The sequence below is a fragment of the Ictidomys tridecemlineatus genome, chromosome 3, assembly GCF_052094955.1.
Source record: "Ictidomys tridecemlineatus isolate mIctTri1 chromosome 3, mIctTri1.hap1, whole genome shotgun sequence".
NCBI classification, from domain to species: Eukaryota; Metazoa; Chordata; class Mammalia; order Rodentia; family Sciuridae; genus Ictidomys; species Ictidomys tridecemlineatus.
Window position 1 is genome coordinate 16,015,804 of NC_135479.1, and position 144,179 is coordinate 16,159,982.

At 37.4% G+C, this 144,179-nt stretch overlaps 4 protein-coding genes, 1 long non-coding RNA gene and 1 pseudogene across 7 annotated transcripts in view; 1 reads left to right on the forward strand and 5 right to left on the reverse strand.

Annotated features, from left to right (window-relative positions):
* Positions 1-8,680: 8,680 nt before the first annotated feature.
* On the reverse strand, positions 8,681-24,350 carry Mettl2a (methyltransferase 2A, tRNA N3-cytidine). 3 transcript variants are annotated; one of them, XR_013436006.1, is made up of 10 exons: positions 24,190-24,350; positions 23,893-23,984; positions 21,493-21,848; positions 20,291-20,340; positions 17,280-17,340; positions 15,955-16,094; positions 13,656-13,762; positions 13,461-13,530; positions 10,786-10,851; positions 9,301-9,375 (listed from the first exon to the last, which is right to left on the reverse strand). XR_013436006.1 is itself a non-coding variant. In XM_005328173.5 (9 exons), the coding sequence occupies exons 1-9, from the start codon at positions 24,300-24,302 to the stop codon at positions 9,221-9,223; spliced, it is 1,140 nt and encodes a 379-aa protein (XP_005328230.1). In that variant the 5' UTR covers positions 24,303-24,350; the 3' UTR covers positions 8,681-9,220. The 3 variants fall into 3 exon arrangements, 2 of the variants coding, with proteins under 2 accessions (XP_005328230.1, XP_077898043.1); XM_005328173.5 differs by lacking the exon at positions 13,461-13,530 and having other exon boundaries at positions 8,681-9,375; XM_078041917.1 differs by lacking the exons at positions 13,461-13,530; positions 23,893-23,984 and having other exon boundaries at positions 8,681-9,375; positions 24,190-24,308.
* Positions 24,301-39,504, forward strand: LOC120884068 (uncharacterized). Its single transcript, XR_005726258.2, has 3 exons — positions 24,301-24,478; positions 26,264-26,377; positions 38,927-39,504. It is a non-coding gene; the product is annotated as an uncharacterized LOC120884068 (long non-coding RNA).
* On the reverse strand, positions 29,272-41,125 carry Efcab3 (EF-hand calcium binding domain 3). Its single transcript, XM_078041919.1, has 3 exons — positions 40,775-41,125; positions 33,438-33,560; positions 29,272-30,690 (listed from the first exon to the last, which is right to left on the reverse strand). The coding sequence occupies exons 1-3, from the start codon at positions 41,009-41,011 to the stop codon at positions 30,364-30,366; spliced, it is 687 nt and encodes a 228-aa protein (XP_077898045.1). The 5' UTR covers positions 41,012-41,125; the 3' UTR covers positions 29,272-30,363.
* Positions 41,126-41,219: 94 nt separating this feature from the next.
* Positions 41,220-100,436, reverse strand: LOC101968136 (uncharacterized). Its single transcript, XM_078041916.1, has 14 exons — positions 100,174-100,436; positions 91,046-91,099; positions 88,416-88,469; positions 87,883-87,987; positions 85,920-85,973; positions 85,260-85,364; positions 84,280-84,333; positions 83,912-84,016; positions 65,427-65,514; positions 59,138-59,199; positions 53,882-54,025; positions 51,981-52,052; positions 49,519-49,639; positions 41,220-41,494 (listed from the first exon to the last, which is right to left on the reverse strand). The coding sequence occupies exons 1-14, from the start codon at positions 100,280-100,282 to the stop codon at positions 41,236-41,238; spliced, it is 1,386 nt and encodes a 461-aa protein (XP_077898042.1). The 5' UTR covers positions 100,283-100,436; the 3' UTR covers positions 41,220-41,235.
* Positions 98,178-99,409, reverse strand: LOC101967860 (heterogeneous nuclear ribonucleoprotein H-like; annotated as a pseudogene).
* Positions 100,437-129,791: 29,355 nt separating the features above from the next.
* The window catches only part of LOC120884111 (uncharacterized), a 15,923-nt gene continuing 1,535 nt past the window's right edge, over positions 129,792-144,179 (reverse strand). Inside the window, exons 2-10 of the mRNA XM_078040987.1 lie at positions 143,228-143,281; positions 142,494-142,598; positions 141,752-141,805; positions 138,924-139,028; positions 138,068-138,121; positions 137,460-137,564; positions 135,279-135,332; positions 134,518-134,622; positions 129,792-130,643 (exon numbers count right to left, since the gene is read on the reverse strand). Coding sequence (XP_077897113.1) covers positions 130,615-130,643; positions 134,518-134,622; positions 135,279-135,332; positions 137,460-137,564; positions 138,068-138,121; positions 138,924-139,028; positions 141,752-141,805; positions 142,494-142,598; positions 143,228-143,281 — 665 coding nt within the window. The 3' untranslated portion in view covers positions 129,792-130,614. The remainder of the gene's footprint in view (positions 130,644-134,517; positions 134,623-135,278; positions 135,333-137,459; positions 137,565-138,067; positions 138,122-138,923; positions 139,029-141,751; positions 141,806-142,493; positions 142,599-143,227; positions 143,282-144,179) is intronic.

The following is a 144,179-nucleotide window of genomic DNA, read 5'->3' on the forward strand; positions in this document are numbered from 1 at the left end:
CTCCCTCTGACACCTTTAGTCCCCCCCAAACTAGGTCCCGCTCCCTAGTCCCACAAACCATGGCCCCTTTACATGACCCATTCTCTATGAATGACCTCATGCAACTCAAGCAAAGGTTGGATTCATTCAACACAGATACCACCACTTACATTAGAGAGTTTCAATGGGTCCTCCAGGCTTATAGCCTCACTCACCATGATATATATATGCTATTGACTAATACTCTCCTTCTTGAGGAACATACCAGAGTCTGGGAACTTGCCAGAGCCCATTCGGATGAAACTCACGGAGTTAATCCCAATCACCCGCCAGGGCCACTTGCTGCCCCAGATCAAACTCCCGACTGGGATTATAATACACAAGCTGGCATACAGAGTAGGGACTGATTCTTCGCATGTATTATTGCTGGGCTCAAAAACGCGGTAAGGCTGTCAATTTCCAAAAATTATAAGAGAGTATTCAAAAGCGAGAGGAGACCCCATCAGAATTTCTGGATCGGCTTACATAAGCCCTTCAGCAGTATACTAACCTAGATCCTGAAACCCCAGATGGCCGTCATGTCCTTATGACATATTTCCTCTCACAGAGCTACCCTGACATCGAGGCCAAACTAAAAAAGCTCGAACAAGGACCTGCCACCCCCCCCAGACTGAGATCTTGGTGGTAGCCTTTAAGGTTTTTCACAACTGGGATGAGGAAATTGAGCGTTGCAAGCACAGGGCTGAACACAATAAATTTCAAATGCTCGCCCAGGTGCTGCAGGTGTAGGATGCTTCCTCAGGTCGTCGCCCATCACGGAAACACCCCCCCCCCCCCCCCCCCCGCGCGCCTGCTTCAAGTGTGGCAAGGAGGGACATTGGGCCAAGGCATGCTCCGTACCACACACTCCGCGTAACCCATGCCCTAAATGTCAACAAGGTCCTTGGGGTTCTGACCGTCCTAGATTCCGTACAAAGCCTATAGCCAGGGAATCCTCTGACCTTCTGGGCATAGCAATCGAAGATTGACGGAGCCTTGGGTCCTTGTCTCTGGCCATAATGATTAATAAACAAGAACCCAGGGTGTGGATTCAGGTGGATGGGCGCAAGGTTGACTTTCTCCTTGACATCGGGGCTACCTTCTCAGTCCTGTCAGAATTCTGGGGGCAAACAGTGACGTCCACGTCTCCTATTGTTGGGGTAGGAGGAAAGACCATCTATCCAAAAAAGACTCCCCTATTACTCTGTTCCATAGACAACTTCCCATTCTCTCAGACGTTCCTAGTTATGCCCCAATGTCCAGTTCCTTTGCTCGGCAAAGATTTTCTCTCTAAATTTAATACAACAATGAACATCCAGGCTCCTGGCATCAGTCAGGGCCCCAGAATCGGCCTGTTCATCCTTTTTGACCCTTTTGGCAGAAGACTGGCAATTCTGCTCCACTTGTGAGACTGACATGAAAAAGGACCCCTTCCCTACGAACCTGGTTGACCCAATTGTATGGGATACCCACACCTCCTCCACCATTTCCTGCTCACCAGTTAATATTCATCTCAAAGATCCTAACACCTTCCCCAATCAGGCTCAATACCCCTGTCCACAAAAGCTCTTCTGGGCCTACAACCTATTATTCAGGACCTCCTTAGCAAGGGGTCGCTCCGTCCTGCTCATTCTCCTTACAATACTCCCATATTAGCGGTAGAAAAGTCCAATGGGTCCTATAGCTTAGTTCAGGACTTACGAGTCATCAACAACTCCGTTAGGCCCATACATCCTTTGGTTCCCAACCCATACACTCTGCTATCTCAGATCCCCCACACTGCCACCCACTTCTTGGTCATAGATTTAAAGGATGCTTTCTTCTCCATTCCCCTTGCCCCCGAATCACAAGATCTTTTTGCCTTTACCTTGACAGATCCCACCACCAGACATTCTCAACAACTAACCTGGACTGTCCTTTCTCAGGGATTTTGAGATAGTCCACATCTCTTTGGACAAACCTTGGCCTTTGACCTCCAATCTTTTCACCCCCAGTGCCCTGAATCCACCCTCTTGCAATATGTTGATGATCTTCTCTGTAGCCCATCCAAAGGACACTCAACAGATGATACAGTTCTACTTAATTTCTTGTCCTTAAAGAGATATCAGGCCTCTCCACAAAAGGCCCAAATAGCATGTAAAGAGGTCACATATCTAGGGTTCTCTATCTCTCAAGGGAAAAAGGCCATTACAGTAGATAGAAAACAGCTTTTTATGTGTAAACCTACACCAAAGACCAAAGATGACATACTCTCCTTCTTGAGTTTGGCTGGGTACTTCAGGACCTGGATTCCTAATTTCTTCCTCCTTGCCAGGTTGCTATATAATCTGGCCAAGGGCCCCCAAGATGAACCCCTTCCTCAACAGTAGGGAAGCCCTTTACAATCCTTAAAAAGGCCCTCCTCCCGGCACCCGCCTGCATCTCCCTGACCTCTCCAGACCCTTCACCCTCTATGTAAATGAAAAACAGGGACAAAGTCTGGGCGTTCTGGGTCAGAAATATGGCCCCACATTTGCACCAGTGGCCTAACTATCCAAACAGCTCGACCCCACTGTCAGGGGCTGGCCCCCATGTCTCAGAGCCCTAGCAGCAGCCCATGACCTTCAGAAAGAAACCCACAAGCTTATCTTTGGTCCCCACTATCCATTTCATCTCCTCACTATCTAAAGGATTTCCTCACTTTCAAGGGGCTACTGTCACTTCCTCCTTCTAGGGTTCTATCCCTCCTTGTCTCATTCCTTAAAAATCCTTCCATCTCTTTTCAGTCCTGCTCTTCATTAAACCCTGCCTCCCTCCTCCCATCTTCTCCCTCACAAGATCCCGTCCACAAATGCCTGGAGGTATTAGAGACGATTTTACCCTGCCCTACCACCATTTCTGAGGGACCTCTGCCCTCTTCGGACCTGGTCTGGTTCTCAGATGGTAGTTCCTTTATACACAAAGGGGTTAAAGTGGTGGGGTATGCTGTCGTTTCCCTCTCATCCATCATAGAGGCAAAACATCTCCCACCCAATACTACCAACCAACAAACTGAACTCATACCTGCCACAAGGGCATGCGAGCTATTGGAGGGAAAAACCCTCTCCCTATTGTTGAGAGCCACAGCCGAAGGGGCCCCAGCAAACTTCCAGCTGCCAACGATTGGCTCCTCTGTGGTGATGCTAATTGGGTTGTTTCCCCGCTCTTTCAGACCACGCAACTGCTCATTGGGGGACTTTTTTGGCTCCGCCCATGGGACCCAGCCAATCGGCCTCAAGAGCAGGAGTAGGGGAGGTTGAGAGGCTTGTGGGAAGCTGGTGGTGGCAGTTGGGCTCTGAAGGTTTTCCTGAAGAGCTGTGTGGTTTGGCATGTGTGTTCTAAAAATAAAGTTTGTTTCTTTTGGGAAAAAAAAGTCCCCTGATGAGCACAATAGCTAGACTGTGGAACCAACCTAGATGCCCTTCAATAGATGAGTGGATAAAAAAAATGTGGCAGCTATACACAATGGAGTATTATGCAGCACTAAGAAATGACAAAATCATAGAATTTGCAGGGAAATGGATGGCATTAGAGCAGATTATGCTAAGTGAAGCTAGCCAAGCCCTAAAAAACAAATGCCAAATGTCTTCTTTGATATAAAGAGAGCCACTAAGAACAGAACAGGAAGGAAGAGCATGAGGAAAAGACTAACAGTAAACAAAGACGAATTGGGGGAGAGAAAGGGAGAGAGAAGGGAAAGCATATGGAAATGGTAGGAGACCTTCAATGATACACAAAATTATAAGAGGTTATGAGGGGCAAGGGGGAGAGGAAAAAAAAGGAAGAGAATTGAACAACAGCAGAGGAAGTAGAGAGGGAAGATGGGAGGGGAGGGGGGATAGTAGGGGATAGGAAAGGTAGCAGAATACAATAGTCACTAATATGCCATTATGTAAAATTGTGAGTATGTAACAGATGTGATTCTGCAATTTGTATTTGGGGTAAAAACGGGAGTTCAAAACCCAATTGAGTCAAATGTATGAAAGATGATATATCATGAGCTCTGTAATGTTTTGAACAATCAATTAAAAAAAAAGTTTCAGTTATTAAAAAAAAACTCAAGGGGCTGGGTTGTGGCTCAGTGGCAGAGCACTTGCCTCGCACATGTGAGGCACTGGGCTCGATCCTCAGCAGCACATAAAAATAAACAAAAATATTATATCCATATATAACTAAAATTTTAAAAAATGAAACCAATTTTTAACAATGAAAACCAACAGCGGGAGGTAGTACAGTAAAGGAAAAAAATAATCAAAGAGGAAAAAAAAAACATGTTAAGTAACATAAATAAACAAATATGGCTGGAAGTACAAACCATATCTCAACAGTAAACCTAAATGTCAATGGCTTAAACTCACCAATCAAGAGACACAGGCTAGTAGAATGGATCAAAAAAAAAAAAAAAAAAAAAGATCCAACAATATGCTGCCTACAGGAGATGCATCTGATAGGAAAAGACATACATAGACTGAAGGTAAAAGGCTGGGAAAAATCTATCACTCATATGGACCTTGGAAGCAAGCAGGAGTGTCCATACTCACATTAAATAAAATAGACTTCAAGCCAAAGTTAATCAAAAAGGATAAAGAAGGACACTACATACTGCTCAAGGGAACCATACACCAACAAGACATAACAATCATAAATATATATGCCCAAACAATGGTGCAGCTATGTTCATCAAACAAACTCTTCTCAAGTTCAAGAGTCAAATAGACCACAATACAATAATTATGGGAGACTTCAACACACCTCTCTCACCACTGGACAGATCTTCCAAACAAAAGTTGAATAAAGAAACTATAGAACTCAATAATACAATTAATAACCTAGACTTAATTGACATATATAGAATATACTACCCAACATCAAGCGGTTACACTTTTTTCTCAGCAGCATATGGATTCTTCTACAAAATAGACCATATATTATATCACAGGGCAACTCTTAGAAATTATAAAGGAGATAATACTATGCATCTTGTCTGATCATAATGGAATAAAACTGGAAATCAACAATAAAAGAAGAAAGGAAAAATCCTATATCACTTGGAGAATGAACAATATGTTACTGAATGATCAATGGGTTACAGAAGACATCAAAGAGGAAATTAAAAAATTCTTAGAGATAAATGAAAACAGACACAACATATCAGAATCTATGGGACACAATGAAAGCATTTCTAAGAGGAAAATTCATTGCTTGGAGTTCATTCCTTAAAAAAAGAAAAAACCAACAAATAAATGATCTCACACTTCATCTCAAAACCCTAGAAAAAGAAGAGCAAAACAATAGCAAAAGTAGTAGAAGGCAAGAAATAATTAAAATCAGAGCTGAAATCAATGAAACTGAAACAAAAGAAACAACTGAAAAAATTGACAAAACTAAAAGTTGGTTCTTTAAAAAAATAAGATCGACAGACCCATAGCCATGCTAATGAAGAGAAGAAGAGAGCTCAAATTACTAGCATATGGGATGAAAAAGGCAATATCACAACAGACACTACAGAAATACAGAAGATAATTAGAAATTATTTTGAAACTTTATACTCCAATAAAATAGAAGATAGTGAAGACATCGATAAATTTCTTAAGTCTGCCCAGATTGTGTCAGGAGGATATCCACAACCTAAACAGACCAATATCAATTGAGGAAATAGAAGAAGCCATCAAAAGACTACCAACCAAGAAAAGCCCAGGACCGGATGGGTATACAGCAGAGTTTTACAAAACCTTTAAAGAAGAACTAATACCAATACTTTTCAAGCTATTTCAGGAAATAGAAAAAGAGGGAGAACTTCCAAATTCATTCTATGAGGCCAACATCACCCTGATTCCTAAACCAGACAAAGACAATTCAAAGAAAGAAAACTACAGACCAATATCTCTAATGAATCTAAATGCAAAAATCCTCAATAAAATTCTGGCAAATCGGATACAAAAACATATCAAAAAGATCGTGCACCATGATCAAGTAGGATTCATCCCTGGGATGCAAGGCTGGTTCAATATACGGAAATCAATAAATGTTATTCACCCCATCAACAGACTTAAAGATAAGAACCATATGATCATCTCGATAGATGCAGAAAAAGCATTCGACAAAGTACAGCATCCCTTTATGTTCAAAACTCTAGAAAAACTAGGGATAACAGGAACATACCTCAATATTGTAAAAGCTATCTATGCTAAGCCTCAGGCCAGCATCATTCTGAACAGAGAAAAATGGAAGGCATTCCCTCTAAAATCTGGAACAAGACAGGGATGCCCTCTATCACCACTTCTGTTCAACATAGTTCTCGAAACACTAGCTAGAGCAATTAGACGAAAGAAATTAAAGGCATAAAGATAGGAAAAGAAGAACTTAAATTATCACTATTTTCAGATGACATGATCCTATACCTAGCAGACCCAAAAGGTTCTACCAAGAAACTTCTAGAGCTAGTCAAATGAATTCAGCAAAGTGGCAGGATATAAAATCAACATGCATAAATCAAAGGCATTCCTGTATATCAGTGACAAATCCTTTGAAATGGTAATGAGAACAACCATCCCATTCACAATATCCTTAAAAAAAAAAACAAAAAAAACAAAAAACAACTTGGGAATCAACCTAAGAGGTGAAAACTATAGAAAACTACAGAACCGGAAAGAGAGAAATAGAAGACTTTAGAAGGTGGAAAGATATACCTTGTTCATGGATAGGCAGAACTAATATCATTAAAATGGCCATATTACCAAAAGTACTCTATAGGTTTAATGCAATGCCAATCAAAATCCCAACAGCATTCCTCACAGAAATAGAAAAAACAATCATGAAATTCATCTGGAAAAATAAAAGACCCAGAATAGCAAAAGCGATTTTAAACAGGAAGAGTGAAACTGGCGGTATAACGATACCAGATTTTAAACTATATTACAGAGCAATAGTAACAAAAACAGCATGGTACTGGTACCAAAACAGGCAGGTAGACTAATGGTACAGAATAGAGGACACAAAGACCAATCCACAAAATTACAACTACCTTATATTAGACAAAGGTGCTAAAAGCATGCAATGGAGAAAAGATAACATCTTCAACAAAAGGTGCTAGGAGAACTGGAAATCCATATGCAACAAAATGAAACTGAATCCCTTTCTCTCACCTTGCACAAAAGTTAACTCAAAATGGATCAAGGAGCTAGGAATCAAACCAGAAACTTTGCATCTAATAGAAGAAAAAGTTGGTCCTAATCTCCATCTCATGGGGTTGGGCTCCAAATTCCTTAATAGGACACCTATAGCACAAGAGTTAAAATCAAGAATCAACAAACGGGACTTACTCAAACTAAAAAGATTTTTCTCAGCAAGAGAAACAATAAGAGAGGTAAATAGGGAGCATACATCCTGGGAACAAATATTTACCCCTCACAATTCAGACAGAGCTCTAATCTCCAGAGTATACAAAGAACTCAAAAAATTAAACAACAACAAATAACCCAATCAACAAATGGGCCAAGGATCTGAACAGACACTTCTCAGAGGAGGATATACAATCAATCAACAAATACACGAAAAAATGCTCACCATCTCTAGCAATCAGAGAAATGCAAATTAAAACCACTCTAAGATACCATCTCACTCCAGTAAGAATGGCAGCCATTATGAAGTCAAACAATAACAAGTGCTGGTGAGGATGTGGGGAAAAGGGTTCAATTGTACATTGCTGGTGGGACTGCAAATTGGTTCAGCCAATTTGGAAAGCAGTATGGAGATTCCTTGGAAAGCTGGGAATGGAACCACCATTTGACCCAGCTATTCCCCTTCTTGGACTATACCCAAAAGACCTAAAAAGAGCATACAGGGACACAGCTACATCAATGTTCATAGCAGCACAATTCACAATAGCTAGACTGTGGAACCAACCCAGATGCCCTTCAACAGATGAATGGATTAAAAAAATGTGGCATTTATACACAATGGAGTATTACTCAGCATTAAAAAACAACAAAATCATAGAATTTGGAGGGAAATGAATGGCATTAGAGCAGATTATGCTAAGTGAGGCTAGCCAATCCCTAAAAAACAAATGCAGAATGTCTTCTTTGATATAAGGGGGGTAACTCAAAACAGAGCAGGGAGAAAGAGCATGAGAAGATGATTACCATTAAATAGGGACAAGAGTGAGTGGGAATGGGAGAGAAGGGGAATTGCACAGAAGATGGTAGAAGACCCTCATTGTTATGCAAAATTACATATAAGATGTTGTGAGGGGGGGAAGAAAAATGAGAGAGAAACATGTCACAGTAGATTGGGTAGAAAGAGGGGAGGGGAGGGGGGATAGGAAGAGCAGCACATACAATAGACACTAGTATGGCCCTATGTATAAACGTGGCTATATAATCAATGTGATCCTGCAATCTGTACACGTGGAAAATAAGATTAAGATTACATACCCCATTTGAATCAAATGTATGATATGTCAAGATCATTGTAATGTTTTGAGCAACTAATAAAAAAATTTAAAAAAATCTCAATTACTAGTTGCAACATGGCAATACAGAACTCAGTGAAAGAACTTGAGAAAAGTATGTTAATGGGCTTTATAAACATAACATGATTGTGAAAATTGATTAAAATAATTTTTCCCAGGGCTTGAATCCAATTATTGAGGGCTTGAATTTGAATTTATTTGTTGTGGTGCTGAGGACAGAACCCAGGACTTCCCATCCTGTAGGCAAGTGCTCTACCACTGAGCGACATTCCCAGACCTTTCTTTCCTTTTGGTACCAGGGATTGAAACCAGGGGAACTTAACCACCAAACCACACACCAGTCCTTTTTTTACAAGAGTTTTACTGAGTTGCTAAGGCTGGGTTTGAACTTGCCATCCTCCTGCCTCAGCCTTCCAAGTTGTTGGGATTGCAGGCATGCACCACCGCACCCAGCCCCAAGTCCTTTTTCTTAATTTTGAGATAAAGTCTTGCTAAGTTGCCAAGGGTCTCACAAATTGCTGAGGCTGGCTTTGAACTTGTGATCTTCTTATTTCAGTTTCCCAAGTTGCTGGGATTACAGGTGTGTGCCACTGTATCCAATCCTTGTTTAAATTCTTGAGTTGTCCAACATCAAGAAACCAGCACTTCAGATGTACTTTTTAGAAAACTCCCCAAACAACGAGCTTGTGCTGTATCAGGAACAGGTGCCTTTCAGCTGGTGGTGGACAGAAGAGGCTTGCGGTATTTGCACTGAATCCAAACTCGGTACATTATCAGCTGTTTCCCACGGTTCACTTGCAATCGACGATCCACCAGATTCTGTACCTTTTCTAGTCCGGCAGTAGTGAAAAGTGTGTCCAGTTCATCTGGTTTGGAAAGAGAAGATATTTATGTATTTTCCCCTGAAGAAAAGTATCTTGTTGACTACCTCCCATATTAAATGAGCTGTGAGAGTTGCTGTCATTATGCATTTTAGGTGGCTCCAACAGCATAGTTCTGTTACTCACCCAGTGATGGCTTAGTAACAGCAAGTGCATGTTCAGGCTGGGGAAGCCAAACTTCATGGGAAGGGCAATGTGAAACCCAGAGGAAGATCTTTTCAGAGTCAGATGATGGGGAGGGGTTTTTAAGCCAAAAGTTACAGGACAGGATTTTAGAAAATTCTTTGCTTTATATTTGGTGTCCAGGGCTTTATGAGCACCTTAAAATTAAATCTAAAAGCTGGGCGTATTGGTGCACTCCTGAAATCACAGTGGCTCAGGAGGCTGAGGAAGGAGGATCTCAAGTTCAAAGCCAGCCTCTGCAACTTAGCTAGACCCTAAGTAACTAGACCCTGTGCCTAAATAACATATTAAAAAAGGCTTGGGTATGTAGCTTGGTGATTAAGCACCCCTGGGTTCAATCCCCCATATCAAAAACAAACAAAACAAACAAACAAACAACAAAAAAAAAACAAAACAAAAAACAACCAAAACCCCAACAACCTGTATATGTGTACATCAAAGCAACTTTTTTTAGGGGAGAGATTTCATCACTTCATCCAAAAACTCAAAGTATGTGTGTGACCTTAGAAAGGGCTCATGAACAGAATATTCATAAAATACTGGTGAAGGAAGATGCCTGCATACAGAGCAGACAAGAGGAAAGCAGTTCCAGGTTATACTTGGAGCTCAGAGGAAATGACTCGCTGAAGTAGCTGCACCTCAATTACAGCCCAGTGTCAAAGGCAAAGCAGGCTGGCCTGAAAATGAGTCTTGTCTTTTCCACTACTGGGGACTGAACTTAGGCAAGCTCTCTTCTGCTGAGCTACATCTTCAGTTGTTTTTATTTTTTTTAATATTTATTTTTTAGTTGTACCAATGCCTTTATTCCACTTATTTATTTTTATGTGGTGCTGAGGATCAAACCCAGGGTCTTGCACGTGCGAGGTGAGCAATCTAGTGCTGAGCCACAACTCCAGCCCAGTTGTTTTTATTTTGTGGCAGGTTCTCACTAAGTTATGGAGGCTAATCTTGTCAAGCTTACAATCCTCCTGCCTCAGATGCTGTGCCCGGCTAGAAGTGAATCTTGCAAAACAAGTAAGTTTCCATTTTGGATAAAGTGACAGAAAGCAAAGTAATGGACTGAAGGCCAGCATAAGTGGGGTGGAGAACTGCTGGAGAAACACTGTCCAAAAGCTAAGAGGGTCCAAGTCAATCTTCTTCTCAAAGTATACTGAAGCACATATCTGGCATCTTGGAGACCTTTAGAGGAAATACAGATCATCTTTTTCATACCTTGTGTGAAGAAGTAAACTCTGGTTCCATCACCTCTCACATAGAAATTTTCAGAAAGACACTGACCTGTGGAGGGACATGGTAAAAATCAGACACACTTCAAAGCACTTTTTAAATACACTGCTAATCAAATGTGCATCAACACGCTGATTTCTCACCAGGGCATGAAAACTCACATGTAAAATTCCAGCAATTCAGGAAGCTAAGGCAGGGGGGCTGCAAGTTTATCAGGGAACATGTAATTCTTTTTTTTTTTAATCGATTAAAAAAACGACAGCAGAATGCATTTCAATTCTTATTATATATACCACAATTTTTCATATCTCTGTTTATATAAAGTATATTGACACCCAATTTGTGTCTTCATACATGTACTTTGGACAATGATATCCATCACATTCCTCCATCATTGCTAACCCCCTGCCCCCCTCCCTTTCCCTCCCACCTCTCTTCCCTATCTAGAATTCACCCATTCCTCCCATGCTCCCCCTCCCTACCCCACTATGAATCAGCCTCCTTATATCAGAGAAAACATTTGGTATTTGTTTTGGGGATTGGCTAACTTCACTTAGCATTATCTTCTCCAATGCCATCCATTTACCTGCAAATGCCATGATAATTTATTCTTTTTTACTGCTGAGTAAATTTCCATTGTGTATAAACACCACATTTTTTTTTATCCATTCATCCACTGAAGGGCACCTAGGTTGGCTCCACAGTTTAGCCATTGTGAATTGTGCTGCTATAAACATTGATGTGGCTGTGCCCCTGTAGTATGCTGTTTTTAAGTGATTTGGGTATAGTCCAAGGAGAGGGATAGCTGGGTCAAATGGTGGTTCCATTCCCAGATTTCGAGGAAATCTCCATACTGCTTTCCATATTGGCTGCAACAATTTACAGTCCCACCAACAATGTATGAGTGTATCTTTTCCTCCACATCCTCGCTAACACTTATTGTTTAGTTTTAATTTGCATTTCTCTAATTGCTAGAGATACTGAGCATTTTTTCTTATATTTGTTGATTGATTGTATACCTCTTCTGAGAAGTGTCTGTTCAGGTCCTTGGGCCATTTGTTGATTGGATTTTTTTTTTTTTTTTGATGCTTAGCTTTCTGAGTTCTTTGTATACCCTAGAGATTAGTGCTCTATCTGATGTGTGAGGGGTAAAAATTTGCTCCCAGGATATAAGCTCTCTGTTCACTTCACAGATTGTTTCTTTTGCTGAGAAGAAACGTTTTAGTTTGATTCCATTTCATTTATTGATTTTTGGTTTTAATTCTTGCGTTATAGGAGTCTTGTTAAGGAAGTGGGGGCCTAATCCCACATGATAAAGATTAGGGCCTACTTTTTCTTCTATTAGAAGCAGAGTCTCTGGTTTAATTCCTAGGTCCTTGATCCTTTTTAGTTAAGTTTTATGCATGGTGAGAGAGGTTTAATTTCATTTTGTTGTATATGGATTTTCAGTTTAGAGAACATGTAATTCTTAGCTCTGTATGCTAGACTTAGCTGATGAAAACTATATATATATATATTTTTTTTTTTGGGGGGGGGGTTTGTTGTTGTTTTTAATCATCCCCAAGCCCCAGATTAAGTTAACAGCACCATCTTTATATTTTGGTATGGGGGATTGAACCCAGCACTTAATTACTGAGCCACATCCCCATCCCTTTTTATTTTTTGACACAGGGTCTCATTAAATTGCTGAGGCAGGCTTCAAACTTGCTATCTTCCTGCCTCAGCCTCCTGAGCTGCTCGGATCACACAAGTGTGCCACCACAACTAGCTTTACTTTTTATTTGAGACAGAGTCTCCATAAGTTGCTTAGGGCCTTGCTTAGTTGCTGAGTTCAAGGCCAGCCTCAGCAGCTAAACATGGCCCTAAGCAACTTAATGAAACCTTTTTCAAAATAAAAAGTAAAAAAGGCTGGGCAGATGGCACAGGGGTAAAATACCTCTGGGTTCAATTCCCAGTACTGAAAATTAAAAAAAAAAATAATAAGCACATAACTTTCTTTGATCTAGCCAATGAGAGGGTTAGAAACAATTATCTCTTTATTAATATTTCCTCTAAGTTTTGTTTACTGGCCATTTAGATATGCTCTTCTGTGAACTGCCTGTTTTTTGGGTGGGTCACTGATCTTTTCCTTATCAATCTCATGACAGCCTTTTGAAGAGCATAGATATGAGTCTATTTATTATATGTTCTAGAAATACATCTACTCAATTTCTCATTTGTCTTCTAATTAAGAGAAAAAAATTCAATGCTAGGTATGGAACCCAGAGCCTGGTACACACTAGGGAAGTGCTCTACCACTGAGCGATATCCCCAGTCATTTTTATTTTGAGACAGGTTCTTGCTACATTGCCCAGGCTGGCCTTGAATTTGCTATCCTCCTGCCTCAGCCTCCTGGGTAGCTCAGATTACAAGCTTGTAGCTCTGAACCCAGCCTCTTCTAATTTTTCAATGGCATCTTTGATCATACTAAATTTAATGTTATTTATGTAATCAAATATCTAAGCATAGCTCTTTTAAAGTAGTTATTTTGGTTTAAAAGACCTAAAACCCAGATTTTACAAAACTCTTATTAAAAGTTTTTGTAAACATCATCCCTTTCCTTGTTATGTATCAAGTGGCTTACAAACTGGGCTCTAATTCTGAAGTCTCCTTCCACTGACCTCTAGGTCTAGTCTGCTGGTAGCTCAGTGGTGGAACGTGCCTCGCTTGTGTGAGGCACTGGGTTTGGTCCTCAGCAGCACATAAAAAATAAAATAAAGGTATTGTACCCATCTTCTATAATAACAAAACCCCCCAAAACAAAAATAAAACAAATAAACAAAAAAAACACCATTTAATAATAATGGCAAAAATACCTTTTTTAAACCGCAGCTGGGCCATGTCATAGCGACCATAATCTCGCAAAAGCATCATTCCTCCAGGCTTCAGAAGTCTGCTCAGCCTATTGATAGCTTTTTGCATCCTGAGGGGAAGAAGGGAAGAAAGATTATGCCTCCTTAGGAAAAGGGCTCCTTTTCCCTGCCGCATATCCCTAAAAGCCTGTGGACTTCCTAACTTGGACACATCAACCCTGAAATTATAGCTCCTCTGCCTCTGCTTTAGTTAAAGAAGTTCAAGGAAAGCCTGCTTTGCCATAGGGCTCTGTAGTAAGCAAAGTTCCATATTCTCCATCTGGCTTACTTTATCCTGGGCCTGGGATTGCCACCTCACTCTACTCATTTTTTGTAGTACTGGGGATTGAACCCAGGGACACTTTACCACTGAGCTATATCCCCAGCTGTTTTTAGCTTTTATTTTGAGGAAGGGTCTCTTTCACTAAATTGCTGAGGCTGGCTTTGAACTTGCTATCCTCCTGCCCCAGCCTCCAGAGATTATAAGTGTGAGCCACAGTGCCTGACTGTTGTGCTCTATACTCCTGTGGCTCTTTGGGAGCCCTGACCAAACAATGTGGGGACTGCTAGCAAGTCATATACTACCCCATTAGACTTGAGATCTTTCAATGCAAAAACTGTCCCCAGTGGCCTCCCTCCTTCCAATTGGGGACTGAACTCAGGGGACACTTTATCACTGAGCTACATCTCATTTTTTTTTTTTTTAGTTGTAGATGGACACAGTACCTTTATTTTATTTATTTTTATGTAGTGATGCTGAGGGCCATTGCCAAGTAGGAATAACGCATCAAAATTTCCTTGCCAGCGTACCCCATGTTAAATGGACTTGCCTTAGAAATTCGCTGTGACATTGCATGTGTGTTTGAGAAAGGTGACCCTGCTCAAGGACCAGGGTGGATCCAGGTTTAGGGTGTATCCTGCAGGTTTTAGGAAGTATCTCGCTCCTTGGGTTTAGGGCGTTCCCGATTTAAGAAAATCTGGGTTTAGGGCAGTTCCAGGTTTAAGATTATTCCTGCTGGGAATAGGGCATATCCTGTTGCCTGAGTTCCCGTGGAATTCAGAAAGTATTTTGGGACGTGAATTGGCGGCAGAACTTGGATTTTCCCAGAACGTGTGTACAGGGCCGGTGTGAGTTCGGGAATAAAGAATTGCTGTTTGAATCTACAAGGTGTGAGTGGCTCGAGATCTTGTGCCCAGACTGCGGCATAGTGACAGAGATCAAACCTATTGCCTCACACGTGCTAGGCAAGTGCTCTACCACTGAGCCACAACCACACCCAGCCCTGTCCCAGTTCTTGTTTAAATTATGAGTCAGGTGTGGTGGCACATGCCTGTAAATCCCAGCAACTCAGGAGGCTGAGGCAGGAGGATTCCAAGTTCAAGACCAGCCTCAGCAAAGTATCAAGGACCTAAGTAACTTAGCAAGACCCTATCTCAAAAGAACTGGAGATGTGGCTCAGTGGTTAAGTATCCCAGGTTCAATCTGCAGTACCTCCCCACAAAAACAAACAAACCAACAAAAAATATACATATGTATATATATTTGAAACAGTCTCACTAAGTTGCTGAGCTGAGGCTGGTCTTGAACATGTGATCCTGTTGCCTCAGCCTTCTGAGAAACTGGTATTATAAGTGCATGCCTCTGTGCCTGCTGAGACTGTTTTTGTTTGTTAAATGAAGTCCTTTCCTTAAAAACTTACAATTTCTGGTGGTGCATGCCTGTGATGCCAGCAACTCAGGAGTCTGAGGCAGGAGGACCACAAGTTCTAAAAGCCAGCCTCAGCAACTCAGTGAAGCCCTGGGTAACACAGTGAGACCCTGTTTCAAAATAAAAAATAAAAAGGGCTGGGGATGTGGCTTAGTATTTAAGCATTGATGTCAAACAAATCAATCACAGATGGTATGGCTTCTTCATGTCCATTAGAACATAAAAAAACCTTCTTAATTTTAGAACTTTTAATTAAGGTTTCTGACCAAAACTTTCTTTTTGCTAGGCTACTAGTTAAAGGACCTAAAACTTACTTGTCTGAGCCAGGCACAGTGTTGTGCACCTGTAATCTCAGCTATTTGGGAGGAAGAAGTAAGAGAATCTCAAGTAAAAGGTCAGTCTGAGTAACTTAGCAAGATCCTGTCTCAAAACAAAATAAAAAGGGCTGGGGGAGAGCTCAGTGGTAGAGTGCTTGCCTTGCATGCATGAGGCCCTGCGTTGAATTCCCAGTCCAAAACAAAACAAAAAAATCAACCAACCAACCAACAAACTTACTTGTCTGGAAGAACTGCTGAAAGAACAAATATGAGAATGATGACATCAACACTGTCCCCAGGCACTGGATAATTCTGATCTTCATCACAGAAATCATGAACAAAAGCAAAACAACGAGAAGAGTCATACTCTGAATTTGTCTGCACACAGGTAGAGAAAGAAATGGGTCAGAATAAGTGAGCATAACTTGAGATCAGCTTGTCGCTGCTATTACTTCCAGCAGAGGAACCTACTTCTAGTAAAAGAGATAGGGAAGATCCTGTGCAATTCAAACTGGTGCTTTTTAAAAATTATTTTTAATTTTTTTAGTTGTAATTGGGCACAATACCTTTGATTGATTGATTAATTAATTAATTATGCAGTGCTGAGGATTGAACCCAGGGCCTTGCACAAGCTACATGAGCACTCTACTGCTGAGCCATAACCCCAGTCCCCAAACTGATGCTTTTAAAAGGAGCATTTCTGACTACTTTTATTCTTTATTCTGATACACTGTCACACCAGTCAGGTATGAAGTTAGATCTGGGGACTGGAGAATGCCAAGAAAATCAAGAGACCAAAAAACTCATAAGAAGAAAGACAAAGTATATTTAAGTGATCTTGAGCCACAAGATTAACTATTTCCAAGCTGGAAATAGTGGTGGTATATGCCAGTAATCCCAGCAACTTGGGAGACTGAGGTAGGCGTCACAAATTTAAGGCCAGCCTCAGCACCTTAGTAAGACCTTGTCTCAAAATAAAAAATAAAAAGGGCCTGGGAATGTAGCTCAGTGTTAAGGGCACATGGTATTTTCCCCATCCATGTATCTTCTTTTTCTTTTTTATGGTACTAGGGATCGATCCTAGGGGTGTTCTACCACTGAGCTACATCTCCAGCCCTTTTTGCTTTTTAAGACGGGATCTAAATTAGTGGCCCAGAATGGCCTTGAACTTGTAATCCTCCTACCTTAGCTGCCTCAGTTTCTGGGATTACAGATGTGAGTCACTGCACCCAACCATGTCCCTTTTTCCCAAAAATGTGACTTGGTTCCCCACTGATCACAGCTGAATCAGACAGGGTGAGTAGATTTCTAAGCAGGGCTGAATAAATCAGACTATTTCTGGGATTTTAGAATTGGGACGGTCATTCTGGTGAACATAGGTTTGGAAAGGTGAAGAGCCCTGTTCTAAGTTCTACAGTTGGTGAGTGGCAGATTCAGTATTTAATATACCTGGCTCTTAACCAGGCTGTTTCACTAAATCTTTTATTTAGGCCATAGTGCCAAAACATAGTGAACCCCTTTATTTAGTAAGTGAAAAATCCTGATATGAGCCACTGCACTTACCTGGACTAGTTCCACAGCTGTGGAAGAAAAATCACAACAGTAAACAAAGAGGCCTGGGTCACTGAAATGGGCAGAAAAAAAAAACAGAAAAATTAGGCTGCAAAATAGACTGTGTCTATTTTCTTTCTTTAGCAGATAAAGTATCAAGTGGCAGAGTACTGTACCATTCATTCAAAGAAACCGTACCTATTAGTTACAACACATATTTATTAAAAATATTACTTTGCCTTCAAATCAAGCTGGGCCTGATGGCAGCCTTCCTGCATCTTTCTGCTAAGCTTCCTTAGAACTTTCTTCAAGCTAGGAATACATCTGTGCCTACAAGCTGGCTCCACTACACAGTGAATGGTGTGAAGACAGAGATTACATCTTATACTTAATTCCTTCGTCAAATGCTGAAAGTCTACTTTGCTTGACATCATCCTAGATATTGAGGCAAAAAAGAACAAGATAAAATCCCCGTGTTTATTCCTTTTTTTTTTGGGGGGGGGGTACCAGGGATTGAACCCAGGGCACTTAACTATTGAGTCCTTTTAAAAAATATTTTATTTAGAGTTAGGGTCTTGCAAAATTTAGGCTGACTTTAAATTTATCCTCCTACCTCAGCCTCCTGGGCTGCTGGGATTACAGGCATGCATGACTGCGCCCAGCAAGGCCATATTATTGTTGTTATTATTATTATTAAATATTTATTTTTTAGTTGTAGTTGGACACAATACCTTTATTTATTTACTTTTATGTGGTTCGAGGATCGAACCCAGGGCCGCAATCGTGAGAGGTAAGGGCTCTACCACTGAGCCACAACCCCAGCCCAAGGCCATAATTATTGAGGAAAGTTTTACTTGTATTTGAAGTAGGTTACTAACAGTGTGTCATGATAAGTTTTCTTATCAATTCCTAGCAATAAGATATATGTTTTTTTAAATATTTTTTTTTAGTTGTTGATGGACTTTATTGTCTTTTATTTATTTAATTTTTTAAATATTTATTTTTTAGCTGTATTTGGACACAATACCTTTATTTCACTTAGCTGAGGATTGAACCCAGGGTCTCACACGTTCAAGGCAACAACCCCAGCCCTGTCTTTTTTATTTTTATGTGGTGCTGAGGATCAAACCCAGTGCCTCACGCATGCTAGGCAAGCATTCTACCACTGAGCCACAACCTCAACTCCAAGATACACATTTTTTTTTTTTAGAGAGAGAATTTTTATTTATTTATTTATTTTAGTTTTTGGCGGACACAACATCTTTGTTTGTATGTGGTGCTGAGGATCGAACCCGGGCCGCACGCATGCCAGGCGAGCGCACTACTGCTTGAGCCACATCCCCAACCCAAGATACATGTTTTTAATGAGGTTAATGTGTCACTAAATCCTGTTAGTATTAATTGGCAAATTATTAAATAGAACCTTTGAGAAACAATAGGTTTACTGGAAAATATGGAATTAGAATGTCATTTCCACCTGTGGCTTGAGAATAGTTGTGTAAGAGATGTAGTTTGATTCTAAGCTGAGTTTCTAAAACTATAGGAATTTTGTGAGTGGTAGGAGTGTTTCATGTTATTTGTAATAAGTCTCTTTGGGATCACACTGAATTTATGCTAAAGTTAGAGTAGAGCCCCTAGGTAGCCAAAAGATCAAGTGATTAGTCAGTCAATCACAGTGGTGAAGACCTGTAATTACAGAAACTTGGGAGGCTAAGGCAAGAAGTTGATTTGTGGACGACTAGCCTCAAGGAATTTAGCAAGACCCTAAGCAACTTAATAAGACCCTGTCTCAAAAATAAAAAATGGCTGGGGATGTAGCTCAGTTGATAGAGTGCTTGCCCCACATGCACAAGGCCCTGGATTCAATTCCCAGCACCAAAAATAAATAAATAATTAAACAAACAAATAAACACACACACATACACAGGTGAAGCACCCCTGGGTTAAATTCCTAGTACCAAAAAACCATACCAAAACAAAAGACAAAAAACTCCCACAAAAAACCCAAAACCAACCAACAAACAAAAACCCAAACCTACTTATCTACTGTCTCAATCAAGTGATTTAGAGGGTTCTAACTTTCAGCTCCCTACCAACCTGTCAGGAAGGGAATAGGGGAAGGATATTAAGCTCTATAAAGATTCCTGATGGAGGGTAGGTGGGGATGATTCTTGCTAAGCTACTGGGTTGGTGAACACATCCACAGGCTAGGGGTGTATGGGAGGAAGCGATACATCCCATAATTCCATTGGGGCTGTTCTGAAACTCAGGATTTTCAGGTCTCACCCTATATATCTCTTCATTTGGCTGTACATCTGTACACTTTATAATATCTTTTATAGTGAACAGGTAAATGTAAATAAAGTATTTCCCTGAGTTCTGTGATATACTCTAAGAAATTACCAAACCCAAGGAGGATGTTGTGGGTTCCCAGATTTATAACGCACAGGAAAAAATGTGGAAAGCCCATATTTGCAACTGGCATTTGAAGTGGGGGGTGCAGTCTTTTGGAATCTGACTGCGAACTCCAGGTAGACAGTATCAGAATTGAATTACAAGAACACAGCTGGAGTTGGAGATTTGGTCAGTATGTGGAAAACAGCACACACATCTTGTGTGAGAATTGTTCTGAGTACAGCAATATTTGAGTTTATATCAGAAATGGAGATAGGTCAGCTTTCTCAACTCTACTCAGGGATTAATGATAATCTAGTGATTGTTACAGAGGTCAGGAAGGAAGAGAAATAGATTAATGAACATGTCCTAAGCATCTTAGAAAGCACTATATATTAACACTATAACAGGTTTTTAAATCTAGTTTCCCCCATGACAAAGGTAGCTTACATATCAAATTAAATTAAACGACTCATAAATGGAGAATGTTGAAACCTAAATTCCTTGCAATCCATGTTTCTGGATAACCACTGCTGACAGTTTAATACAATAAGAGTTCTAAAAGAACAATGGACCTCCAACCTTTGTCCTCTTTGCTGTCATATAGTTACACTTGACAATACACTTACTTGTTAGTTTGTAAAATTGGAAAGACTGTATTTCCCACACCACAACCAACCTAGAGATAGAAATGAGCTATTAGTCATAGAAGCTATTAATAATATTCACAAAACCATTAACTCTCTAAAGCTAAATAATCAATAAATAACTTTGCTAATTGTACAAGGGAAGGTATAGTGACTAGAGCTTAACAATACCCGTTACATTATTTAATCTTGATCTTCTTAAAGAGGTAGCCATAAAAGACAGGAGCATGGGCTTTCATTAGAAGGGAGCTGATTTAGAATATGGGCATAGGCTACCTTATTTATTTTTTAACAGTATTAGGAATGGAACTTGGGGTTTCATGAATGTTAGCCAAGTGTTCTACCAGTGAGATATATCCCCTGATCCTTTTTTTAAAAAAAAATTATTTTTAAGTTGCCCTAGATGGCCTTTAACTTCTGATTCTCCTACCTTAGGCTCCCTAGTAGCTGGGATTACAGGCTTGTATCATCACATCTTGCTATCTTTACTTCTTAAGTCCTAGCAAATGTCCCATCGATAAAAATATTTTCCTACTGAATTCCACTGTACTATTACTGGAAAAACAGACTGAATTGAAAACTACAAAAAGGATACCTTATTTACTTTGTCCTAAATACAGCACTGCCTGTGGTAATAAAAACAGCAAGCATATACTGATGCTAAGGTCTTACTACATGTCAGACACTATTCTGGTATGTTTATGTACATTATCTCAATCTTCCTAACAATGAGGAGGCCAAGAGGCAACAAATCCCAATACTCTGGGAAGCACAGGAACTTGTCCAAAATCTCTCCAGAGAGGGGGTAGGGGTGTAGCTCAGTGGTAAAGCACTTGCCTAACTTGTACAGGCCTTGGGTTCAGTCCCTAGCAACACACACACACACACACACACACACACACACACACACAGTCACACCACAGGACTCAACTGCAAGGCCAACCAGCTCCAGAATTAGCTTTCAGTGGACTGTATATTTCCTTTGTTGTGAAATTCTATTATAATACCCATCTAAACATCTTTCCAGTTCAAAAAATTCAGGCAATTCCAGGCCAATATAAGGGTCAAGTTTAGTCACCTTCATCAGATAAGAATCATTTTTGTGGTAAGGCTTTCTACTTTATTTTGTGTACACAATGTGACAACTTCACTAAGTCCACTAACAGGAACCTAAAGGAAGTTACCTCGAGTATTCGGTAAGTGGCTGAGGATCCAGGAAACTCATCAGCACAAATTTCCAGGTGACTGAGTTTCTGTGTTACAGTCTCCTCCACAGAAAACATCTGTGCTGTATGTTCAAGGGTGCTAGAACACTTGTGTTGTTCTCCCACTGTTAATCCATGTCCATCTTCACTGCTTCTACATGCAGAGATTTCATTCCTTTTGTTCTCCAACATTAAATCCTTCAAGTGATTTTGATTTTGGCTAGGTGCCAGTTCGGGGAATTCAGTAAAAAGCCAGTGTCTATCCTTGAAAAACCCATTTTCATGAATTTTGTAGAAGTCATTCCAGTATTTATGGGCATTGACTTCATAATCAACTGTAAAGAGTCAAGAAAGAATTTTGAGTCAGGTCTCAAATATTTTATATTATCTAATGTCAATTATCCTACTTCACTAAATATCATTTTACACTAAAAGTAACCACATGTAAAGCCATAGTCACAGAGCTGAAGGCACTTCAGGTAATTTAGTTCTGTTATTATTATACCCAAATCCCCCTGATTTGTCATTCCCAGGGAGTTTAATTTCTGTTGGAACCACCACACAGGGAACTTCCTGCCTATCATTCTCCTTTCATGTCTCTGGATGGCTACTGAGTATTGGAAAATTCTAAAATTAAGCAAATCCCTAGCATCACACACACACACACACAAGCAAATATCTGTCCAATCACTTTTAGTAAAAAGATCCTATTGTTTCTTGGGGCCAAAATAACAACTTTTAAGTATTTGTGGGCAGCTACTTTCCCCTCTAAATATTTTATTTTAGAAACTAAATGTCCCAGGATCTTGGGTTGTTCAAGTAAACTCAATGGTTACCTATGTAATCAGCAGATCTTTGTTAAATATGTCACTCTCTCTCTGGTTCTTTAGAGTGTGAAGTCCAGATACGAATTCAATATTACTAGTAACTAAAAATGAAACAAGACTCAAAATAGACAACATAAAAATGTCTGTAGGTGAGAAGGGTTTTGAAGAACCAAAGAGACTAAAGGAAGAAATGTGGACTGAAGCTGGGCATGGTGGCTCATGCCTGTAATCCCAGCTACTCAGGAGGCTAAGAAAGAAGGATTGCAAGTTTGAGGCCAGTATAGGTTGCAAGACAAAAGAGAAAAAGTTAAAAACATTTAAAGTGATTAAGGCAGTCTCAGATTTGTTTACTTCTTTGCCAATACAAGGTCCCAACTTGTGTAGGGAGTTTTTTTTTTTTTTTTTAAAGTAAGGAATTGGATTTTAGTCCCTTTACTGACAGCTTACCTCTGGGAAAACACTTAATGTCCTGTAGTCCAAGCTTCTTTCCCACCCCCTTCTTTTTGAGACAGGATCTTCCTATGTTTCCCAGGTTGGCCTTGAACTCCTGGGCTCAAGTGATCCTCCTAAGCAGTGGGATAACAGGTGCACACTGCTGCACTCAGCTAAACTTTCTGTAACTGTATAAAGATGAAGTGTACTACATGATTTTCAAAATCCCTTTAACTCTAACCTTGCTTTACCTAGCCTGTCAAACTAAGCTGGGTGAATAATTTGTAATTGGAATATTTTTATTATTGTACAGAACTCTTTTAGTGGGCATTACTCTCAAATTTCTAGTTGGACCAGCAATTGTCTCTTAGAACATAGGACCAACTAGTCTCTAGGTTAATTTTGCCTACTCTCCAAGGAGGGACATGTTTTCCCTTGGCCAGACTTCTGTATTCTTCATGCATCTTTCCTTGAGACGCTCTAAGTCCTCAAACCCATCCCATAAGGAAAAGATACCGGGCTGGGGATGTGGCTCAAGTGGTAGCGCGCTCGCCTGGCTGCGTAAGGCCCAGGTTCGATCCTCAGCACCACATACAAACAAAGATGTTGTATCCGCCGAAAACTAAAAAATAAATATTAAAAAAATTCTCTCTCTTTAAAAAAAAAAGATACATAAATACTAGCTGTTACTCCTTCTCAACAATATTTAAAATCTGTTCACTTAAATCTAGCTTCAATGGCAACTCTCAAGCACCATGTAAATCATGAAGAAAGTACATTCACTAAGATAATGTACTATATATAGTTTTCAAAGATTAACCACATCAATATAGTACTAGTCAACAAGGTTAAAAACTCAATTGCTAGAATAAGTTGTCCTCCCCCAAGTGAAAAAAACCACCGGAAACCCTAAAGTTAACATGCTCTATGCCCCCAATAAGGCTAGGTTAAAAAGCGCCTTTTCCCTTCTTGTTCCTCCCTTCCCTCCCGTCTACTCCCGAGTTCTTCATCAGGCCAGTAACCAAGGACCTTGGCAGCTGCGGTTCGCTGGCCTCTCCGCAAGGCACGTTCTCTAGCACGCTGGCTGAGATACCAACCACCGACGTCCGCCCGGGCGCACCTTGTTTCTCTGGGCACACCCGCTGAGAGCTGTTCTCCTGCACTTTCCTCTCTGCCGCTGCGGCCTGCTCTTCCGACCACTCCACATCGTCCCTGGGAAAACCAAACAGGCAGCTTAGGGGCCTCTCATCTCAGCTGCGGGCAGGGTCAGTCGCTGGCCGGGAAGCGCGTCTTCTCGGGAGGAGCGCGCCACGGCCAGGGCAGTTGTACTAGTGGCCTGTGGTCAGGGGCTTCTCCAAGCGCTCGGAGCGGCGGGACGGGGGCGAGCCGCAGGCCGGACGAGGGGCAGGGCAGTTACCAGGCATTGTGGTGGAAGACGCGCGCTGGGTCGCTCAAGAACCGGCTGCCGAACTGTTGCCTCTTCCCGCCCAAGGCGGCCGACGACACACCTTCAGGACTCGAGTCGGCCATGGTACCGGAGCCGGAAATGCCTTCTTTTCGTAACGCGAGAACCCCTGTGGGCCACGCCCCTTCCTGGACGCCCGGGACCTGGGCGGGAAAAGAGGGGGGCGGGGCGGCCAACGAGTAGGCGAAAGGAAGCTCGCTGAAAGGGTGCGAGCGGAGTAGTTCTTCCCGACGGGTTGCTGGTAGGCGGGCAGGGTGGGAAGAAAGTGGGAGACATCCCTCTTGAGCCCCAGTTCAGTGCTGGGGTCCTACCAGGTTCCCCAGTTAAGTTGTGAGGAAAAATCTTGAATCACTCTAGTGAGGATACGTGGCTTCACTGTGGAGCTGATAGCCGGAGAACTGAGGAATAACTGGAATGACAAGCCAGCGCCACGTCCGCCATCAGCACCTTTTTTTTTTTTTTTTAACAATCTGTAGCCTGGTTTAATACAGCCAAGATCTAGGGCTTGGGTTCAGTCCCCTTCAGGAGTGGGCGTGGGAGACTGTAATACTCACATACCAATAGTCTGTAGTATTAATACATTTTCAGCTTACCTTTCTATTTCCAGAACTACTACGAGTTGATTCACAAGAGTCTAGAAATAGGCTGTCAATATAAAATAAGGCCCGGCATGGCGATAGCACGCTGTAATCCCATTTTCTCGGGAGTCTGAGATGGGAGGAGGCCAGCCAGGGCAATTGAATGAGATCCTATTTCTGAAGGACTGGGGATGTAGATCAGCAGGAAGGCCTTGGGTCCAATCCCTGGTACAGAATTTCCCTATCTTTCTATCTGGTTGAGAAGACTTTCAAGAGAAGTGTAATCACTACCACCTAGGAAAGGGTTATTTAATTAATGCAGTGCTAGACATGGTACATTGGTATTCTATTGCAGATTCTTTGTATAGGTAAAACTGAGAGCAACAACGAGAGAGAGTACTTTTCCCATTAAAGAAGCGGAAACAAACCCAACGCGCTCTCTATCCATGAAGAAAAAGACATGGATTGATTAAAAAAGAGAAGATAAGATACTCAAGAACATATACTTTGTTTGAAGACAAAGTACTTTTGTTATTTTCATGGACTTCTGAAGCGTTTTGAACAGAAGCTCCATTCCAAAATACAAATACAAGAATTTCTTTCTTTTCTCAAGGCCAGCTGTTTGCAGATAAGGTGGCTGAATTAAATTTATTTTTGACATCATCTTCTTTCATCTAAGGGCTATTTTTCTGCCCTCATCAAAAGCTGTTAGAGTGTCCATTCCACAGTTCCATTGCATATCTTTTCTTGTTTTCTTTTTCGTACAAGGGATTGAATCCAGGGGCGTTTACCACTGGGCTACATTCACAGCCACCTCCCACCGCCATTTTTAAAAAATTTTAACTTTGAGATAGGGTCTCCTTAAATTGCTCAGAGCCTCACTAAGACTTGGCTTTGAACTTGTGATCCTCCTGTCTCAGCCTCCTGAGTCACTGGGATTACAAGCACACTCCCCCACGCCTGGCTTCCATATTTTCTCCTTTTTTTTTTTTGTACTTTAAAAGACCATTTTAATTTAGCAGACAAATGTAAGGCCATTTATTTCCAAAAAAAAGTGTCTAAATTTACCATCGAATAAAGGCATTTCATTTTTTTTTCTGTGTTACATAAACTCATTAGGAGCCTAAAATCTAGTCTAGCAAGTTGGGGATCTGACCAAGGTCAATCTGATGGTTTAGAATTATACCACTTGCACTGTTTAAGTTAGCTGTGAGAGGGACACAATCATGTTGGCGGAGTCGTGGCTCTACAGGTAGATGCATTTGGGGATGGATCCACCACATATTTTCTTGCAGAGAGCTCCTTTTCTGTATTTGTTGGCAGGTATTCTATAAGTTCCAATAATTAGTCATTTAAAATATTCAACAGTTTGGGTCTTTTTTGTAAGATGTTTTAAAATATCCTAAACTCAATTTTATAGAATTATCTTTGGTTGGCTTGTACAACAGAATCTTTTGAAGAATCTGAAATAATTGTTCAGAAGAAGTTTGGAATACACGCTGGGAATTCTGTGTGACTGTATTGAGAACACTATTTCAGAGGAGCTAAGGGTCCCTCTGGTGGTGAGTAATGAGAACTCTTCTAGCTCAGCTAGTGTTATGGGTTCAAAGCTTGTGAAGAAGGTTAATAACTCTTGTTCCTTATGTGTTAACCCAGGACAAGGATAATTAATTATTTCACGCTTTTCTTTCAGTTCGTGTCAGAATTTTGGGCTGTTTAAGCATGAGCTCTGGGGAAGAATGACTGGGGAAGGATCCTGATGTCCTAATTTGCTCTGTTTAAGTTTCACAGAGCCAGATCATTCTTCTAGTAGCCCTAGGTAATTGTAAAACCTGGTTTAACAACTTTATTTATTTTTTGTGGTACTGAGGACTAAACTCCTGGGCACTGTACCACTGAGATGCATCCCCAGTCTTTATCTTCTTATTTTGAGACAAGGTCTTACTAAGCTGCCTAGGCTTAAGCTTCTGCCTTAGGCTCCCAAGTTGCTGGTATTATAGGCATGCACCACTATGCTCAACTTCTTTAGTATTTTTTGAGATGTAGTTTTGCCATGTTGCCAAGGCTAGACTTGAACTTGTTTTTTTTTTTTTTTTTTTTTTGTTTTTGTTTTTTTGGTACCAGGGATTGGACCCAGGAACACTAACCACTGAACACCATCCCCAGCCCCTTTTTATATTTTATTTAGAGACAGGGTCTCACTGATTTGCTTAGGGCCTTGCTAAGTTGCTGAGGCTGGTTTTGAACCTGTGATCCTCCTGTCTCACTCAGCCTTTTGAGCTTCTGGGATTATTAGCTTTGAACTTGTGGGCTCAAGCAATCCTCCTGCCTCAGCCTCCGGACTAGCTGGGACTACAGTTATGTGGTACTATGCCTGGCTTGCAAATATATTTAGATTTTTTAATATTTGGGGGAGCACAATTATTTTAATGCTATTTTTATAATTGTTTTGGGAGGTCTTCACTACCTTCACTACTTTTTCCTGGAATTTTATAATTTTACGTTATAATCCACTGTCCTTATCAGTATTAAACATGTCTTTCCCTTTTTCTGGATCATATTTTTCTAGAATAATGATGTAAAAAGCATTAGTTCTACCTGGGAATGGTGGCTCATGCTTGTAATCCCAGTAAATCACAAGGTTAAGGCAGGATGATTGTAAATTTGAGGACAGCTGGGCAATTTAGTTTCAAAATAAAATAAAAAGGGTTGGGGATGTAGCTTAGTGGTAGAGCTCTTGACTAGTGTGAAGCTCTGGTAACTAACACACACACACACAGAAACTAAAATGGCTGGGGGTATAGTATAGCTCAGTGTTACAGCAAACTTGGGTTCAATCCCCAGTACCAAAAACAAAACAAACAAAAACAAAAAAACCCACATTTGTTCTAGATTAGTGTTTAGTTTTTTGGTCTTACATCTTTTTCAGTAAATATGAACCTGGCTACTGTTCAAGAAACCTCTAGGGGCTAGAAATGTAGCTCAGTGGCAGAGTGCTTACGTAACGTGTGAGGCACTGGGTTCAATTCTCAGCACTGCATATAAATAAAGTTTCATCAACAACTTAAAATTAAAAAAAACCCCCACAAATAGGAATTACCTTGCAAATGATTCATGACTGATCATGATCTACATAAATTTAAAGCAACTGTAATATTCAGAGGATTAGCTTTAGCTCCCTCTTTCCATTTATTAACTCCAAACTGAGAATGTATAAAGATAAATAATAATTAATAAAAATAAAAATTTATTAATTATTAATAATTAATAAATTACAGTCTTCCCAATAACTTGTATTATAGTTATATATTTGTTTCTTCATTAGATAATCTCTGCCTTTTATTAAATTGATTGTATGGGGCTGAGGAGGTAGCTCAGTGGTAGAGAACTTGACTAACATGCTTGAGGCCCTGGGTTAGGTCCCCAACACTGGGTGGCATGGTGGGGGAGCATTTGTACCATATGATGATTGGGGTGGATTAGCCACACACCTGCAAATCATTCTCTTGGATAATTCTTACAAATAGAGGATCTCTTCCCTTACATTTTTAGATCAGAATTAGCTTTGGAAACAACACTTTTGCTATCTTGACTGTATATTAAAAGGTTAGTATAAACTGGGTATGGTGACTCACACTTGTAATTTGGATTTGGGAGACTGAGACGGGAGGATTGAAAGTCTGAGACCACCTCAGCAACTTAGCAAGGCCCTATACAACTTAGTGAGACCATGTTTTAAAAAATAAAAGGAGTTGGGGATATGGCTCAGTGGTGAAGTGCCCTTGAGTTCAATCCCAGCTACCAAAAAAAAAAGTTGATTAATGTTGGTACAATCCCAAAATTGTCTATGATCAGTTCTCAAGAACCACAGGGGAAAAAAATGTTCTAAGAACTATAAGAGTAGAGCTGAGCATGGTGGCACATACCTCCAGTAGCTTAGGAGGCTGAGGCAGAGGGATTGCAAGTTCAAAGGCAGCATCAGCAAGTTAGCAAGACCTGTCTCAAAAGCAAAAAATAGATTGGGGATGTGGCTCAGTAGTTGAGTGCCCCTTGGTTCAATCTCTGTTACCAAAAGAGGGGGAAATGAGTGGAACTAGGAAGAATAAAAATGTAATAGATATGATACACATTGAAACATTATTAAAATAGGAAATTTTACATAATGTACTTTTTTTGAGAGAGAGAGAGAGAGAGAGAGAGAGAGAGAGAGAGAGAGAGAGAGAGAATTTTTAATATTTATTTTTTAGTTCTCGGCGGACACAACATCTTTGTTGGTATGTGGTGCTGAGGATCGTACCCAGGCCGCACGCATGCCAGGCGAGGGCGCTACCGCTTGAGCCACATCCCCAGCCCCACGTAATGTACATTTAAAAAATGTTTTTAGTTATACATGGACACAATACTTTTATTTTATTTATTTTTTAATGTGGTGCTGAGGTTCAAACCCAGTGCCTCTCTCATGCTAAGCAAGTGCTCTACTACTGAGAACAACTCCAGCCCTTATGTAATGTTCATTTTACCACAATAAAAATTACAGTCTTCCCATAACTTGTATTATAGTTATATATTTGTTTCTTCATTAGATATGTTCTTTAGTAGCAAAGGTAATAGATGAGATCAGCTATGGGTAGGAGCAAGCCAAGAGACAGGTGTGTGGCTAAGGACACTTAGGAACATCCAAATTTAATCACCATTCCTCTGGGGGGTGGTGGTGGTGGTGACATTATTCCCTGAAATGGAAGGGTTATTGTCATGCATGCACTGCCTCTAACCACTTCCATGTACATTTGAAAACCTAGTCCCTGGCCTGAGGTTGTAGTTTAGTGGTATAACACTTGCCTAGCATGTGTGAGGCACTGGGTTCTATCCTCAGCACCACATAAATATAAGTAAATAAAATAAAGGTACTGTGACATCTACAACTAAAAGTATATTTAAAAAAAAACAAATGGCGAATGTTTTCTCTGATATAAGGCAACTGACTCATAGTTGGGTAGGGAGAGGGAGCAATGGGAGGAATTGATGAACTATAGATAGGGCAGAGGGGTGGGAGGGGAAAGGAGGGTCAGCAATGATGGAGGAATGTGATGGACATCATTATCCAAAGTACATGTATGAAAACACGAATTGGTGTGAATATACTTTATATATATACAGAGATATTAAAAATGTACTCTGTATGCCTAATAAGAATTGTGATGTATTCTGCTGTCATGTACTTTAAAAATAAAAGCAATTAAAAAAAAAACTAGTTCCCTTTTATAGTTAGTCACTCAGATGTTTACCTGTTTTTTGAACTTTCCTGCTGAGGCCCTGGCAGTTTTATGCCAGGTGGGGGCAGCAGAGTGTAGCTGGAACTAACTGTGGCATCTACTTACAAAGATTTAGGAAAGGAAACCATTTTATGACTTAAAGATTTTTACTGGTCAGAATCCAAAAGATGGCAAAATTTCCAGCTGCTAGGAATGTACTAGACAAAAGCAAGAAATCATAATTTTGATAACTGAAAAAGTAGTTTTTGATGAGTTGTTTAGGAAATGTAGAAATTTCATTGTTGAAACACTCTAAAACCTTTCCGTTTTCTTTTTCTTCCTGTCTCTCTGTCACATTCACTGACATCTGATCCGGAAGAGAATCCGGAGTTAAATGGGAAATTTTTATTGGTGTAGGCATCATATAACCGTAAGTCCTTAGGAGAAAGTAGTTCTTGGCAAACATTCCAGGACCATGTATAAGTAGAAAAGGTGTCATAAAAGGACTCATTGTTAGTGTCTATTCCAATCAGATCCCCTCGTATCTTCTGCCAGAGATTTAACATTTCTTTCCGATGTGCAAGGGCAACTCCTAAATTATAGTTTTCTGTAGCTCTCTTTACCTGCAATGAGAACATAGTTTACTGTAGTTACTGCCAAATATCTTTGACCTGTGGACCACAATCATAGCAGCCCAAGAGTTATGTATTTGAGAATCATTGAGTCTGTACATTAGGTAGTGCCTCTTAAGGACATTTGAGCTAAGAGTTTCTGGACAATCAAAATGTGTTGCTTAGGAATAATGAGATAATAAGAACTTTTATAAAAATATAATGGACTAAAATAAGGAGAAGAATGGGATGGCGATAGGTTGAATTGAGTACCAATTATATCTCCTAAAACAGGAGAACCAGGGAAAAGAGTTAAGCTAAGTCCTTAAGTATTTGGTAATATTGAGGGAGTGAGTGGTGATGGGAAGGTGTTCTAGGGAGGAGACAGAATAAACAAAGGCTGAAATACAGTCAGTATTCTGGAATTGATCAGAGGATTCAGGCACTTTGGTATTGCTGGAGTGTCACATTGAAAGTGGGAGGAAAAGCTGGTCATGGTGACGCACGCCTGTGATCCCAGTGACTCCAGAGGCTGAGGCAAGAGGAGTACAAGTTGGAGGCCAGCCTTGGCAACTTAGCAAGATGTTGCCTCAGGTGAAAAATAAAAAGGCTGGGGATGTTGTTCAGTAGTAGAATGCCTCTGGGTTCAATCCCCAATACCAGAAAAAAATGTGGGAAGTATGGAGTGACAATGGAGAATCAGCAGACTCTTAAAACTTAATCTTATAAATCAGTGATTCAGTATGGGTGGGGAGAGTCATTTCCTTGTGAAAATCATGTTGTAATGAAATAAATCCTTCAGTGTGTTTAGTAGAAAATTGAAAAAGGCTGCCATGGCTGAGAGGGAAGCCTTCGCATTTTAGCAGGATAGTGACTTGGTTGGATCTTCATGTGAGATCATTGGTACTGTGTTGAGAATGGTTGGAAGGCAGCAGCTACATGGCTAAGGATAGTGGGCTGGAGGCTGTTTTACAGGTGAGACCTGTGGAGGGCCTCAACTAAGGCAGAGGTAATAGGGATGGGATGAAGATAGATTTCAAAAATTCCCCAGAATGAGAGGATGGGTTTGGTGACTGGTAGATGTGTGGAATGAGGAAAAATGCAAAAATTAAGGACAGTTCCTGGCATTAAAGTTTCAGTGATTGAGTGGATTCTGTATCAACAACTGAGATGCAGAATTCCTAGGTAGAGACAGTTTGCTGAGAAGTTGAGAAGCGGTTAGAGCATGTTGAGTTTTATGTGCTATGAGACAGCATAGAGGTGGAACTTTTTTCAGGTAGATCATTGAGACAAAGTACAGGAAAAAAGTCTAGGCTTGGGACAAATTTAAGTATCATTATATGGGTGATGGCTGAAACAAGGAAGGTAGATTGAAATAGCTCAAAGAATGTCACTCTAGCTATTCCTTTACCTGATACAGAGATGCCAGTGTCCTGCTATGACTGGATTACAAGGATGCCAAACTATTTGATCTCAAGCTTCTTAGCCCTTGGGACAGTTGGTGCCCCAGGGATGGAGGCCTCTAGCTATATGCAGCTTCCTTTTATTCTAGTGTGTGTGTGCACCACGATGAGACTGTTGGGAGCTCGCTCCTCTGTTTCTGTGGCGTGTACTACAGAACACACAGAGTTCATTTATCCCAACCCAAGCCGAGGAGAGCTTGATTGTTAGTATCAAGTGCAGAGGGACAGGAGGCTGAGGCAATAGGATCACAAATTCAAGGTCAACCTTGGCAACTTAGTCTCTGTCTCAAAAAAATAAAAAGAAGTGGGGATGTAGCTCTGGTAGAGAGCTTCTGGGTTCAATTCCTAGTATGGCCCAAACACACACATACACACACAAAATGCAGAAAAGAAGTGGCAAAAAGTAATTATATCCTGCTATTTTTCTGTGGGATATATAAATTGCTAAAAGTTAGGACATAAAACTAGACAGGAAGCATAGAGTTGTTAAAAGTGTTTATTCTGGAGCCACTCTCCCCATGTTTATAATCCTTAATTTGTTCTTTACTAATTTAGTGCCTTAACCTTTTTATGCACATCTGTAAAATGACAAGGAATAATAATAGTACTTGTCTCAAAGAGTTGTTGTGATAATTAAATGAATCAGTACCTGTAGAGCACTTGTAGAATATTTGTGTAGTGCTGTGTCTAGCACTTGCAAAGTACCTTTAAGCTATTGTTAACATTGTTAGTTGCTATAATGATGATGCTTTCATTCATCTCAATTCTGAGTACATCACTCATGGTGACAGTGGATTTATTACCTTAATTTGTTTGATATTTCTATCATGAAACAAATGAATGTTATAGAACCGATGCTAGGTATACCTATTTAGGTGATTACTAGGATGAATCCTAACATTTAACATTTGAATCTGTTTGATTATAGAGCAAAAAATATTATCATTACAGTGGATACAAATGAGAAACCATCGTGTTTCATTTTAATTTTTTTTGTACTAGGAATTGAACCCAAGGGTGCTCTACCATTGAGCTACATCCCTTGTCCTTTTTATGTTTTATTTTGAGACAGAGTCTTGCAAAGTTGCCCAGACTGTCCTTGAACCCATGCTCCTCCTGTCTCAGCCTCTCAAGTTGCTGGGATTACATATGTATATCACCATGATCATCTTTCTATCTTGTTTCATTTTAAAGACAGGGAGCAGATAAAAATGCTCTTGAGTTTATGGGAAAGTATTGAAATTGAAAATATTTTTGTTAATGTGGCTGGGAAGGCATTCAACTATGAATACTCACGTGCTGTTTAATAGCAGCTGCATCAGCCACTGTCCATCTGTGCTTTTTCTTGAGTATTTGATTGATGGCAAGGATGTCATCTGAATAGTTTGAAGAAATGTTCACAGGCTTTATGTTTGCTGCCTTTATGTACATTTAAAAAAGAAGATTAGTAATACATTTTAGTTTGAATTATACATACATACATAAAGATATAATAAACAAAAATATATTTCAGTATGAGAGAATTTGCATATGATTTATAAGGTTATTGTTAAACTATTTTTCAGTTGTGTTGGAGCCCCTAGAATAGTGCCACATGTAAATTGGATATTTAGTAAAGGTTCTTTAATAATGACAAAACCTATTCATAAGAGAAATACAGATCAGATGGCTTATTGACTAGATATAGAGAATAAAGAGAAGCCAACTCCATCTTGACCCAAACGTCCCAAGCTATTACAAGCACCCAAAATGAAGGTACCCTCCACAGAGTACCACCTCTATTACTTCCAGACTTCTGACAGGCAACCCATGGCTATTTCCCCTGTACTGTGCTATTGAACAATTGCTAGTGAAAATTACATATACTGCTTGCTCTTTTTGAAAATGTCTTATCATGGAGTCCTGTCCAGGCCTTTACTACTGCTTGACATTTTCTTTCTTCATTCACTCTTACCATAGTGGCTGCTGGAAGCCAGATCTTCAAACTTTCTCAACTGATGATTTTGGCTCTTTTTCTCTTTGTTTATGGTATTGGAGATTAAACCCAGGGCTTTGCATGTGCTAGGCAACTGCTCTACCATTGAGCTACATCCCAAGCCATTTTTATTTTTAATTTGGTGGTAGAGTCTTACTAAATTGCTCAGGCTGGCCTCAAACTTGTGATCCTCAGCCTCCTGAGTAGCCAGAATTAATTGTATGCCAACATGCCTGGCTGATCTTGTCTCTTTAAAGCTATCTAACATGAATTCTCTTAACTCTTCTGCCTACCCTATGGTTTCTCCATCCTTTAACTATTTTTTCATCTTTTCCTTTTATATGAGAATGTTTTTCCTGATTTCCTAGGGCAAACTCAATCCTGTATTCTCTATTTGTTCCTTCCTGTTTTTTTTTGTTTGTTTGTTTTGTTTTGTTTGTTTGTTTTGGTATCTGGGATTGAACCCAGAGGCACTGAACTACTGAGCCACATCCCCAGCCCTTTTTCTTTCTTATTTTGAGACAGGGTCTTGCTAAGTTGTTTAGGGCATGGCTAAATTGTTGAGGCTGGTCTTGAACTTGAGATCCTCCTGCCTCAGCAGTGGGATTACAGGCATGAACCATTATGCCTGGTCCTTCCTGGGATCTTATCCCTTCACTTTTCCTTTCTCTAAGGGCCAGCTTCGTGGACATGTGATCTGTACAATTATATAGGGGTCACACTTAGGAATACCCTGCATTTGGTTTAATGTTCTGTTATTGTTGTCTTGAAATGCCTTTGTGTGTGTGTGTGTTGCTAGGAATTGAAGTCAGGCACCCCATGCATGCCAGGCACGTGTTCTATCACAGAGCCAAATCTCCAGTCCTCAATGGTTGCTTTTTTTTTTTAAATATATATTTTAGTTGTAGATGGACACAATACCTTTATTTTTATGTGGTGCTGAGGATCAAAACAGTACCTCATGCATGCTAGGCAAGCACTCTACCACTGAGACACAACCCCGGCCCTATGGTTGCTTTTAAAGTGTTTTTTTCCATGATTTTTAATTTCACTGCAGTGTTTCAAGTTGGTTTTACATTTATGTACCTTGCTCCAGAGTGTTTTCTTTAATCTAAGAATTCAATTTTTTCATCACTTTAGATAATCATCAGAATTTATGTAATTCTCAGCCATTATCTATTCAAATATTGATTCTTCTCCATTCCATTTTTTTTTCCTTTTGGAGCTCTTTTTGTATTCTGTTGGAATTGCTCATGTTACCCTTCATGTTTATTATCTTTTCCTTTAGTTTTTCTTTGTGTTGCAGTTTAGGTAAGTTCCTCAGCTCTGTCTTCCAGTTCACAGTCTTCTTACTATAAAGAATCTACTGTTTATTTTTTTAACTAAATGCTGTATTTTAAAAATATATTCATTTTTAAATTGTAGTTAGATAAATTTTTATTTATCTATTTTTATGTGGTGCTGAGGATCGAATCCAGGGCCTCACATGTGCTAGGTGAGTGCTCTATTACAATCCCAGCCCCTGAATGCTGTATTTTTCATCTCTAGTAGTTCCATTTGGTTCTTTTCAAATGAGCCCTCTTCCCCCATTCTGTATACTGCCCCCACCCCCAATTAGGTTTTTTATTCCTTTTGAAAATTCTCTTTAATTATTTAAAGAGAGTAGATTTAATTTAATAATAATAATAATAAATTATTATTATTATTATTATTATTGGTACTGGGAATTGAAGCCAAGTGTTCTTTACCACTAAGCCACATCCCCAGCCCCTTTTATTTTTATTTTGAGAGAGGGTCTCACTAAATTGTTAGGGCCTTGCTAAGTTGCTGAGGCTGGCCTTTAACTTGAATTCTTTCTGCCTCTGCCTCCCGAGTCTCTGGGATTATAGGTAGGTGCCATCAGACCCAGAAAAAAGTAGTATTTACTTTAATAGTGTTTTAGACATTAACTCTGTTATATTGAATTATTGTAATGCTACTCCTATTTATTTTATTGCTGACTTTTTCAGAGTAGATTATTTCCTTGTATGACTGTAATTGTTGCCTATCTTTCAAAGAATTGTGTGTGTGTGTGTGTGTGTGTGTGTGTGTGTGTATGTATGTACCATGTGATTCCTAGGATTTGGATATGTTTGTGTCTGGCAGACTTCTCAAGGTAGCTATAGTCTGAAGTCAGTTTTTAAATTTTTAATATATATATATTAAAAATTTAAAAATTTTAAAAAATTAAAAATTTATATATTATATATAAATTTATATATTTTATATATATATAATTTTACTTCAGTGCTGGAGATCAAACTCAAGGCCTCATGCTGGCAAAGCACTCTACTGCTGAACTACATCCCCAGACCCTAAAAACAATTTTTAGGATAATTTTAAAGCTTATAGATTTCATCAAATATGGAAATTATAAATTCAGATAACATATCCATGTATTTCACTATCTCAACTTTGAAATTTTCCATTCAGAGCTTTGGCAAATCAAATTTATGCCTCTGTAGAATTTTTTACTTCTCTTTTCACTGAGAGGGCAGCCCTTCCAAAATTTGTTTTTTTGTAGAGGTCTCAATTGCCAGCTTATCTCTAGGGGTACATATTTCCTCATCCTGGATGGTCCCCCCTACCCTAGCCCCTAGACATGAGGGCCTGGAGCCATGTTCTCTACCTGCCTCCCCTCCCTGGCCACTCCCAGGGCCACTTTATGAGTTTGTAATTCTGGCTTTAGGTTCTTTCTTGCATTTTGTTTTTATTTTTCATTTTTAAAAACTTATGTATTTATTGCTACTGGTAATTGAACCTAGGAGAGCTTACCACTGAGCTATACCCCTAGTCCTTTTTATTTTTGAGACAGAGTCTTGCTAAGTTGCTAAGGTTGGCCTTGAATTTGAGATCCTTCTACCTCAGCCTCCCAAGGCACTGGGATTACAGGTGTGCACTACTGTGCCAGCTCTCTCTTGTTTTCTGAAACTTGAGAATTTTCCTTGATTTGAATACTTTATTTATTGTACTGGGAATTGAACCCCAGTGAGCTACATACCCAGTCCTTTTTTGTTTTTATTAGATACAGAGTCTTGCTAAATTGCCAAGGATGGCCTCTAATTTATAATCCTTCTGCCTTAGCCTCCTGAACAGCTGAGATTATAGGGTGCACTGCTGTGACCTGCCAAATACATTTTGTAATGTTTGCCATTTAATTTAATTTAATATCATCCAGTATTTTTATATTCTCATGGGGAATCTGTGAGTGGGTTGGGCAATGGAGAACAGCTGGATGGGTGGGGGATTGTTTATATAGCTCCATTACTTTCATTCTAAAACTTGAAAGTCCCATTTCCTGGTTCCAATTAACATTTACAAGTATATAGTAGATTAGATGTTGTAGTATATTAGAATAGATCTACTACACAGTACATGAGATCTCATAATGTATATATACATTATTTAACATACTATATATTTATACATATATTCTATTATTATAAATGTAAATTTATATCTTATAGCATATTAGATGAAGTGTAATATATATGGACATAAATATTAGATAAAATGGATGTAGATGTAATATACATATATATGTAAAATATGTGATCTATTACATGAAGTATGTAATATATTAGCTGGTAATAAATGTTATGGAGAAAATCAGGGAAGGGGATGGGGATATTGGAAGTTGTAGATTTTTTATTTCTTTGATTAAAATTTTTTTCTGTACCAGGGATTGAACCCAGGGTCACTTAACATTGAGCCACATCCACAGCCCTTTTTTATATTTTAGTTGCTGAGTTGATGAGACTGGCTGTGAACTCAGAGTCCTCCAGCCTCAGCCTCTAAAGCCAATAGGATTACAGGAGTGCACCACTACACCTGGCCTAATTATTTTATTTTATTTTGGGGGGACAAGGTCTCCCTACATTGCTTAGGTTCTCTCACCAACTTCTGAGGCTGGCCTTCAACTTGTGATCCTCCAATCTCAGCCTCCTGAGTTATTAGGATAACCATTAGAGGTGTGATTTTATTTAAAAACATGTTAAATTTATTGAGATGAAAATTCATATAAAATAAAATTATCCATCTGAAGTGAACAATTAAGTGGCACTTGCACATTAACAATGTGGGGATTGTCATTTTAATATGATTGCTAGAGAAGGCATTCTGAAATGACATTTGAGACAAGACCTGAAAGAGGTGAGGGAGAGAGCTATGCAGATGTCTAGGTAACAGCATTCAAGCAGAGGGAAGAACAAAGCTAGAGTGAGATGGAAGCAAGTCTGATATGTAAGGCACAGTAATGAGACATTGCAGGTAGAGTGAAGTGCGCTGGAAGGTGAGCAGTGGTAAGAGAGATCCTTGGATCTGCAGGGAGGGTCTAAGTCGGTGATGTCCAATAGAACTTTTCACAGTGATGGAAATGTCCTATTTTTGTGCCATCTAATATGGTGTCCATTTGCCACATATGGCTACTGAGCATTTGAAATGTGGTTAGTATGACAGAAGAACAGGATTTATTAATTTAAATGCAAATAGCTACTAGTGGTTGAAGTTATTGAAAGGCTTAGATTTAGATTTTGTAGGATCTAAATTGTCATAAAGATTTTGTTTTTGATCTCTGAGGGAGCAGATTTCAAGCTCAATTTAACCGAGCCATTTTGGTTAGTGTATGGAGAACAGATTGAAAAGGACAAAAGTAGAAGCTAGTTGACAATATAGCAAGCTATTGGTGCTTTCTCTATTAAAATTATTAACACATAGGATGCCCTCAAAAAACAAACTATTGAGGGTTATAGACCGCGTGTTTTTCCTGCAGGGCTACCGCGGCAGGCGCCTCAGGTCCGCAGATTTAAGGACCCAGAACCCCGGCCCACCATGAGGACTGCGCAAACACGACAAAGCTGGATGGCGGGCTTAATATAGAATATTGAAGGGAGCGGCCTGTCATAAGGTTGCATATTAGCAGAAGGAACACCAGCAGCTGAGTTTTGGAGCCTGGAAATTTGCCTTTTCGTGAGGATTTTGGAATGGAGCCCTGAAGAGCAGATTATAGACCTGGTGGCAGCAACCTAAGCTCTGGAGGCTGTATCTCCCAGAGGATGATCAGTTCCGGGGATCAGTAACCACCATTGATTTGGATTCTGAAAATCTAAACAGCTTCAACATTTGGAAACATGGTCACCTTGTGTGTCAGGCTGTTCACAAGAGATCATTCAGCAGGCCCGAGTGGTTTCATTACCCCACCCAACAGGAATTTCTATACCTTTTAATCATTTGATGTGTACACATTGGTTGCCCTTATATTGGAAGGGTGAGATCTTTAAGCCAAAAATTGTTTCTCTTGAATATAATGTCTAATACCATAATAAACAATGGTCTTTGGTGATTCTTGAATATGCAAAAAAAAAAAAAACCAACAAACTATTTGTGTTATAATTTTCTTTCATCCAAAGGGGCTAGGAGTATAGCTCAGTGGTAGAGTATATATACTTAGCATGTTTGAGGCTCTGGGTTTGATTCTTAGCACCAAATCAGACCAAAAAAAAAAAAAAAAAAAGGCCAGGCTTTGTTTTAAGTACTAGAGATACTTAGCAAAAGAAATAAGGTTCTTGTCTACATGAACTTTATATTCTAGTTGGAGAAACTGATGATAAAAATAATGGGAGAGGGGTGACTCAATGTTAGGACATAATTTTTTATAGTGGAATTTTTTATACCTTTATTTAATTTAGTGCTGAGGATCTAACCCAGTGCCTCACACATGCTAGGCAAGTGCTCTATCATTGAGCTACAACCGCAGCCCCTTGGCACATAAATTTAAAGAGGGATGAGTGTCCTCTTATTTCCATCTTATCAGTGACATGTGCCTGGGTGTGACTTTGTTTGGGGAGACAAAGTAAAAGTCTGACCTCAAGGTAATTTTTGACAGTGATATCCCTCCAGAATCACATAAAAACCCTATGTTTGAAGGGCCTTCTAGTGATTTCATAATGAGGTGAACCAGGCATGGACCTCTGGAACTCAATATATGCCCCTATAGCCTGGGCTGGTTTCTAGACAAATCTTAATTCTTTTGTTCAAGCAGGGAGAACTGCAACCAATCTGGGAGCTTCTGAGAGAATACCTCTGAAAACATGAGCATATTTACCTGTGACCTTAAAACTAATGAGGACAGAATTTTCAGGGAAAAATAAGTTAGAGACAATAGAGCTTAAAGCAGGGCCAGAGGTACAGCTGGGATTCTGGGTCAAGGTCAGAATGGTCCCTCTCTTCACACCATTGCTTAATTTGTGTGGACCTGGTCCTCTCATCCCATGGTGTCTGGCCAACTACAGTATTGAGATGGTCAAGAGAGTCCAAAATATAGCTTCAAATCCCTGACACAGTGCGGGGAGCAGTGGAGATAGACTTCAGGCCTTCTAGTGTTATTATTCTTGAATTCTATATCCCAACCCCAAATTTAGGATCGTCATTTTTCAGTAAGTCTTAACAATTTGTTGAAATTAAATGAAGTATCTACATCTGGGCTTATATTTAGGAACGTGGTTATGGAATCTGATTTGAAATATAATGACTAAAAATAAAAAGCATGTTATTAGTTGTTAAATTGGTACTTAAAAATGTAAGATTTAAATTAGCTAATGTGACATAACCTAAATCTCACCTGTGTTTTCCAGTCTCTTTTATGGAAAAAATAGTCCTCAAAGAAATTCAGAGGCTCCTTTCTCCTTAGCATTTCTAATTTTTGTGTGTCTCTGAATGGCTTTCCCATCACCACCCCATCCACATTAGGAAACAATGGAAAGATGGGTATTTTTGAATATGGGCTATCTGAATGGAAATTGCATCCTAAAAAGATAAAAACAAAAATGGTATCACTAACAACATAAGACGTTCCCATAAAAGACAAATGTGGTGCCTATTTTGCTTTTTCCCTATTCTTCTCTCATTGGTTATGGCCCTCCTTCACTTTCCTGTTCCTACTCCACACCCATCTGCAGACTTTAGGCTTCACCCAGGAATCTGAAGACTCAGGTGAGGGATACCTGTGCATCCAAATGGTATTTGTGTGACAGAGAGTAGTAACTCAGAAGAGTCTCAGGCCCTGCTCTTGGCCTCTAGGTTTTATTTCTGAGTAGTCATATAAATAAATCCTTTTAAAAAGTGGGGAGGGAACAAATGGCTCTTACTTTTGAGCTCTTCAAGAAATTTAAATAAATCCTTTTCTTTCATTATTGCAACCCGAGCAGCATTAGCAAAGGCAGTGGTGCTTGAGCTTGGAGGTGTGCATATATCTGGCATAAATCTCCTTTTTCCATATTCCCTAGAATGGGGATTCCACAATATTTCTCCACTGGCCTCCTGGAATTTTCTTCGGAAATAGCTTTAAAAAAAGAAAAAGTAGTTCAGAAGTGGATAAAAAGAGTTGTAGGACAAAAAGAAAAAGTTTAATTATGTTACATATGCTGAGTAAATTTATTTTAAATTGAATTTGCATAATCATTCAATAATATTTGAGTGTCTAGTCCTGTGACATTTAAGAATATTCTGATACTTTTCACAGGCCCTTTCCCTTTTTTTTTTTTTTTTTTTTGGTTCTGGGGATTGTACCTAGAAGTGCTTTCTCACTGAGCTACATCCCTGACCTTTTATTTTAAAATTTTGAGACAGGGTCTCAGTAAGTTGCTGAGGGCCTCATCAAATTGCCTAGACTGACTTTGAACTTGTGATTTTCCTGCCTCAACCTCCCGAGTAGCTGGGATTATAGGTGTGTGCTACTGCGCCCAGCTTCCAGAGGCCATTTGACTATTTTATATCTGTAGTTCTTCGTCTTTGGTTTCCTTCTTCTTCTCCAAGACTTCATGGTCTTATGTAGAAAAATAAATACTTAAGGCCATTGACACTGTAATCCCAGTGCTCTGGATACTGAGGCAGGAGGATCACAAGTTGGAGGCTAGCTTCAGCAATTTAGTAAGATCCTGTCTCGAAATAAAAATTAAAAGGGAGGAATTAGAGAAATGCAAATCAAAACTACTCTTAAGATTTCATCTCACTCCAGTCAGAATGGCAGCTATTAAGAATAAAAACAATAATATGTGTTGGTGAGGATATGGGGACACTCTTACATTGCAGGTGGGACTGCAAATTGGTGCAACCAATATGGAAAGCAATATAGAGATTCCTTGGAAAACTTGGAATGAAACCATCATTTGACCCAGCTATTCCATTCCGGGTTTTTACCCAAAAGGACTTAAAAACAGCATACTATAGGGCTGGGATTGTGGCTCAGCAGTAGAGCACTTGCCTAGCACATGCAAGGCCCTGGGTTCGACCCTCAGAACCACATAAAATAAAGGTATTGTGTACAACTAAAACTAAAAAATAATTTTAAAGAAACACAATATACTACAGGGACACAGCCACATCAATGTTTATAACAGCACAATTCACAGTAGCTAAATTGTGGATCCAACCTAGATGCCCTTCAGTAGATGAATGGATAAAGAAAACATGCTATATATATACAATGGAATATTACTCAGCATTAAAAGAGAATAAAATCATAGCATTTGCAGGTAAATGGATGGAGTTGGAGAATATAATGCTAGGTAAAGTAAGCCAATCCCCCAAAAACAAATGCAGAATGTCTTCTCTAATATAAGGAAGCTGATTCATAATGGGATGAGGGGGGAGCATGGGAGGAATAGACTTTAGATAGGGCAAAGGGGAAGGAGAGGAAGGGAGTGGGCATGGTGGTAGGAAAGACAGTGGAATGAGACGGACATCATTACCATAAGAACATGAGTGGTGTGACTCTACTTTGTGTACAACTAGAGACATGAAAAATTGTGCTCTATTTGTGTAACATGAATTGACTTGCATTCTGCTGTCATACATCACTAACTAGAATAAATAAAATAAAATTTTAAAAAAGTGCTAAGGATGTAGGTTAATGATAGAGTACTCCTGAGTTCAATTCCCTAGTACTGAGAGAGAATATTGTTTAATTTTCATATATTTGTACAATTTCTAAAGTTTCTTTTTGTTGATTTTTATTTTTATTTTCTGCAGAGAATATATGCAATATTTTTGAATTTTTGATACTTATTTTGTGGCCTAACACATGTTATATGCTGGAGAATGTTCTACATGCTGATGAGAAGAATGTTTTCTGTAGCTGTTGGATGAAAGGTTCTGAAAATATCTGTTAGGATCATTTGGTCCACAGCATAGTTTAAGTCTGATGTTTCTTTGTTGATCTTTTTGTCTGGATGATCTGTTATTGATGAAATGATATGTTGAAATCCCTATTATTGAAATAGAATCTCTCTTTTCTTTTATATCTAAATCTAATCATGTTTGTTTCATATAATTGGGTGCTTCCAGCTTGGGTGCATATATATTTACATTTATTGATTCCTTTATCAGTATAGAATGACCTTATTTATTTATTTTTATATAATGAATTCTTTCTTTTTTTTTAAGTATAGATACTCTTACTAACTTTTGGTTTCCATTTGCATAGTATATCTCTTTCCATTCTTTCATTTTCACTCTGTGTGGGTCTTTACTGGCTAAGTCAATTTCTTTTAGGCAGTATTATCCTTGGGTCTAGTTTTTTTTTTTAAATCCATTCAGACAGTTTATGTGTTTTAATTTGGTAATTTAATACCCAGTTTTTGTCTTGGACATTTTTATTTCTCTATAATTTCTGAAGGATTGCTTTGTTGTGTATAGTATTATTTACTTTCAGCATTTTGAATAAATCATTCCATTCTTTCCTGGCCTGTAAGATATTTACAGAGAAGTCTGTTGTTAATCTAATGGGGATTCCCTTATATGTGACTTGATGTTTTTCTCTTGTTGTCTTTAGAATTCTCTGTCTTGTACTTTGACAGTCTGACTCTAACATGTCTTAGAGAGAATCTTTTTTGGTTGAATCTATTAGTGTTGATAAAGATGGCGCCCAGAGTGCTTCTCTTCTGGGAGCTCAGGTCCGTGACACACTGAATAGCGCGTGAACCATCACCTCCAATCCCTGTGAATGGCAAGAACTTTGAATGGCACCTTTAATCCCTGAAGTGGCGTAAACTCTCAGCCAATGAAGAACAGCTCACTCGCCTTGCTCCTCCTCATCCTTTGTTAAGCCCATAAGTATCAACACCCTGTTCGTGCTCGCTCTCTTACTCTCTTTACTCTCCCGCTCTCTCTTCTCTCTCTCTCTCTCTCTCTCTCTCTCTCTCTCTCTCTCTCTCTCTCTCTCTCTCTCTCTCTCTCTCTCTCTCTCTCTCTCTCTCTCTCTCTCTCTCTCTCTCTCTCTCTCTCAAAACCTCCTTCTCTTCTGTGACTGGCTGCTATGGTCCTGCTAATAAAATCTCGGACAGGTAAACGGTTGTTTTGGCTTGTTGGGTTTATGGAGCTTTTCCACCATTCCTTACAATTAGAGATCCTTTGAGCTTCCTGGACCTGAATGTCCATATCTTAAGATTTGAAAGTTTTCACCAATTATTTTTTTAAAAAATTTCTTTGCTTTTTCCCTTTTCTTCTCCTGGAACAGTCATAATGCCCATGTTTTCTTGCTTGATAGTATCTCTGAAGTCTCTAAGGCTTGCTTCATACTTTTCAATTTTTCTTTTTTTTTCTTTTTTAAAAATCTGAATCATTTCAAAAGACCTGTCTTCTCAGAAATTCTTCTGCTTGACCAATTCTGCTGTTAAGTCACTTAACTATTTTTTATACCATTTATTGAGTTCTTTATCATTAAGAGTTGTGATTGGCTTTTTATTTTTCTTTTGACACTAGAGATTGAACCCAGGGGTGCTTTACCAATGAGCCACATCCCCAGCTCTTTTTATTTTTAATTTTGAGACAGGGTCTCACTAAGCTGCTTAGGGCCTTGCCAGGTTGCTCAGGTTGACCTAGAACTTACAAACCACCTACCTGCCTCAGCCTCCAGAGTTTTTAGGATTCCAGGTGTGGGTGAGGATGGCCTTAGGCCTGAGCCTAAGCAACTCCATTTTAAAACTCCAGTTTGAAACCTGCAGTCTCCCCAGGTACACTCACAGAGCCCTCCAGTATGACCTCAAACAAGTTACTTCCCCTCACCCTGATAAACAGAGTGAAGCCCCTGGCAGGCTGTCCTGGCCTGATAAGAGAGAAAGGCAAGAAGATCAGGGTGGAGACCACCAGACCAAATGTCATGGAGAAATCCCATGGTAGCTAATAGGATTGAAAGGGGGTCAAAAGCCTCAAAATTTAGTTTAAATAATAGAGCTGATGAAAGGGATTCAGCCAGCCAAAACAAGGATGCACTTGAGCTAGAGAGCCTGATGAGGACTTGACATCCCATTACTTGTCCTTGGTTCCTGATCCTTTGCATGATCCTCACTGCTCTCAAACTCTACTGCCTGGTCTGGACCTTGGTGAGAGCCACAACTTCTCCCTAGGATCCTCTCCTCAACTAGTCGTCCACTCCATGCCAGGAAAAGCCTGCCTTGGTTCCAGACCCTATCACCTTGGTCTAAGTGAGTGTGCATCTGCTGGACATAAAGCCTAAGGCTTGAGACTTTTGAACTTAGCATGGAGAGGGAATGTCTGTCACCTGTCATGATTAAGTGTTTTTGAAGTACTTAGAATTAATCTAGAATTGTTTGCTGTGAATGGATTATGTCTATTGCAGTGCCTAGTATAAAGGATTGTCATTTTCTTGATTAAGAACCTGTAGAGGGAAACTGTATTGAGTAATTTGAGTGAATAAAGCATTGAAAAGGGCGGAAGCGCATGGACATTCTTTATTTCTCCCCTCGACTGCATTTGATGCAATTTTTCCCCCTTGTGAACAGTGTGTGCCACTACAACCAACTTTGCATTCTGTTTTTTTTTTTTTAATAGTACTGAGGATTGAACCCAGGAGTGTTCTACCACTTGAGTAGCATGCATAACTCTATTTATTTATTTTCCTAGTCCTTTAAAAATTTTTACTTTAATACAGGGTTTCACTAAGTTGCCTAGGTATGAGGATAGCCTTAGGCCTAGGCCTAGGCCTAAGCAATACCATTTTAAAAACTCCATTTTGAAACCTGCAATCTCACCAGGCATGCCTAATGGAGCCCTCCAGTATGGCTCTCAGGCACAAACAAGTCACTTCTCCCCCACCCTGATAAACTCAGAGTGAAGCCTCTGTCTGGCTGTCCTCACCAATAAGAAGGAAAGGCAAAAAGATCAGGGTGGGGACCACCAGACCATGTTTTAACCCCAGGGTAAATGATGTCACTGAGACTCAGTGGCACCTGATTGAAAGGGGGGGTTCACAGCCCCCAAATTTGGCATAAATAATAGAGCAAATGAACAGATAGCCAGACAACACTAATGCCCTCATACTGAGAGCCTGATTAGGACCTGGACTGGCATTCCAACACTTTTTATGGTTGCTGATCCTCTGCATTTTCCTTACCACTCTCAAACTCTCAGCCATATCTTGACCCTGGTGAGAGTCACAACTTCTCCCTAGGACCCTCTCCTCAACCAGCCATCAGCTCCACCCCAGGAGAAACCTGCTTTGGTTCCTGACCTGATCACCTTGGTCTAAGTGTGCATGTGCTGGACCTAAAGCCTAAGGCTTGAGACACTTGAATTTAGCACGCAGAGGGAATGTCTGTCTTGAGCCTGTCCTGATTAAGTGTTTGTAGTGCTTAGAATAATTGATCTAGAATTGTTTGCTGTGAATTAATTAATCTAGAATTATTTTCTGTGAATTGATTATGTCTATTGCAGTGCCTAACATTATGGATTGTCGTTTTCTTGATTAAGAACCTGTAGAGTGAAATTGTGTTGATGATTTGAGTGAATAAAGGATTGACTAGGGCAGAAGTGCATGGACATTCTTTATTTCTCCCCCTCAACTGCATAAATCACACCTTTTGCCCATCATGACACTAGGCTAGCCTCACACTTGTAATCCTCCTGCCTCAGCCTCCTGAGTAGTTAGGATTATATGCCACTATGCCCAACTCTAACTGGTTCTTTTAAATATTTTGTTTGTTTATTGGCTTTAAAAAATGGTTTATATCTCTTTGCTGAATTACTCATTTATATCATATAATTCTGTTGGATTGTCTATCTGTATTCCCTTAAATTTCATTGTTTTCTGAAATTCATTCTTTTGAATTGTCAGGCAGCTCATTCATTTCCTTTTCTTTGAGGCCTGTTGCTAAAGAGTTATTGTGTTTCTTTGGAGGTGTCATGTTACCTTATCTTTCACCTTCTGGTGAATCTGGCAAGGCAGTTGTCTTTACCAATTTTGTAGAGTGGCTTTGTAGTTAAGACTTTTTTGCTGGTGCTATGTGCTGAAGTGTCTGTCAATTGGATATACTATGTTGACTGTGGTTCTAGATGGATGCTTTAGTGTAATGTCCATCTAGTTTCTTCAGCTGTGGTCCATGTTGGTGATGTCTGATTGGAGTTTCCTTTCTAAGTTTCGCCTTAGGAATTGTTTTAAACAATTTTAATCTCCTTAGGAACCAGACAATAAAGAGATGATCACATAATTAACTACCAAATAAGATAACCAGATAAATAACAACCCCAATCCAATTTCAATAAAAACACTAACATAGGCTAACATTTCCTCTATACTTACTGGGTGTGAGAGGAAGCATAGGGTATAGAAAAAAAGCTTGAGTTCCTAATCAGGCTGCTAAAATCCAAGCATCACTTTCTCCTGGGCAAGTTATTTAACTGGCCTATACTTCAGGGTTTGTTTTAATCACACCAGGGATTGAACTCAGAGGTGTTTAACCACTTAGCCACATCCCCAGCTCTTTTAATTTTTTTCTTTTGAGATAGATTCTTGCTAAGTTGCATAGGGCCTCATTAAGTTGCTGAGGTTGGTTTTGAATTTTTGGTCTCCTTGCCTTAGCCTCCTGAGTTGCTGGGATTATAGGTGTGCACCACTGTGCCTGACTGTTTTTTCATTATAAAAATTGGGATGATAGTATATTCTCATTAGGGAGGCTAGGATTTAAAATCAATGATATGTATATTCTATGCTTAATGTAATTATTTACACATAATATGACATTTATGGAACTTTGTAATGTGCTAAGCACTTCACATATCATGTGTTTTCACATATCATTCCCACAACTTCCCTTTAAGGCAGGTATTATTAACTTCCTAATTTTATGGATGAGGAAATTGAGGCTGAGAGGTTAAGTGCCAAATTTGTGTACCAACAGCAGAAATTTAATATATATATTTATTAAATTATCTCTAAATAACTAAATTAAATTAATAATACAAGGTGCAGTGGCACATGTCTGTAATCCTAGCCATTCAGGAGGCTGAGGCAGAAGTATTGCAAGTTCCAGGCCAGCCTGGACAACTTAGGGAGAACCTGACTCAAAATAGAAAAGGGCTAGGGATATAGCTCAGAGCTAGAGTACCCCTGAGTTTAATCCCCAGTATCCTCCCACACACACAAAAAAGGTCTTTGAACTTGAATGAAATGAAAAGTAGAATTTTGTGTGCCCCTCTCTGTTCAACATCTGATGGAGAGAGAGGATAATATAGGCTTCCTATTTAGAGGCATAAGAATATTTTTACCCTTTTTGGTAGTATTCTGTATTTTTAAGTCTTAAGTGTGATACCAGAAAACTTTGTAGAATGTGAATTTAACATATTGATAATGGGAACATTTAATTTCTATAATACAATGATAAAAATAGATTGAAGAAATTTGTTTTTAGTGCTATTTGCTGGAATAAATTATTATACTTGGCTGTGAGAATGTTTTCTTCTCATCCTTTATACTCAATTCTAATTCTGGCCCCATGCAGTATGTTGGGAAATCTGAACTTATTACACCTCTCAAAGTCTAGTGGGTATGGGAGTGTCTTGTATTCCCCACGGGATTTTGAAGCCATTTTAAATCATTTCTGCACACCTTAAATCTCAGCAAATCTGTGGGCTGAGATAGGAAGATGGTAAATTTAAGGCCAGCTTCTGTAATTTAGTGAGACCCTAACCAACTTAGCAAGATTCTGTCTCAAAATGAAAAGGGCTGGGGATGGAGCTCAGTGGTAAAGCACCCTGGTTTAAATTCCCAGTACCAAAAAAAAAAAAAAAATCATCCCTGAATAAGTCTTATTCTTCTGGGATTCTCTGGTGTTAGGTAGGGGAGGCTGAACTTTTTTGGATGTCTTAGGCCCACATCAGGGTCCTGGTTTGTCTGAGCTCAGCCTTGCAATTTCAGACAGAGCTAGGAAAAAATTTTGTGGCACATGACCATTTGCTTAGATACCTTTCTCCTATGTTTTGGGCCAGACCTTGTGGAGTAGGATGTTAGTAAGATATCCTTATAAGTGCTTCTGAGAAGGTTGTTCTTTTGTCTTTTTCCTTGCCACTTACCGTACTATTTCCATTATAGCCTTTCTGGGTAGGGCTGAAGTCTCTACAAGCTTTGATAGGATTTCAAATAATAGGATCCCCGGGTTGTCAGTTAAATCTAAATAGGTTTCCTTTTCTGGAACTATGGAAAAGGAAACAGATTTCAAAATGCATTCTGAATAAATCATTCATCAAAAAGTAATATAATAGATAATATTTTTTATTTTTTGAATTTTTTAAAATATTTATTTTTTCTTAGTTCTCAGCGGATACAACATCTTTGTTTGTATGTGGTGCTGAGGATCGAACCCGGGCCACATGCATGCTAGGCGAGCGCGCTGCTGCTTGAGCCATATCCCCAGCCCACAGATAATATTTTTTAAAAAATATTTTTTAGCTGTCAATGGACCTTTATTTATTTATTTATATGTGGTACCTAGAATCGAATCCAGTGACTCACACATGCTAGGCAAGCACTCTGCCACTGAGCCACAACCCCAGCCCTACGGATAATCTTTTTACTGAGTATTTCTTATAATAACATCAAGTAAGGGATTAGAGATATAGTGATCATTAAAATTTTGTTCTAATTGGTAGAAAGTTAATTTTGATTACTTGACCAGAGTAATCCCCAAATATAAAAATACTTTTAGTTCAATGACTTCTAAGTAAATATAGTAATACTTTCAACATAAGCATGAACTGTATGCTATGAACTACTGTTTTGTTCTTCTAGGCAAAGAATTTTTTGATAAATTTATCTCTGGTTTGCAGGAAAACTCCCACTACTATCAAAGTATTTGCAAACAGTAACTTTTATCTTTATCTTAACCCTTTATCTTAAGGACAATTCATAATTTAGGAATGGGCCTGTTTTCAAAACTGTGTGCAATATTTGGAATTTGGAATGTATTTATCCTAGAAAGCAAGATATGAAAAGTGATTAGATTTTCCAAGGAAGGTTGTTAAGTTCCTAAACAAACCGTGAGAGTACAAATAACAATATTTCAAGTATACCAATAGAGCATGTATAGCCTTGTGTGAGAAAATGCTCTTAACCACAAGCAGACTTTCACAAGGGTAGAGGCATCATCAGAGTGAAGATATACTTTTTCTTTTCTTTCTTTCTTTCTTTCTTTTTTTTTGGTACCAGCGAACCTAGGGTGCTCAACCACTGAGCTATATCCACAGCCTTTTTTATTTTTTCCTTTGAGACAAGGTATCATAAGTTGATAAGGATAGCCTTTAACTTGCCATCCTCTTGCCTCAGACCTGCTGGGATTGCAAGCATGTGCCACCATGCCTAGCTAAGAGGTATATTTATAAATTTATTATTTTTATTTGTTCTACTTAGTTGTACATGACAGCAGAATGCATATCAATTCATTATACATAAATGGGGCACAGCATTTCAATTCTCTGGTTCTGTATGAAGTAGAGATGTACCACCGTGCAATCATAAATGTGCCTACGGTAATGATGTTTACATCATTCTACCATCTTTCCTACCCTCATAAAGGAAGTATTTTTTAAAGAACAGTATATTATCAGCCAGGCACTGTGGCACATGTATGTAACCCCAGCAACTTTGAGGATCATAAATTTGAAATCAACCTTAGCAACTTAGCAAAACAAAACAAAACAACAACAAAACCCAAAACTGGGGATGTAGCTCAGTGGTAAAGTACTCTGGGTTTAATCCCTAGTACTAAAAAGTAAAACAAGCAAGCATATAAAAGACCCTATTATCTATGCCCCAAATCTTCATGAGAGCATGTTTCTTTTTCTAAAGAAATTTTTTTTCTTTTGTAAAAGGAATGCCTCTGAAAGTAGTGCACATCCTCAGTAAGTAATTAAAACACTATGAAATGAGACTAAAATTTTCTACCCTTGTTACTTCCTAAAGGTTCTCATTGGAAACTAAAGGGCAGTATCATGTGAAGTAGGTCTTTAGACAATACCAGTACCTGCATGATTATTTAAATTAAAATTCTAAAACTGGGTTTGGGCATGGTGCTGTACATCTATAATCCCAGATAAGTGGAAGGCTGAGGTAAGAGAATTCCAAGTTTGAAGCCAGCCTTGGGCAACTTAGTGAGAATTTGTCTAGAATGAAAAATAAAAACTGGAGGTATAACTCAGTGGCACAGCACCCCTGGTTCAATCCCCAGTACCAGATGACCACCACCACCACACACACACACACACACAAAAAAAAAAAAAAAAAAAAAAGGAGAAGAAGAAGAAGAAAAAAGAAAATAGCAAAAAAAAAAAAACAAAAAAAACAACAAACCTTAAAGTATCAATTTGTTTAGCAAATATTGTTTTGGAGAAGCAGTACAAAAATAAATCATATCCTCAAAGTACAGCTTTCTGTTTGTCTCCACATTGGAGGCCTAAGTGAATAATGTTTACATGTAGTGGGCTGTAGCTACCCAACTGCCATCTATTCAGTAATACCTGTCAGGAACACCTCTGCTCACCTACAGCTTTGAGGAAGCGGTTCTTATCTGTTAGCACCTTTATGAAGTCAGAGAAGTTCACCTTCCCGTCTCCTGCAACAGAAATATAAGCTCAGAACAAGAATAAGATGTATTGAAATTATTAGAGTACATATTGAGTGTAAAAGTTAAAGCACTCTGGACCACTTAATACTTAAAATCAGAGCATTTTGAACTGGGGATATAGCTCAGTTGATAGAGTGCTTGCCTCACATGCACAAGGCCCCAGGTTCAATCCCCAGCACCACAAAAGTTAAAATAAAATAAACAAAACCACAGAGCATTTTAGGGCTGGAGAGATGCTATAAACACTCAGCCAGGGCTCCCAACCGCTGCGGGCCTGTCCATGGGCCTGTCCATTCACTCCTCGTCCAGAGTTTTGCCATTTTTACAAGGAATCTACCCAATATCCCACTCCATATCCAGCCCTATTCTACTATATAATAGCCAAGCTTTAGCCCATTTCTTCTAAAATTAAAGATAGTGCTATTAAAGTGGATGTGTGTATGCTTCCTAGGAAGAATAGAAAAATTCTGCACAGTTAGTGGAAACAAGTGATACCTTAACTGGTGACATTGAATCACATGTGGAACTAATGCTGACTGAGTGGGCACTGAAAGTGGGTGAGCTCAGTGAGGTGAGAGGAGATAATGTGCTGAATATATTTTTCACACAATGTATCAGCTTGAACTACTAATCACTAGGTCAGGATTTTTAATAAAATCTTTTTTATTATTATTTCTTACATCACAATAGAGGAGTGCATTACATTCATAATTTTTTTGCATTGCAATTCTTAATACACCATTATACCACAATTTCTCAAATCTTTGTTTGTATATAAGGTATGTTGACACGAAATTCACATCTTCATATATGAATTTTGTATAATGATGACTGTCTCCTTCCACTATTCATTCCCAATTTAGCTAAAATGCACATCATTCCAATATCCTTGCTATTAAAAACATGATCTTGATGCTTTAAAAATATAAAAAAAATCTCTGTCATTTAAAACTCAGTGTAGGTAGACCCTAATGATGCAAAGAGGATTCATACTTTATAACTTAAATGGAAACAAAGGGCTTGGATTTTCTGGGCATCATGTCAGTTTTTAAATTGTTTATGTTTTTGTATTTGTGATTTCAAGGTATCTTCCAAAATGAACATCATGAAAGATAACCTGAATTTGATATTGAGATAGTCACTCAGTTTCCACACAGGATTTTTCAAAGAATAGTTCTGAGGATTAATTTGATTTCATTATATATATATATATATATATATATATATATATATATATATATATACACACACACATACATACACACACATATACCTCAATGATATCTTTACAGGGAAATAAACTCATATACAGTAGTCCCCTTTATCTGCAGAGGACATATTCCAAGACCTCCAGTGAATGCCAAACACCTCAAATAGTTTATTTTTGGTACCAGGGATTGAACCCCGGGGTGCTTAACCACTTAGCCATATCCCCAGCCCTTTTTTTTTAAAAAATATATTTTTAGTTATAGTTGGGCACAATATCTTTATTTATTTATTTCTATGTGGTGCTGAGGATCAAACTCAGTGCCTCTCACATGCTAGGCAAGTGCACTACCGCCAAGCCACAACCCCAGGCACCCCCTGCCCCCCATCCCCAGCCCTTTTTGTATTTTATTTAGAGACAGGGTCTTGCTGAGTTGCTTAGGGCCTCACTAAGTTGCTGAGGCTGGCTTTGAACTCATGATCCTCCTGCCTCAGTCTCCTGAGTTGCTTGGATTTACAGGTATATGCCACTGTGCCCAGCAAAAATATGTATTTGTAAAAGTGTTTTAGAAGTCTTTTATGAGAAGGTAATGAGGAATTAAAATACTCACGATCAATATCAGCACATTTTAATTCATTATAGATATCATGCTTGGTTACATTCATTCCCAATTTAGCTAAAGTGCACATCATTCCATGTAAATCAATACAGCCAGTTTTATCCTTGCTGAAGAAGTCGTAGGCATGATGGAAGGCTGGAGAATGGAATTAAGTTATGGCAGTTATTTATGAAGAAATACCTATGCTAATAAAACTAGAACAGATAATACAGCTGGAGATTGTGTTCTAGAGAAGTACTGAGAAAAATAGGCATTTAATACTTTTGGAGGGAGGGATACTGAGGAGAGATTTACTTCTAAATTACATCCCCAGCCCCACCCCACTTTTTGAGGGGTACTGGGAATTGCACTCAAGGGCACTTGACCACTGAGCCACATCCGCAGTCCTATTTTGTATTTTAGTTAGAGACAGGGTCTCACTGAGTTGCTTAGCACCTTGCTTTTGCTGAGGCTGTTTTGAACTTGTAATCCTCCTGCCTCAACCTCCCAAGCTGTTGGGATTACAGGCATGCACCACTGCCTCCCCAGCCCTCTTTATTTTGAGACCTTGCTAAGTAGTTTAGAGCCCCACTGAGTTGCCCAGGCTGGCCTTACATGTGTGATCATCCTGCCTCAGCCCCCCAAGTCACTGGGATTATAGTCCTATACTACCACACCTGGCTTTTAATAGACATTTCTGATACCTGATACTGCCCTTCCTAGGGATTTGAAGTAGAACAAGCTAATTGGTATGTGAGATAGCCTTCCAAAGAAGTCCATGCCCGAATCTCTGGAACCTATGAATAAATTACTTTATATGGTAAAAGGGACTTTGCAGATATAATTGAGATAGGTTATTTAGGATTATCTGAGATAATCCAAAAATATATTGAATATACTCTTTTCCTTCCTTCTTTCCTCCCTCCCTCCCTCCCTTCCTTCCTTTCAGTAAAGATATTGGGCCCAATCTAATTATATAAACTCATCATAGAGCTAGAAGCAAGACAGATGTGGCAGAAAAAGAAATTCAGGGCATGAGAAGATTTCCCCCACCATTGCTTGTTTGAAGATAGGTTATGGGGAGCAACATGGTATACAACATAGGTAGCCTTAAGGGCTGAGTCTCCTGGTTGACTGGCAGCAAGAAAACTGGGACCTCAGCTATGCAACTGCAAAGAACTCAGTTATGCCACAAACCTGAATGAGATTGGAAGCAGATTCTCTGGACTTTCCAAATAAGAATCCCCACGTAAGGGCTGGGGAGGCAACTCAGTGGTAGAGAGCTTGCCTAGCATGCCAGAGATCCTGGGTTTGATCCCCAGTAATGTAAAAGAAAAAAAAAGATATTCTCCCAAATAAGAGCCCAGGCTGGATAACACCTAAGTTTGTTTATTTCCTTCTTGTTCCTTCCCCTGCTTTCCTTCCTTTCTTCCTTCCATTACTGGCAATTGAACCCAGGGGTGCTCTACCACGGTGCTGCTTATTATTTTTTATTTTGAGACAGGTCTTACTAAATTGCCCAGGCTAGCCTCAAACTTTCCATGTTTCTGCCTCAATCTCTGGAGTCTCTGTGATGACAGGTGTGTACTAACATGCCTGTCTCCACCCCTGAATTTGGAACCTCTAAGACCTGCAGGAGAGAAGTCAGTCAAGCCTATCTGGACTTCTGACCTGTACAACCTGCTGTTTTATGCTGTGAAATTTGTGATAACTTGTTATGGTAGCAGTAGAAAACTAATACACGAAGTTGGACCCAAATTGAATATGTATATGTATGTGTTATACATATCTAAAGTGTTTTTCAAAGAAATACTCAAAGCACCAATTGAAGCCAAATTAGGTATGTGTTTTCTAAAATTAGTGAATGAAGAAATAAATCCAGATCAAAGTATATTCCAAATGGCACCAGAATAGAATGCATTTCATATACATTCATGTCTCAGCATCTCTATGTACAAGAAGTGATTAATCCTATAAGATAATGATACTTACCTTGTAACTGTATGAAAAGATAACACCTATCTCCCTTGACAAAAGCTAAGCTTTTCTAGAGCTGGAATCAAACCATTTCTGACTCATCTCTATCTTCTCACAGCCTCTTTATCATGTTGTAGGCATTCACGCAATTTAGCAAATATTTATTGCATGTTTTCTCTGTGCCAGGTACTGTGCTCTAAGTGCTTAGGACACACTCCAGCATGAAATACACAAATGTTTTTGTCCTCATATAAATAAAATAAGTAGGTAAATTAGATACTATTTTAGAAGGTGGTCTATACCATGAAAAAAAGAAAAAATAATGCTGGATTGGAGATTGAGAAAAAGAGACAAATAGAATTTTGACAAGACTCCCACCTTCTTTTCCTTCCTTTCTCTCTCCCTTCCTTTCCTTTCTTTTAGGTAATGGGAATTGAACCAGGAGCACTTTACCACTGAGTTATATCCCCATCCCTTTTTTGTATTTTATTTAGAGACAGGGTCTTACTGAGTTGCTTAGTGTCTCACTAAGTTTTGAGGCTGGCTTTGAACTTGCGATCCTCCTGCCTCAGCCTCCTGAGCTGCTGGGATGATAGGAGTGCACCACTGTGCCTGGCCTTCCTACCTTCTTTTCTACCTGTCTACCTTTATAAGCAATAATACTCTGATTTCTTCCCTATTCCACAAATGAACTTTATACTTTTCTTTTTTTGTAACTGGGAATTAAACTCAGGACCTCACACATAGTAGGAAAGTGATCTATCACTGAGCTACATCCCTGGACCTGAAATTTATACTTTTATCTAGATCCAGTTACCTCTATTGTAGATTATAATTTATCCCCTCTCTCATATTCACAGATATCACCCTCTAAAAGGTCCCTGTCTCCAACACCAAATTTTCACTATTATAGTAGATATTCCTATTACCATACAAATACACTGTTACTTCTCCTTAAAAATACATTGTGGGGGCTAGGGTTGTGGCTCAATGGTAGAGTGTTTGCCTAGCATGTGTAAGGCACTGGGTTTTATCCTCAGCACTGCATATAAATAAATAAATAAATGGCTATCAACAACTTAAAAATGTATTAAAAATACATAGTGACCTCATTTCTCCCTTTAGTACAACTGACTTGGCCATTTGTGTCGTCTTTGTATTAAAAATCCAATCATTTATTTATTTATTTATTTATTTTAAATATGTATTTTTTTAGTTATAGATGGACACAATACCTTTATTTTATTTTTATGTGGTGCTGAGGATTGAACCCAGTGCCCCATGTGTGCTAGGTGAGCGCTCTTGCTCTGAGCCACAGCCTCAGCTCCTCAATCATTTATTTTTGTCATTATGGACTCATGGATGTTTATTTTATTCTTTGAGTTATAATCTAATTCTATATTGTTTAGTTATGTTGCTCCAGTTGTTTTGGAAAGTAGAGTATGTGGGTACAGATGCTGGTAGGGAAGTAGAAATGAAGGTGAGAGTGAAAATTTTTTTCTGATTGCTTCAGTTTTCTGCAGAGAGGTAGGAAGTAAGGATATCATTTGAGAGCAAGGATGGGAGATTTTGGAGACTTTGAGGTATTCAATAAATGCATGTAGAATGAATAAATCTACTTCTCAGAAAAGCTATGAGGATTAACACTACAATAATCATAAGCTTATTAGTATTACAATTAACATGCAGAAATGCAAATCTGATATTGACAGTCCTTCATTTTCCAAACCAGCTTTCTCAGCAATAAAGGTGATTTAAAAAAATTTTTTTTTGGTACTAGAGACAGAACCCAAGGATGCTTTCTTAACCACTGAGCTACATCTCCAGCCTGTTTTTATATTTTATTTAGAGAGAGGGTCTTACGGAGTTGCTCAGGACCTCATTAAATTGCTGAGACTGTTTTTTTTTAATCAATATTAAAGAACTTTAGCTGAGACTGTTTTTGAACTTGCAATCTTCCTGCCTCAGCCTCCCAAGTCGCTGGGATTACAGGCATGCACCACCACACCCAGTTAGAGGTGATTTTTTTGGTACTCAGGGGTGCTTAACCACTGAGCCACATCCCCAGCCCCTTTTTGTATTTTATTTAGAAACAGGGTCTTGCTAAATTGTTCAGGGACTCGCTAAATTGCTGAGGCTGGCTTTGAACTAGCAATACTCCTACTTCAGCCTCCCAAATTGCTGGGATTATAGGCATGTGACACCACGCCCAGCTAGAGGTGATTTTTTGATTGCTTCTGACTCCTGGGTCAATTTTTCAATTGTTTCCAAATATAGAGGGGTGAAGCATTATCTTTCCCCAAACCCAAAGTCAGCCATGCTTGACTTTTAGTTGTTATTTTATCTTTTGTGGTACTGGGGATTGAACACAGTGACACTCTACCATTGATCTACAACCCCAACTTTTAAAAAATTTTTTGAGACAGGGTATCACTAAGTTGCTAAGACTGGCCTTGAAATTACAATCTTCCTGCCCAAGCCTCCCAAATAGCTAAGATTCTTCTAGCTTTTCTACTGTAAAATGCTCTCCCTTTTCTCTGGGCATTTATAGATCTGTTCTTTCTACCTGAAATGCTCCTCTCTCTGTTCTTTGCCCAATTTACCCCTACTTTCCATTCAGCTTTCTCTGGGACTCCCCTTCCCTTCATGAGACCAAGTCAGGACACTTCCTTTTATGCTTCTATAAGACTGTATACTTCCATATCACAACATATTGCACTTTAAATGATTCATTCAACAAATTCATGGTTTAACCATTGGTCTTCCCTGTTAAACTTTCTATTAAGGCAGGGACCATGTCTAACTTATTTTATTGTGTTTCTCATGCCTGGACATTGTTGGTTTAAAATAGGTATTTGTTGTTTGGATGAATGAATTATAGACACTGTAGCTCATTTTATTATTATAATTCTTCTCTGAGAAATCCTTGGAACTTCAGCTGTGCTTATATTTTTCCCATAGCTTGATTTACATTTGAGCTTGAATTTGTTCTTTTCCACTCCCCACAAGTTCTCCTTTGAATAAAAATATTTGGTCAGGAATTTTAAAATTCTACAGAGATGCCAATTTGAAAGCAGTTCCTCTCCAATCCCACAAAAAGCTAGGCAAGTACTCTACAATTGAGCTATATTCCCATCCCCTACAAAAAGTTTTTTAATTTAATTTTTTCTGTCTTAGTGATGGGGTAGTGTAGACAGCCCTTCAAATCTCATATCTCTATTAAAGAAGAAAGGATCAGATATATTAAGAGGCTGTTGTTTATCCTTTAATTTCTAGGATGATTCTCATTACCTTCTATTTGTGAAGGGCTCAACTTTTCTTTGTGTTGAAGATGTTCTGGTAAATTATTATCCCTGAAAAGATACATAAAAAGATTAAGACTTAATACATATATGAAACCAGCAAAAGTCAATCTTCTTTGACTTTTTTTTGCTGAATGGAATGACTGAAAGTATCACAATTTATCCAGAATCACAGTACCTAAAGGGACCAGTTACTGTCATTTGCTAACAGTTGTGGTATGGACAGTAAGTAAATGTTGGCCACTGAAATATGCACCTCGGTCCTATACTTGCAAATCATCCTCACCTTCTTTAAAAAAATCTGATTTCACTTAAACATGGGTGTATACCTGAGGAACTTCCGGATGCTACAGCCTAAACATGGAAGACTGAGGAACTTCCGGGTCCTAGAGCCTAAACATGGACACTCACCTGAGGAACTTCCGGACCCCTGGGGCCTAAACATGGACACCTGAGGAACTTCCAGATCCTAGAGTCTCAACATGGACATGCACCAAAGGAACTTTTGGATCCTAAACATGTACGTGTGCCTGAGGAACTTCCGGATGCTACGGCCTAAACATGGAGGACTGAGAAACTTCCAGATCCGGGGGCTTAAACATGAACATGTGCCTGAGGAACTTCTGGATCCTGGGGCCTAAACATGGATGCCTGAGGCACTTCTGGATCCTAGAGCCTAAACATGGATGCCTGAGGCACTTCCAGACGGGGTAATGGGGTGGGGGGGTGGGGCCTGAAACTTGGACATTGAGGAACTTCTGGATGCTACGGCCTAAACATGGAGGACTGAGAAACTTCCGGATCTGAGAGCCCAAAGATGGATGTGCCCCTGAGGAACTTCTGGATCCCAGAACCTAAACATGGATGCCTGAGGAACTTCTGGATCCCAGAACCTAAACATGGATGCCTGAGAAACTTCTGGATCCCAGAACCTAAACATGGATGCCTGAGGAACTTCTGGATCCGGGGGCTTAAACATGGACGTGCACCAAGGAACTTCCAGATCCAGGGGCCTAAATATGGACGTGCACCTGAGGAACCTCTGGATCCGTGGGCCTAAATATGGATGCCTGAGGAACTTCCGGATCTGGGGGCCTAAACATGAACACCTGAGGAACTTCCAGTCCTAGAGCCTAAACATGGATGTGCACCTGAGGCACTTCCAGATGCTATGGCCTAAACATGGATGTGTGCCCGAGGAATTTCTGGATCCGGGTGGATGTGCACCTTTGGAACTTCCGGATCCGAGGGCCTAAACATGGACACTTGAGACACTTCCAGATCCGAGGGCCTAAACATGGATATGTCTCTGGAACTTCTGGGTCCTTATGCCTATAAAGGGCAGGGTGTGACTCTCAGAAGGGACGTGGTCCATGAAGAGGAGCGGAGTATGGGGCCTGTTGGGGGGCAGACTGAGCTGTCGCACCCTGAACTTGAATGTGATGGTGGCCTCAATACCCATCCTTCCCCTGGGTGTTACTTTCCTCCCCTTCCAGGAGGTGCCGGGAGGAAGTGAGACCAGGTGCAGGGACCAGGCCCTGAGGAGGGACACCGTTTTTCTCCTTGCTTAGCCAGGCGCCCGGCCTGGCTGGGGACAGGGATGTCTTGTGACACTAGCTGCCTCCTGCATCCCTGCACCAGGACCTCAGGGACCACAGGCGGGGATAGTCGTTGATTCTCCCCTGGCTGCTAACCCTCAGTCCCGGGGTCTGCCCAGGGAGAGCTCTGTCTCCCAGAGGGTCAGGAGGCCCCTGTGACCTGCTGCTCCTTACCCACCATCATCCTGGGCGAGCACAGGTCAGGACACCAGACGCTACTGAGAGTGACATCTCCTAGATGGGCAGCTGGGGACTTTGCCTCTGTCCCCAGGCCTTGGACACCGGATGATCACCCCCAGAGACAGAAAATAACCCCACACTGCCCAAGACTTATTTTAAGCTTTGGATTCTGAAATTTTCCTGCTGTCACCTTCTTTGTGAAGCCAGTTTTTCAACAGAGACAATATTCCGGGTGGGGGGGGAACAACAACATGGAGTTTATCAAACCAAGCTGACACATCTGGTCCTCTAAGAGAAATCTGGGTTGGAGGGAGAACAGCCATTCTCAACTGGCGAAATAGTGAAGTTCCCTTGTCCTTATTTTGTGTAAGAAAAATAAATAATCTGATGTTAATTCAACAAATTATTTTTGATGAGTGCTTGGCTCATAGGAAAAAAAATCTGATTTCATCCATTTCTAGAACAGGAAACTGAGGCTCAAAGGAATTAAATAACTTATCCAAAGTCACACAGAGGTGGGACAGACCTGAGATTTAAGTTTGTATGATTCAAAAGCTCAAGATTATAAACCTTTAACTATTCATGTTGTTATAAATAAAAGTTTTTTTAATTTTGTAACTAGTATAAGTAATGTTGTGATGAGTATCTGTATAGAGAAAACCTTGCATCCATTATTGCCAGATTGTATTTTTTTTAATATTTATTTTTTTAGTTGTAGTTGGACACAACATTTTATTTCACTTGTTTATTTTTTTATATGGTGCTGAGGATTGAACCCAGGATCTTGCATGTGCGAGGCGAGCGCACTCTACTGCTACGCGCTCTACAACCCGGCCAGATTGTATTTTTTACCACATGTCAGAAATATACAGAAAAAGATATAGAGTTATAAAACCTTTTGGAAAGTTTGGGACTCTGTTTTGACCTTTCATTTCCTTGGGAAAATAAAATATGGAAAAGGAGAGAGAATGTTAATATTTTGGGAACAGTTTGCATAGATCTGCAGTAATTTATTTAGGAATATAGAAATTATTGTGTAAATCTGGACTTGTAAATATGGCAAATTAAACAATTAATTAAATGTAAATTAATAATAAAATAAAACTATAATTTTATAAATTTATTTTATTTAATACTGAGAACCGAAAGTTTAAAAACTATGGAATCATTTGATTTTGGTAGTTTTATAAAAATAAGTTAAAAAAGGGAAATGAGAGACTAGAGGAGGACAGATTAAGCCCTGGCAGCTGCGGGGAGGTGACCTGGCTGGGGGAAATACCTGAATATGGAGAATCCCAGTGCTGGGCACTCAGGGCCAAATCCATATCCTCCAATGTCAGGTAACCCTAGAGGTTCCAATCTTGGGCATCCATCCACCACATCCACCACCTGACAATCTGGCCTTTCCTCCTGGTCTCTGTCCTACTCCCCTAGAAGCTCCCCAGGAAATGCCAAGTTTTCCTCCACATGGGTCCCCTTATTCTCTGCCAGGACACCAACCCTCAGGTCCCTACTCTCCTTCACACCCACCATCGGTTCCTGTTATGCCTCCTGTGAACCACATGGCTCCTGGCATGGTAGGCCCAGGAATGATTATGGACAAGAAGATGTGGAAGAAAAGGTGCACAAACACCACAAGCATGGCAAGCATCCCTCCTCTTCCAGCAGTGACTCTGACTGAATACAGAACCTGGACCCTCCTTCTCAAGTCTCACCAGTTCTGCTGTCCCATCAAGTTTCAGCTGCTATGTTTTATTAACCAATGTGCTTCCTAGCCTGCCCCACCTGAGCCTTAGCTCAGGGAAGCTGAATTGGGAAGAGAATTTCCATTGGCTAGCAAAGATAGCCTTCTCATTGCTTGATAGATCTTATTTATATGGTTGAAGAGTTCAGTGGAAAGCTGTATTTTGAAGTTGGTGAGACCTCTGAGCTAGATGCTGAAGAAAAGTTTAAATTCTGTAAAATGTGATATTTTAAAATTTCCTTTTGTAATATGTGTAGTTTGGAGGGTTTATGGAAATTTTTCTATGATGAAAAATCACTGGGGTGATTTAGTGGCATATATATTTTCCCGCAGTCCTTTTATTGATTGCACTAACAGCAAGGCTGCTGGGAAGTAGAGTCCATTTGGCTGATGAGCTCTGACTGCCCTTTTGTAAGCTAATATCTACTCCTTAGCTCAATATATTATCTCAGGTCCTAGTCTCATTCTCCAGCTCTGGGTCCAAATAAAACTATTTCTGCTGGGAAAGAAAAAATATTGAAATGAGAAAAAAAATAATAAAAAAATAAAATTATTATTTAGTGTCCTGTAGAGTATTTATCAGATTCAACTCATTTCAAAGAGGGACCTGGGAGAAAAGAAAGTGACCAGCTTTAATTAATTTATTTATTTATTTGCATCGCTGGAGATCAAGTCTAGGGCCTCTGCTAGGTAAGGGCTCTCCCACGGAACTACACCCATCCTGGCTGTGATAAGGTTGTTTTGTTTTGTTTTTGTTTTTTGGCAGTCCTGGTAGTTAAAACTGTACCACTGAGCAATATCCCTAGCCCTTTTTAAATTTTGAGACAGGGTCTCATTAGGGTGTTCAGGCTGGTCTCAAACTTGTGATCCTCCAGCCTCAGCCTCCTAAGTAGGTGGGATTTTAGGTGTACACTGCCACACCTGGCAATATTGACTTCTTCTGATGTTTTCTTTGTATCATCTACTTGAACTTCTAAAGACTCTTAGATTATTTTATAAACTATTCTTTTTTATTATTTTTTTAGTTGTAGATGGTCACAATAGCTTTATTTTATTTATTTATTTTTTTGTGGTGCTGAGGATCAAACAGTGCCTCACAAGTACAAGGTAAGTGCTCTACAGCTGAACTACAACCCCAACCCCTAAATATAAACATATTTCTGTCAGATGATGTAAAAAGATGCAGCAGACACAGAGATATAATATTCTTAAGAATCCAGAGGAAAGTGGAATGCCAGGCAGTATAATTTTTTTTTTGTACTGGTATTGAACTCAGGGGGTCACTTAACCAAACCTTTTATTTTTATTTTTTATTTTATTTTGGGACAGGGTCTTTGTAAGTTGATTGGGGCCTTGCTAAATTTTGAACTTATGATCCTCCTATCTCAGCTTCTTGAGCTACTGGGATTACAAATTTTTGCTTCTCTTATTTTTAGTCATTGGTGGATGTTTATTGAAATTTGTTAATAGCTGACTCAGAAAAACCTATTTTATCAGATCTCATTTTACTGGTTATATTTGTAATGTGAACTCTTTTCTCTATATTTTGACTTGCTTAGGAGTTAATTCTTCTTTATGATCTTTTTATTTATTTATTTTTGGTACCAGGGTTTGAACCCAGGGGTGCTTAACCACTGAGCCACATCCTGATGCCCTTTTTAAATATTTTTTATTTAGAAACAGGGCCTCACCAAGTTGCTGAGGCTGGCTTTGAACTCATGATCCCCCTGTCTCAGCCTTCCAAGCCACTGGGATTACAGGCTGCGCCATCATGCCAGGCATGATGTTTTACACTTATTCTTTAAATTGGCACTCAAAATACCTTAATGAATAACTTATAACTCCTCGATCCCTCTATGACATTCTATGTCCTAACAGAAAATAGATTTTCATCTAGAAAAGTAGGAAGGATAACTGTTTCTCCAGTCTAAAAGAATATTTGGCCCAGTACAGTGGCATATACCTATAATCCCAGTGGCTCAAAAGGCTGACCCAGGAAGACAGCAAGTTCAAAGCCAGCTTTAGCAATTTAGCAAGGCCCTAAGCAACTCAATGAGACCCTGTCTCTAAATAAAATACAAAAAAGGGCTGGGGATGTGGCTCAGTGGTTAAGTGTCCCTGAGTTAAATCCCCTGAACCTCCCCCACCCCCCAAAATTGTCTTTTTCTTCTCATAAAAAAAATCTTTCTCAATCAAGCATGGTAATCCTAGCAACTGGGAGGGTCTGAGGCAGAAAGATCACAAGTTCAAGTTCAAGTTCAAGGCCAGCCTTGGCAACTTCATGAAGCCCTATTTCACTATTCAGAAAAAAAAAGGACTGGAGATATATCTCAGTGGTAAAGTACCCCTGGGTTCACTCCCCAGTAACACCCCATCTCACACTCCCTCCACATATACATACACACACATAATCTTTTGGTTGTCAGGCACAGTGATGCATACCTGTAATCCTAATTTCTCAGGAGGCTAATAGAATAGGATCATAAGTTTGAGACTACCTGGGTAACTTAATGAGATTTAAGGGGTTGAGGATGTAGCTCAGTGGTAGAATGCTTGCTTAACATTCAATCCCCAATATCTCAAAAAAGAGAACAAAATAATCTCTGTCTTTAATTCAGAAATTTTGCTTTATACCTAAATTTGCCACAGAACAGATACTTGAAGAGCATTCTAACTTGTCTAGTCATAGCCTCTATGGGTATTTAATATAGTCATCACTTAATAATTTATTGCATATTAATACTTTAATTACCTACCTCTTGCTGTGGAACCCAGGTACTTTTAAAGGATTCAGCTTAAGTTTTGGATTAACTTCTGAAACTGCCATTTGGCCAGTGACTCCGTCTGGAATTCAGAAAATATAATTAGGAATCAACTCACATATTATATATATTCTATTGCAACTTTCCTAGCTCAAGGCCTGGCATTTGAAAAATCTAGAGCTTTAAGGAATGGTACTAGAGTTATGTGCAAAGTTGGAGGGATGTGGAAGGGTCTCTTTGATGTCACTAGATTTCTAAGCAAAACTTCTTGCCATTGCTTCCCCTTTCAAATACTATCATTCCGATGCTGTGTAAAAATAAATGCTGGGCTGGGGTTGTGGCTTAGTGGTAGAGTGCTTGCCTAGCATGTTTGAGGCACTGGGTTCGACTTTCGGCACCACATAAAAAAAAAAACTAAATAAATAAAATAAAGATATTGTGTCCACTACAACCAAAAATATTTTTTAAAAAATGTTACCAGGTGCAGTGGTGAACATCTGTAATCCAACTGACTCAGGAGGCTGAGGCAGGAGGATTGCATGCTCAAGGCTAACTCAGCAAGTTAATGAGGCCCTAAGCAACTCAGTGAGACCTGTCACAAAATAAAAAATAAACAAAAAATGGTCTGGGGATGTCTTTCAGTGGTAAAAACCCTCTGGGTTCGATTCCCAGTTCCAAACAAACAAACATTAAGAGAAATAAACCAGCTACATAAAGACAAATACTGTTATGTTCTTAATTATATATGGTATCTAATATAGTTATATGAAAGCAGAGAGTATAGTGCTGGGAGAAGGGGGCTATGAGATATTGGTCAAGAGGTACAAAATTTCAGTTACACAAAATGAGTACTGATGCTGTAACATTGTGACTATAGGTAATAATACTGTATACTTGAAATTTGCTAAGAAAGCACATCCTAAATGTTCTTACTCTTCTGTCAACAGTAACGTAAGGCATTGGATATATTAATGCTGGATGGTAGAACTATTTCACAATGTGGAGATATATATATATATATATATATATATATATATCTCAAACCATCAAGTTGTACATAGTAAATAATAAAAATGGGGCCACACTGATGCAGATAAAGTATCTTAGAACTATGTGGAAGAAGTTATTTAAAGACAAAATTTATTTATGCAACAAAAACATTTCATGCATAATTGACAAAGAATAAAATGTTTACACCATTTCTAAAATATTTGCCTATTTATTTCTGTTTTTAGATATCTGTCTGGTAGTAAGTAGATTTTCCCAGGGTTTTTTACTGGAACACATATCACTGCCCTGTCGGTTCTTTTGAACTCATTGGTCTTTCTTAAAAGTAGGAGCAGGTAAGGAATACAGTGCTGTTTGCTACCTTAGATCCTCTTGTATGGCCTCTTCACTGCTATGGCCTCCCTAGTCCTCCCTTTCCATTTCTGCATAATTTGAGACACAGGGCCTGTGGTCCAGGAACTAGGGGTAGGGCTTTTCCCTTTATTATTTTTATTGCTCCAATAGAGTGTATCAAGTGGTTCATTGACAAGTAAACTGAGTTCCTAACTTAGGAATAACAAACAATAATACTAATTTTAAACTATGAAAAGGTTTCTGAATGTTGGGTTAGAATTGATTTTTCCCAGGTCTTCACCTCAGAACCTGGAAAGCAGTTGTTTCTACACCACTCAATTACATATGTTCAGAATCTAGGAACCTACCACAGAGCTGGAACGCCGGAGATGCTCAACAATTTAGGCACTTGAAAGGTGCTGTGAAATCATCCTCATGGCTCAAAATAATCATTACTTAAAAAAAGAATCTTCAATCTCTTATAGAGATAATAGTTGTTTTTTTTTAAAAAGGACTCAGCCTAGAATCATAAAAATCCTGATATCTACTACTTTTAAGCTGGGCTACTAACTACTTTGGGACTTCAATCAGATGAAGAATCCAATAAAGGGTTTGTTCCATCATACAACTGTGACCTCATTCAATGCTCAGTCTCAGGCCCAGGCGGAGAATGAGCCACCAATTTCTTTCAGTGTTAGAGTGTTAACAGAGAGTTAGTGTTTTCAGTGTGGTTCATTCAGCACACCCTTGGGGTGTGTGACAGTGTGAGCTACAGAATCAGAACATTTTGACATTGTTGAGATTTCAGGGAAGGGGAAGTTTTTTAGTTTTAAATATTGTATTAATATATTTTCATTAGTTAGTTGAAAGTTGTTCGAGTAAAACATTTTTTTCCAGGTACCTTGACTGAATGGTGATTAAAAACCATTTCATTGTTTAAGCCTAGAAAGAGGAGGGAAAATCAAACCCTCATAGACTGTGGTTTTTAATATTAGTAGGAAAAATGACTTAAAAAAAGTAACTGAAGCAAAGATTGTGTTAAGCAGAAATCTTGATATTCATTATCTGACTTATCTTGTGGCATTGTAAATTGTCCAGCACAAGAGTAGGAGTGTCTTTAGTCTGTTATGGCTAAACAAAGCCAATGGCACCCAAGGTTTAGCTAGTGATAGAGTGGGGCTTTCAAAAGTGCCCCAGGCTTCACTGCCACTAAGCCTCTCATTCCGGTCAGGAACACAAAAGGAAAGAATGAGAAGGTTTAATTTATAAATTAATTCAACAAATATTTTTATTAAGGGCTCACTATGTTAAAGGCTACCAAGATTTAAAATAGGGATAATGACAGTTCCTATCTGATGTGGTTGGTGAGAAGTAAAATTTTATATTTGTTTTTAGAGATAGGGATCACCATATTTCCCAGACGGCCTCAAATTCCTGGGCTGAAGTGATCCTCCTGCCTCAGCCTTCCAAGTACCTGGTATTATAGGCGAGTGTTACTACACTCAGCTAGAAGTAAAATTTTAAAATTATGATTTACCTTTAACTGTGGTAGAATACATATCACATAGAATTTACCATCTTACCAATTTTTAAGTGTATGACTTACTATCATTAAGTATATTCACTTTGTTGTGCAACCAATCTATGGAATGTTTTCATCTTGAAAAACTGAAAGTTTATATTCATTAAATAACATCTCCCCATTTCCCACTTCTACCAACCCCTGGCAATTATCATACCTACTCTAGATATCTCATATAAGTGGAATCATATGATATTAGTCTTTTTTTTAATATATACTGGGGTTAAACTAGGGGTACTTAAACCACTGAGCCACATCCCAGCCTGTTTTACTTTTTTATTTTGAGACACAGTAAGAATAAGTTTCTGAGGCTGGTCTTAAACTTACTTTTCTTTCTTTTCTTTTTTAGTTTTGAGTAATTTTTTATTTAAAAATTGTTTTTATTAGAATGTTATAGTTATTCATAGTAATTGGGTTCATCCCGACAAACTCACACATGCATGGAATTCAATTTCGTTCATTATCCTGCCTTTTCCCTTCTGTCTTCCTCTCTGTCCCATTTTTCTTCCTCTGCTCTACTGGACTCCCTACTCATCTATTTATTTATATTTGATTGGTTCTTTCTACCTTTGCATAAAAATGAAGTTCCTTGTCATATATTTACTTGTGCATATAACATGATTTTTAAAAAATTCATTCTGCCATTATCTCTCCTTACCCATGCCTCCATTCTGTCTCTCAATTTCCTTCTTTCACGTTACTGATCTTCCCTTTATCTTTATGTTACCTTATCCTTCCCTTCCCTTTTCCTTTATTTTATTCTAGCTTCTGCATATGAGAGAAAACATTTGAGCTTTGAGTTTCTGAATTTGGTTTATTTTAATTAGCATGCATGAGATTCCCCATTTTCATCCAATTACCAGCAAATGCCATAATTTCAAACTTTTGTGTATATATATTCCAAAAATTCAATATACATATATACATATGTATGTTTATATACTTATGTATATAGTATACGATAATTTCTTAATCTATTCATCTACTGACAGGTATCTGGGTTGATTCCATAATTTAGCTTTTGTGAATTATGGTTCTATAAACCCTGATGTGGCCATCCCTAGCCCTTTTTAAACTTATTTTGAGACAGGAGCTCACAAAGTTTCCCAGGCTGGCACTGAACTTGTGATCCTCCTTTATCAGTATCCTGGAGTTACTGGGATTATAGGTGTGTGCAACTACACTTTGCTTATTTCTGGAATTTTCCATTTAATACTTTGGACTACAATTGACTATAGGCAACTGGAGCTACAGAAAATACAACTGTGGAAAAGGGGAAATATCTGTATTTGTCTCTTTATTGTTGAGTTATAAGGATCTTTATATATTTTAGATACTAAGTCCTAGTCAGTATATAATTTCCAACTATTTTTCCCATTCTGTATGCTGTATTTTCATTTTGATAGTTTCCTTTCAGCTGCAAGTTAATCCTAGAATTTTATTTTATTTTTTAAGAATTTAATATTTATTACAATGTTTACACAGTAACAACAAAATAATGCTAGTAAGTTACTATTTTCTAAAAACACTGCAAAATGGTAAGGATAAAACAGTAAGAATGACATTATAAATTTAATACTCAAAATTTAAAATATAGTCATCTGTCTTTTAAACAGATTTAAACTGATGATTTCTACATGAACAAAAACATTTAAAATATAGAAATAATCTTTCTTAATAATGTACTAGATACTATCTAAAGACTCAACTTTATTGCACATTTTGGTTTAAGCTTATTTGATCATGTACCATGCAGAAAAATAAATTACAAGATAAAGAAAAGTAGGAAGGATGTTACTTTGTATTACAAAATTAGATGAGGGATGATACACTTCACAGTTTAATCTTCAGAAAATTTTATTTAATTATTGCATAAAACCACTGTGTGGAGAGCCACAATGAATGACCACACCCTTCCAGTCCTGATGCCTCAGATTCTGACCAACCACTGCATTCTCTGTGGCTTGGTCTATCTGGGATAGTAAGGGTTCCTCTTTGTGGGATGTGCCCCTAGGGTTGAGTTACACTCGCCTATCCCTTGTAGTCCTGCCCTTTCTGCCCTTTTTTGGATAGAACTTTCTAAGAACAGAGTCCCCCCAATAAAAGCTCACTTCCAAACGTGCTCTTTCTCTCTCGTCATCCTCTCTTAACCTTCTCTTGCTCTCCCTTTTGGGGAGCCTGAGGCGGACAGCAGGGAAGCCGTCCTGAAGCTTGTGTAAAGGGAAATTGTGTCTGTGTTTTATTTGGTGTCCCTGCAAATTCACACGAGTGATCTTAAGTTCAGTTGCCTGTGCTGGTCGGGGGCGGCACCACTGGTTAAAGTCATTTATTACACATTCAAACTAAGAGATATTAAATGTAGTAAAATAGCCCTGTTCTTATATAAACTTCTCTTTTCACTGATACCAATTATTACTCTCTTTAGCCACCTAAAAAGGTGTTCTTCGTATAATTTTTAAAAAACATTAAATGACAAAATCCTAGTGTGTATGAATTTTTGGTTATGTCAAGATATCCACATAATAGGCACATAATCAAAATTTTATCATTTTAAGTGTGAAAAAAGTAGGAGGATCTGGGGTTAGACATAACTTATAAGCCAGTTTCTCAATAGAGCTAACAAACTTCTGTTTTACTTCTTGAATGTATTCAGTCAAACACTATGTTAGTTGTATTGAATGTAAACATTCTCATTTATTTGTACAGATTAATGAGATAATCCAGAAACTATTGTTATTACAGTAGCCTCACAATTTAATATCTCTGCAAATATGCTTTGGAAAAATTTGAAAAAGCAAACAAAAATTTAAGTGTAGACTCAGCCAGGCTCATGCCTGTAGTCCCAGAAACCCAGGAGGCTGACACAGGAGGACTGCAAGGCCAGCCTCAGTGACTTAGTGACACTCTGCCTCAAAATAAAAAATAAAAAGGGGTGGGAATGCAGCTCAGTGTAGACACCACAGGGTTCAATCCCCAGTACCTCTCTAGTCCTAGAATTTTTTAAAGCTAAAAGAGAAGTAATAGATTATCAGCCACATTCATCCTTTTCATTTTATTGCTAAAGAGACTAAAGTTTTGTTTCTTTAATGGCAGAACCAGGAACACCTACTTTGTAAACTGCACTGTGATTAGAAGCTAAAAAAAAGTAGCAAGTGAAGCCACTAGAAAACAATATAAGAAACCTAATAATCAATATGATGCTGTGGCAAAAGGCAAAAGGAACTTAGAAAAACTTTTGAGAACTAACCATGTCCAATCACCTATGGATTAGTAGACAGAGGGTAGAAACCAACAAAACCATTAGGGAAAACAACTGTGGGATTAAAAGCTATAAGTCAAAGTACTAAACCCCTGTCTTCACAACGCCTTCACATCAGGTTTCACACTCACCTTTAATAGAACTGGGAGCTTTTATCAGCTTCTGTAGAGACACTGTTCTTTTTGCTTAAAGACAAGATTAAGAGTCAAGATAGGGGGGCAGGGCTGGGGTTGTGGCTCAGCAGTAGAGCGCTCGCCTAGCACGTGCAAGGCCCTGGGTTTGATCCTCAGCACCACATAAAAATAAATAAGTGAAATAAAGGTATTGTGTCCAACTACAACTAAAAAAAAAAAAAATTAAAAGAGTCAAGATCATATAAATTTCTGAAGTTACAGAAAGTGAAATAGGAGGGATATAGTTTATCTTATTTTCTCTCCAGAGAGTGGGAAACTGAAGAAAATGTTGAAGTTATCTTAATTCATATTTCTTCTTTTGCCTCCTTAATGTATTAAACTCCAAAAGCAAAAAAATTAAAAGCACTAGAATCAGAATTGAAATCAAGACTATTCATTTATCATTTATTCATTTTTTGCCCTTCAAAATATTAGGTAGTTTTTTAAAACATGATGAGATTAACTCTTAGGAGAAAGATGATGGACATAGCAGCCTGGTTTCTTATATCTGGTTTGGTTTGGTCTAGCCAGAGAAGCCAACTCTGTACTATTTTTTAAAAAAAGAAAAATTTGTGGCAGGTTATAAAAGCATGAAAAATGTTTAGTGATACTTTTAGGTTATGGAGGCTATACAAGGTAATACATCACACAGAAAGTAGTACACATAAAGTAGAAATATCCTCTTTATTGAGGGAAGGTTAATTCAAATATGAGCACATATAGTTTATAGAATTAAGAAAAACCTATCAAATGCCTTTTATATCCCTTCGTCTGATCTCTCCTCCCACACATTTTCTTCTCCCTATTGTTTGATTCTTCTCCCTTCCTAGAGAGTAGTTTGCTAGAGGCACCCTATGTCATTCTTAGACACTGCATGTAGCAGCATTCTGGTTGAGAATGTGACATAGATAATTTCTTTTTCAGAAAAGAATCAGACTTTATTTTTTACACTTATTTTTTTCTAAATGTATATATTAGAGTTTCTCTATGTCTCTTATAAGTGTAGTTTTGTAAATTCTCAAGTAGAACTTTGTAATCCATGTACCTCTGAAGTCTGGGAGGAGTTCTGAATGTTCAGTATCAAAAGACAGAAATATTAGCAGGTCTTGAGGTTGTACATATGTTGATATAGGTATTTCTGTTATCATTCTCAGGTAACTGAAATCTATACTCTTTTTTTTTCTTAGAAATACAAATGATACATTAGAAATTGGGGGAAAAGTTACTTAAGTGTGAAAAAATCATTATACTTATGTCTAGTCCAAGTATCTGGGATTACAGGTTTGTGCTACTATGCCCGACTTGTGTGTCTTTCTGAACAATATTTTTTTTTGAACTTGAAAAATATAAGTATGGGTACCCAGAATTGAAGTTTGTATTTTCTTATTAAAATTAATTTTATGTATACTCACATAAAGTTCCTTAAATCAATCTTAAATTCTTTTTTGAAACACAATGTGGCTTTTGGAGACATATCACAATTTTTTTTTTTGGTCATACTTGTTTGTGAAATGTAGGCATAGAGAGCAAATAAAAATTTCTTAAGAATAAAGCTCAGGTTGAGGTTCTGTGTCTATGAGAAGAGGGCCAAAGACAAGCTTTACTTTGCCTCCTCTTACCAATTTTTAGCATAATGTTCAAAACTCGCATTCATTCTTTTCTATACAGGCACAGAACATAAACACATAAGGGAAGTGTATAAGGGAAAGTTTATGGTGATAAAATTATGGATTATCATTGGAGGGTAGAATTATTAAAATTTTCCTTTTTCATTCATTCTCTAAATAAAGAAAAATTTTTAATATTTACTTTTGTAATCACATATAAATTAAACATAGCATCAGACTATCAATTTTAAGTTGTATCATGAATTTTCACTCACGTCTAAACTTCTTCAGGCCCTCCATTATTGAATTCATGGTAACCTTCCCATTTCCTGCAAAACATTTTGATTCATATAAAAACCCATAAAAGTTGATAAAAACTGTTAAGTTATAAAAAGTAGCAGAGGGCTGAAACTTACTCCATGAATTTGCTTTGGAATTTGGAATCGTTTTTCCTTTAGGTGAGTGTGATGAAAAAGAGGCTAACTTTTTTCAGGGAGACAAACATCTCTAGTCTTTTTTTTTAAAAATTAGGTACTGGGGATTGAACCTAGGGCCTCAGGCATGCTAGGCCACTCAGTCCTAGCCCTTTTTAAAATTTTTATTCTGAGGACAGAAAGGGTCCCTGGATGGCACTATCAAGAATTTTAAGGGGGTTTTGAGGTACAGGAACCTGAAGCTGCTGCCCCTTGTTTTGCTTTCACACTGTCCCTTCTCCCAGCTCCTCCCAGACCCCAGGAGCCAGGCCATAGCTCTCACCACTAGCTGCTTCCCATGAAGCAGTATTCTTTGGCTATACTCTGATGTCAACTTATTACCAAAAAAGCTGGGGGCCCCAGCCTGGTGATGAGCCCTTCTCAGCCCACCCAGTCAGGGTGCTCCCCACCTGCAGGCAGAAGGCAACACCTATCTGCTACCATCAGCCCCTTCCAGTACCCATCTACCCTTCTCAGCCCTTCCCTGCCTAGCCTTTCCCTGCTCTGTCCTATCTGGGGGACTCTGTTCAGGGATGGGCTGGTAGGGTTGCACTTAGCCTCCTTGGTAAGCAGAGACTCAAGAAACCTCTAGGGTCCTGTTTTGTGATTGTATAATCCCAGGAGGGTACAGAGGCCCATTGGGTGTCTGAATAGAAAGGAAAGGGAGGGAGGGCTGTACTCCTGTAGTCCTGCTCTGCTGATATGGAGGGCAGCTGCCCACCCCCACTCCACTCCACACCTTGGGCTCCTGAGTTGGCAGATTAAGCATTTTATAAATACATGTTTTGAATTTATCAAAGAGAGAGAGAGAGAGAGAGAGAGAGAGAGAGAGAGAGAGAGAGAGGATTCTGATAAGAAAGTAATTTTTAAAAAATGTGTGGAAATGAGTAAATTCAATGATGGAAACTGTGGGAGGAAGGCAGGCTAGCTGGGGAAAGGACTAGGAGGAGGAGGGATAGTTTCAGGCACATTGTAGGACAAGTAGACTTATTTTTAAGTTCTTCAAAATAAGTCTTGAGACTTAACAGCATTCACCTCTTTCTCCCTCACTTTTTTTCAGAACTCTAACCATATTTCACTTTGTTCCTTCCCAGCAACAAAATGTGAGGCTGGAGCTTGAGGAACAGAAAATGAATAAAAATTCCCTGAAGTTATGAATGGTTGTAGAATCTGTAAGGATAAGGCATTGATTATTCAAGTCGAAGCAGTTTCAGTAAAATCAGCTACCCATCCAGGATTGAGTTAGGAAGTGCTGGGATTAGACAGTGTCCTGTTGAGTTACAGCAACATGTAGAAGGAATGCAAAGCAGAGACTGAAGATTCTTTCAAAGTAGGAAACCCAAACTATTAATGAATAAGCATACATTCCCCTAACTTACCCAAGGTAGGATTCAGTATCTACTAAAATAAGATTGATGCCCGGCTTACCCCATTCAAGGGATGACATCATCTCAGCAAACTGGAGGGTTTATGCACCTTCTTTGGGGGTGGGGGATAGTTTTCTAGGGAGAGTACAAGATATCTGTGGAACTTTCAACTTGGTCTGTGTGGTTGAAGCTGAACATACACAGAGGAATGGAAGGAGGCTGGTGGTATTATCATGAAGACCTTGAGGCAAGTGGAACATCTTTGAAAGGTTTAAAACTATGATAGTGGCATGATCATATTTAGGTTTTAGAAAATACCCTGGGGCTGAGCATGGCAGTGTACACTTGGAGCAACTTGAGAGGCTGAGGAAGGAGGATCACAAGTTCAAAGCCAGCCTTGGCAATTTAGGGAGATTCTGTCTCAAAATAAAAAGGGCTGGGGATGCAACTCATTGATAAAGCACCCCTGGGTTCAATTTCTAGTACCAAAAACAAAACAAAACAAAAAATAACAAAATCACCTTGGGTGCAGAATGGATTGGAAAGAAGCATGAAGGCATGATTGGGAGCAGGGAGATTAACAGAAAGGCCACTACGGTCAATTAGGCAAGAGATAATATTGGTCAGTATTAGGATTCAGGAAGTAGGCAAGAAAAGTAGGCAAAAAATGTTTATGAGCATGAATTAACAGAACTTGATGAATGAATGTGAGAAACTGAGAGAGGAGAAAGCAAAGATAAGGCCTTAAGATTTTGGCTTGAGCAGTTGAATATATGTCCATTAATTGAAAAAGGAAACACAGGAGGAATTTTTTAGAAAGAGTAGATAATCCAGAAATATCAGAGATTGTTTTTCCTGTTCTCAAGGAGCTAGAAGCATATACAAAATAATTCAAAGTATAAGGCAGAATATTCTGAGTTTCTAATGAGAAGAACTGATAAAACCCTATAAGAGTTCAGAGAAGGGAGGTGGAAGTATAGCTCAGTGGTAGTGTCTACCTACTATGCATGAGACCCTGGGTTCAACTCCAGTAACTCAGGGGAGGGGAAGTAGTTTAGAGAAGGGAGAGTTGACTTCTGACCAGGGGATGGATGGATCGGTGGATTGATTGATTTATCTTTCTATTTATTTATTGGTATTGGGGATTGAATCTAGGGGTGCCTTACCACTGAGCTGTATCCCAAGTTCTTTTTATATTTTATTTTGAGACAGGGTCTTGCTAAGTTGTTAAGGCTAGCCTTAAACTTGTGATTCTCCTATTTCAGCTTCCTGAGTTGCAGGGATTACAGGCATACACCATTGTGCCTGGTATCTTAGATAATTTTTTATTTTGTATTGGAACAACAAGAAAGTGGTAGAAGTAAAAATGTAGTTATATAATATAAGGCCAGTGGGTTAGCCATGTAACTAGACTCAATAAACAATATTAAAAATCTCAATAAACAAATAAAAAAAATCAACCAACCCCAAACTCCTCTTCCTCCTGTATGTCCCTCTCTAATACTCATTTTTCTTTTCTTTTGTACCAGGGATTGAACCCACAGGTGCTTAATCACTAAGGTACATCCCCAGTCCCTGGCTTGGAATTTGTGATTCTCCTGCTTCAGCCTCCCAAGTCACTGGGATTACAGGCATGTGCCACCATGCCCAGCTCATTTTTATTTTCTTATGTCAACCACTTTATTACTTTCCCTTCTTTTTTTGGACTGGAATCATTTCCTTAGGGAAAAATTAGCATATTGGTTGTACTTATGATTTTAGAAAATAAAAGTCCAGGCAAAACCTTAATATATTATCTCTTTTCTTCACCTTTTAGATCCTTAATAGGCAAAATGTGGTTTGTGAACTACCATCCCTGGCATCACTTGGGAGTTTATTATAAAGGCAGAACCTCAGGTTCTACAGTGGACCTGGATCAAAATCTGCATGTTAACAAGATGATGAGATGATTTATGTGCACATTCAAATTTGAGAACCACTGCACTAGGTGATGTAAAAGTAAGGATCATTTTGAGGATCTTCTATAGAAGATACCAAAAATGTACTTTTAGGAAGAAAATATGATTTTATACATACACACACACACACACACACACACACACACACACACACACACAGTCTCACCATTAAATGTCAAGAGAGGCATCAGATCCTTCATTTCTCCTTTGGTGAGCTCAATCCCCTCACTTGCTAAAAGGTTGTTTAAGTTCTCGACATCAATCACCTCTCCTTAAAAAAGTTGAGAAATGAGTTGCAGAAATATTATGGAACGAATATTACGATCAAAAATACTAACTGTGTTTATATATACCATGACCCACGTGCACCCAGAATTAATAGGAGAGTCAGAAAAAGGTCCTATGTCTTTAATTCTGTTTTAGAGGGTCATAAATTTGCTACAAAGAAGAAAAGTACACTTGGTGGTAAGAATTGACTGGTAGGTTGTTGCAAAATCCCTGCCAAGTTAAGCTACTTATAGAAATTTAGTTTTACTCTCTTCCTTCCCTTTATCCCATGTAAATACTGAACTTTTTCCTATACACCTATTTATAATTTTTTTGAGACAAAGTCTCCCAGTGTGGCCCATGTTACCTATGTTGCCTTTGTTGCCAAACTGGCCTTAAACTTGTGATTCTCTTGCCTCACCCTCCCATACTACAGGTATGTGCCACTGTACCCAGCAATTCATATCAGTTTTGAAAATTTAAATTTTATTTATTTAAAAATATATTTGCCTATAGTTTGCTTCTCTGGGCACTATGTATTCCAGGAATTTTATTAATCTCAATACAATCAGAATGCATTATTTTCTCATGTATTATATAAATAATGTAATAACAGTAAAGAAAATATAATAATGTAAAAGGGGAAAATATAATTCTACTACCCTATCATAATTTTTTTTAGTTGTTCATACCCCATTCTGGTCTTGAAAATAAGATTGTATTTTTGTAATGTGAAAATTTAATATGTGTACAATTTTGTATTTTGCTTTTCCAACCTAAAACTATTCCTTTATAAACATATTTCCAGGCTGCCACATAATTTTCACAGTTGGCATTTCAACACAATTCTACCCCATTAAACCGAATACCATGGCTTATATAGTAATTCCCATATTGTTAGATATTTCTAACCTTTTTAAATATTCTTACTAATATGAGAATGAAAGTCTTTGGGCAAAGTTTTTTTTTCTTTTACTCAATAAAATTAATTCCATAGGATGAATTTCTAGTGGGGAAAAGGGTACAAGAAGTTTTGTGGTTCTTGACATTGAACTCTTTGGAGAAAATTTCAGAGAATATCATGGATATCAATATATAAATATAGATTTGTAATTGTTTTCTCAGTTCAGCAGCATCCACAAAAATGGAACATAAGTTATACAAAAGGTTATGGGAAATATTTTTTTCCACTATTAATTGCAAAGTATTAAGATGCTATTTATAAGATTTTTTTTCTATCATAGCTGGAAACTCACCCTTGACATAACTGACTGTATCCATCAGATCATTCAGATCAACTGTTCCATTATCTGTAAAGCAAGGGAAATATATTCTTAAGACTCAGATAAGCTGATGTTACTGAAACTCACAAAATTTGAACTGTTTTAAGTTTTGAAATTACAAAGATCAGAAGAATTCATTGATCTTTTTTGTAATTTTCCTCAGAATTTTATGGGCCTATCCTCAGGGATATTAGTGTTATCTTAGAAAAAATTCTTTTAGTCTATAATGAATCATCATTATCATCATCATTATCATCATCATCATCATCATCATCATCATCATCATCATCATCTTGCAGTATGAGGGATTGAACCCAGGGCCTCACACTCGCTAGGCAAGTGCTCTACCATTAAGCTATATCCTCATAAATATGAATCATTATTGTATCTTCCTTTTTTCTTTATTTAGAGATCACCAGAATTGTCTAAAACAAGTGATTGATTATGGTTAAATGTAGGGAGACAGGGTAAATAAGCCTGACTCTACATATTTTTATTTCATATTTACGGAGCACCTTCTATGTTGCTTCCATGTGCTCTTTGCACTTTGTTAAGCCTTGAAGGTACAAAAATAAGTAAGTTGACCAAATTCTTATTCTCAGGGAATGTACAATCTAGTGGGGAAGGCAGAAAACAAAATGTAAAAAGAAAAAAAAATACAATTTGAGGCTCTGTTAAGATGGTATAAAATAGGTGCTAGGCATACACCTATAATCCCAGCTACTCAGGAGACTGAAGCAGGATGATCACAAGTTTGAGGCCAGCCTGTTAGTAAAACTCAAAAAAAAAAAAAAAAAAAAAAAAAGGAAAGAAAGAAAGAAAAGGAGCCGGGGAGGTATTCAGTGGTAGAGTTGTTCTAAGTTCAATCCCAATACTGCAAAATAAAATAAAATCTAATAAAGAATAATAAAAGATAGGATTGCATCAAATGGACAGATCAGGGAAGGCCTCTCTGAGAAGAGTCCATTTGGATTGAGGCCTGAATGATGGGAAGAATATTCCAAGAAGAGTATGTGCAATATCCTAAGATGGAAATGAGTTTGATATGATGAAGAATCAGAAAGAAGGCCTGTGTGAAAGGGGCCAAATCAAGAAGTTCTTGCTAAGTTGCCTGGGCTGGCCTTAATTCTCCTTCCTCAGCCTCCCCATAAACTGGGATTACAATGTATGCCACTACACTCAGCCTAAAGTTTGATTTTTAAGATTCAAAGTTTGATTATTTTTCCAGTTGCAATGAAATGTCATTGGGGGCTTTGAAGAAGGGGAGTAACTTGACCTGATTCAACTGTCAAAAGTTATTACTCTGGCTTTTGTGTACAGGATTAGGAAACTGGAGAAATGGAGAGAGACTTAGAAGATTATTTCAGGAAAATAATCTTGCAGTATGAGGGGTTGAACCCAGGAAGGAGAGAAAGATGGCTTAAGCTATGGTTTCAGCAGTGGAGATAGATTCAGGATATGTTTTTCAGGTAGGGTCTAGATTTGAATGTGGGATATACAGGAAAAAGAATTCAAAAATGAAACTCACTAAACAGGATGACTGCATGCCTTTACTGCACTAGGGAGGGTTTGAGACTTTCCTGGGGAATTGTAAATGCAATTGAATAGGTGGTACCTTTTAGAAATACAAGGGGGAAATTCCAAATAGCTAGTTTGATATGCCATTCCTGGCTTAGGGAGATTGAGCTAGAGAAATATATTTACTTGATCAGTTTGGAAAAGTTATCTGGTTCAAGAAGACTGGATGCAATCTCCTAGGAAGAGGGTAGACAAAGATGTCATAAACACACACTGGAGAAAAGATAGCCTTTTCAACAAATGGGTTTGGGAAAATTGGAAATCCATATGTAGCAGAATGAAACTTAACCCCTATCTCTCACCCTGCACGAAACTCAAAGTAGATCAAAGACCTAGGCAACTACTAGAAGAAAATGTAGGCCCAACACTTCATCATGTTGGCTTAGGAAGTGACTTCCTCAACAAGACTTCTAAAGCATAAGAAGTAAAATCAAGAATCAATAAATGGGAGGATATCAGACTAAAAAGCTTCTTTTCAGCAAAGGAAACAAGAATGTGAAGAGAGAGCCTATAGAATGGGAGAAAATCTTTGCCACCTGTACCCCAGATAGAGCATTAATATCCAGGATATATAATTAACTCAAAAAAATTGAACACACAAAAACAAAACAAAACAAAACAACACCCCCCCCCAAAAAACCCCAAATAACCCAATCAATAAATGGGCAAAGGACCTAAACAGACACTTAACAATCGAAATACAAATGGGCCACAAATGTATAAAAAAATGTTCAACATCTGTATCAATTAGAAAAATACAAATTAAAACTACACTGAGATTCCTTTTCATTCTAGTCAGAATGGCAACAATCAAGAATACATGTAACAATAAATGTTGGTGCAGATGTGGGGAAAAGAGCACACTTATACAGTGGGACTACTCTGGAAAGCTCTATGGAGATTCTTCAGAAAACTTGGAATGGAACCAATATTTGACCCAGTTATCCCACTTCTTGGTATATACCCAAAGGACTTAAAATCAGTATACTATGGTGACACAGCCACATCAATACTTATAGCTGCTCAAATCACAATAGCTAAGCTATGGAACCAACCTAGGTATCCTTCAACAGATGAATGGATAAAGAAAATGCAGTCTGTATACACAATGGAATATTATTCCACCATAAAAAAGAATGACTTTATGACTTTTGCCAGTAAATGGATGGAATTGGAGATTTATGCTAAGTGAAATAAGCCGATTCCATAAAACGAAAGGCCAAATGTTCTCTTTGATATGTGGATGCTAACACATAATAAGGGTGGTGGAGGGGAAGAAGAGAATTTCATTAGATAAAGGGGAATGAAGGGAAGGGACGGAGGGCAGGAATAAAAAAGACAGTAGAATGAATCTGACATAACTTTTCTATGCACATATATGAATATACCACAGTGAATCTCCACATCATGTATAATCACAAGACTGGGACCCTAATTAGAATAAAATGTATTCCATGTCTGTATAAACATGTCAAAATATACTCTACTGTCATATATAACTAAAAAGAACAAAAAAATCACCATGCCATTTGTTAAATTTTATTTAAAGCACACAAAGCAACACTTGCTTATCTTTTTAACAACTGGAAAATAAAGTAAGATGCTTTTTAAAAGTCATACAAAGGAAAAAAAAGGCAGCCATGGATTGATTCCTGGGGCATTTAATTATTTAGAGAGTCTTGTAGGGGAGGAAGAATCAGAAAATGGAGAAGAAGCTGTCAGTAAGAAAAAAAAGAAAGCCAGGTGAATATAGGACTTTGAAGGTACAAAGAAAAAAATGTTTTAGTAAAGAGAGGGTAGCCACTTAGTCAAATGCTGCCAAGATGTCAGATGAAATCAGAACAGGCAGTCAGTTATTAATCTTGCCAAGAGGCAGGTAGGTCATCGGTGATCTTTTTTTTTTATTTTTTATTTTTAGGTGGACACAATATCTTTATTTTATTTTTATGCGATGCTGAAGATCAAACCCAGTGCCTCATGCATGCCAGATGAGCACTCTACTCCAGAGTCACAACCCCAGCTCATCTTCGGTGACCTTTTTGAGAGCTGGTTCAGTGGTGTGGTGGGGACGAAAACCTGATTAGAACGTGCTGAAGAGTGGGAGGTGAGGAAGTGGAGACAGTGAGTAATGGCAGCTTTTTAAAAACAACTCTCTTGTGGACAGGAACTAAGAGGAGCAATGGCTGATAGGGGGCAAGTGTGATAAAAAAGCATATCTGCAGTCAATGAAAATATCTAGAGAACTACAGCAGAGGGGGAGAAATCAATGATGCCCGAGAAAAGGGGGAATATTCTATGAAGCAAGAAGTGACCATTAAGAAGAGAACCATTAAGTTCAACTCCCCTTTTTTACGTATGAAGGAAGTAAGATTAAGTAGGGTCGAATTATTTGTCAGCAAGTTCATGGCAGAACAGGGATGGTGATTCAGCACAAAGAAATACTATATGCTACAGTTAAGGGATGTAGTGGATTCACTTGAAAAAAGGGAAGATTTTTTTTCTCCCTATTTACTGCAAGATGACCCCCCCATGCCACTTTTTATTGGTGCATCATAGTCATTCATATTGATGAGATTTATTGTTACATATTTGTACCCACCTACAAAACAACTTTTATAAAAAGATATATAACAATGGCAATTCTTACTCAAACTAGATACCCTCATAAGAAATAGATATTGTCAGGCTTGTTAATTTTTGCTAATCCAAGGAGTGAAAATAGTTCTGAATCATGTTTTATTTGTACTTTGTATTTTCATGATTATTGGTGAAATTAAACATCTTTTCATATGTTATTGGGCATTTACATTACATTTCATTTTCTACAGTCACCTATTTCCATATTTGCCTATTTCATATTCTATTTTTTACCAATTTGCAAAACCTTTTTTTTTACATTAGGGATATTAGGTCTTTTTCTTGCAACCCTTCTCTCCTAGTTCATCATCTGACCTTTTTGTTTTTTTTAAAGAGAGAGAGAGAGAGAGAGAGAGAGAGAGAGAGAGAGAGAGAGAGAATTTTTAATATTTATTTTTCAGTTTTCGGTGGACACAACATCTTTGTTGGTATGTGGTGCTGAGGATCGAACCCGGGTCGCACGCATACCAGGCGAGCGCGCTACCGCTTGAGCCACATCCCCAGCCCCATCATCTGACTTTTGACTTCCTTAATTTTTCTCCTAAATTTCCCTTCAGTTCATTCTTTTTAAAAAACTTTTAGTTGTAGATGAACATGACACCTTTATTTTGTTTATTTATTTTTATGTGGTGCTGGGGATTGAAGGGGATTGAACCCAGGGCCTCACACATGCTAAGTGAGTGCTCTACCACTAAGCCACAACCCTAGAACCCCTTCAACTCATTCTTTTAGTTCCTTAGGTATGCAGTACTTTCAGGCAAGGCTGAGTCCTGCAAATAGCATTCCAGACTTCCATTTTCAAAGGCATTTTTAAAGATGGTGTTCCTTCATGACTCAGGAGTAAGTCTTCCTATTTTCATTTATTTCCTTGTGATACTAAAAAAGTTTTCTTTCACCTCTTCTAATAGGAGAGCTGTTTCCCGTGAAGAGCAAATTGATGTCTGTAATACTCACCATCAGTTGATAGTTCAGTCATTAGTTCCCGAAGTTCTTTGTCTTTGATTTTAATTCCCATATTTTCCAAAAGAGATTCCACTTTTTTGATTTTGACTCGTGGCCCTTAGGAAGAAAGAGAATGGTTGAAACAACAGCCAGTCTATACAAGTAAAACAGTGTCAAAATTTCCTACAGTAATGCAGTACTTTACTTATAATCCCCAAATTCTGTGCACCCAGAGAAGACTCATAAGTTATGAGTCGTAACAATGGAAAATAGTGCAGGAAGCAAAATTGAACATCTGAAAGAAATTTCTAAGCATAAGTTTTCTTTTTTTTTTTTTTAAACTTGATCTTTCACCAGTAAGGTGAAACTTGCTCACTCACCAGTAAGGGCTTTCACACCTTTTAGCAATCTATTCTTATATATCTTTCCACCACCTGTAAGATAAGACACTATTCAGAATGTAGGTTAAATGATGGGAAGACTAACAAAGACTACACAAAGACAACACAACATCTTTAATTTTGTGGGAAAACACCCAAACAACTTTCTGATTTGTTTGGAAGTTCATTCTATTTTTACCTTCGTGTGAGAATTAAACCAAAGATAAAGTAAGCGCTTTCTGTTATTAATGTACTCATTGATTAAATTAAAAAGTCTTAATTTCCTGTTTCTTGCTTTTTCCTTCCTTCTCTTACTTCCCTGATTTCCCTCTTCTTGTAAATGACTTAGATTAGGCAATGCCCCCAGGGCTACAGAACAATTTGTATTTGATGGTGGAGACTAGTGAAAGAGGTTGCCAGCTTTCAGTATTAAAATATAAATCACTTGCTGGGCATGGTAGTGCATGCCTATAGTCCCAGCGATTCAGGAGGGTTTCAAGTTTGAGGCTAGCCTTGGCAATTTAGCAAGATTCTCTCTCAAAATAAAATGTAAAAAAAAAGGACTGGGGATGTACCTCAGTATAGATGTCTTGGGATTCAATTCCCAGTGCCAATCAATCAATCAATCAATCAATAAAATATAAGTTAAAAAAACATGAAACAAGATTTCTTCTAGTGTAAGAATTGTGTTTTCTTTTTTTTTAAAGAGAGAGTGAGAGAGGAGAGAGAGAGAGAGAGAATTTTTAATATTTATTTTTTAGTTCTTGGCGGACACAACATCTTTGTTGGTATGTGGTGCTGAGGATCGAACCCAGGCCGCACGCATGCCAGGCGAGCGCGCTACCACTTGAGCCACATCCCCAGCCCCAAGAATTGTGTTTTCTAAATGGGTTTTACTGGACAAACACCTAACATAACTTCATAAGTTTTCACATCCAAGTTCCAAAAGCCTTTCTTCAAAGAGTGTGGTAAATACTTACTGTTAGTGGGCAGAGTTTCCAGCAGCTTCTTTCGCTCCTCATTGGTGAGTATCAGACCCATTTTCCTCAGCACTTTGCCCAGATCACTGACATCAGCCTTCTCTCCTTTAGAAAGACAGGAATTGTTAACATGGAGAATTTTTTCAATAGCCTAATGATTTCAAATTATGAAAACGATTCCTATGTGACATTCTCCTTAATTACAGGAGCAATATTTACAATGAAACTTGTCAAATTACACAGATTAAAGGACATGTGATTGTGCAGTTAGAAAGTCTATACTTTAAAGTCAAGAGAAAGAAAAGTCCATACAATTCCAGATACAAGTCAAATACCATCGTATCATCTGAATTATGGGGTCTTTTTGTGGTAACTATATATATTACAAAAACTTCACCTTGAAGTGATGTGGAAATACTATTATTCCTAACTCTACATAATATAGCTTTGTATAGGAAAAATCTAATATCAAACAATAGTTTTATGAAACAAACATTTTGCTGTTAAATTTTAGAGGAGTCAATTTAGCATGTCATAAACAGCCTGAAGAGAATATGACTGTTTTTAAAAATACTGTTCTTTCCTATAAAGCATTCTTTATTTTCCTATAAAGGTCTTAGTTAATAATGAATGCCCTTTCCACCCTAACTTCTCACTTACCTGTAAAAGTTTTTGCTGCATCCATCACCACATTTAAACCAACACTTTCGTTCTCTGTAAGAAAATATAATTCAGGCAGAGGTCAAATCTTAGACTCAGAAAAGTGACATGAAAAAATGTAATTTTTAATGTAAAGGGTTACAGTTCAGCTGTTTTTCATAATTTTCTCTAGTAACTCTTTTAACTCAAAATAAACAAGAAACAGAGGGAAGAAAAAAATCAAGATGTTAATTTATTTATTTTGTTACTGGGGATTCAACCAGGGATGCTTTACCATTGAGCTACATGCCCTGTCCTTTCCATTTTTTGAGACAGGGTTTTACTAAGTTGCTGAGGGTTTTGCTGAGTTGCTGAGGCTGGCCTTCCACAAATGATCCTCCTTCCTTCCTCCTAAATCACTGGGATTACAGGCATGTACCATTGTGCACTACTCAAGATATAAATTTAAAGTGAACTTTCATTTAACTAATACCGTTTTGAGATAGAGAAGTTTAACAGTAGTTCCTTTTAATAGGCTTCTTCCTCTTTTAGACTCATAAGAAGAGCATGTTTCAATAGACAAGATTGAATTTGAAATCTGAAAGTCATTTATTTATATAAGCAGCTAACCCTTAAACCTTAACAGTATGCAGTCGAACTCTTTAAATTTTGCTTATGTTCTCTATCTCTACCCCTTAAGACTTTAAGCTATTTAAGACTTGGAATCATGCCTTAATTTTCTTTATACCACTAGATAGAAATTTTTCACTTTAGTTCAGTGTTTTGCATTAGTTTAGCTAGTTTATAGCTAGTCTGTACTAGCTAAACAAATGAAAGAATGCAAGTGGTACAATAGACTGTTGGGTTAGAAAAAAATTCTCTCATTTAAGCCAAACATCACACCTGTAATCCCAGTGATTTGGGAGATTGAGGCAGGAGGATCTCAAGTTCAAGACCAGCCTCAAAAGTATAGCAAGAGTCTGTCTCAAAATATATAATAAAAGAAAGACTGGGGACATAGTGGTAGCATACAGTACTTCTTAAAAAAAAAGAGGGAGAGAGAGAAAAGAAGAAAATATTGTCATCAAAAAAAATTCAAGGGCTCTAAAAAATACCTTCTGGCAATAATACCTTCTCCAGTAGGAAGCATTTGAGGACTCCTTAGATAATATCATAAATAAAAAATAACTTATTATGTATTTTTTATTAAGGAAAATGATCCAGATAAAATTATGGATAATTACAGTCTTGTTAAGCCCAGGAGAAATGGAGTTTTTTAAAAAAAATACTTTTAGTTGTAGATGAACACAATAGCTTTATTTTATTTATTTATTTTTTATGTGGTGTTGAGGATAGAACCCATTGCCTCACAGGTGCTAGGCCAGCACTCTGCCACTGAGATACAACCCCAGCCCTGAGAGTGAAGTTTTAACTACAAGCTGTTTTCTATGTTAGCATGAAAATGCCAGTAGGTAATAGTGGCCCTGAGTTAGGAGAGAAAAACTATTTATTCTGGATTGGCCTATATGCTGGTTCTACTGAAAAGATATGCTGTCTGTGTCTCTGATGGAAACTGGCTCTGGGTTAGAATCCAACTACTCTCTAATAAGGAAATCTTAGCTTGGGGCTAATTCCTTAATAATTTCTTCCTAATGAATTATGCTAGTTTTGCCTCTTTGACAATTTATCCAGCTAAATTGATCTAATTGAGTCATCACCGCAATTTTATCTTATTAAAAAAGGTATACATGGGAAAGAAGGAAGGAAGGGAACAAGGAGAGAAAATAGATAAAGCAAATATGTCAAAAAAGATAGCATTTGTTAACTCTGGCTATTGGGCACCTGATGCTTGTATTGCTTTTATGTATGTTTGAAATATTTCATTAGTTTTTCAAGGAGATTAGAAAATAAGTTTACTTTCAGAAGCCCACCCATGGAAGCCCTAAGATTCCTCCCAGGTACAATGGTATCTGAAATACTTAACCATCAATTGGCAGATCGTTTAGTAGGCCCTCATATTCCTCTTCCACAAGCTCGAGTTCCAAATTCCCCAGAAGTGTTTCCAGCTTACTGACGTGGACTCTTTTTCCTTAGGATATAAGAAATACAAGTAAATTCAAGAAGATGCTAGCTTTGAGAGGAGGCATCACCCTAAGTGGAGAGTAAAACACTGGCTACTTAGATGAACCCAGAAAGTCGGTGTCAGAGTTGAGAAAATGCTCCCTCAGCACTGAGCTATAACTTTGAATTGAAGTGATGATCATGGATGTGATAAAGGAAGAATTAGACAAATCTCATGAATTGTAATAAAGATAACCAACCTAAATGGAAGCAAAACTTAAAAACTACTAACGATGATTTTCTCAAATACAATTATACCCAAAGAAGAATGATTGGTTAAGACACATTTTCAGATTCAGGAAAGTAGTAGAATAGTAGAATAGTATAATTCTAATAAGTGAGAAATAAAAAAAAGCAAGGCACAATCATTGTAACTGCTGTTTTCATGATTCTTACCTTTGAGAGGCTTCAAACCAGCCAGTAATCTTTTAATATACACTGTGCCATCTGCTGTAAAATGTAATAAAATACAAGTCAAAAGGAGGATAAGAGACTACAATTTTGTAAGATGTTTTATATGATCATTTACAAAATATTATTCTATTTTACCCTCAATAATAGAGGATAAGGACTGCTGTCAATATGGTCAGTCTAGCCCCTTGCTGAAATACATAGCAGTGGCAGATGTGTATTACAAACAGGCACACGTGGGTGTTTTTTTCTCCTGCTGTCTTCTTGTTCTCTTCTTTTGTTGCACTTTGACCCCCCTCATCTTTTCCTCTTTTCCCTGTCTCTACTGTGGGCCCATGAGGTGTGCTTATATGTTTAGCTCAAAAGGTAACCCCATTGCAGAGATGGTTTAGAAACAGTTATCAACTTGAATAGTAATAAAACAATATTTAAATAAAAATTAAAGAAATGTTTTCTTCCTCTAAACAAACTCTATAAATGGAGGTGAAATGTAATTGAAACAGAGAATAGGTGGTCATCTACCAGCCCACTCTGTCCTCTAGTGTCCTGTCTTTCCCCAGAGGTCTCCATTTTGGGGTAGGAGTGTCTGGAGTGTTGAAGGAACCCTCAGTGCCTGGCATCTCTCTCTCTCTCTCTCTCTCTCTCTCTCTCTCTCTCTCTCTCTCTCTCTCTCTCTCTCTCTCTCCATAGTCTCCCTTACAGTCTATTTGCATCTTCTTCCTGCTTCCTCAGAACCAAAGTACTAACAAAGAAGCAATTCTTATAACTGGCTCTCTGAGAGATCAAACTGGTGCCAATGTCAGACACAATGAAGATGCCATAGTCTTAACTTATTTGAGGAGAATTTCAATGGATATGGAACATTTGCTATCCAGTTGGCTACTTCTGCCTTCAGGGTCACTAGCCCCCTTGGCAATGTGCAGGCTTGCTCTTACCTGGGGGACAACTGGGGACAAAAACTATGGGGCTAGGTAAGGATGTCTGTATGGAGGTTCCTGAGATCAAGCAGGAGGTACAGGTGAGTACTGGCTGGCCTCTAGGGTTTATGGGTGAGCCTAGGCAAGTGTCCAGGAGGAAGAACTTTTGAGGGACTGATGGGTTGTGTCAGTGACCAATCAGAATAGATAATGACAGGCCCATAAGCCTGGAGGCCCTCTGACCTCAGGTGTTTACTTTTTTAAAAAAATTTTTTTAATATAGTTGGATTTGGGGGAGGTAGAAAATTTTGCATGGGAGAGATTGAAGGTGCAGGGTACATAATGGGGGATATTTAAGCTGTGTCACTATGAAAATATTTAGAAGGGGCTACTGGTTGAATGCAAAAGAGAGAAGTTTCTCACTTCTAAATTAAAATAAAAATAACAAGAACAGCATTTCTAATGCCAATACTACATTATTTTCCTTAGGGTATTCCTCAGAGTTCTCACCGGAAGCCCACAATATCACATTTCCCTGAACATCAGGGTGGTATGCTAAATACTCACTAGAGATGGGCAGAGTTTTTAACAGTTTCAACTGTTCTTTTTCAGTGATCCAGATTCCCATGCTTCCCAGCACATTTTTTAGGTCACTAGTTTCAACCTTTTTTCCTTTGAAGAGATGGGAATTGTTTCAGATGAGCATATTAAGGGATTTAGTTATTCCAAATTATGAATAATATAATGAAATACAGCATTATTTTTAGCTTCAGAATTGAGTTTAATACATGAGCCAACTTCATTTACATAGAGATATTTTGAAATTCAGTATGTGAAAGGATTCTTTTAATTCAAATAAGATTATACTTCAGTGTATGGCATACAGTATGTGGCATTTTGTTAGAGTAGTAGGAATGAACTAAGACAGATGGCATAAAGAATTTACATGATTCAGGGGTTAGAGTTGTAGCTCAGGGGTACAGCAGTTGCCTAGCATGTGTGAGGCACTGGGCTTGATACTCAGCACCACATAAAATAAAATAAATAAAACAAAGGTATAAAAAAAGAATTTACATAATCTACCTTAGAGTAACAACTCTGTTATTACTTCATGGCCTGAATTATAGGAATAATTATTCATAATAACCATATATCCTGATGTAAAAACTTCACATTGAAATTTACTGTGTTCATCTATATTTTGGTTCTTTGAACACCAGTGAAAAAAACACTACTGAATCAAATATTGAACAAGTTAGTACTTCTCTTTGAGAGTGTCCATACTTATCCTAAATTTTTAATAATCTGAATTGTTGCTAGTAAGACAAAATTATCAATGAATAAACAAAAGAGCTGAATGAATTTGTAACACTATTGCTGGAGGGAGTTACCTACTGCTATAAAAAGGCAACTCTGTTTTTTTTTTTTTGTACTGGAGATTGAACTCAGGAGCGCTTGACCACTGAGCCGCATTCCCAGCCCTATGTTTTGTATTGTTTATTTAGAGACAGGGCCTTAATGAGTTGTTTAGTACCTCTCTTTCACTGAGGTTGGCTTTGAACTTGTGATCCTCCTGTCTCAGCCTCCTGAGCCACTGGGATTACAGATGTACACCACCATGCCATGCCTGGCAAAAGGCAATTCTCTACAAAGACTTACATCTCAATTTTGTAATATCTTTTATAAATTTTTACTTACCCATAAAATGTTTTGCTGCATCCATCAACACATCTAACTCAACCTTTTCATCTTCTGTAAGAAAATTCAGAACTTGGATTCAGAGATGAAGATCGTGAGATACAAAATTCTTAAATTAAAATATGGTATATTGAATTACAGAAATTTTTATGCTTCACCTTAGAATTTTTATTATTATTATTAATTCACAGGAACATGTAGAAAAGAAGATTTAAGCTTTAAGAATATATCCATTCGACTAATATAGCTTCTTTTTTCTTCTATAAGTTATTAGCTGTTAAACGTCTTTAGAGCATTATGGTGTGTGAGGTTTTGCCTGTTTGAAGTTAGCTCCATTCCATAGTCAATCCTCCTCTTTTCAGACCTGATTCTTTTGCACCATGTAGAAGGTTTAGGCGTGTCAGAGTAGTGGTTCTCAAAGTGTGGTCCATGGACCTCTGAAACCACTCAGTACCCTTTGCCTTTTTCAAAGTGTTGGCATTTGCACTGATGGTGCAAAAGCAAAGGTGAGTAGAACTGCTGGCATCTTTGCATGAATCAAGGCAGTGACAATCACGGTGACTGTACTGGCAGTCACTGTGTTCTTCATTGTATATAATTGTAAATACTTATAAAATAATGTCAGTCACTTAAGAACATCCTTGATAAAGCAGTTGTTCCATGGCTCAGGATATAAGCAGTGGGAGTATTGCTTCTCAGCAAAGTGAGTGAAAGAGGAATTTCATTAAAATTCAATATTGGACAGTGTTTTAGAGACTCAGAAATTTGGGTGCATTAAACAAAGAACAAAAAAAGAGTACATTGGATCCATCTGGGAGTGGCAGTGGCAGCAAGGGTTTACCACAGACGGGAGGGATAGCCCAGAGAGAAACACAAGGGTCAGATTTGGCAGGGCAAACCTTGTAGATAAGAAAAGCAGCCTGGGGTTGTGGCTCTGTGGTAGAGTATTTGCCCTGCACACATGAGGCACTGTGTTCCATCCTCAGCATCACATAAAATAAATAAATTAGTAAAACAAAGATATTGTGTCCATGTTAAATTAAAAAAAAAAGAAAGAAAAAAAGAAAGAAAGAAAAGCACCTTGAATGAGCTGATCCAGAGGGTGTTCAGTGAAGTGGTGTTTGGAAAATGTTCTGTTTCTCAACTGGCAAGTGGAGAGTTGAGGCAAAATCCATCTTCGGGGAGCCACGCTGCAGCTTGCTGCTGCAGGAGCCCAGGAGATTGAAGCAAACATAGCCATACTTCCCTAGCAAGTGCCTAATATGTGGCCTCAGGTGTACCTAGAAGAACCTGAGAATATACCCAGGGGATTCAAGTCAGGAAACAAAAGGGAGCCAACTTGCTTTTCCTTTGACTAACTGAAGAATGCTGGGAAACTGAACCAGGAGGTGTGAATACACTCAGGGACTAAGCCAGAAAGGCTGTATTCATGAGTAGCAGAGTGGGTGGATGCTTGGCCCTCCTGCCCTGTGAGTAGAATTCTTGGAAGACTCATGAGATTCAGACTACCAGCAGAGATCAGCATTTGCTTGGCATTAGGAATATGTTGATCTAATCTCTCCAGAGCAAATACCACCCAACAAAATTGTTAAACAGGCCTGATTAGAACTAAGCCCCAACTGCCAGAACTCCCCTCATAGAACTCTGCAGCAGCCCTACCTTGGGAGTGCCTTGATCTGGTCTATGAAACTCCAATCTGCAGTACTTCTCATTCCATCTTTATACTATTAAGAAGGAAAGCTAAGATCTAGTTCAACTAGCTGCAGTTTTAGGATACACCAACTGGCAGCTTGGTGGGCAACACAAGAAACAGGAAGAGGTTAACAACTCCCAGCCCTTTCTTTCTTTCTTTCTTTCTTTTTTTTTTTAGTTGAACATGGACACAATATCTTTGTTTTACTAATTTATTTATTTTATGTGATGCTGAGGATGAAACACAGTGCCTCACGTGTGCAGGGCAAGCGCTCTGCCACAGAGCCACACACACATGCTCTCTCTCTCTCCTTCTCTCAGTATATAGTCCAAGAAAAAATAGAAAGAAGGAAAGTTGGGCATATGCAGTGATCATCCATTCTTGTTGACTATTTTGATCACCTCAGTGAAAATGATTCTTTCATTTTTCACTAAGGATCTTTTTTCCTTTTTTTTGTGTGTGTGATGTGTTCTTGCTGTGCTGATTAGTCCATGGACATATATAGAATATACATATTTCTTTTTTTCTCATTTTTTAAACAATAGTTATTTTTCCTTGCCTTATATTTTGAGGGCTAGGCTTTTGGTTTGTTTTGATTTTGTTTGTTTCTCTTTCTCTTCTTTCTTCTTCCACTTCACCTTCTCTTTCCCTTTACTTTGCTTTTCCTATTATTTCTCCTTCTTTATCATCATCACTTGCTCCATTTCTTTTGAATCTGTTCATATTTTGAACATTCCCCTCTCTACCTTCCTATCACATTTTCTTTTCTCTTAATGAATTGAATTTTTACCATATTTTGGTAATATTTGGTTTTTAATAAATCCTGCCCCCACATTTATATTGTAACAATTATTAGTGCTATGGATGATGTAGCTGACACCTGCTGTTTATTTTAATGCCAGTTCTAGTTCATAGTTATGTATTATTTTTAATGTTGGCAGTTGCTGACTCCATCATTCCTGTTTTTGTGGTGGTGTTGTAGATGTCATAGTAGGCACCAGGTATTTATTTTAATGCAGCATTTGGTTTGCATTGGTTGTTGCTGTTGTGTATTTTCCTTTTTTTCTATGAGGTGCTGGGAAGTTATGTGGACATTACAAGTTCACAAGGGAGAGACTGCTTCTGAACAAAAGACAATGTACTTTTTTGCTCCACACACAAATTAATGATGCTCAAACTTCAGCTATTGCTTTAATACAAAGAAGAGATAAAGACACTAAAGATCAGGTCCCTAATAGGAATAGCTAAGGGTGGGACCTTAGGTCCCACTCATGGACATAACTCCTATAGCAAAACATGAAATTAACACAAAGTCTGTGGATATCACACCTATGAGGGGGTCTTGATCTATATCACTCTAGGATACTTTGGCAAGAAAAGGCAGTGCCCTAAAAAGGCCTACACAGATGCATAAAAATTAACACAGGAATACAGTAAATATGAAAAAAAACACAAGGTAAAATTCAGAATTCACCAGCAACTGACTACAAAGGTACTGAAGAGGATAAAATATCAAATAATGAATTCAAAAGAATGATTATAATCTCAGAACTGGACGACAATGTAATCAGCCTTGAACATTCAGACAGTATTAAAGTGAATAAAATAAATAATCATGATCAGGATATACAACAACTCTGGAACAACATTAAGAGACCAAATTTAAGAATCATTGGAATTGAAAAGAGTTGTGAGATGCAGACTACTGGAATGGATAACCACTTCAGGGAAATAATAACAGAAAATCTTCTAAGCCTTGAGAATGAGCTGGACATCAGATACAGGAAGTGTTTAGAACCCCAAATAGACAAGAACAAAAAAGAACCTCTTCACCACATATCAAAATTAAAATGCCTAACATACAAAACAAAAATAGAATTTTAAAAGCCTCAAGAGAAAAATGTTTGGTCACATTTAGAGGCAAACCAATCAGAATTATTTTCAATTTCATAGCACTAACTTTAAAAGCCAGAGGGCTTGGAATGATGTGTTCTAAGTCCTGAAAGAAAATACCTGTCCACCAATATTGCTATATCCATCAAAGCTATCCTTCAAAATCTAAGAAGAAATGAAAACATTTCAAGGTAAGCAGAAACTAAACAAATTTATGACTACCAAGCTGGCACTATAAAAAAATACTTAAAGAAATACTCCACACAGAAGAAATAAAAGCAAACCCCAGAGATCACAAATGAACAAATCTCATTTGAAAAGTAGCTAAACATATGAAAAACAGGACCAAATTAAACATCAGAAATAAATCAAAATCGTAGCAATTAATATGCATCTCTTTATAGCATCTCTTTTTTTTTTAACATTGTATGTTAATGATCTAGTCTCTCCAATTAAAAGACATAGCTGGAAGAATGGATTAAAAAATAAGACTCAAGGGGCTGGGGCTGGGGCTCAGTGGTAGAATGCTCGCACAGCATGCACGAGGCACTGGGTTCAATCCTCAGCAACACATCAATGTAAAATAAAGATATTGTGTCCATCTAAAACTAAAAAAATAAATATTTAAAAAAAACAAGACTCAAAACTATATGTTATTTACAAGAGACACATCTTATAGGCAAGGACAGCCACAGGATGAAAATGAAATAATAGAAAATTATGTATCATGCAAATGGAGCCCTCAAAACAAGGAGTAATTACTCTAATACCCAACCAAGCAGACTTCAAGTCAAAATTAATCCAAAGAGACAAAGAGGGTCACTTCATACTGGTAAAGGGAACAATCCAACAAGAAGATGTAATGATAGTAAATATTTATGCCCTAAATGTGAGTGCAACTAATTACATAAAAGAGACATTGTTAAAATTAAAGCCTCAGATAGGCACCAGTACAATAATACTGGGTGATTTCAACACACTTCTCTCACCAATAGATATCTCATTCAGACATAAACTCAGTAAAGATTCTTTAAGTCTAAAAATACTATAAATCAAATAGAATTAATGACATCTATTGAACATTTCATCCAACAAGAGCCAAATACACTTCTCAGTGGCTCATGGAAACTTCTTCAAAATAGATTATATTCTAGTTCACAAAGAAATTCTTAACAAATACAAAAATTGTTATAATTTCTTGTATCTTATCAAATAATAATTAAATTAAATTAGAAAAGTCAATACCAAAAAACCCTTCAGAAACTACATAATCATATGGAGATTGAGCAATACACTTTCAAATGATGAATGGCTAATAGAAGAAATTTGGGGAAAAATTTAAAAATTCTTAGAATCAAACAAGAATAGTGATAGAACACACCAGAATCTCTAGACACTATGAAGGCAGTTCTAGAGGAAAGTTTATAGATGAGTATCTATATAAGAAAATCAGAATTTTTCCAAATAAACAATCTTGAGTAATGCATCTTAAGGCCCTTGAAAAAGAAGAAAAAAACAATTTTAAAACCAGTAGAAAGAAGGAAATAATTAAGATCAGAGCTAAAATCAATGAAACCAAGAATGAAAAAAATCAAGGAATCAATGCAATAAGACTTGGTTCTTTGACAAGATAAACAAGATTGATAAGGCTTTAACCAACTACTCAAAAGAAAGAGAAGAGCCAAATTAATAAAATTAGAGATAAAAGGAGAAATCACCACAGACATGACAGAAATCCAGTGCATCATTTGGGACTCTTTTGAAAATGTATATTCTAAGGCATTGGAAAACCTAGGAGAAATGGAAACATTTGTACAACCACACAACCTGCCAAAATTGAATCAAGAGGACACAGAAAACCTAAACAGACTAATAAATTGTAATGAGACAAAAGCAGTAATAATATGCCTTCCAACAAAGAAAGATCTAGGACCAGATGGATTTGCAGCTGAATTCTATCAATGAACCAAGGCTCCTTAAATTAGTCTATAAAATAGAAAAGGATGGAACACCTCCAAATTCATTCTATGAAGCCTGTATCACACTCTACCAAAACCAGATAAGGACACAGCAAGGAAAACAAACTACCGCCCAATATCCCTGATGAATTTAGATGTAAAAATTCTTAATAAAATATTGGAAAATCATATTTAACAACACATTAATTAAGATTGTACATCATGACTAAGTTGGAATTATCCCAGAGATGCAAGGGTAATTCAACATGTGCAAATAAATATCTGCAAATTCATCACATAAATAGAATTAAGGTAAAAAATCAACTAGTCATCTCAACAGATGCAGAAAAGCCTTCAACAAAATTCAGCATTCACTCATGAAAAAAAAACCACCCAAGAAAGTAGGTATATAAGGAGCCTACTTCAATATCATAAAGACATCTATGAAAAACCCCAAATCAACATCATAGTGAATGGCGAAAAACTAAAAACATTTTCTCTAAAATCTGGAATAAGACAAGGATGTTCGCTCTCACCACTCCTACTTAATGTAGTACTAGCCAGAGCAATTAGGCAAGAGAAGGAAATAAAAAGGATAAAAATAGGAAGAGGTCAAAGTATCACTGTTTTAAGATGACATGAGCTTACACTTAGAAGATCCAAAAAGCTTCATCAGAAGATTGCTAGAGCTAATAAACAAATTCAACAAAGTAGCAGGTTACAAAACAAACACCCCCAAATCAATAGCTTTCCTATATACTAATAATGAATCTGCTGAGAAAGAAATCAGGAAAAAAAATTCCATTCATGATAGCCTCAAAAAACAAAACAAAACAAAACAAAACAAAACAAACTAGGAATAAATCTAACCAAGGAGGTAACATACCTCTATGATGAAAACTATAGAACACTGAAGAAGGAAACTGAAGAAGACACAAGAAGTTGGAAAGCCCCCTACTCCCATGTTCACGAACAGTCAGAGTTAATATTGTTAAAATGGCCATACTACCAAAAGCAATGTACACACTCAATGCAATTTCCATCAAAATGCCAATGACATTCTTCACAGAACTAGAAAAAATAGTGCTAAAATTCATTTGGAGAAATGAAAGACCCAGAATAGGCAAAGCAATTCTGAACCAAAAAAAGCATTGCTGGAGGGATCACAATACCTGTCTTCTAATTATACAACAGAACTATAGTAAGAAAAAATGCATGGTACTGGCATAAAAGCAGACACAAATACCAGTGATACAGAATAGAATACAGAGATAAACAGAGAGTCATTTGAATTTTGACAAAAGTGCCTAAAACATATGTGGGAGAAAGACAGCCTTTTAAACAAATAGTGCTGGGAAAAATGTTTATCCATATGTAGAAGAATGAAACTAGACCCTTTTCTCTTTCTCTATACAAAGGTGAACTCAAAATGGATTAAAGGCCTAGGGACTAGACCAGAAACTATGCAACTCTTAGAAGAAAATATAGGGTCAACACTCTAGCATATAGCAAGCATCTCTCCCACTCCGTTCACACCCTTAGATGCATGACTTCCACTACTGTAGTAGCTGCTGTTCATTGTTCCTTGGCTGCCTATCCAATGTTTGGTTGAAAATCACTGGAGTTTTCCTGTAAAACTTGGTCGTATCCAGCTCTGTCTGCCATAGCTGTCCCCATAACCACCACTCAGCTGCTGGCTAGCTGGGTCACCATAACTGGACTGGTTTGAAAAGTCCATTCCTCCCATCATTTGGCTACCATAAGCACCACTGCTTGCTCCTGCTGTAGAATTCAAGAAGAGTTATACATATCTATGTTGCAAATTTGCTTTGTCTTTTGACATAGTTGCCATAGCATCTTCATGAGTAGCAAACTCGACATCTGTTTCACCATTACTCTGCCATGGGGACCAATCTCAGTGTGTACTCTCATAGGGTTGAGTGGTGAAAAAAAATTATAAATGTCATTCTCAGTAGCTCTGAAAGATAATCTCTACAGGTGTACACAGTGTCCTGTTGTGCTCTGGAAGGTAGAGCCACCAACCCAAAATCTGTGATCAGACATTCTCTGACCTAAATCCATAGCCATTATTATAGCTGTTATGGTCATTGTATCCTCTGTAGCCTCTACCAAAAGCACCACACCTCATCCTCTCAAAGCCATGCTCCTCTGCCAATGCTATTATATCTTCTGCCAGTTCCAGGTCTGTCACAGAGACTTGGCAGCTGCGTGGCCGTAAGCTTTCGTGGCAGATCATAATAAATTCTAACTTCAACTTGTATATTTAAGAAATATTTTGACATTCCTGTGCCCTATTGTTTCCTTGTGTTTCTTTAGAGACTTTTCTGCTATTTTCTATGAAGCAAACTGCATGAAGGGCTCCTCTATACTCCTCCCTGGAAGTCCTCCAGCAATGTTATCCCATTTTGCACGATTTCCAATCCTGAGAACTGGACAATGTCTTCCTTGCTACAGCCAAAGGGGAGTCCTCTAAGCCATTCAAAGCCATCAATGGCCATGTCAGGACTACTTAAGTAGCAAACTTCAACATCCAATTCATTTCAATGTTGTTTGACTTGAATACTTCAACATATTGGTGTTCCATAGTTTCTCTGTCTTTTTTCAGGGCCAATTCGACTTCATCTTCTGAATCAAGTTCAACAAAAGCCTTGCCATTCAGTCCGCCTTCTCTGGTGTAGGTGAAATGAATACTTTGAACCCCATTTTGAGTTTTGCAGTCAGAAAATAAACATTGCACTTCATCAGCTGAACAAACCAGGGCAAGTCCCAGACCTTCACCATGAATCCTTTTCTGACTTCGGAGCCCCACATTGTGTCTCTTCGAGGAACCTGGCATCAAAATAGATTATAAACACAACTTTGGCGTGGCTAAGAAGAATATCTTGACATCTTCTTTAATTCCAACAAAAAACAGCTTTTTTTACAGTCACACAAGCCCTTGGTTATCCAACTCCTTCTGTTATGCCTCATTTTGGCTCAACTCTCCCATCAATTGAACGGGCTCTTGCAGTCACGGTAGCATCAACCTCAGTCACAGATGAGAAAATTACAAAACTGGATCCTCTTGATCTTTTGCTTGCAGCATTCCTCAAAACCACACAGTCTCTAAGTGTCCCCATTGCTCACAGTACTTTGTTAAACTTTTTTCTGTGGTTTCAAAGTTTAAGCCACCAACTAAGAGTTTACGGAACTGTTCCTTTCTTTCTCTATTAGATGCAGTCACTTCAGCTGGATTTCCCACAGCCCAGTGAGAAGAGAGAGATCTCTACAAAAGAACATGAACTGGACTGGTCTTGGTGTTGTAGTGACTTCTGCCGCTGCTTGAGAAACAGCACTAAGAGCACCTCCACAGGGGACCCGGCATTGCTGTTACTTAGATAGCTTTATCTTAAAGATCAATAACTTTAATAATTAGGCTATGCATTTTTAATTGTCTGATACTGAATGTACTACAAAGTACCTTAATTCAACTGACATATTCTAGACATTTTCTCTTCATTTTGCTCTCTCTGCTGTCCTTTCTCTCCCATTTTTTATGAGTTTTTGATAATCATGTAACTTACCACGACAGATCAGTCTTCTCCATAGATCACCAGTGAGGTTCCTTGTCAAGAGCCCCTTAAATGGCGCCTCTGCCTCCAGTTTTTCCCTCCCCAACATTTCTTTCCTCATTGTTTTAAGAGTAAACTATTCATTGTTTTAAGAGTAAACTATTCATTGCTCACCAGTAACTGGTATGTGAGCTTGCAGGTCCTTAATTTCTTTGGGTTCAAGAGAAAACCCCGTGTTTTGTAGAACATTTCTTAGGTCACAGACACCAACCTTCCCTCCTTAATTAAAAAAAAAAAAAGAAAGAAAAAGTAGATAAGGATGAGATACAATGACAAATGCAGGATCAATCCCTAACTAGAAACGAAAGTGAAAAGAAACTTTAAGTCATATGGGAGTCAGGAATATACTTTCATAATTAAATTTCTGAGAGTTTATATTGAGGGAAAAAAAGCAGAGTTTGGCTACTCTGATGAGTTAGGCAAAGATGAAAATCAAATCATGTTTGCTGGCCCCAAAAATAAGATTTGAAACTTGCTATAGTAACAAAAAACTACTTCCCATGTGTTATTGTACATAAAGGAGAACTCTGATTAATGAGGAAGAATTACTGAAAACCATTGGTGGTCTTTATTAAATCGGTCTTAAATATGAAGGTTTGCAGAATTTATGTATATGATTTCTCCTTCTTTAACTCATCTGAAGTACATCTATATCTATCATAGAAAAATGTTTATATTCTATATCATAGAAGAAATGATTGATAAAATTAAATATATAAAATGAAAAAAATTAAATATATAAAATGAAAAAATATCCATATATCAGAATACGATAAAATGGACAGAAAACAGTTTGTAGTTGCTTGGGCCTGGGAGGATAGGGGTTATGGATTATAACTGCTAATGGATACAGAGTTTCTAAATGAAATTCTAAAATTGGGGTGATGAAATTCTAAAATTGATTTTGCTAAGAGTTGTACAACTCTGTACTAAAATTCTTTGGTTTATACACTTTATTTATGTTTTGATGCAGGGGATTGAATCCAGTATCTCATACATATGAGGCAAACACTCTACCATTGAGCTACACCCCAGCCCTTGAAAATTGCTTTGAACATTATTGTCTTTATTCTTTGTCTCACTTACCTCTGAAAGATTTCACACCTTCCATTAATTCTTTCTCAAAAATCTTTTTATTAGCTGTAGGATAAAACACAATTATGTTTTTGGAGAATTATAAAAATCAATGTTCATACTTAAAGGAAGGGAAAATTTAGAAATTTACCACAATTAGTTATTACTGAAATGAAAGATGTATAGAGAACTCACTGCAATGAACCTTCTGATGCTAACATCCGATTTTAGAGTTTTAAGGTACAATGACAGTCTACAAATCTAGATTCAGCCAAATTATGATTCAAGGAGGACAAAATACAAAACGACTGTTACTGGCATCCTAGGAAGGGTGAATAGTGCATAGCTTTTTCTTTCCTGTTTTCTCCTATTTTGGCTTAATTTTTTTCTTTCTTCAGCTTTCCTACACTTCTGTCCTACCATCTCATTTCTTCTAAAGAACTTGTTTCTCCTGTGATAGGACTTTTGACTGGCGAGGTCCCTGTTTCCTAAGCCAAAATGTAAATGAGAAGAACAGGAGTTTTTAGAAATGCTAGCTAAAATTGGGTCTCCCTACCCAAGCCACACTGGGGATAGAACCCAGGGCTTCATGCTTGCTAGGAGAGGGCTCTACCACCATCCCAGACTGTGTCTTTTAAAAAATATTTTAAGTTGGCATAACATGTTTCAAATGTTACGATTACTAGTACAAATCCTTAAAACCAGTTTTCCCAGGAACTTAGAGAAATGGACATGGTCCCTGCTCTTCCAAAATTGAGGATAGTACCACACTTGTAACTGATCTTCAAAAATGTTTGTTGAATGAAAATAAATTTTTAGATACTAGTGAAGTAGAACACACTATCATACTTACCATACATGGGCAGAGTTTTCAGCAGCTTTTTGTATTCATTATTTGTGATTTCTATTCCCATTTTTTTCAGAACATTTTTCAGGTCCCCAGTATGAATCTTCTTTCCTTTAGAAAAAGAGAAACAGTCTTAGGTGAGAATATAGAATTATATAACATTTTAATATTGTCTATAACACATACATACATATACAATCCTATATATATGAAATTCATCATTCTCAGCTGTAGGGGGAAGAACAAGGTGCAATGAAGACTTGCTTAGCTTTTTTTAGAGTCAAGGAGGGGAGTCAGAAATTTTTCTTTCAACCTAAGTAATAGGGAATCTCATAACTATAAAAAAATAACATATAATAAGCAAAATAGGGATTATAAAATTTCTCAGTAATTTTGATGCTGTTTTATGGCTAATATAAATAATTCAACTTACTATTATAATAGATTTTTTCTTCTTTTTATTCTTTCTTTTCCTTCTCTTCTGGTCTTCTCTAACCCCTCCCCTTCCTCCTCTATAGCCTGAATTACAGCATGTTTTAAAAATAACAGTGAAAGCTGATATGTTTCAACTTGAGTGAATTTATATTATATAGTCACACTGTAAACTTTGAGAGGGCAGGAAGCATATCTTTCAAAATTCAGCTGTAAACCATATTTCTGCTGTGTCAGCAGGCCCCTTTAAATTCTGACAATAGAGGGTGCTAGAGAGTGTGAGCTTGAAAGGCGGGAGGGTAAAGTTTCTTTCGGAAGCTATGGCTGAAGCCTGTTTTCAGTTTTACCCTGTGGAATCAGCTTCACTGTACTTTCCTTCTGATGCTAACATCGATTTTAGAGTTTTAAGGTACAATGACAGTCTACAAATCTAGATTCAGCCAAATTATGATTCAAGGAGGCATATAAAATAAAAAAAATTTAAGACAAGGACCCCTTGTTGAAATAACTGAGGAGGCACTGAACCTAAAACTAAACCCCAAGGAAAGTAGAAAGTTAGAAGCAGTAGTGAGCAAAGAAGATTGGTAATTGTGTTGAAATTTTGCAGAAGATTGGATTTAAATGGCTCTATTCTTGTTTTCGATATATGACAAAACCCGATCTCAGGTTAAATGTAAATCTCTTCCCCTTTCCCTGTGCTAGCTGAAATAGAACCAAAGTAAACTCTGCTGATGGTCCTCTCTTTAAATTACAGTAATGAACTTCACATGAATCCTTATTATTATTTTTTTTTAAAGAGAGAGGAGAGGGAGAGAGAGAGAGAATTTTTTTTTAATATTTATTTTTTAGTTTTCGGCGGACACAGCATCTTTGTATGTGGTGCTGAGGATCAAACCCTGGCCGCACGCATGCCAGGCAAGCGCGTTACTGCTGGAGCCACATCCCCAGCCCTAAATGAAACCTTATTGCAACTGGGCAACCACATTATACTTTGCTAGTCTATTAACTTCCCCACTCTTAATGACTACTTACCATCTTTTTTTCCTCTTTTCAAATCATGACTTCTTCTACTTGACTACCACTTTTATTTCTTTTTTTTTTTTTTTTTTTTTGTGGTGCTGGGGATTGAACCCAGGGCTTTATGCATGCGAGACAAGCACTCTACCATCTGAGCTATGTCTCCAGCTCCCATTTTATTTCTTTAATTAAAAGAAAGTTTTTTTTTTTTTTGTACTGGGGATTGAACCCATGGTCTTGGACATGCTATGCAAATGCTCTATCACTGAACTCTATCCCCAGCCTTTTTTTGTTTTATTGAAACAGGGTTTTACTAAGTTGCTGAAACTGAAACTTTCAATCCTCTTACCTCAGCCTCCCTAGTCACTGGGATTACAGTTGAGTGCCACTGCAACCAGCAAGAGCCCCTCTCTTGATAACACTTTGACCACCTCATTCCACTATGTGCCTTCTTTTGCAGAAAAATTCTTCAGATATTCACACTGTTTCTAAATCTTATCCTCCCACGTGTTCAAATTTATTCCAGTCAAACTTCTTTACATCATATCACTCTCAAGCAAACTACCTGCATATGTATCCTTGTTTCAGAGTTTGTTTTCTGGGTTCACACAATCTAATTTAATATTCTTTATTTTGCTTCCAGGATACCACATTCTCTTCATTTCCTTTTTCTTTTGATACATGGGATGGAACCCAGGGGCACTTAACTATTGAGCCACAGGCACAGCCACATTCTCAACCCTGCCCCCCACGCCCCCACACTTTTTTTTTTTTTTTTTTGAGACAGGGTCTTGCTAAGTTCATTAGGCCTTGCCAAGTTGCTGAGGCAGGCTTTGAACTTGTGATCCTCCTGCCTCAGCCTCCTGAGTCACTGGGTATATAGCCTGTGCCATTGTGCTTGGCTCAGCACCCCTACCCCTTTTTTACATTTTATTTTGAGACAGGTTCTCACTAAGTTGCTGAGGGCCTTGCTAAGTTGCAGAGGCTGGCTTCAAACTTGTGATTCTCCTCTTTCAGCCTCTCAGGTTGTTGAGATTACAGGCATGCACCATTGTGCCCAGCTCTCTTGGTTATCTTACTGTATCACCAGCTACTCCTTATCTCCTTTGCTTTGAATCTCTTCATTTTGAAGTGCTCCAGGATCCATTTGTTATCTCTCTTCTCTTCACCACTTATACTTCCTTGGGTGAATTTATTTCATCTCATGATTTTAAATACCATTTATATACCTGTGGCTTTAAATTTCATATTTATACCCTATATATCTTAAATGTGAGTTAGTCTAGAAACTTTATACTTGAAATCTGAATTTGGAAGTCTATCAGACCTCAAAATGGCCCAATCAGAACTCCTAATTTTCTTCCAACCCAAATTTGTACAACTGCTTAGATTAAATAAGTTATTATATGCTAACTTTTTTTTCGTGTCAGTTAACGTAAGTCTAATGTTACCATTTTGTTCTAGACAAAACAAACACAAAAACAAAAAACAATAAAAAAAATCTTAGAGCTGGGGGCAATGGTGCATACCTGTAATCCTAGTGACTCAGGAGGCTGAGGCAGAAGGATCACAAGTTCAAAGCCAGCCTCTAAAACTTAGTGAGGGCCTAAGCAACTTAGCAAGACCCTGTTTCAAAATAAAAATGAACAAAAAAAGGGCTGGGAATATGGCTCAGTGATTAAGCACCTATGGGTTCAATTCCCTGTACCCCTGGCTCCCCAAAATCTTGGAATCATTCTTGACTTTTTCCTTTATCTAGTACTTTCATCTAATTCATCAGAAAAAAATCTAAAAATACTACTTTTAATCATCTCCATTGCTTTCTACCTTGATTTGTGTCACCATCTTCTTCATCATTGGCTATACTAAAAACTCTGGATGGTTCTCTGTTTCTACTGTAGGCCTGATTTCCTGTTTAGAAACACAGTGGCCCTATCTTCCTAGCAAGTCCTGCTTGCCCAGTCTCCTTTATGCTATTCTACTTTTTATAGCACTGGCTGCTATATATATATACTGTGTGTGTAAAATGTTTGTTGTTTAGTGCTTGTTTTCCCTGCCAGAGTGTAAACTTCATGGAGGCAGTGATCTTTGTTCTGTTTACTGATGTATCTTAATGCCTAGAATAATGCCTAGCATGTAGTAAATACTCAATAACAAGTTGTTAAATAAATAAATGGAGGAAATGCTTTTGTGTTAAGATATATTTCAATATGAAACTTAAGGATCACACAATATCATACTCACTGAAACACCCCACTCACCTGTAATCTTTTTAACTTCATTCATCAACACATTCAAATCAGTCTTCCCTTTATCTTTAAGATAAAAAGCATCATTATAGGTTTGTAAAACTATAATATAATATCTTTAAATTGTGAAACAGAAACCCGAAATTCAATCATTCAAAAACTCTTCCCTAAAAGTTTGTTATATTTTCATATGAGCTCCTCATCAACTTAATTAATGCAGCTACTGCTATCTACCCCGTAAGCTCAAAGTTCACACGGCACAATGCAAGAGCAAAGCTGAAAGCACTTTTCTTTCCTTCAGGACAAGTTATTCTCTACTAAGTTAGTCTTTTCAGAGCTTGAGACTTTTTCAGAATTTATAATTTTTGTGTAAAAACAGCATTTCCAATTGTAAATGCTAATTGCCTCTTTTAGGCTTTTAATCACATTGGCACCAAGAGATCTGCTATGATATGATATGATATGATATGATATAATGTGATATGATATGATATGATAGTCTGGCTATTGTTAGGTTGTGAACATGATAATAATCATGTTCATATATTCAGTTAAAGTTTACTTATGATGACAAAACTTTGTTTTTCAGTGACCATTCTCAATTGAAAAATATCTTCACAGATGAGGTGCTTAATTTCTTTACTCTGTATTTCTCAAATTAAAATCTGAAGCCACTGAAGGTCAGTGGTACATTTAAAACAGTCTGTAAAATTGCAAGTTGGAGAAACAGTAGTTTGGGATGTTGAGATAGTAGTTAAAATATACTAACATTCTAACAGGTTAGACGTTAAAACTGCCAATGTACATCCTCCTTTCTCATTCATTGTGACTTGATTAAAGATGCCAATACATCACTGCTCAAACACATTTATACTGTTATATTATTTATAATTTTCCTAAGATGGTAATTTCCTCTGAGAGTAAGATACCAAGAATCACCCTGAGATATCAAGACTCCTACTATTACCTAGACATTAGTTTAATGTCGCACAAGATTGATGCTATATAAATGTTTATTAAATAAAAGTAATAGCAAAATGCAAACATTGTAGAGAATGAATTAGCTTTAAAGTCAACATGTATTCCAGGTTCTTAGATGCAAAATTTATCCTTGCTTGTTCTTTTTTATGCTTTTACCTTTTTTGGTATTCTTTTATAGTTTCATATTCTATTATTATTAATATAATTTTCAAGTAGGATAAAGAAGAATCCTTTTTGATAAAATTCTGTGCCTGTAAAGAACAAATGCCATCACATCCTTAATTTTGTGTGTCTTCAGTTATTTCTACCAAGTCCTTTTGGACATCTATTCTATCCCAGGTGATCACACAGATGTACAAGGTATGCCACTAAACTTATACTAATAGTTTCACACTTTAAATCACTGTCCTGGTGAGGTTCCAGTACACCAGGAAATGAGGAAAACCACAAAAATATACAGGACATTAATTGTACTGGTAGATTAGAAGAGCCATGTAAAGAATCTAAAGAAATTTAATAAAGTCATTTTTTTGAAAAACTGTTTACCTCATATGAAGGCAAAAGTCAGTGCCTGATACATGATAAGCACTAAAGTTAATGTAATGAAAAGTAGTATTGATTTAGAAATGCACATGTTAGTTGACTTGGATTAATCTTATATTTTTACCATTTTATTTAGTAACAAAGTGTTACCCCAAATTTTCTGATGAATTTTTTCCAGTTCTACTAGCATGAGACCATTTAATATGATAAGTTTAATTAATTATATTGCTGAAATTACTATGTAATGACTTAAATTTGTTAATCCCAGTGGTAGAAGTAGAGCATAATGGTTAAGATGGTTTCTGAAGCCAGATTGCTTGTTTTTTTTTTTTCCCTTGGCTCCATCACTTACTAGCTCTCTGACTTTGGGAAAACTACTTGATCTCTCTGGGCCTTAATTTCCTTATAGGTAAAATGAGAGGTCAAAAAGAACCTACCTTATAGAAATGTTTGCAAGATTAAATAAGTTAGTGTATATAAAGTGCTTAGAATAGTAGTTGTATATGCCAGGACTATGTATTATTAGTTATTGCTACTTACTGCTGGATTAACAGTAGTAACAACAAGATTAATACTCTAAGTATTCTCATTATACCTTGGCATTTCCTGTGGTGTTACTTGGAGAGTTAACACTTTCCATTCACACTGGCAGTATTTTTGGTGTTTCTTTCCAAATAGTAGCTACCAGGTTTGAGTTTGGTAGCTATGCTTAAGTCTTCTTTACTTTCTCTTTCTCTTTTTCTCTTTTTTATGTCCACCTTATTTTCAATTATTCTAGCTCTACCACTGGACTCATTTCCAAAGTTTTACTAAAGGTTACATTGATTTTCAAAATTCTCACCATCAACTGGTAGATGCTCCTTCAGTGTCAGGATTTCTTTCTTCTTGAGATTAATTCCTGCATTTTTAATGAAAGTTTTTACCTTATCTGAAGATATCTTTGTCCCTTAGGGAAAAAAATGGGATAAATATGAGAAATATTTGTAACGATATAAAGAGTGTGTCACTCTAGCTTATGTCTAGACATCAGCACTATGAAGAGAATGAAGAACAATTAGGAATCCCTAAATCCTGATCCATGGAATTCTGTCATAACTTTTTATTTTTATTTATTTTTTTTTGTGTGTGTGGTTAGGATTGAATCCAGGGCTTCCTACAAGCTAAGCACATACTTTACAATTGAGCTATACTCTCATTCTGGCTTTTAGAAAAAATTTTAAGAGAAAAAAGTGAGGAGTTCAGGATTTCTGATAAATCATGGCAAAGACCCAAATCAACCTTTATAAATATGTCTGCACAACAGAATTTTAAGCTTGAGATATAGAAAAAATAAAGAAAGTTTATGGATTTACTTCACCATAATACTCTAGAAAACTTTTTAATAAGTTAAATTTATTTTTAACTGATAGATTAAAAAATGAAAATTGTACATATTGAAAATGGGGTAATGTGATGTTTTCATACATATATACATCATGTAATGTTTAAATCAGGCTAAACGTATCTATTTCTGCAAACATTTATTATTTATTTATAATAAAAACATTCAAAATACTTTTTTCTAGCTTTTTGAAGTGTATAGTTTGATAGCATTTTTTGTAGTTACTCTTTTATACAATAATATACCAGAGTTTCTTACTCCATCTAGCTGCAATTTAGCACCAATAGACCAACTTTTCTCCATCCCATCTTCTACTCTCCCCAGCCTCTAGCCACTATCATCCACTCACAAGTTCTTGTGAGACCAGTGTTTTTAGATTAAACATATGAGGGAGATCATGTGGTACTTGTCTTTCTGTGCTTGATTTAGTTCGTTTAACATAAAGATCTATAGTTTCATCCAAGTTGTTGCAAATGACAGGATTTCATTTTTTAATGGCTATTATTCCATTAGGTATATGTACCATATTAAATTTATTTTATCAGTAGTACATAATAATTATACATAATAGTGTGATTCATTGCGGCATATTTATAGATGGACATAACATAATCTGATCAATTTAATTTCCAAGTACCTTCTCTTCCCCTCTTCTCTTTACCCCTATCCCTTTCTGCTACCCTACTGGTTTCCCCTTCTATTTTAATGAGATTGCCCTGCTCTTTATTTATTTCTAACTTCCACATATGAGAGAAAATATACAACCCTTGACTTTTAAATCTGGCTTATTTCTCTTAACACAATGCTCTCCAGTTCAATCTATTTTCCTGCAAATGATATAATTTCATTCTTCTTTATGGATGAATAAAACTCCATTGTGTATATGTACCACATTTTCTTTGTCCACCAGTTGACAGATACTTAAATTGTTTTCATTTCTTAGCTCTTATGAATAGTAACCTGAGAAATATTTTAATCATTTATGTTTCTAGGTACTCTCTGAAAATTCAAGATCAATATGACAGGAAAGGAGCCTATTAATCTGAATGCTAAAAATTTTTTTCCTGGTGATTCTGATATACAACTTTATTTGGGACTCACAGGTTTGTTTTGCAGAACTGCAGTTTGAATTCAGGGACTTGCACATACAAGGCAAGTGCTCTACCAATGAGCTACACCCCCAGCCCTTTTTACATTTTGAGACAGGGTCTCATTAAGTGCCCAGTGGCATCAAACTTGTGACCCTACTGATAGCTGGGATTACAGGCTGAGAAACACTGTTTTTGAGTCTTCCTTAGTTAAGCCATTTCAGTGACTGCATGTGCCTAAAGCATATAAGGAAAAACAATGAATCAACAAATACTTGGGATAGCAAGATTAAAAAAACTGGAAAATTGTAAAGTAGGAAGAGGTATTTTTTATTTTTTAATTTTATTATTTTGGTACTGGGGGTTGAACCCAGGGACACTTTACCACTGAGCTACATCACTAGCCCTTTATTTATTTCATGACAGGGTTCAGCTAAATTGCTTAGGATCTTGTTAAGTTGCTGAGGCCAGCCTTAAAACTGCAATCCTCCTGCCTCAGTTTCCCAAGTCACTAGGATTATATAAACAAGCCACTATGCCCAGCTAGGAAGAGGTTTTGAAAACAACAGCACAGTTCAAGGACCTACGTTTTATCTACTGAGGAAAGAACCATTGTGTTTCTCACTCACCTTCAAGATTCTCTAATTCTTTTATCAATCTGTTCTTATATACCCTTCCTTTGCCTGTAACACAGGGAAAAATAAAAGTCTCAGGCAATAATGCAGATATTAAAATAGTATAATTTAAGAGGCATAGACTTTTAATTATTTTATTCTAGAAATTAATATTTCTCTCTTTTTTTCTTTCTTTCTGTTTTTTGCAGTCCTGGGGCTGACCCCATGACATTACACCTACTAGCACTCTACCACTGAGCCACATCTCCAACCCAGTGTTTTTCACTTTCAAGAATAAAACTCAGGAATGGAAACAGTTCTCAATTTGGTGAGATCATCTTGGTGATGAGGCTATGAAACATCCTTACATAAGGAGAATTAGTTATAAAAGTTCATATGTTCAACCTTCCTCAAAAGCTACTATTATATTTTTTAAATGCTCACCATCAGTTGGCAGATTTTTCAGTAGCTTCATGCTTTTATCTTCTGGGAATGTTATCCCCACATGTTTCAGATAATCTTCCAGATTACTAATGTCATTCTTTTCACCTTTAAAAAGTAAAAAATGGTAATAGTTGAAAATGTGGAGAGTGATTATTCTGTATTATGAAAAATGCTTTTGTGGCATCATTTGTTGATTAAACATTAATGAAATAAAATTGGCTATGACATAATCCTAGAGCTTTTTGGCTAAAACAGTGATGATCAAAGTTAAGCTATGAGTCATTAGATGAAACAGGCAAACTGAGTGAATGAATTAAAAAGAAAACACTGCTGTTAAGATGTCATTTTGTATAAACATTAGAATCTTGGTTTGATAGTCTTTTAAAATTTGTTTTTGTTGTTGTAGATGGACAGCATTTTTTTTTTTAATGTGGTGCTAAGGATTGAACCCAGAGCATCACAAATGCTAGGCAAGTGCTCTGCCACTGAGCTACAGCCCCAGCTCTGGTTTTATAGTCTTAATCACATGTCATGATACCACACAGGGCCTTTCTTTAGGGACTTTCTCTCTCTCTCTCTCTCTCTCTCTCTCTCTCTCTCTCTCTCTCTCTCTCTCATTCCTGGGGATTGAACCCAGGGACACTCTATTACTGAGCTATATCCCCTGCCCTTCTTTTTTTTTCTTAAATTTTGGGACAGGGTCTCACTAAGTTGCCCAGGTTAGTCTGATACTTGCAATCCCCCTGCCTTGGCCTCCCAAGTTGTTGGGATTACAGGTGTGTACCACTGTGCCTGGCTACGGGCTTCTTTCTTAACTTGGTCTGTCTGTCTGTCTTACCTCTGGGATTTGTTGGGCCTGCTTTTCTTTCTTTCTTTCTTATTTTTTTTTCTTTGTGGTACTGGGGATTGAACTCAGGGGAGCTCTACCACTGAGTTACATCCCCAGTTCTTCTAAATTTTAAAAATTTTGAGACAGAATCTCTTATCTTGAGATAGGGTTGCTTAAGGTCTTACTAAAATGCTGAAGCTGGCCTTGAACTTATGATCTTATTGCCTCAACCTCCTGAGTTGCTGGGATTACAGGTGTGCACCACTATGCCAAGCTTATTATTTATTTTTATTTTATCTTTTCTTCAGTGCTAGGGATTAAGCTTGGGGCCTTGTGCATGTTGGGCAAGTACTCCATTGCTGAGCTACACTCCCAGCCCAGCTGAGAGGACCAGTCCAGTCCCACTTGAACCCTGGCAGACATTTCTATTAAAGAAAATGAGGGTCACATGCTCCTAGCTGTCAACATGTGCCCAGATAGGCAAAACGAGAGGGAGTCTGAGATCCTGCTCTTCTGGGTATCCCCACCCTCCATCCCAAAGTAGCATCAGAGAGGAAAAACACAATAATTGCTGATACCACAATTTAGTTGTCCTGGGATTTTTCATCCTGTTTCTTGGAGAAGTATAATAATTTATCAGGTGTGTGTGTGTGTGTGTGTGTGTGTGTGTGTGTGTGTTGGCTGTAGCTAGTTGAAGTTGCTCTCACATGGTTTCTTGCTGAAGGAGTTAGGGCAGTATGTGAGTAGCACCAGGCATTTCTTACCAAATGAGTTTGGGAGGAAAGTGGTCCACGCCTGCTATATGTTATCTCTGTAGCCTTTCAGGCTATGTGCCCAGGGATGGGGCCAATGCAGAAGCCACAGTGGGCCCTACTTACCAAATGAGTCAGGGTGGAATGCCAGTTGTGCCAAGCATGCTTTCCAGAGCCCTCCAGGTTTCATGTGTGGGGGCAGGACAAATCCCAAGGCCACAGCATGTCCCTTTCCAAAACTAATTAAGGTAGAAGGCAGTTCCAGGCATATATTCCCCAGAATGTGCGCCTCAAGGCAGGGCAAATGCTGAAGCCACTGTGGGTTCCTAGATGCCTTGGGGGGTGAGGGGGGTGGTGGTGGAGGGGAGACAAGGGAACTTCTGAGTTCTGTGCTGGGGTGGGGACTGCAGGAACCATGGTGATCTGCCACTTCCCTACTCTCAATCCTGTGTCTTTAACTTGGACACCTCCATCCCCACATGTGAAACCACATGAATGTTCCTGCTCTGGTCTTAGAGGGCAGGCTGATCAGCTGATTCCAGAGGGTGATGTCCTTCACTGCTCTTTGCATTACACTAGGTGTTCCTTATCCACACAGAACTCTCAGCAGATTCATGTCCCTCCCTTAAGCCAGGACAGTCTCTAGGGTGGCCTCCAATCCAGTCAATGTAGCAGAGTATCCACAGGGACCCAGACAGTTGAATATACCACAGTTTTTGATCCCCAGAGCAGTATAGTCTCAGACAATAGGATCCTTCTGAAGATGGTTCTTGGCTGCAGCATTCTGAGAGTCATTGGGAAATGCAATGAGATTCTTCTCTGTAACTAATCTGCTAGGGAGAATCCAGGTCTCTTATTTATTGAAGCTGTCTGCGGGGTTCAGATTTTTGCATCAAACTGTGATATTCTCTTTCACCTTTACCTCCTTGGAGGGAAGAGTTCTCCAGTGGTGGCATCAGGTACTAGGTACTAGGGCAATCTTGCTACGTTAGTATCCTTGGTCTCTAAATTTCATGACATTTCAGTCTGCTGTTGTGTTGAGTGCTAATCTTCCTCCACTCTCCTCCCTATGTAGTTACACATCAGCTACTTTGGTTCTGTCCCATGGAGAAGCAGATGAGTGCTGGGTACCCTGGTTCTGCCATTTTGCCCCTTTCCTGACTCACTTTTTAAGGATCTGCTCATGTGTTACACACTCTGTTAAACTATTTCCTAATCTGTCTTCCTTTATGCGGTGCTAAGAATAGAACCCAGTGCCTTACACTTGCCTCACTTCTCCTTTGGCTTTTAACATTTCATTGTATTTATTTATATGTGTTTTCCTCCAGCTATATAAGGCCTAACTACATAAGCCCCAACTACATAGAGCTCTTAGTAGTTTGTTTTTTTAGTTCTATACTTGGGATATGGAACTCAATAATGAGTTAGTAAAAATCTAACTCACCAGTAAAAAGATCCCCTTTGTCCATTACTGCATCCACATTAAAATTCCCCTTATCTATAAGAAAAGACAGAATTTATGGATAAAGATGATAAAAGAAGTGGAAAAAAGATAATAAAATCATATTGAAGTAAAACACAAAATTCAGCAAATTTTTATGATTTGTTCTAGAATTCTATCCTGTTTTCATTCCAAATGGCAAATGTGGAAAGACAAAGCTTTGACATTTCATATTTATAATGTCACTTTTTAATTCTAAAAAAGATAGTAAACTCTAAGTAGAATGCCAGGCTGACACTGGAAAAGTAGCCATCTCTACTTTCATATCTGGAAGAACTCTGTTTTATTGATTACAAAGCTGGAAAGCAACTCAAATAGAGCAAATGCTCCAATAGGAAAGATTTTACTTAGGGCAGACAGTGTGAGAGATGATCAGTGCCTCACAGGAAGATGTCTTATCCATTCTCATATATTTTAGTTAGCTTCACAGAAGACTTATTTTTTTAAAATATTTTTTTAGTTGTCAATGGACCTTTATTTTACTTATTTATATGTGGTGCTAAGAATAGAACCCAGTGCCTTACACATGCTGCTAGGCAACTGTTCCACCATGGAGCTACCACCCCAGCCCAAGAAGACTTATGAATAGCCTGGAATAGATCTCTAGTACTATTTCCTATTGGGTCATTGACTTTAAAAGTAGCAGTAATGGAGAGGGTTGATACTTCTATAACCAAAATCACTGTAGCATTTCAAGATACTTGGAAAATGGGATAAGAAAAATCATGTCCTTCTATAGGTAGATTTAAAAAAAAACTGGGAAATTATATATTTTCAACAATAAAGAAAAATATCCTATGGAAAATAGGATATAATTTACTTTCTTCTGAACATAGCAAAGGCATAACTAAGGGGCATTGTGCTGAGATGGATGCATAGTGGTTGTTATTATTAACTGCAGTGAAAGCTACTATGAAATGCTTATTTTATGGTAAAGCCTATGCTAAGATCTTAGAGAAGCTATGAAAGGTAGCTATTATTTTCTTTTTAGCCAAAGGGAAATAAGATCCAGAAGGGTTAATCTGACCAATCTTGTACTTCCATTTAGAATTGAAGTTTGGATTATCAAATTCTAGCTTCTTTCCACTGTGCCATGTAATCAATGAAATCAGTGGCATGAATCCAAAGTTGTTGCTATTTTTCCCAAGAGGTTTATTATTTGGGAAATTTTTCTTATTGGATACTTGTATCTGTTATGAGGCCATGCTCATATGTGCTAGATATGATTGAGGTTAAAAACAAATTACTTTGAGGATTGCTATTTTCATCTTAAACTTATTGTTTATGGTAGTTAAAAATTTAGATTAAAAAAATAAATAAAGAAAGAATTTAGGTAAGATTTTATTTTTTCTTTCTGTTAATAATGTTTCCCTCCTATTCTATTTGCTTAGTTTTAAGTCTTTCTATCAAATAGTACCACCATTAAAATATTTTTCCTTTTTTTTCTTTTGCTAATAAACTCATCACTTCTCTAAAGTTGATAAAGCTAATTCTGAAGTATGTGGACTACTAACTATCTAGTTAAAGGGAAAGAAGATGAACTACTACTACCACTACTACTGCTATTTTTTTCCTGGCGCTACTAGGGATTGAACCCAGGGGTGCTTTACCACTGAGCTACTTCCCCAGCCCTTTCTATTTCTTATTTTGGGAAAGGGCTTTGCTGAGTTGCTGAGCAGCACCTTGAACTTGCAGTCCTCCTGTCTCAGCCCCCAAGTCACTGTTATTGCAGTCATGTACCACCATACCTAGTCCAATAAAATGAATTATTACATTTTCATGTATGTTTGTAACTCAGTGTGTTATGGATATATCAAACACAACCTGTCTAAAACTGAAACATTCTCTTGGTTTGTGACATGACTGATGTCTTACCAGTCAAGATAGGCCTATCTAATTTTTTCTACTTTTTTATAACACATATAATCAACCACTAAGTTAAATTAAGCTTGTTTATTAATTTTAATAAATGAATTCTAATTCTGAAGTATTTCTCAAATCAGACTCTTATCTATCATTAAGTTCACTTTCCTTTCCTAGGCTTTCATCATCTTTTATTAGATTATGGCAATACCTTCCAAATTTAAGCCTTGGTTTCTAATATTGCCAACTACATTGTCATCAGTTTGACTTTTCAAAAGAAAAATACTCTAGATGTGCCACTGCCTCAAGTAGAAAGGCTAAAATTGAAGGGAAAAATGGACAATTTGAGCACAATAATTGAAAACTGTAATAGCCCACTTTCAATTAATGCATAGAACAACTAAAGAGAAAATCAATAGGATAAAGAAGACTTGACCAGTATTATCACCCTTGGAATATTTGTCAGGATAGACCATAACTAAGCTACAAAACAAGTCTCATTCAGTTTGAATGCCTGAAGTAATAGAAAATATATTCTATGACTCAAAAGAAATTAATTAAAATTGAATAGCAGAAGGAAGTTTGGGAAATTGAAATATTTGTAAATTAAACAATGCATTTCTAAATAACCTATGCATTGAGAAGAAATCACATAGGAAAGTAGAAGGTATTTTGAATTGAATGAAATGAAAACACAATATATCAAAAATTTGGGGATGCCTCAGCAACTTTGTGAGGCCTGAAACAACTTAATGAGAACTTGTCTCAAAATTTAAAAAAAAGTAAAAAAAGGACTGGGGGTGTTCATCAGTGCTAAGTGCCCCCCGGGTTTAATCCCTGGTTAAAAAAACATCTAGAAAAAGAAGAGCAAACTAAACCAAAGGCAATCTGAAAGAAGGAAATAACATAGATTAGAGCTGATGGACATGGTGGTGTGTGCCTGTAGTCTCAGCTATTGGGGAGCCTGGGGAGGAAGGATCACTTGGGCCCAGCAGTTTGAGACCACCTTGGGAAACAAAGTGAGACTGTCTCACAAAAAGATTAGAGCTGAAATCAATAGGATAACAAAAAATTAGTTAGGAAAATCGATGTCCTTTGATTTTTAAATTAATTAATTTGTTACCTAATTAATTTTTGAAGTACTGGCATTGACCCAGGGCCTTAGCTCTTGCTGGGGAAGTGCTCTACCACTGAGCTACATTGCCAGCCCAGTTTTGGTTCTTTGAGAAGATCAACAATATGGACAAACTATATATATAAAAAAAGACACAGATGAGAGAGAACATCATCACTGACTACAGAAATTAAGAGGATTATAAAGGAATACAATGAACAACTTTATGCCAACACTTACACAATTTAGATGAAATGGAAAAATATTTTAGAAAGACACAAATTACTGAGCTCAGCTAAACTCCATAGTCTGGTTCAAGGTCCTCCCAATCTTAGCAACCTACCTTTTTAGGACTTTTTCCTGCTAGTTTATAACATGAAGCATATGTTCTAGAAACAGAAATACTTGCTGCTCTCCTAATATTCTGTGATTTTGCACACATTTATGCTTTTGTATGCATGAAACACTCTTTATTTTTAGAATCTCTGTATATCTCCTGACAAGCCTTTCTCTGATTCCAATCCTGCAAAACTTAACTTTTTCCTTATTCAGAATCTCGCTGACTATATATGTAGTGCTATACAAACACCACATAGTTCTTAATGCTGACCTGTTAGCATTTAAGACCATGACTATGAACTCCTAGAGGTCAGAGAACCTATCTTCTTATTTTTATATTCCTAAGAGCTTATGTTTACTAGCAGTCAATAAAATCTACTGCATGGATTGTTGAATTCTTTATTACTTCTGCACAACTCCAACTATACTCTCAGAAATTCTCATATGAACCTAGAGTTTCACAGAAGAAGCAACTCACCATCAATAGGCAGACTGTTCATCAGGTCTTCATATTCCTTTTCCTCAAGTTTAAAACCCATATATTTCATGAATGGTCTCAGCTTATTAGCATCAAGTTTCAATCCTTAGGAAAAAGAAAGTTGGAAAAAAATTAAATAATAATGACAAATGAAAATGCTAGTTTTATGTCCATGTATTAATTAAAAGATGAACAATCAAAGGAACAATAAAGTTGTTTAAGTGATAAGAACTGTCATAGGAATCAAGAAAAGAACCTGTTTTCTCATTTTTTTTTGTCTAGAGGATCTGACTATAGCTCTCATAAGACATTTTTATAAAGAAAGAACTAAAGAGTTTGGCAAATCTGGAGAATTCTGATGAGAAACAGCCTTTGTAATCTATTCAGAAAAAGGTTCACTCATACACTGCTGGTGGGACTGCAAATTAGTGCAACCAGTCTGGAAAGCAGTATGGAGATTCCTCAGAAAACTAGCAATGGAACCATAATTTGACCCAGTTATCTCACTCCTCAGCATATACCCAAAGGACTTAAAATCAGCATATTATAGTGACATAGCCACATCAATGTTTATAGCAGCTCAGTTCACAATAGCTAAGCTATGGAACCAACCTAGGTGCCCTAAACAGATGAATAGATCAAGAAAATGTGGTACATATACACAATGGAATACTACTCAGCCATAAAGAAGAATGAAATTATGGCATTTGCTGGAAATGGATAGAACTGGAGACTATCATGCTAAGGGAAATAAGGCAATCCCCCAAATCAAAGGCTGAATGTTCTCTCTGATAGGTGGATACTAACACACAATAAGTATGTGTGTGTGAGAAGAATAGAAATTCATTGGATTAGTTAAAGGGGAATGAAGAGATGGGAAGGGAGATAGGAATAGGAAAGACAGAAGAATGAATTGACATAACTTTCCTATGTTCACATATGAATACACACCAGTGAAACCCTACATCATGTACAATCACAAGAATGGGATCCTAATTAGGATAAATTATACTCCATGTATGTATGTCTAAATACACTCTACTGTCATGTGTCCTTAAAAAGAACAAATAAAAAAATTCTATACTAAAAACAGATTTGAAATAAGTGATGGATTAGCTAACTCACAATATAGCAGGGAAGGGAAGAATAGAAATTCAGTAGATTAGATCAAGGAGAATGAAGGGAGGGATAGGAAAAGACAGTGGAATGAATCTTACATAATTTTCCTATGTACCTATATGAATACACCACAGTGAATCCCACCATCATGTACATCCACAAGAATGGGGTCCTAATTAGAATAAGAAACATTCCATACTTTTACAGATAGATCAAACTGGATTCTACAGTTATTATAAGTAAAAAGAACCAATAAAAGGGAAATGCAGTGATGAAGAATAAAAAATAATTTCTTCTAAGGTGATTATTTTAAACTAGTAAATAATGTGACAAAATCCTTTAAATAAATAAGTTAATTGACAAATTTTTCATTTCTAAAAATATGTGTGGTTTTTAAAAAGTAAATGCAAAACATAAGAAGTTTCGATTTGACCTGGTGTTTTACTTACCTGTAACAGACCTTATACCATCCAGCAACTTAAGCTGATACACCTTTCCAGCAGCTGTAAGATAAGTCACATTACAGTGATTGATAAGGAGACTCACTGAAAAAGCTTCTACACTTTTATTTTATTTATATATATATATTTTGTACCAGGGATTAAACTCAGGGAATCTTGACTACTGAGTCACATGCCCAGTCCTATTTTGTATTTTATTTAGAGACAGGGTCTCACTGAGTTGCTTAGTGCCTTGCCATTGCTGAGGCTGGCTTTGAACTCATGATACTCTTGTCTCAGCTTCCTGAGCTGCTGAAATTACAGGTGTGTGCCACTGCACCCAGTTAATTTTTCAATATATATATATATTTTAATTTTTTTGGTTTTACATGTACACAATACCTTTTATTTATTATTATTCTTTTTTATATGGTGCTGAAGATCGAACCCAGGGCTTCGCATATGGTAGGCGAGCACTCTGCCACTGAGCCACAACCCCAGCCCCTAATTTTTCAATATTTTTATCCCAAATAAGAATTAGAATGACCAAAAAAAATCTCTTAATATAGTAAATCTAGCCACTTTTTTGGACCATAGAAATAATTATTTGTTACCCTTTGCCATACTTTTCTCATATCTTTCTTTTCTTCTGATTTCTTCCTTCCTAACCACTCTGCCAAAGGTCAGGCACATAAGTTTTCTCAGGATAACATTAGATAAAGTTTGACTCACAAGTGAAGAGACTGCTGATTCCTGGGCTAAAAATCCTGATGACTGTGAAAGGAATTCTTTGAGTATTGGTACTAAGCCTTTCTAATCTAGTTTTCACATGGCAGTGAATAGATACTGTTTAAGATACTATCTTACATGGGTTCAATATACAGTACTCTCCCCCAAAAAAGAAAGAAAAATAAGATATAAAATATTGAAATAAAACAAAGAAAAGGGCTGGGGCTATGGCTCAGTGGTAGAGCACTTGCCTGGTATGTGTGAGGCACTGGGTTCGATCCTCAGCACCACATAAAAATAAATAAATAAAATAAAGGTATCGTGTCCATCTACAACTAAAAAAAAAAAAAAAAAGAAACAAAGAAATATAATAGACCAGATATAGTATAGTGGAAACAACAGAGAAATTATTAGTGGGCTCTCTTATCAGATTGAGGAACTCTCTCAGAGGGCAGTAGAAAAAGATAAGAGGTAGAAAATGCAAAGTTACACGATATGAGACTAGAGGTAGGAATGCTCAACTCTGGGTAATAGGAGTTCCATCCAGTAGGAGAGAAAAATTAAAATAGCGAAGAGAAGACATTTGAGGAAATAATGGAAATAAAACTTCTAAGAGTAAAGAAAGATGAAAGACCCATATTAAAAATACTTTTTCAGAAAAATAATGATCAGATATCTTGATAAAGTTTACTGTTGATTTTTTAAAAAAGTACAAAGCAAAAAATAGAAAGTAATCTATAATAACCAAGACCCAGATGTAAGTCCTAAAGGAACATCAATATAATTGGGGCAGGGAAAAAGTAAGCCAACAAATGGAACAAGAAAGTGTGCTAAAATCCTTTTTTTTTTTTTTAAAGATAATGTATTTATTTTGTTTATTTTAATTTTTATATGGTGCTGAGACTCAAACCCAGTGCCTCACATGTGTGAGGTAAGCACTCTGCAACTGAGCCACAACCCCAGCACTAAAATCCTTGTCTTATTGGTACAGGTTAAGTTTAAGAAGTCAGTTGTTAAATGACCATAAATGGTAAGTCTTCAGGACAACTACTATAGCTCTCCAACCTGTAGAATAAAACTGAATGAATCAAGCAGGAACTATAGAGGCAGAAAGAATAAACTAAAGAAGAACACTATAAATGGAAACTATAAAATATGATAGCAGAATTATGTCCATTATTGCTGTAACTATGATGATTATGAAGGAATTTAACTCACCAATTCCAAAACAGAAACTCTCAGAATTGTAGTATAAAACAAAATCACACAATATATTGTATACAAGAGACATATATAGAGTCAAAAGATGCAGAATTGGTAAAAACAAAAGCATGGATATGAATCAAAAGTTGTAGGAATCCTATTACTTGACAAAGTTGAAATTAAGGCAAAGTACAGCATAATGGACAAAGAAGGATATTATCAGAGCAAAGATATTTTCATCACAAATATTTCTGCACCTAACAATATATAAAATGTTAACATACAAAGCAGCAATTGACCGCTACAAGGAGAAACAGATTTATAAATATTTGTATTTGGAAATTTTAAATTTAGAAACTAATATACCCAGCAAACAAACAAAAAACACTGAAGACTTGAAAACAACTAATATTTAAACACACTAACGGAGAATGTACATTTTCTTTTGAGTATTCAAGGAATACTTCATAAAATAGACAAAATTTAAGTCATAAAAGTATGATAAAAATTCCCAGAGGATCAATATTATACAGAACAACTTTCTGAGTATAATGTAATAAATTTATGAATCAATAACAAAAGAGTTATTAGACATCAGGTATATTTTAAGAGGACAAGCTTGTCCACATCCCACCAAACCTTTATCTCTTCACTCTGTCCTTCACGATGACACTGATCAGCTTATTGCTTTTTAGACTTTCAAGTGAGAATCAATCACTAGTGTTAGATGTTACATATGGACTTCCTTCTGTGAAAGATGAGGATTTTTTTCTTTTTACCCACCTTCCTTCCACACTTTTGCTCTCTTTTATCAAGCCATTATGTTATTTCACACATTTTTTTTTGTTAAGCTGATATTATTATGACTCTGTAAACAATATTACCAGGATACATAGTGGACATTTCCCATTTTGTAGTAATAGAAAATAATTATATTTCCTTTTCTAATTGAATTTTTGTCTTCCTTGAAGTTAACAATTACTTCATTTTTTTGACCTTGTTAAGTTTTCAGTGTACCTACATAGTCAATTAATCTCCAACTCTCAGAAAGAGTAAAACATCTTTTTAAAATATGTTAACAAATGTTGGATATTTTGTCAGTCTCTAATATCTCACCATTTTTTTTTTAAAGAGACTTCTAATCCGGGCCAATTACTCTCCAGTCCTGATGCATAGCTGCTGATCATTTCCTTTTGCCATTTTCCTGAAAATTCTCTTTATTCTTGTGTTAGAATTATTTTTTTAAAACTTTTTTTTAGTTATGGATGGACACAATACCATTATTTTATTTTAGTTTCATTTTATTTTTTATGTAGTTCCAGGGATGAAACCCAGTGCCTCATGTGTGCTAGGCAAGCGCTGTCTACCCCTGAGTCACAACCCAGCCCTTGTGTTAGAATTCTTGATGCTAAATCCATTATTTTCCTTTTTAAATATGTAATTCCTTCATTTTGGAAAATCACATACTATGGTAGTTTCTTTAAATTACCATACGGGGCCACTTATTCTTAGCGTAAGAACTTACTTTAGTGTTTTTTATAAGGTAGATTTACTAGCAATGAGCTCATTTTTTATATATCTAAGAATGTCTTTATTTCTCCTTCATTTTTCTTTTTATTATTTTTTATTGGTTAATAGTTATACATAACATCAGGATTTATTTTGACATAATTATAAATGCATAGAGTAAAATTTGCTCCAAATATGTCTCCAGTACTTGCCCTTGTCATCCCCTTCCTCACTCCCTCTGTTCCCTTCCTCTAATCTACTAATCTTCCTATTCATTTACAATTTTTATAAAATTAGTGTCTCATGGATATACATAATGGTGAGATTCACTGTATTATATTCATCTATGTAGGATTGGAAAATTAGATCTGATTCATTTCACTGTTTTTCTCTTATCTTGTCCCTCCTCCCTACCCTTCCATCCCCTTCTACTCTCCTCTCCTGGTCTTTCTTTTATTTTGATAGAATTGTCCCTCCACACACTATTTCTTTCCTTCTTTCTTTCTTCCCCCACCCTCTCTTTCCCCTAATTTTAGACTAGCATATCAGATAAAATATTTGACCTTTGACTTTTTGAGTTTGGCTTATTTCACTTAGTATTATAGTCTCCAGTTCCATCTATTGTGTATTTTGTACCACATTTTCTTTATACATTCATCTGTGGAAAGTTCATTCCATAACTTAGCTACTGTGAATTCAGCTGCTATAAACATTCATGTGGCTGAATCACTGTAGAATGCCAATTTCAAATCTTTGGGTATATAAAGAGGAGTGGGATAACTGGGTCAAGTGGTAGTTCCATTCAAAGTTTTCTGAAGAATCTCCATAGTGCTTTCCATAGTGGTTGCACCAATTTGCAATCCCACCAGCAATGTATGAGTGTACCCTTTTCCCCACGCCCTCATCAACATATATTGTTACTTGTATTCTCAATAATTGCCATTCTGACTGGAGTGAGATGGAATCTCAGTATAGATATTTTAAATTTTAAGTTTCATTTTTTATTTGTTCTTTTTAGATACACATGATAGCAGAGTGTGTTTTGACATATTACACAAACATGGAATATAACTTCCCATTCTTGTGGTTGTATATGATGTGGAGTTTCACTGTGTATTTATATATGAACATACATGTCTGATTAATTCTACCATCTTTCCTATTCCCACCCTCTCCCATCCTTCATTCCCCCTTGTCTGATCCAATGAATTTTGACTTACCACCCCCCACTCTACTGTGTGTTAGCATCCACATATTGGAGAGATCATTGATCTTTGTTTTCTTGGCATTGGCTTATTTCACTTAACATGATATTCTCCAGTTCCATCCATTTACTGGCAAATGCCGTAATTTCATTCTTCTTTAAGTTTGAGTAATATTCCATTGTGGATATATTCTACAGTTTCTTTATTCATTCATTTTTAAAGGCTATGTAAGCCAGTTCCATAGCTTAGCTATTATGAATTGAGCTGCTATAAATTTGATGTGTCTATTTCACTATAGTATGCTGATTTTAAGTACTTTGGGTGTATGCCAAGGAATGTGATGACTAGGTCAAATGCTAATTTTTTGAGGAACCTCCTTACAGTTTTCCAGAGTGGTTGCACCAATTTTCAGTATCACCAACAATTTATGAGTGTACCCTTTCCCCACATCCTCACCAACATTGTTACTTGTGTTCTTACTAATTGCCATTCTGATTGGAGTAAGATGAAATCTCATTGTAGTTTAATTTGCATTTCTCTAATTGCTAAAGATGTTGAACATTTTTTCATATATTTGTTGATCATTCACATTTCTTCTGCGAAGTGCTTGTTCAGTTCCTTTGTCCATTTATTGATTGTGTTATTTATTTTTGGTATTAAGTTTTTGAGTTCTTTATATATATTGGAGATTAATGCTCTATCTGAGGTGTGGGTGGCAAAGATTTTCTCCATTCTGCAGGCTCATTGAGTATGTTTTTTTTTTTAGTGCAGATTTGTGATTATGAATTCTTTCAGTTCGTTTATTGTGGAAAGTTTTTTTATTGCATCTTCAATTCTGAAGGCCAATTTTTCTGGGTTTAGTAATCTTGGTTTGCATCCATTTCTTTCAGAGCTTGGTATAGATTATTCTAAGCCCTCCTGGATTTAGTGTCTAGGTTGAGAAATCATTTGAGATCAAAATTAGTTTACCTCTAAATGTGACTTGCTATTTTTCTCTGGCATCTTTAAAAAATTCTGACCTTATTTTGTATATTACACATTTTCATTATCATGTCTTGATGAAGATCTTATTCTGTATATTAGGAGCTCTGTATGCCTCTGTTTTTTTTTTTTTTTTTTTTTTTTTTTGTGGTGTTGGGGATTGAACCCTGTTCATTCGAGGCAGGCACTCTAACAACTGAACTATATCCCCAGCCCTCTGTATGCCTCTTGTATTTGAATTTACATTTAATTTCTAAGATGTGGAAAATTTTTAAATTTTATTTCATTGAAAATGTTGTGTCATCCCTTTAGTTTGTATTTTGAAAACTTCATCTACTCCATTGATTCTTAAATTTGGTTTCATGATGTTGTCTCAAATTTCTTGAATATTTTTGTCATAGTCTCTTAACATTTTTTATTTATGGTAAACTTTATTTTCAAGATAATATATTTTATGGGGCTGGGGTTATGGCTCAGTGGTAGAGCCCTTGCCTAGAGGTGCTGGGTTTGATCCTCAGCACCACATAAAAATAAATAAATAAAGTAAAGGTATTGTGGCTGACTACAACTAATATATATATATATATAATACATTTTGTTTTCAAGGCCTTCAAATCTATCTTCAAATTGGTCTAATCTATTGGTGATGCTTTCCATTAGATTTTTAATTTGGTTTATTGAAACTTTCACTTCCAGAATTTCTGTTTGGTTCTTTTTCAGGATCTGTCTCTCTCTACTGAAGTGATCTTTCACTTTCTGTATTTTCTAATTTAATCCTGTACATCTCCTTTTAGCTCACTGATCATTTTAACTATGAACTTTCTAAATTTGTCCTCTGACATTTTCTCCACTGTGGTGGGTATGGAGTCAGTTATTGAAGTGTTATGGGCTTTTTGTGGTGGTTCTTCCCTTGCTTTTTCATATTGCTTGTATGCCTGCCCATCTTTTGGGATGGTTACCACTTCTTCTTTTAATCAAAGGACTATTTCATGGGCTTCTTTCTCTTAGGAACCCTGTGTCGGGTGAACAACCAAGTATTGATAGTTTAGCTCAATGTGTGATCTCTGCTAATCACAATGTCAGTACTGTAATGACTGCTTTGAGAGAAGTCATTGAGCCCTATTTACTGCAATCACTTCAGAGCCAAGCCACATACTTTTCAACCTTATGAAATAGAAAAAAAAATGTTGATATTGTTCTCAACAGTTTCTCTGATCCAACTTGTAAAATTTTGGAGTAGGTAAAAAAAATTGTTATTATATATTGTAAAATTGCTATAACATTCTATGGGTGTAAGAGAAGAGAGAATGACTATGCAAAAGAAAGAGAAAAAAGGAAAGAAAAGATAGAAAAGAATCATACAGACCAGGGTAAAAAGGATATAGAAATGGATAAGATGGATTTGAGGAAGTAGCAGAGAGTGTAAAAGGCAGAATAGGGAGAGAGAGGAGCAAGTATAAACTAGAGCTAAGAAAACAGAGATAAAAAGAATAATTCCAATTAACACTTTTAAACTATTAGAAGAAATACACCAAATGGTAACAACTATCAATCAAAACAAAGAGTGGTTAATACAAATGAAAGGTTAATAAAATAGGTACTTGTCACTCTGTTTTTCTATATGCTTAACAAAACACTATTGAAATCTTGTTCCCAGGATGTGTTGTCCCCAACTGTGAACTGTTTGCTAATCTTGTTCCCAGAATGTGCTGTCCCCAACTGCCAAACTGCAGGATGCACTCCCTCACTCGGTTGCAGGCAAACTGCTCACTCGCCCTGACCCATCAATGAACTTCCCTCCCTGCCCTCTCCAAGAAAAGTATATAAGCTCTGCTCAAGCTGTTCTCAGGGCTCTATCTCTCTTTGCTATAGAGAGAGCCCTTGCATGCTGGTCTCCAAATAAACCCACCCTTCTGCTGTTGCATAAGACAGTCTCTTGTGGTCTCTTCCTCCGACGTTTCGCCGGACCTTTACACAATCAAAGTTGATGTTACAGTTATAGTAAACCATGCAAGGTGAAAAAAGTTCTTGTTGAATTTTGATTTTGGTTTCATTAGGGTTTGGGACATTTTGAGGATGTTCATCAACCTTTGGTTTTGGATCCCTCCAGAGGTGCTGGAGTGCAGGATCCACTTTCCTGGTTGCTATGAACCTTTTACTAGCTGGTACTTGTTTGTTGGCTCAGGGGCCTAGACTGCTGCTCAGAGGGTATAGTATTTTGTCTGTTGTTTTTTTTCCTATTGTGTGCTAGAGATCAGGATGTGGGGCTTTGGGTTATTGCTGTGGGTCTCCTTGTATCACCTCCCCCATATAGAATCCTTTACAAGGTGGTGTAGAGCCTGATGGCTGTCTACAAGCACATTCCTGTGGTCGTGGGTTCTCCTTGGGTGATCTTTGGTACAGAAGTGTTTCCCCTGGCTGACAGCTTACAGGGGTACTGTCCTTACTACTGAGTAGGGCAATTCAACTGGTTCACCTGGGTTTTATCTTCCACTACCCCAGTTGGGTGTAGTGGGTGCTATTTCTTTCTACTGACTGGGGTTGATGTAGTGTCCAACCAGTGTCCCACCAGTGTTTAGGGACTGTTGTGGTGACAGGTCAGGCTTTGTGCTATAGCAATTCACTGCCTTAGATCCAGGTAACTTTAACCAGCTACCCACTGGTAATGATGATCTTGGTCCAAACATACCTTTTTAAGTTTCCCGGGACGCGTACATTTTTCTGGGCCTGACCTTCTGCTGGGTGCTGCAATAATCTGTGGACAATCCCCCTATGTTACCTAGGCAGCTTTCCTCCTGGGTGGGCCCCATTCAAACTGTGGCCATAGTCAGGGGCATGGTTTCTCTTGACTTCTTAGGACTCAGGCAATTTCCCATTTTCTTTCCCCTAGCTTAAGTAGACAGCAAGGGCAGCAGTCCTAGGGTTTCCTTTTCTTCTGCTTGGGGCCCAAACTGCCTGTGACTTGTGGGCCACCACTCTTCTCTGTCCTGCTCCTGAATAGCACTACTGGAGTGCCTGGTGCTCCCTTTCTGCTGAGGTTCTGTGAGAGGGGTGGGGGTGGGGTGTTTTGGTGCACAGAGAGCTCTCTTTCTCTGCTCAGGTTCCTGGGATGCTGTGGAGTGTTCCTTCTCTGCCTCAGCTCCTCTAGACACTGCACAGAGTGTTCTGTTGAGAGCCACAGCCAAAGGGGCCCCAGCAAACTTCCAGCTGCCAGCAAACTTCCAGCTGCCGGCTGATGATTGGCTCCCAGCGGCCCCAGCAACATCTAGCTGATTGGCTCCTCTGCGGTGATGTTCATTGGGCTGTTTCCCCGCCCTTTCAGACCATGGAGCTGCTCATTGGGGGACTTCTTTGAGCAGCCAATCGGCCTCAAGAGCAAGAGGATTGTGGGAGGTGGAGAGGCTTGTGTGGGTGAGAGGCTTGTGGGAAGCCGGTGGTGGCAGTTGGGCTCTGAAGGTTTTTTCCTGAGGAGCTTTTTTGTTTGGCGTTTGTAGTTCTAAAAATAAAGTTAGTTTCTTTTGACAAGTGGCTCCTGAATTGTGCCCAGCCAGACTGCGGCAGTGTTCCTTCCCTGCTGGAGTTCTGGAGACTCTGGTGGGATACTCCTTCCCTGCCTGAGCTTATGCAGAGGTTGGTGGGGCTCCTCTTCCCTACCTGGGCTTTTGTGGAGGTTGCACAGGGTGCTCCTTCCCTTCCTGGTTCCTGGTCCCTGCCTGGGCTTTTGTAGAGACTGCATGGAGCATGCCCTACCTGGGGTTCTGGGATGCTCCGTGGGGTGCCCCTACTCCACCAGGGCTCTGACAGATGATTTCAAGTGTGATTGGTCAGTTGTGTGCGCCACATAATGGCTACACAATTCAGGATGATTTCTATTCTCAAATTGGTATTAAACTGCTTGATCTGGTTTGAGGACACTATTACTCCTAACATTTTTTAATATGGTCCGTTGCTCTTTCCAAATGTTGTTAAGGGGGTGAGCTTCTGTGATTTTATGCTCCCTTTTTTCCTTTTTCCTCTCTGTTCTCCCTCTACCCTTTGTCCACACTGGTCCAGGTTCAGGATTAGGGTTTCTGACCTTATTTTTTACACCGGTTACCCAATTTCTAGTCTTTCCATGTTTCCATCTTTGTAATATTGATTTTAGAGAATTTATTTTGTCACCACCTCTCAGATTTTCTGTTCTCTGTCTCCTTTCTGAGTTTTGGGGAGATTTATCTAATTCTGTTCTTTAGCCCATTTATTTATTGGTTTTTTTTTTTTTTGTGTGTGTGTGTTAAGTTTTTGAGTTCTTTATATATCCTAGAGGTTAATGCTTTATTGGAGGTGCATGTGGTAAATATTTTCTCCCAATCTGTAGGCTCTCTTCTCATGTTATTGTTTCCTTTGCTGAAAAGAAGTTTTTAAATTTGAATCCATCCCATTTATTGATTCTTGATTTTACTTCTTGCACTTTAGGAGTCTTGTTAAGGAAGTCAGCTCCTAGGCCGACATGGAGAATATTTGGGCCTATTTTTTCTTCTATTAGGTGCAGGGTATCTGTTCTAGTGCCTAAGTCTTTGATCCACTTTGAGTTGATTTTTGTGCAGAGTGAGAGAGGTTTAATTTCATTTTGCTACATATGGATTTCCAGTTTTGCCAGCACAATTTGTTGGATAGGCCATCTTTTCTCCAGTGAATGTTTTTGGCACCTTTGTCTAGTATGACATAACCATATTTATGTGGGTTTGTCTCTGTATCCTCTATTCTGTACCATTGGTCTACAATGAAAAGAGGAAGGGAGGGAAAGTGGAGGTACTGGGGAATAAAATTGATCAAATTATATTGTTTTATTGTGTGAACATATTTTTTTATTTGTTGCTCATGACAATACATGATCTTGACATATTATACATTTGATTCAAATGGGGGTATGAATTCTCACTTTTCCACATGTACAGATTGCAGGATCACATTGGTTATACAGTTGTATCTGCATTATTAAATCTATATATCTCTTCTCAGATGCTTTTTACCACTGTTCTTGAGAATGTCGTTAGCTTGAACTTTTCGAAGATCTGCTGCAAATGAAATCAGGTATTTTGTGAAGAGATTAGAAACTACCTGTTTCTCCCCTATGGAAAAACTCTTGAGGCAGGGTCTTGGAGCTCGGGGGAGGGACAACAGCAAAGCTTCTCTCTAGAGTGAACTTCTGCCTTAAGAGCTGAGTGCATGGCTGAGGGAAGGAATCAGAAGTTTGAAATCCCCTCCTGTTGTCTCCCCTGGTGTGAAATCAATGTTTCATGAGCCAGAGTGAGGGCAGCTGGGGCCCCAGTATTCTCAGTGTGCCAAGCTGAAGGTAAAGCCTCCATTCCAGGAGAAATGCTGGGAGAAAGAAGGAAGCCCACACCCCTGTACTTTTCCAAGGTTTAGCTTCAGAAATAGGTAGCCAGAGGCACGAGAAGAATCGCTGAAGTCCTGCTCCTCCCAGGAAGAAGGCCCCTTGATTGGGACTGGGGGTTGGCGGGTGGGAAGATATCTCTGTTTTTTTGTCAGAAGCAGTCTGATGTGGAGCCTGTCTCACTGGGCTGGGAAAGAGGAAGGATACAGTGGTCTTCACTGAAGTATCACAGACTCTTGCCTTTTTTACAGTGTTTTTATAAAATTGCCTGAATGGATGATTGTTCATTTACTGTTTGCCTTTGGGTTCATTTCTAGAATAAAAATAAAAAATAATATTTACAGGTTTCACTGGTAAATGGGTCGGTGGAGCCCTTCATCCTATCATGCCAGAAGTCAGTCCTTTACTTAAGACAGGGTATTTACATGGAAATTGTTTTTTTCTGAGCTTTTTCTCAAAAAATGTTTTATTTATAAATATGTGTGAATGTGTTTTATCATTATACCTGATACGGAATTCCAGATTAAAAACATTTTCTAATAATTTTGAAGATATTACAGTTGTCCTTTAGCTTCCAGAGCTGTTGATAGTCAAACACCGTTCATACTACTCTGAATCATATTTTTATGATCCCATTCTTTTTGGATTCTGGTGTTTTGTAACATGCTCTGTGGATCTTTTCCATTTTTGTGCTGGGTACTTGGTAAACCCTTTCCATCTGAAGTCACATTCTTTTAGATCTGGCAACATTTCTTGTACAATTTCTTTTATAATTTCCTCTGCTCCATTTTATCATTTTCTCTTTTGAGTAATCTATATTTAGATGTCAGTCTACTAGGATTGATTCATCTTATTCCTTATTTTCCATCTCTATCTTTTTGTTCTAATATTCAAATTCATCTTCATCTTCTAGTCCTTCCATTGAATTTTTGTATAAATATATATATTGTATCACATACTTGGCAATGCTGGGGATAGAACCCAAGGCTTCATGCATGCTATGCAAGTGCTCTACACTGAACTACATATCTAGTCCCTTCTGTTGAACTTCTAAATTTCTGATTAAAAAAAAATTCTGGGTGCTATGGCAGAATTTTTTTTTTAATCAGGTATGAAGTGGATTTATTCTTCACACCTGTAATCCCAGTGACTTGGGAGGCTGAGACAAGAGGATTACAAATTTGAAGCCAGTCTCAGCACTTAGTGAGACCCTCAGCAACTTAGAACCTGTCTCAAAATAATAAAGGCACAGGCATGTAGTTTGGTGGTAAAGCGCCTATGAGTTCCATCCTCAATACCCACCAAAAAATTCTACTTTTTAATTTTTCTATTTTTTCAGTATTTATTTTTCATTGTGCTTCCTATTTTATTGCATAACTCCCTTTTCTTGTTTCATAACAATGGCCTTTATTATTATTTGAAGATATTAGTTAAAACTGTTTTAAATTATTTTCCTGATGTCTGCTTTGGCTCTATCTCTTCCAAGATCCTTATTTTATGCTAGTTCTTATCTATGTCTTTCATGTAAGAGATGTTTCTTATAAATCTTATGATTCCTGGTTGTCTACATTTAAGAGTGAGATGTTTGTATTGCAGTAACAACATGTCAATCTCTCTCTTTTTTGCTGCAAGCTGCAGATGTCAGTATCTGAATGAAGGACATTAATTAGAATTTCCTGCCAGCATATGGGCAGACAGGTGGGATAAATAGAATATACAGGATCTAACAATGCAATACATTTTCACTTAATTTCTCTGTTTTCATAGAGGACTTACTCCTAATATTGTCTGAGTCTGATATCCCAGAGTTTCTCTGGTCTAACCTCTCTAGAGACTAATTCTCTATACTGCTTGGAGAAGAGATATTTGCCCAGCTGTGAAGTGAGGAAAGGGTTCTGTAGATCAAATTGTTCTTTTACAAGACTTTCTGCCAATTTTTCTATTTTTACCCATATACCACATATGTCTCACTGTGGAGGGATCTGTCTACTTCTTGAACCTTTTAGTTTTGTGATATGAAGTGGATTTATTCTTCCTGGCTTACCCGCTTTTCAGACTTGGTTTTTAGCTTTGTGTTCCATCTACTTTTTTTTTTTTAATTTTTATTAGTTGCTCAAAACAATACAATGATCTTGACATATCATACATTTGATTCAAATGGGGTATAAATTCTTATTTTTCCACATGTACAGACTGCAGTATCACATTGGTTACACAGCCACGTTTATACATACAGCCATACTAGTGTCTGTTGTATTCTGCTACCCTTCCTATCCCCCCTCCCCTCCCCTCCCCTTCCATCACCTCTCTCTACCTAATCTACTGTGACACATTTTTCTCTCTTTTTTCTTCTCCCTCACACCATCTTATGTGTAATTTTGCATAACAATGAGGGTCTCCTTCCATTTTCTGTGCAATTCCCCTTCTCTCTCCCTTTCCCTCCCACCTTTCGTCCCTATTTAATGGTAATCTTCTTCTCATGCTCTTCCTCCCTGCTCTGTTTTGAGTTACCCCCCTTATATCAAAGAAGACATTCAGCATTTGTTTTTTAGGGATTGGCTAGCTTCACTTAGCATAATCTGCTCTAATGCCATCCATTTCCCTGCAAATGCCATGATTTTGTTATTTTTTAGTGCTGAGTAATATTCCATTATGTATAAATGCCACTTTTTTTTATCCATTCATCTATTGAAGGGCATTTGGGTTGGTTCTAGGGTCTAGCTATTGTGAATTGTGCTGCTATGAATATTGATGTAGCTGTGTCCCTGTAGTATGCTCTTTTAAGGTCTTTTGGGTATAGTCCGAGAAGGGGAATAGCTGGGTCAAATGGTGGTTCCATTCTCAGCTTTCCAAGGAATCTCCATACTGCTTTCCAAACTGGCTGCACCAATTTGCAGTCCCACCAGCAATGTACAAGTGTACCCTTTCCCCCCACATCCTCGCCAGCACTTGTCCCATCTACTTTGTTTTTAAAAATTCAATTAACATCCCATATCTGCTATCATGTTCCCTAGACTCTTCGTCTTTGTAGATTATACCTTTTCATTTCTTTTACATCCTTTTTCCATTTTAGAAAGCAGCAGTAATGAATGTAAATATGCAGTCTGCTATGTTTATCCAGAAGTATTTAAGACATTTACCTCTGCCTTACTCAACTAAAAATCTTTTTATTTGTAGATGGACACAATACCTTTATTTTATTTTTAAATTTTTATGTGGTGTTGAGGATCAAACCCAGTGCCTCACACATGCTAGGCAAGTGTTCTACCATTGAGCTACAATCACAGCTCCAAATTACAAACTTTTAAAGTGCAAAAAACATTTTATTTTGAATAGTAGGACTCTGGCAGATATCTTCATATTTCTGGAATCTCAAAAAGTGCCTTAAAAATAGAAATTATTTAATAGCCACAACTGAATGTTGATTCATTAAAAATATAGTAACTAACATTTTGTTCTATACCTTAAATATTTAAAAACATTAAAAAATTTCATATTAATTATTTTGTTTTATCTACACCATCATTGTTTTACATATAGATAATATTTAAGTCATTGCTTAGATTGACTTAAGGTATTTTACCATATATTATGACTACTGCCATGTACTTTTTACTATATCAATGTGAAATTCAAGGTTACCCAAATTTGCCATGGTTAGGTATGATTTTGTGGTTTTTCATTGCTTTTTATTTCAGTTTTTGACATCCCCTACTGTTAAAGTTTATCAGCTAATTTAAAATAATATCCACTCTGTGAAGTTGGAAGTCTATAGGCATAGTTGCTCAATCTCTCCTTCTTTCATAGTAATACAAACTTATTAATATTATAGCATTTACCATAGAATATAACATTTTTTTGCATGTGTTATCTATGTGTAAGTTGAGTTCTTCTAGGATCTGAACTTTGTCTTATTCATCTTGGTAACTTGGAGCCTATTATAATGTCTAGTACCCAATGACCACTAAATTGTTTTTATTGGATGAACAAATACCTCATTAATAAATTTAATGCTGGGGCTGGGGTTGTTGCTCAGCAGTGGAGCGCTTGCCTAGCACGTGTAAGGTGCTGGGTTTGATCCTTAGCACCACATAAAAATAAATAAATAAAACAAAAGTATTGTGTTCACCTACAACAAAAAAGAATATATATTTAAAGTAAATAAATAAATAAATGAAAATGCTTACCATCACGTGGCAAAGTTTTCATTAACACAGAGTTTTCCTTCTGGTGGATTCTTAACCCTATGTTTTCCAGAACATCTTGCACGTCTTCATAGTTTATTTCTTTTCCTTAGAAAATAAAATAAAATTAAGTGGTCAAATTCCATTTGTAAATACCAACAAAAATAACTATTCTGTGTACCATTGCCTCCAAATGCAGAATAAAAACAATGGAAACACTGAATGTTGTATAATTAAATAGAATTAAAAGGGGGATTAAAAATAGAATTTATTTCTGATAAAAGGGAGCTCTTTAATTTGGGGAAGAAAAAACAAACATAGCTCACCAAAAGTTGGTGTTTCTGTAACAATCTCTAAATGAGTTGGTGTAAATCATTCTGCCATCATGTTAATATTTGTCATATTCTTTTATTTTTGCCTTAATTGTGACCATGTTCACAGATGTCATGTGTGTAATTTGCTTTGACATCTTGCTATTAAAACAGAATAAGAATTATATTATTAAAAAACTCAACAGAATTGTTACTTAGGCACTACACTGTGACCTTTTAAATAAGATGTGGGTAACAACTTATTACAGTGATAAATAAAAATTTACAAAGCATGTATGATTAGTTGTGTATAGTTACCAGTAAAAATAGATACAATGACAGGATCAATATACAATGAACAAGTTAACAGAAAACACTTTTAAAAATAACTTATTTTTTTATGTATTAAGAAATCATTTTCATTTTTTCTTCTCATCATTTCTTCTCACTCACCTAAAAATTCATTTACTTCATCCAGAAGTAAATTCATTTGAACTCTTCTTTCATCTGTAAGACAAGACATGATTTTGATATGTTCTTGCTATGGATTGAATTATAATCTCCAAAATTCACATGTTGAAGCCCTAATCTCCTATGTGACTGTATTCATAGGGTCTTTAGAGGTTAATTAAAGTTAAATGAAGTCATAAGGGTAGGGAACTAATCTGATAAAAATGTAGTCTTATAAGAAATATGTCTCTCTTTTTCTCCCCAATCTCCTTCCTGCTAAGTGAAGACAGTGAGAAGGCAAGTTGTCTATAAGCCAGAAGGAGAACCTATCAGAAACTAAATCTTCTGGGCCCTTGATTTTGGGATTCCCCAGACTCTAGAAATGTAGGAAAATTAATATTTGTTGTTTAGGAACCTGATTGGTCTATGGCAGTCCAAGTAGACTAATAAGGTCCCAGTTACATATAATTTGTGAACTGTGAAGTCAAGTGTTAAGAATTGAATAGTTGCCTAGAATTTTTAATTCTTCCTTCCCCTCCCTCTTTCCGTCCCTCCCTCTCTCCCTTCCTTCCTGTCTTTCTTTCTCTCCCCCATCTTTCTTTCTTTCTTGCTACTGGAAATCAAACCCAGTGGTTCCCTACCATTGATTTATACCCCCAGTTTTTTATTTTTAATTTTGAGACAGGGTCTTGTTAAATTGTCTAGGCTGGCCTTGAACTTGCAAGCCTCAGGCTCTTGAGCTGCTGGGATTACAGGTGTGCCCCACCACACTTGGCACCTAGAATTTTTTCTAATCATATTTTTAATTTCCTCTTTAAGCATAAAGATGAAAAAACAAAAGGAATCTAAATATTAACACATTTATTATATTCAGTTAAATTTTCCTGTATTCCTCACGCATTGGCACTTAAGATAAAAATGATAAAAATAAGAAGTTGTTTTCAATTCTTAATTCATCAAATATTTTTTGGGTATGCCAGCACTGTTTTCAGTGAAGATACAATGGCAAAAAACATGAAGTTTCTGCTTATGTGTCAGCAGTCACTAATAAAACAAACACTGGGTTATGAACAAGTTCACCTCAACAAGAGAAGTACTTCACTGAAACGCAGAAATTTATTCCCTCTTAAATATTCAAAGTATTTAAAATATCTCTCTAGCTGCTCTTTAGCTCCCTTTAATTTATTGCTGTATCTTTGTTTCTTTGGCTGTATTTTTGAAATTCAATTCTTGGTAACTGCAGAGCAGAGGCAAATTCCACTAATGTTTATTTTGAGACATTCAGCTGGACTACCCTCTAGATAATTTAGGATAGGGCCATATCCAATTCCAACAGGAGCTTTATATAATTTTGTGTTACATAATCACAAAAAAGAATTAAAGAATTGGACAAAAAGTAGGAGACCACTTTTTTTTGTCAAATAGAAAGACTTATGATTTGAAGCTTGATCAGTTCATATTAGATAAGCTTTGGTAGATTAGCACTTCTGGAATGCTTATCAAAGTACTAATCAACATATAGCATTATCATAAGATAATAAAGATGGTAAGATGCTTAGAGTTAAACAGAATGTTTTGATCAGGTTCTTTTGCTAAACATCATGCAAAAAACTGCTAATCCTAAGTAAACATGCCAATATATTTTTCTTTATTGTAAACTTAAAAAAAATAACTGTAGAGTGGCTGCTTTTAAAATAAAGATTTATGAGATCTGCTTCTACTCTACTTGAACACAGTCTTGAGGGGATGAGTAATTTATATGATTCTAAAGTTTGATACCTACAAATTTATTGATATAACTGTTAAACATGTGTTGTACACATTTTATAGTACAAGTAACTTAACGATTTCCACAATTGTTTTTTTCTCCTTTTTTTCTGTTTATTGCTCTCTGAATTCTTTAATCATTTTATTCTCCCTCCCCTCAAAAAATTTTACAGAATCTCTACTTTTTAAATTGTCTACTTTATCCCAACATTGAGCACAATCTCATGTGGTCTCATTTTCTGGCACAGGAATTCTGGTAGCAGAGATATAAGCAACTATTAACATTCTATCTTAGGTTAATATTAAGAGACATTTCCATTCTTCAATATTGGTCTTGTATGCTTCTTAATTTTTTCATGAAAGTAACAAGGATACTTGAGATGTTCCCCTAGGAAAATACAATTCTGAAAGGCTCACCATCAACTGGCAGGTGGTCACACAGTTCCTCAATTTCTTCATAGTCAAGTAAGTATCCCAAAGTTTCAAGAGCATCATCTATTTTATCAATATTGACCTTTCCTCCTTAAGAAAAAAAGGGATAAAAATAAAGGAAATTTGTATTTATGATAAAGAGGGGAAAATGGTTGCTTTTATCAATAAATCAACACAAACAGGAAGTAAAAAGCAGCAGTACAATAAGTATTTAAAGTGAACAAAAATATCAGTTGGAGGTTAGGAAGACAAAAATTCTCTATCATCAAAGTTTTAGGAAACACTAATACATCAATTTCTAGGGTATTTACTAGAAGGAAGAGAAAAGTAGGCAAAACTGATGAATTATAGCAGGGGACAACCTAACCCAAAATTTGGTACACATAAGTAAGATTTGAAATTTGCTACAGTGACCAAATAGTACAGTATGTTATGGCAAATGTGAAATAAGAAATAAGAAGCCAACTCATAATTTAAAGAATGTAGTAACATAATTAGTAATATAGTCATTGAGAAATGAGAGGTTCTAGACAAGTACACACAAAAGCTTTAAAATCTTAGTTTTATTGTCCTCAAGTATAATTTATACTCACTTCTGTAAGTCTTCACTCCATCAATCAATCTCTTCTTATACACCATTTTATTATCTGTAAGATAAAGGTCAATTAATTCACAAAGAAGTCAACATTTGGAAAGACGGTAATATTTAATTACTTGTAACTTATAAAATTAATTTTCTTATTTAAAACCCAAAGATAGAAGCAAGGAAAGTAATACGATTCTTAGGGTTAGCCATTCTTTTTTCTGGCATTTGATGTACTATCAGTAGAACTCTACGATATTGAAACACAGATTTTTTTTCTTTTTTTAAAAAATATATTTTTGGTACTGAGGATTGAACCTAGGGGTGCTTTTATCACTGAGCTACATCTCCACACTGATACAAGGTCTTACTCAGTTGCTGAGGCTGGCCTTGAACCTATGATTCTCCTGCCTTAGCCTTTGGAGTTGCTAGGATTATAGGTATGTGCCACCACACTGGCTTTCACTTTTATTTCTTTCTAAGCTGTACCTTTCTTCCTTTCTATAAATCTGATTATCATCTTTTCTGTCTTTAGCTTGGGCTTGTCACTTTTATATACTGGATCCAGTATTTAAAACTATCCATAGTAGCAATACCCCTAAAGAGACCATTGTATCCAAAAAATAAGATATAAATGGTAAGGACAGGATCTTTTATGACAGATTTGACTCTTTTCACACAATATTTTTATTTATTTATTGAACCCAGGGCCTCATCTATGCTAAAAAAGCACTCTACTGATGAACCAGCCTTTTTCTCTTAAATTTTTTAATGGGATGTTAAACAGTTTTACTTCTAGAACTTTATGCACACAACTCAGAAGCCTACGAGCATCTGAAGTTGACTGCAATATCTGAAATGCTTACCATCCAATGGCACTGTCTCCAGTAGTGCCTTATTTTCATCCTTTGTTAATTCAATACCTACTTTTCCCAGACAAAGTTGTACGTCACTGGCATTAATCTTATCACCTTTAAGAAGATGGAAATGTGATAAGTGAACATTTTCATCTATGATTCCACATTAAGAAAAAAATACTAAAACAGTATATGCAAAAGTTATAATTGCAGAAAAACAAGGACACGATGAGGCTAATCTAGCTGAGAGCATTGTAAAGAAGGAGCTAAAACCAGAACATGTTTCCTTTAAGCATGGTCAAAAGAATGCTTTTCTTTATGTTCTAAAAATAATGGGGGAAAAGCCAGCCAGCCTATAATAAAATGAACTTCTTAAAAAATTGATATTTCTCAAATAGTAGGTAATAAGAAACCCATCCATATTTTAAAAGCAAACATGTCATCAAAACATTGGTAAAATAAGGCTTGTGTGCCATTTTTTGTAGACTGGAATTACAATTAAAAAGGTATATATACACACACACAACAAAGAATCTTGATCTTATATCTTTTAATTACTTCTCACTTACCAGAAAATAAATTGGCTGTATTCATCAAAGAATTCAGTGAAATTTTTCCATTATCTAAAGTACAAAGAATAAATTAGATATAGGCAGAATTTTTATTGCTACATAGAATGGGATCACTTTTTTCCTATGAAATTTTCTAAGGTCTTTACTTTTACAGATCATATTTGTTGATTTTATTTATTTATTTATTTATTTATTGGTTTCAGGGATTGAATCTAAGGGTGCTTAACCACTGAGCCACATTCCCAGCTCTTTTTACTTTATTATTATTTTTTATTTTGAGGAGGGTCTCTCTAAGTTGCTTAGAGCCTTGCTAAGTTGCTGAGGTTGGCTTTGAACCCATCCTCCTGCCTCAGCCTGTTGAGCTGCTGGGATTATAGGCATGTGCCACCATGCCCATTCTTGAAAGGTTTTTTTTTGGGGGGGGCAGGGGGATACAGTTGTTAAACTCAGAGGCACTCGACCACTGAGCCACATCTCCAGCCCTATTTTGTATTTTATTTAAAGATAGGGTCTCACTGAGTTGCCATTGCTAAGACTGGCTTTGAATTGTGATCCTCATGCCTCATCCTTCCAAGCTGCTGGGATTACAGGTATGTGCCACCGTACCCAGCTTGACTTTTGTTTTTTAAATATTCAATTATAGAATTCTAAAGAAGATATTTTAACATGTTAAATTATAACTTAAATTCTTCTTCTAAATAATCATTTTGATATAAAAATACCTCTTTTGGTGCTGAATTAATGGTTTCAATCAGAAATCACTTATCCTTTATTTCGACCCCATCTGACATTTTCCTTATATTTGTTCAATAAAAACATGATCCTCTCTGTGTATTACTTTGTCAAACAATTCCAAACCTTTTTACCTTCTCACTTGTTTTTTTCAGTCTTTGATCTTTTCCCACATCTGTTTCAACAACTTCCATAATTTTCCTCTGAAGTATTTTTTTTTCTAGCTAAATCTAAATCTACCAGTACACTTATCAGTTCTCTGTCAATATTGAGATTAATAATCAGAAGTTATATTTTCATCCTTGAAGATTACAACTATATAAGTACTTTATTTCTTCTTACTTTGTTAGTGAAATTGAGCAAAAATAATCCCAGAGGGTAGGGGTTGTGGCTCAGTGGTAGAGGGTGGAGCATGTGTGAAGCACCTGGTTCAATTCTCAACACCACATATAAATAAATAAAATAAAGGTCCATTAACAATTAAAAAATATTTTTAAAAAATTCCAGATATTTTAATTAAAGACTTCAAAGATTCATCTGAAAGGAAGTAGTGAGTGATTAAAGAAATACTCACCATCGACTTTTAAATGATCCTGTAGATCTTTCATTTCATTTTGTTCAAGTGAATAGTTCATGCTTTCCAGAATGGTTTCTAGTTTATTTTTTAAAACCTTCCCTCCTTAAGAAATAGATTAAATAATAAAAATATTATTATGCTTAAAAATTTTTAAAGGTGCTTATTTCTACTCACCAAATCCCAGGGGAGGGACAAATGCAAAGTTGCAATGCAGACATTCAAGGCAGGCAGGAGATGGGGGTGGGTGATGAGGAAAAGGACATTTATTTATATGTTATAAGATATGCTGCTAAAATTTTTAGTAGATGTCTGAAGCAAAGAAAATGAAAAGGCTTATAAATTCTTCATTTATTTTTCATAGTAGAGAGATATAGCAGAAACAACAGCGATAATTGTGGCTACCAAGTGTGGAATCTAACATAACAGTAAATTACCTCTACAAATTTAGTGTTTATCTGAGCCTGACTAAATATCATATGGGGAGGGGGTGAAAGTATCAATAAACTGTTAAATATAGTGGTTAAGAACATTGGTCTAAATCCCCACTTTTCCCCAGTTCAAACTGGGACCTTAGGTAAATGAATCAACATCTCTCATTTGTGAAATGTTGACAATAAAAGTACCTACTTAATAGTATTCATATGAAAATTAAATAAGTTAATAGATGTGTTTAGAATAGTCCATAGAACTATACTTGATAGAAATGAGCGCAGGACACTTTGGCACTCGCCTGTAATCTCAATGACGGGGGAGTCTGAGGCAGGGAGATTGCCAAGTTCAAAGTTAGTCTTAGCAATTTAGTTAGCCCAAACATCTTAGAGAGAACCTGTCTCAAAATAAAAAAGGGATGGGGTTGTGGCTCAGGGAAAAGCACTCCTGGGTTCAAGCCCCAGTACAAACAAAACAAAACAAAAACAAAAAACCCAGAAGTTTTACTTGACTTGTTTGTCACTCACTGCGGAAAGTCTTTAAACCATCTAGCAATCGATTGTGATACACCTTTCCATCAGCTGTAATAGAAGAAATAATTGATGTCACAGATAAAGTGATACTGACATCCATAACAACAGCATGGGTTTTTACTTCAAGAAGACAATATTCTCTCATGCTTTGCCTTATAGATTTCCTAAATTCTTAACCACATAGCCTGCTCTTCCTGGGCTTTAAGAATCAAATGAAGAAGTAGAAGGCTGGGGATAAAGCTCAGTTGGTAGAGTGCTTGTCTTGTATGCCCAAGGCCATGGGTTCAATCCCCAGCCCCACAAACAAAGAAACAAAGTAGAGATAAATTTATCCTTGTACTATGCTGAAACTTTCTCTCTGATTTAACCCTTATTATTTTGTTGTTATTATCTGACTTCTTTTCTCCCCCTCTTTCTCTTTATGTTTTAGGGCTGTCAGACATTCTAAAGACAGCATCCTAAGTTAAAAAATTTAATAAAATTTTATAAACTAATAAAATTTCTTAATTTATTCATTTATGAAGTTCTCAAGCTCAATCTTAATAGAGTAAGCTCCACCCTCTACAATATCTCCATGAATACAAGGACTTTTGTCTTTAACTTCAGCACCTAGGAAGAAATCATATGTTGAATAAAAGTAAATATGTAATAAATGTTCAATGATTCTCCACTTCCCCAGTTATATATACACTTAAACCAAGTTTCCTTGAAGACCAAAATGATTAGAAATGCTCACACATCATTGGCAGAGTTTTTAGTAGCTCCCAGTGTTCCTTAGATGTGAGTTCTATCCCCATAGTTTTCAAAACACCATCTACTTCATTTGCATCAATCTTGGTTCCTTTGAATAGAAAGAGAAGATGACTGAGAAAATTTTAGAGCAACAAATGATTTTAAACTGTGAATGTCATCTAAGTTTAACTATAGAATTAAATGGTCAAAATGCTGAGTCTAGATTCTAAGGGGATGTCAGAAGTAATACTCAATTTTCTAATTTTAGAGAGAAAATTTCTTTTTGAATGCTCTAATAATTGGATAAATCAACACTCTGAAATGGAGGTTGTAGAATGGAATAGAATGACTATTTTATAAGTGACTATATAAAAAATCTATAAATAGATAACATCCATAATATTTTTTGCCTATATGATAAATTATCCCTAAAAAGTTATGATACTGTATTATCTACCAATATCTAAGGCAACCTATATTTTTGAATATTTAAACAGTGAGAAAGTGATATGCATTATTAAAAAACCTGTAAAATACACAGTATTATATCAAGATTTAATAATTTAACTTTTTTTTCAAAAAGCATATGATTAAAAATTAATCTGGATTACTAGAAAGTAAACATTATTAATATATCCAGAAGATTAATGTGTCAATGTCAGTATGATGGGAACACAATATTTAAAAGTATTAGAATTTTGCTATTTAAAATAATTTCCCCTGTAACCTTTCACTCACCTGTAAATAATTTTACATTTTCCATCACCTCATTCAGTTTAGTCATGCTTTCATCTGTAAAATAAGGTACAAAGGAGACCCAGCCATTGTTACTCAGACCTAGAAAACCTGGTAGGAGACTTTTTTTTTTTTTTGTAGAATTAAAACACTGAAATGCAGAGGTTTACTCTGATTTCTTCTATAAATGCTTTTCTTCTATCAATGGTTTTCATCCCCAAATGAACATGGGGATGCTCTATAGAATGCTTTATTTCTTAATAGCATTTTCTATTTCTTTTTCATAGGATTAAAAAAACCAACCTATTTTTATATAGTCAAACATGCTTTAAAATGTTAACTACATATTATCATATTAGCTGAGAACTGAATATTATTCAATTGAGGAGTATCCCTCACCCCAACTTGCTGATTAGTATCTATTCCTGCTTCACTTGGTAATAGTGTATTACTTTTTCTGGGAGGATATAACCTCTCACCCTTCATGAGAAATCTGTAGGCACCGGCAATTAAAGTGCCCACACTTTCCTGGTCATTGGGTATGTGATTCAAACTAGCCATGACTGACTCTGTCCTAAGACTCTGAATTTTGAAAAAAAAATGATGCAAGGTGATTCATCTAGCTTCATTACCTCGATGAAATCGTTAATTAGTTCCTATGATTATTTGGGCCCTTTGATGTTGCCTTTGTGTGCCCTTCCCCATTCTGGTTTTTCAACTATTTATTAGATTCTGTGAATCAAATAGTACTCCAAGGCCGTCTAAATTTTTCTTTTGTGCTTCCGGTGGCTATATTTAGTTTCTTTTGCTTACAAACAGAGGACCTTGATACCAAGAAAAATCTTTGATTTTTTTCTCTTGATTGATTTTTTAAAAAACTAAGTGTTAGGGCTCGCTGTTCATTAAGGCATCATAGAACATGTATACTGATGTGGATGGTTACTTAAACTATACC

Bases quoted from the DNA above. Each gene is read 5' to 3' on its own strand.
- Mettl2a (XM_005328173.5), bottom strand. From the start codon at position 24,302: ATGGCCGACTCGAGTCCTGAAGGTGTGTCGTCGGCCGCCTTGGGCGGG. The intron at 23,985-24,189 runs GTAACTGCCCTG...TGGTTTTCCCAG, and splicing joins GTCTTCCACCACAATGCCTG to GGACGATGTGGAGTGGTCGG. The intron at 10,852-13,655 runs GTATTTTTGCCA...GTCCCTCCACAG, and splicing joins CCAGCTGCGGTTTAAAAAAG to GTCAGTGTCTTTCTGAAAAT.
- Efcab3 (XM_078041919.1), bottom strand. From the start codon at position 41,011: ATGGGAACGTCTTATGTTGTTAGTGATACCATTTTTGTTTTTATCTTT. The intron at 33,561-40,774 runs GTGAGATTTAGG...ATGTACATAAAG, and splicing joins AAAGAGACTGGAAAACACAG to GCAGCAAACATAAAGCCTGT. The intron at 30,691-33,437 runs GTGAGTATTCAT...TTCTCATTGCAG, and splicing joins CAGCTGCTATTAAACAGCAC to GTAAAGAGAGCTACAGAAAA.
- LOC101968136 (XM_078041916.1), bottom strand. From the start codon at position 100,282: ATGAGGAAAGAAATGTTGGGGAGGGAAAAACTGGAGGCAGAGGCGCCA. The intron at 91,100-100,173 runs GTAAGTTACATG...ATTTTCTTACAG, and splicing joins GAGAAGACTGATCTGTCGTG to AAGATGAAAAGGTTGAGTTA. The intron at 87,988-88,415 runs GTAAGAATCATG...TTATATCCTAAG, and splicing joins TGGTTTGAAGCCTCTCAAAG to GAAAAAGAGTCCACGTCAGT.